The following is a 142,375-nucleotide window of genomic DNA, read 5'->3' as shown; positions in this document are numbered from 1 at the left end:
ACCGCAGGTCCTGCGTGGGCTCCGCAGAGCCAGCCGCTCTCTGGGCTCAGTGTCCCCTTTGTGAAGTAAGCTGTCACCAGTCAGGGCCCCGTCCCTCACCGAGGGGCGCCCCGGGGGAGGCGTGGCTGTGCTCAGCCTCATCTCGTGGAATCTGGATCTCCACGTACTCCACGTCCAGCTTTCCAGTCCATGCTAGTAGTGACCGGCGCATGCTGAAGAACTCAGACCACGTTCTGGGGACCCTGTGGGAGTCCTTTCTCAGATACCAGTGGGGTGGCGGGGGGAGGGTGGATATAGACCCCTGTCCCTGACTCCAGCCCTTCTCCTGGCCTCCCAGCTCCCCGTCTGTCTCTGTTCTGTCCCTCACCCCATGATGGAGCTTCTCCCTGGGATTGGAGCCTCCTCTGGACTCCACTCCAGGGCCCTGCCGCTCCCCGCCTCACTCCGGCTCACTCACAGGTGCCTTGACCTCAGCCTGGACAAAGCGGATCTTGCACCCCACCCCCAGCCTGCTTTTCCTGAGGTGCTCACCCCGCAGGGCCTCGGGGTCCCAGGGCAGCAGCTCCTCCCACCCACCGCCCCAGGGTCCTGACTTTGCTGCTCCCAGCAACTGTTTCTCCACAAAACCTCCCCTAGGTCTTGGCCGTAGCCCCTGTCAATGACGCCACCCCCACTCCACGCCCAAGGCACCCCCAGCTACTCCTCCCTGGCCCTCTCGAAGTATTTCCCGGAGAGAACCTGACTCTCACCCGTGCTCTGCCCCACCTCTGGCAGACCCCTTGGTCCCTGTGCCTGGCCGGCTGCACCCAGGCCCCTGAGAAGCTGTGTGCCGCTGAGCTCTGCTTCTCTAAGAATGGCCCTGTAAACCCTGGTTAGACCAACGGCTGCCTGCCCAAGTGTGGCCCTGTCACCTCTGTCCCTGGGTCCCCCGGGCCAATTCCGGCCCCTCTTCTAGAGGATCTCCTGCTGTCTACAGGGTTTGTGGGGACTAGGAAACTCCTGTGTCCCTAGGGAGCCCGGGGGCCTGGGTCAGGGACTCTGTCCCTCCCCCACTTCTGTCTCATCCCACCCTCACCCCAATTCCCTCCGGAGGTCTGGGGAAGGAGTGAGCCCGGGGGTCCTGTCAGGGAGCAGAGGGGCAGCAGCCCTGCCCCGGGGTCTCCCTACAGTCCCAAAAGCCAGGCTGTCCAGCAGGGAGGGCACTTGGGGCCCAAGCCCCTGAAGGAGGCAACCTGTGGTCATCCCCACCAGCCGCCCAGCGAGCCACACACAGGGGCCTTCTCTCTAGGCCGGGCCGCCACCCCTCCAGCTCTGTGCCAGGACCACTTTCCACAGCTGGAGACGGGGTCCCAGACCAAGGCCTCAGCCCAGTGGCCCAGGTCTCAGGCTCCCAGTTCTCTTCAGAGCCCTGGGCCTATCTCTCCAGGGGCAGCTGTTGGCATGGGGGAGAAATCCCAGGGACCACACCCTCTACACACCCCTCCACAGCCACCTGGAGCCCAGAGCTGCGTCTCCACTCCCTTCTGTCCCCCAGCCTCACACACGCCCCTGAGAGAGGCTCTGGCGGTGGCTCAGGGAGCTCCCCGCTGCAGCAGTTATGAAGCTGGGATATTCTCTTAGGAATTCTCCCAGCTCCCCCGGGCGGGTGGTGGTGACAAGCATCTCTCAGAGGACAGCTCTTTAAAAAATTAAAAAAAAACAAAACCAAAACTCTATTACTGGACAGAGTTTCCTCAGGGACGTTATCTCTTAAGAGTCTCCTAAAGAAGACTCAGGGTGACCCCACAGTGGAGCTGGCTGTGTCCTAGGCCGGGGTCATTCCCGAGGCTGCTAGCAGGACTGAGAGGCCACGTCCTTCTCCAGCCTGCCCAGGCTCGAGGCTGCTGTCACCAGCGTGTCCCATTGTGGGGAGTGGGAGAAGGCTTTACTGCTGAGTTCCCTGGCATGGCAGTGGGTTTAGCCATGCCCTAGCTGTCTCTGCTGGGGGCTTGTAATTCCAGGAAAGCCCCTCTGAAGATGCCTGGGCCGTCAGTCATGAGCCAGAGGGCAGCCGCATCCCCTGCCTCTGGACTGGTTCCATTCTTCAGGTCAATCCTGGACCGCAATCTCAGGCAGTGGGGCTGACTCAGGGACTCCAGGGAGGACACGCACGATCCCAAATGACAGTGAGCCCAAACCCATGGCATGAGCTAAGGCGGCCACCCCATCCGTGGTGTTCTTGGAGCCCTCCAGCCTCTGCCTGGGGATGGTTAGGGGTGGGTGAGGGTTTCTAGGAAGGGAAGCCCCTCCCCAGAGCCCTGGTCAGCAGCCCGTCCTAGGGGACCCTTCCTCAGACCAACTGTGGGCTCCACTGTCTCAGGGCCCCTGCCTGGGTCAGGGTACAGCGGCTTCCTCAGTTTCCAGAGCTTCCTCCATCTCAGCCTCAGGGCCACGTGTGCTCAGGAATTCCCTCAGCTGCCTGCAGAGTCAGTTGAGGCTGGAATCTTTGGGGTGAAGTTCCCCTCGACCTCCAGACTGTTGAGAACTGGTCCCTCGTAAGCCCTTGGCTGCTGGACAGGCTTTCTCAGGAAGCAATCCTGTTGACCCTGCAGACAGTGGCTCGCTGGGTCTGGGGTGGATACCTGTGGGAAGGTATCATCCCCAACCCCGCACGGTGGCAGTTGCTGGGCTCACCTGTGGGGGCTGCTGGGCAGCCTGGTCCAGTTCTAAGATCCCTCAGGGCACCTGAAAGTCTGTCCCCTGCAGCTGAGAACCAAACCTCACCTCGGGAATCCCTTCCCAACGCCTCCGCAGCAGCCGCTGTGCGGAAGAGGCCTCTGGGGGCTCAGTGGCACACATGCGCCCTGAGAATGCCTCCCTTTCCGCTGCCGTCGAGGGAGAGTGATGTGGTCGAGGCGCTCCCCTGCCTGCCACCTGGTCCCTTCTCCTTGGTCAGATGACGTCTAGGAGCCTAGCAAGCAATTGCTGTTTGAGGGTGGACGGGCAGATGGGGTGGTCACTCACGGCCGGGGCTGATCAGTCTCCCTAGCAAAGCTTCTGCTGTTTGGGGGTGGATGGGCAGACGGGGCGGTCACTCACAGATGGGCAGACGGGGTGGTCACCCACGGACAGGAAGACGGGGCGGTCACACATGGCCGGGCAGATGAGATGGTCACTCACGGACAGGCAGACGGGACGGTCACCCACGGACGGGCAGACGGGACGGTCACCCACGGACAGGCAGACAGGGTGGTCACTCACGGACGGGCAGACGGGGCGGTCACACACGGACGGGCAGACGGGGCGGTCACTCACGGACGGGCAGACGGGGTGGTCACTCACGGCCAGAGCTGATCAGTCTCCCTAGCAAAGCTTCTGCTGTTTGGGGGTGGACGGGCAGATGGGGCGGTCACCCACAGCTGGGGCTGATCAGTCTCCCTAGCAAAGCTTCTGCTGTTTGCGGGTGGACGGGCAGACGGGGCAGTCACTCACGGCCGGGGCTGATCAGTCTCCCTAGCAAAGCTTCTGGGACAAGCGGGGAGACCCAGGCTGAGTGTGAGCTCAGGGGACAGCCTCTTGGCACCTCCAGCTCCATCCTGTGGCTGGGTCCAGCCTAGTTTAAATTCCCCTCGGTCGGGACAGCCACGCTCTGGAGCTTCCTCCCAGAAAACTCAGCAAGTTTGCCCCAGGCTGAGAGAGGAGAGGGCCTGGTGTCCTGCCCCCAGCAGCCGCCTCTCCCCGCACTCATGAGGCCCCTCCCTGGCCGGGCAGCGCCCCCACCCTCTCCCACCCTCCCCTGGAAGACCTGACCCCTCCCATCTTCTCCTCAGGCTCCAGGGCCACCAGGCTCTCAGACCTCGGACCCCAGGGCCGGGCAGAGCCTGTGCTGGCTGCCCCTCGGCTTCCTCTCTGGCTGGCCCTCCCCCAACCCAAAGGGAGTATTTGCTGGTTTGTCCTTTTCTTGCCTTAAAAAAAAAACACACCAGTTTTGGCTTTAAATAAGCGTTTTCTTCTCTGAGAAGGGTAAATCCATGCTCACTGCAGACTCGTTGGACAATTTTGAAAAGGATTCAGAAAAAAAAAAAAAAAATCACCCGGAATCCCAGCACCCAGAGATAACTCAATTTTAAATGAGAATCATGAGACTTTTTCATTCCACTTGGATCCTGAGCGGTCCCAGTCATTAAATAGTCTTCAGAAACGTGCCCATTCTTGCTCTATTTTTGAACATGTGTGGCTATTTTAAACCTGGAAAGAAGCCTTAAGTAGTGAATTTTTTAGGCATTTCTAGTGTTTCCTGTAGATTCACTCCCTGGAGGTGGGATTCACAGCCAAAACCTACGTGCTGTGGTCGGGGGGCCTGCGGGCACCTGGCCACCCTTGGGAGTCCTCCCTGGGCAGGTGTGACGTGTCCTGCACTTGTGCCTGGGAGCTGGCTGCAATCCTTCCTAACCTTTAAACCTTACATGTAGCTAACAGACCTTTCTTCGCAGGTGCTTCTTCGATTAGCCTGCGTGTCAGGAGGGCAGGGCAGAAGCAGGTTAACCATGAGAGGGGACGGCTGCATGATCCCAGGCAAGAGGACCGGAAGTTTGTGCCGAGGTTCCGTGGGGGCGGTGGGGGCGGGTGTCCTAGGTGCCTTCTTTTAAAGAAATGAAAAGATGGCCTCATGGCCTGGCAGGGGTGGGAGTGGTCTGGGCTGGCCACGGGGCAAGGGGAGTCGGCAGTGGACGGGGCTGTAGGGTCTGGGGGACCTTTCCCTCGACAGCAGTGGAGCAGGGTAGGTGCTGGGGCTGAGTCTCTGGGCCACTGTGTGGCTGGGCAGCAAGGAACGGGGGTCTTGGAGGGTCTCGGGTAGAGGGCCTTCTGGGGTGGAGCCCCTTGGCTCATCAGCCTGGGGCTGGGGGGCCAGGGTGGGCACCAGGCCTCCTCCATCTGGGCTCAGGGGCCGCCTGGAAGCTTGTATGAAACGCAGGTTCTGGCCCAGATCTGACATGCTGAACCCCAAGGTGCATTTTAACAAGATCCCCAGATGACCCTGAATGTCTTCAAGCTGGGTCTAAGGGTGGCAGTCCAGGGAGGGGCTCAGGGTCGAGGAGAGGAAGGTGCCAAGCCCTGCAGACCCCCAAGGGAGAGGGCAGATTGAGGGGTGGTAGAGAGGCCCTCAGAGGCAGGTGCAGCCTGGCTGGCTTCTCAGACGTGCGGCTGTCCGCCCAGCCTGGGAGCCTGGTTGTGCTGTCCCAAGGCTGCCTGAGCTGCAGCTGAGCTCCCAGTACTGGGGAGAAGGCAGGACTACGTACCAGTGTACCACTGCCCCTGCTGTGCAGACTGAGACCCTGAGCTGGGTGGGAAGATGGGGGGACAGGCATGGGACCCGGGGGGCCTCTGGGGAGTCCCAGCAAGTGGGGCTCAAACGCTAGGCCCAGTGTGGCAGCCTCCTCCTCCCTCCATCCCAGGTCCCACAGAGGGCCCTCCCGTGCTGCAGTGACCAGCGGTGTTGAGGGCCCTGGTATGGGTGGGGGCGACCTACCGTGGTGAGGAGACCGGGTAAGGACTGGGGTGACTGGGCGTCCCTCGGTGTTGAGCTCCGGCCCTGGCAGGCGTGAGTGACACATCCTTCTGTTCCCTGCGCAGGACCTGTCTCCCCAGGACTCGGGACTTCTCATGGCGGCAGCTCCCGGCAACGGCTTTCCTCTGCGCCTCAGGTGGGCTCCCTGCCGGCCGCCCCAGCAGCAAGGGCCGGAGCATGGTGAGCAGGGCTGAGCGGGCGGGCAGGGCCTGGCCTGGGGCTCGGGGCTGCAAGCGTGGGCGCCGTGCAAGGCGGTGGCCAACGCTGACGGTTCGAGGCTCTCTCTGACGTCATCCCTATTTCCAGCAGGACCCTGGCGGGCGGCTTTACCATTTCTTTTCTGATTACAGAAGCACTGGTCATCTTTGCAAAAGCGTTTGTCAAATTGACAATTCACACTTGCCTTCACAGCCAAGCTTCCGGCCTCGTTCTGTTCATGAAACAGGAACCCTGTCGTATCATCTGTGCAGCGTCGAACAGGCTCTTTAATTTCCACATGGAGACCTGTTTGTCACTAACTGATTTTGCAAAGAGGAGGAGCGGCCAGCCCTGGGGCGTGAGGATGGCTTCCTCTCACTCCTTGTCTTTGTCTTGCTGACAGTGGAGAAATTGCACTTCCTTGTTGCCTTAACCTGCATTTCTTTCATTACTGGTGGGGTGGACCATCTTTTAATTTAATTCTTGGCCAGTCGGCCTTCTTCTTCTGGAAGCCTCTGACCATGGCCATAGCCTGGTGTGGGTTGTGGTGCGAGGCCTGTCCCCACCTGGCACTCACCCCTTGTTCCAGGTGTGGTGATGGTTTCCTCAGCTATCTGTGAGGTGGGTTTTTTGGGTGAATTGTGGTCTACGTTGCTAACTGTGAAGGTGCGTCCCTTAGGGCTGCCTCCGTTTCATGTTTAGAAACCCCTGTCTACCCTGAGACTGGGGTGATGAAACCCACGTCTCCTCTGTGTTCAGTTGGGAATGTAGTCTGCTGGGAATAGGGCAGGATGCAGGTAAAGTTTGGTTCCAGATGCTCAGCGGTTACTTTGGCGCTGTCCGTCGGCCCGCGCATCCAGCGTTGGTTTCAGGCTTTGGGTGTGGGTCTGCACCTGGTCCAGGCCCTGAGCCGACGCTGGGCCTCTGCGGTGTGTCCCGGCCCTGCGGGGGTGATTGGGCCTCTGCATTCAGTGCTTCCAGCTTCTCAGCTACTTTCACACCCTTTTCCTCCATGTGCATTTTAAAGACAGCAGTTATGGGCTGTCTGGAGCCTCTGGGGCAGCCCAGATTTTCTGTGAGCTCCCAGCACCCACAGGGGTCCCAGGCTTGCAGGGGGCAGGAGGCCACAGGCTGACAGGCAGGGCAAGGGGTGCCTCTCTGCCTCCTGGTCCCCGCAGACCGCCCGGACCCAGGGCTCGTGGGAGTGTCCTCAGGTGAGTGCCTCCCCAGGGAGGAATTGCTCACCAGCAGGATCAGGGCCATGGAGGTCGTGGAGCAGGGCCAGGTGCTGGAGACCATCCTAAACCAGCTGGTGGAACACAGCCAGGTAGGATCCCCAGCCACGCTCTGCACCCTCTGTGGCCCTGACATGTACAGAGCCATGGGGCTCCGGGGGGCCTCTGCAGGACTCACTGGGCAGCTGGTGGCCTTGTCAAGCCTGGAGCCCATGCCTCCCAAGCCCAGCTGCCATCACTCCCTTGTCACCCCGGCTCCCACAGGCCCCGGCCATCCCTAGAGCCCCTGACTTTCCCACTGGAAGGTGCAGAAGCGGTGAGGAAGTCAGGACCAACACTGCTGCTCCCTGCGAGGAAAAGGGCAGGGGGCGGCCCAGCCTGCAGCCACTCTGAGCCCAGCCCTGGTCTGTCTGCTCTTGACCTGCGGGAAGGGGAGGGCACTGAGGTGTCCCCAGGGCACCCAGCTCAGCCTCCTGGGCTTGTTCTCACACCAGGCCTGGGAGTGGGGGCAGCAGGACCCCCTTGTTCTGTGTGCCCCAGTCCTCTTTGGGGGGCCGTCCTCTAGACCTGCTAACAGCCTGGGCCACTGCCAGAGCTTGTTGAGGGTCCCGGGGTTCAGGGGCCATCCTGGCCTCTTGCCTCTGCATTCCTGCTGCGGCCTGATTCACGTGCAGCCTCCACATGCCCCTCACCTCTCAGGGCTGCTGTCAGCCTCTTTCGCTCTGAGGGACAGATTATTTGGGGGCCAGGGCCTGGTAGACAGGCAGGTGGAGGTACCCCAGCAGGGCCCAAGTGCTTACAAAGGGGGACACACAGTGGGGCATTGGGGCCGACTGCCAATGAAAGCACAAGAGGTGGGAGAGAAAGCTGCCCAGGTGGCGGGGACAGGCTGTGCAAAGGCCCTGGGGCCAGCATGAGGCATCACAGAAGGGCGGGGGCACTCCCAGGAATGGGGGCAGGGCCAGGGCGTCCAGGCTTGCAGGCTGCCCTGTTAAGGGTTTGGCCTCTGTCCTAAGGGTAAGGTCTTTGGGGTGGTGGCGTCTTAAGCAGAGAAAGGTGTGGCCAGAATCACACTTGAGCCTGAGCCCCCAGCTGTGGGTGGGGCCTTACCCCGACCCTTTCCTTCCACTCTTTGAGAGTAGACTGTGTTCTCCACCTGCTCATGGGTCCTGGTGGGACCATCTCTGTTCTTTCCACTCTGGGCTCTGTCCTGTCCCTGGCAGGAGGGCTGGAGGCAGGGAGTCCATGCCCTGGGCACCTTGTTCTGCCATAGCTGGCTGGGAAGGAGCAGGCGTCAGACACCAAGGACAGCGGCATCCAGGAGCTTCTGCAGCTCTTGAGCCTGGACCCCCAGGCTTCAGAGAAGGTTGGTGCCCAGGTGTGGAGGGGCTGTCAGTCCCCTCCCCTCCCAAAGTGACTGCAGGGACTCCAAGCCCTCTGTATCTGAAGGTGGTGGATGGACACAAGACCTGCCACTGTGTGGCTCTTGCACCCACATGCAGGCTCTGGGGGTGCAGAGGGGAGGGGAGCAGGCAGTGTCCCTGCAGTGAGAGCTCTGCCCAGGGCATCTGAGGTCCCCAGGCTGGGAGTCCAGCATGGCCAGGGCCCTGTGCACAGCATGGTCCAAGTGGCAGGCAGGGTGTACAGCAGCACTCAGCGGGCTGGGGTATGTGCTTGGGACCCACAAGGAGCAAGGCCGACCCAGTCCTGGGCTCCGTGTTCTAAGGCAGCTCCCCAGCCCCAGACTCAGGTGCCAGTGTGGACACCTCCTGCAGGAGTCACCAGGCTTGAAGTCCTGGAGCAGCCCCCACGGAGCAGGCAGGGAGCAGCAGGCAGCCATGGGGCAGGTGTAGGGGCCCAGCACCTACTTCCCTCCAGCCTGGGTGGCTCTGCAGATGGACCTGTGAGTGCCGCTCAGAGAGGCAGGCTGGACACGGCAGCAGCGTCCCCCTTCCCTTGGCGTCCCGCCCAGACCTCCTTCTTCCACTTGTACAGGCTGGTCCTTCGGGACTGCGCTGGCATGGAGCTGGTGCGGAAGCACGTGGGCTGCCTCCTGGAGATGCCCCACCAGTCCTCCGACCAAAGGGAGGTGGGTTAGCACCCTGGGGACCCTCTGGTCAGCACAGCCCTGGCCCTGCCTCAGATGAGCCCCTGCTGATCCTGGGCCCCTGCTGATCCCAGACCCCTGTCCCTCACTTGACGATCCTGTGTGATCCTTGAGGCACTGGAGCATCTTGTCAGGCGCTGATTGGCAGGAACCACTGAGACCTGCCAGGCTGCGTGTGTCCTGGGCCCACCCTGGCAGAGGGGTCCCTGCTGGGAAGAATGGGACCCCCTACCCAGTGCCAGCTGTGGCCCCCAGGGAGGGCAGGTGTGTCTTCACTGTCTCTTGAGGACTGGCTTAAAGGGTCCCCAGGTCCCCAGTCCGCAGGGCATTGCAATTGCTGTGGGATGGACGTCCACCGCGCATCTGGAGGAGGTGTGGGCCCTGCTGGAGCACCGGGCCGCACCAGGTTCCTGAGGTTGGCCCTCACGTCCTCAGACAGCCAGGTAGAGAGGCCCTGAGCATGGGGGCTGATGCCAAACAGGGCGACGTGGCAGGGAGGGCCCAGGCCTTGGCCCCTGGGCCCGGGGAACGTTACCTGCGTCTCTGAGCCTCAGTCTGCTCATTGATGACACAAGGGGTTTCCGACCCCGCTGTCCTCCCTGAGGGGCTGGTGTCGGGGACCCAGGATGGATCATGGCGAAAGCATCTCTGTACTTGCCTTGGCCACAGAGGTGAGTCCTGGGACCCCAAAGTGGGGTCTGGAACTGTACTTGGGCTGAGGACCAGGGCCATGGGGCCTGCCGTGACCTCAGGTGGTGTGTGCAGCTGGGCCTCAGTGTCCTCACCTGTGCACCTGAGCCGGGAGGACACGTGGAGCAACTTCATTGTCCTGGCCGTCCCTGCCCTGGGGCCTCGCTGGGAGAGAACAAGAGACACTGGAAGGAGGAGGTGCTGCCCGGCCATGCACAGGGTTCCCTGAGGGCCCACAAATAGAGGGGCTTCCTGGAGGAGGGGGCTGGCATGAGTCCCGGGAACATGGTCCCACGCAGGGTGTGGACACGGCTGGCGTTTGTTCTGACCCTGTGCACAGGGCTTGAAGTTTTCTCCCCTGCGGGAGGGGTGGGAGCTGGGTTGGTGTCAGGGGCGAGCCGAGAGCAGAGAGTCCCCCGAAGGCCCAGCTCCCACTGCCCGTCCCCCAACAGCCAGGCCTCGACTTGCACGGGAAATGGGTCAGCAGCACCACCCTGCTGTGCTCTGGACAGATGGCCCTGCGTGCCAAGGAGAAGATCCTGCCCTGGGTGGACAACGTCGCCTCCAGGATGGTGTACTACTTCTCATCCAGCCCCACGTGAGTCCCCCGCACAGCGGGGACCGAAAGGCAGAGAAGGGCAGCGGAGGCCGGGGGCCGCACACTCAGGGAGCAGCTTAGGCCCCTTGCCGTCACCTCACCCAATCCAGCACTGACTCCGGAGGCAGCGCTTACATGGGGATGCAGGGCTCAGGTGGCGGATGCAGGGCTCAGGTGGGAGATGTGACCAGGCGGAGCCCACCGCAGGTGCTGCTCTCTGAGCCCCAGGTCACCCCAGCATCACCTGCCGCTCTGGGTCCGGCCGCCTTGGCTGTGGGGGCCGGGGTGAGGCCTAACAAGGCCAGGGCAGAAGGCAGAGGGTGGTGGGGCCCCCTCCCTGCACAGCCCTGGGCCTAGGGAGGTGGGCGTGACATTTGCTTTAAAAGGCAACAAGTCAAGTGCTCCCACATCCAAACACTGCATGGGAAACACCAAGAGCACGGCCGCTGCAGCTGCCTGGCCGCCTGGGGAGGGGTGTGGGGTGCGCAGCATGAGGTGTGGGTGGTAGGGCGCCTGTGTAGGAGGGGGATGTGTGTTGTGCATGTGTGTCCTGTGTTGCGTGCAGAGACCCAGCCATCTCTGCTCTCACACATGGCCACTCCGAGGCCTGTTTGGGAGCCACCACTCAGAGTGTACTGAAGGCCTTGCCCCCGCAGGTCCCTCTCATGACCCATGAGGCATTGCGGCCACCCACCCCTGTCTCCCCGGATGGACCCTTCCCCTGTGGAAGGCCCTGGCTGCCAACCTCCAGCTGGCCCGCAAGGTGGTCACCCTGCTCTACACGAAGCTGAAACTGCGGCCCCTCAGGAGCTCATCAGCCCCAACCTCCAGGCCCAGCTCATCTCCCTGCTGGTGAGTGGTGCCCGTGGCCCTGAGACACACTCACCCTGCGTCCCTACCCTAATCCCCCTCTGCAATGGCATTGTCATTCAGGGGCCTGCGGGATGCCAGGGTGACCCTCGCTAGTGCCACCAAGTGCCCATTGCCCCAGGCCCTCCTCACGGCCTGGGACTGCAACTGCAGGGGCCTGTTGTCACCTGTGGGGGGCTGTTGTCACCTGTGGAGGTGGGCACCATGTCACTGCTCACCATGACTCCTGCCCCTGCACACACCAGGGACGTGCCAGGCGCCTGGTGTGTTCACTGAGGGGTCAGCCTTGGCCGTCGTCAGCAGCTGTCTCTCTGCATCCCGCCAGAGGGAAGGTCAAGCCCCCGCTGTCATAACAAGCAGCCTCCAGAGCACACTGGGGACAGCAGCGGCCCAGGCTGCCCTCAGGGACTCAAGTCACCGGCAATCACGCACTGTGTGGCCCTATGGTCATCAGAACAACGAGGCCCCAGGGCTGGGCTTGGTTGGAGGCCAGAGGGAGGCCTGGGGAGCGGCAGTGAGGGTGGACACAGAGCAAGGGCATCCGTGGCCAGGCTGGCACAAGGGGAAAGCTGGGCCTCACTGCGCAGAGCCCAGGCCATGGCCAGCACCTGAGCCCTGTGCAAGAGGCCACGGAAGGCTCCACTTAAGAGTGACTCCCTTAGCTCTGCCCTTTAAAAAGAGGACTCTGGCCAGGTGCAGTGGCTCACGCCTGTAATCCCATCACTTTGGGAGGCTGAGACAGGCGGATCACTTGAGGTCAGGGTTTTGAGACCAGCCTGGCCAACATAGTGAAACCCCGTTTCTACTAAAAATACAAAAATCAGCAGAGTGTGGTGGTATGCGCCTGTAATCCCAGCTACTCGGGAGGCTGAGGCAGGAGAGTTGCTTGAACCAGGGAGGTAGAGGTTGCAGTGAGCCGATATCACACCACTGTACTCCAGCTCGGGAGACAGAGCGAGACTCTGTCTCAAAAAAAGAAAAATAAAGAGGACTCTGGGGCGAGGGGAGGGGCCACAGGAGGCTGCACTGCATTCAGGGACACAGCAGGCAGGGGGCTCATTGGCCACAGAACTGATGAGAGAACCGTTCAGGGAAAGTGCCAGGGGCAGGGCTCAGTGGCCATTCTCAGCCTGACCCTGCAGAAAGGGTGTTGGGGGTCAGCCTCATGAGCTGGTGGTGGACACCAGAAACCAGGGGCCAGGACAGGCCAGCAAGACTGGGGTGGTCTCCAGCAAGAGCGGGTGTTCTGGGCAGAACCCCCCAGCCACTGGGAAGGACACCTGGAGAGCTGGGGTGAGGGCCAGGCCAAAGGTCACCAGCTGGTGGCGCCGAGCCAGGGAGAGGGAGGCCGGTGGTGTGTGGGGCCAGGAGGGGCTTGGAACTTGAGGCAAAGCCATGAGATGAGGGCTCTGCACGGGCACTACTGGTCCTGCCTCTTGCTGTGCCTGCCTCTCCTGGCCCTGCCACAGGGCTACTGCAGGAAGGGGAAGCAGGAGCCAGCCCAGGTCCAGCCAGAAATCACCAAAGGCTCTTGATGCTGACCCCAGGATGGGGCCAACCGTGGCTGCAGGGGCCGGGGGCAGAGAGGCCGTGCGGCTCTGCTCCCAGCTCTTATTCTCACGGGGCCTCATCTGGGCCTTGCTCTGTCCCCCGCTGTAGGCCCTGGACACCATTTATGAGCTGCTCTACACCCAGGAGGACAAGCCCACAGTCCGCTGGGCCTTTGCAGGGGTCCTGCTGGGGCTGCTGATGCAGCTGCATTACCTGTTTCAGCTGGGCATGGTGGAGGGCATGGCGGACTACCAGGAAGACATCCTGGACATGGAGCCCCTGGGGCCCTGCAGGTGGGACCTGCGCCCAGCCCCAGGCCTTGCCCCTGCTCCTGGCTCCTCCCACACATTCGGGAGACCCTGGGATAAGTGCTGGGAACCCAGGAAATAATGCACTCCAGCCCCACCTGTGGGCCTGTGGGGGAGCAGGGGACTGAGTCTCAATCTTGGCCAGGAGAGGACCCCAAGCGAGGGGAGCCCAGGGGTGACAGCACCCCTGGCCCCAGGTGAAGAGTGACCCCCTTCCTGACCTCATCCCCCAGGACATGCCTGGAAGCCCTGAAGGGCGTCTTCTGGACCAAGGGCTACTGGGAGGTGTTCGCCTACCTCAAGCTGCGGAAGGGCTGGGAGCTCTTCGAGTGCTGGAAACCTATGCGGGGGGGGTGGCCCTCTTGGCCAGGTTAGCCCCAAGCCCAGGGCCCAGACTGCACCCTGATGGGCTCCTGCCTGCACCCCACCTCACACTGGGACCCTGCACCCAGACTGTCTCCTGGGCCCGCTCTCTAAGTACCGAAGTCAGCCAGGAGTGTGGCGTATCAGGAGTCCATCCGTCTGCCCCAGGCATGGCCTGAGAATGGGGCCGTCAGGAGCCCTGCACCTGCCCTTCCATCTGACAGGGCCATGGCCCACTATGACTGTGAGGTCAAGGCGGTCTTGGGGCAGGCAGTCATTGCTCTTCAGAGCCCCGAGGAGCGGGACAGCGTCATGGCCATCCTCATCATCACAGAGGTCCACCTCCCCAGTCCGGTTCACCTCTGCTTCTCACTGCGCTCTGCCCCTTCAGAAGCATGTCAGAGAACCAGCCATCCATTCCCGTCCTCCAACATAAAGGCACCCACCAGGTGCGGTGGCTCATTCTTGGAATCCTAGCACCTTGGGAGGCCTAGGCAGGAGGACTGCTTGAGCCCAGGAGTGTGAGACCAGCCTGGGCAACAAAGGGAGACCTCTTCTCTACATACATACACACATACATACATGTGTATATACATGCACACATGCATACATACATAGTACATGCATGCACACATGCATATACATACACATAGGTACATGCATGCATGCATGCATACATACATACGTACATAACTGGGCATGGTGGTGCACGCCTATAGTCCCAGGTATTTGGGAGGCTGAGGTAGAAGGATGTCTTGAACCCAGGAGGTCGAGGCTGCAGCGAGCTGTGATTGCGCCACTGCACTCCAGCCCGGGGAGAGTGAGACCCTGTCTCAAAACACACTTTTTTATAAAGGCACCCTAACTCCTGCCTTCCACGTGCAACCCTTGATGGCTGCCTCGAGGGCCTCCTGTGTCTCGCCCTCTGTCTCCTGCAGTGTACAGGCTGACTGTCCCTGGTTGCCGTCATTGACTGGTGGGCTAACTGTGCTGATCTCAGTTTCTCAACAGCCCGGAGGTCTCCCAGTGGGTGTCTCGGAGAACCGTGAACAACTTCCTGAGCATGGGCCTGGATCATCCCAGCCAGCTGGTGAGGGTCAGGAGCCTGAGGGACCTCAGCAGTGCCTTAATGCACCCCAAGAAGGTGAGAGGAGATGGGGGTGCTCCAGGAGGACACCCACTTCTATCCTAGGAAATGGGGAGGAGCTGGTGCCAGGAACAGTCTCCGCTGCAGGCATGGCATTGGAAGGAATGGGTGGGGAAGGCAGCAGTGTTTGGGAGCCCCTGTGGCACTGCAAGGGCTGGGGAGCCCAGAATCTCTGAGCTGAGGTCAGTGCCTCCGGCCTCCTTTGCGGGTGGGAAGGAACCCCCTATCAGCAGCCTCCCGCTGGGGCTGTTGTTCAGCTGGGGCTCAGTTCCCCATGCTTTTCTTCCCTCTGATAAGTGGTGTGAAAGGCAGGGAGTGGCCTGCAGCCAACCTCTGCCAGGGGCTCAATCGTCAGCCCTCTGCCGGCTCAGCCACTTCAGAGGCAGTAGCTGTGGGCTGGGCTTGGGGCAGGGCAGATACAGTCCCCACTCAGGAAGCTTACAGCCCCCTGGGAATCAGAAGAGCGCTGTGGCCGGCAGCCAGGGAGCCGCCCCACTAGCGGAAGCGTGGGGAGGGTTCCTGCACAGAGCAGCTGGGCAGGGGTCCCACGTGTAGGGCCGGGTCTCCCTGCAGGTGGTCCTGCTCCAGGTCCAGCTGATGGGGCTGCTGGACAGTTTCCTGAAGACTGACCCGAGGACCTCACAGGCCTGATGGAGATCCTGGGTGACATTCTGCACCGCCTGGGCACCCAGGGCCTCGGTCCACCAGCGTCATGAGGGCCCAGCACCTGCTGCCCTTGGTCGAGGACGTGAGCAGGCCTGCCATGAGCAGGGGTGGCAGGTGGGCCCCAGGGGATCTCAGGCCCTCTGACCCCTAGCTGTCCCGGCCGAGGGGGACCCCTGCCAGCAGGGTGCTTACATGGCCTCACCCAAGCCCACCCTTGGAAGAAGCCAGAGCTGCCCACGGGCTGGTGGAGCTGCCGGGCTGGGACCATGGGAGGGAAGGGGGTTTCTGCCCAGGGGGCTCATGCACTCCCACTGTAGAGGAACGCTGGGGGCCAAGGGATGGGTCCTCCAGCTGGGAGGGTGAGTGGGCTGGGGTTTAGAAAGACCCTTGGGTCTACTAGGTGAGAATGGATGGGGGCTTTGAATCACTTAGGGGAGGTGAGGAGTGCAGGGAGGAGGGCTGACCCAGGGCAGGGCAGCCTCATGAGGGGGTCGTGAGCCCACAGCCACCAGGGACTGACTGGACCCTGGGGAGGTGGAGAGCTGGGAGCAGCCCCAGGTGGGGTCTGAGAGCTGGAAGCGGCCCCAGGTGGGGTCTGAGAGCGGGGTGCAGCCCCAGGTGGGGTCTGAGAGCTGGGAGCGGCCCCAGGTGGGGTCTGAGAGCTGGGAGAGGACCCAGGTAGGGTCCCAGGTAGGAGATGGTTGCTGCCTTCTGGAGCTGGATCCCGTGTGGGGCAGCCAAGCTGCTGCCTTTCGCAGAGGTATCTGGGGGCTGTCAGATACAGACTGAGGAGGATGTAACCAAATGGGAAACTGAGGGACGCAGCCATATGTTCAGAAGGAAGAGACGGCTGAGGTCACCAGGATACCCTGTTGGGGGAGGCTGACCCCGATCCAGACCTCAGAAGCTGCAGTTAAAAATTTACCTGGAGGCCGAGGTCCACTGCATTCTCTGAGCCGATGGGCAAAGGCAGGAAGGTGAGGCTGAGGCCTGGCGGGGGAGCAGAAAGTCCCCCTTGTTCTGTTGATATCCATGGATTTGTCAAGCACCTGCTGTGACTAGGGCCCTCATCGTGGGTGTGGAGAGGAGGCGGCCCCTCCCCATGAGGAGCACAGTGCTATGGGGACAGATGTGTGAGCCCCAGAGTACCAGGCAGGGGCCCTGGCAGAGTCGACTCAGGAGGAGGCTAAGGGCTTTGGAGAATGAAAACCAGATGGACCAAGTCCTCCCAGCTCAGCAAGGGGCAGGGAAGCCAGGCCTGGGATGAGGACTGCGTGGATTGCCAGGGCCACCTGTGGGCTGGGTGGCAAAACAGCAGAAATGCATTGTCTCTGAGTTCTGAAGCTCATGAGTTCGAGATGAGGCGTCAACAGGGCTGGCTTCTCCTGGGGCCTCTCTCCTTGGCCTGTGGATGGGTGCCCTCTCCCCAAGTCCTCACGAGGCCGTCCCTCTGTGTGCCTGTATCCTACTCTCTTCCTCTTGGAAGGACACCAGGAATCCTGGACTGCGGCCCACCTTAATCATCTCATTTTACCTTAGTCACTTCTTTTTGTTTGTTTTTGTTTTTGAGACAGGGTGTCCTTCTGTCGCCCAGGCTGGAGTACAGTGGCGCAATCTCAGCTCACTGCAACCTCCGCCTTCTGGGTTCAAGTGATTCTCCTGCCTCAGCCTCCCGAGTAGCTGGGACTACTCTCACACCAAGCCCAGCTAATTTTTTTGTGTTTTTAGTAGAGATGGGGTTTCACCATGTTGGCCAGGCTGGTCTCAAACTCCTGACCTTGCGTGATCTGCCCACCTCAGCCTCCCAAAGTGCTTGGATTACAGGCAAGAGTCACTGCACCTGGCCCTTAATCACCTATTTAAAGACTCTGTCCCCAATCACAGTGGCCCCCAATAGCTCAGTACCAGGGTTCAGAGCTTCAGCATGTGAATCTGGTGGCCACAGTTCAGCCCATAGCTGGGGCTTTTCTAAGGGAGGCCTGAGCCTGGGCTGGTGGCTGTGGGTGCTGGTGGCCTCTGGCCCTCCCTTGCACCCCTGTCCCTCATCCCTCTGGTCTTCGAGAGAGGCCCTCAGGTCAAGAAGGAGGCCTGGGCAGCCAGGGCGACCACTGGCCTCCCTGGGAGCTTGGTGTGAATTACCGCAGGACACCCGTGGGGACTGAGGTGGACACAGTGCTGTGAGGCCTCCCCTTCCTCTGGCAGGCCAGCCCCTCCAGGGCACCAACAGACTGTGCAGCCGGGGACAGCAGGGCTGCGGAGGCCCCTGGGCTCCTTGAGGGAGGGGCATGGTGATGGGGAGGGGAGCCCGGACCTCCTGGGGTGACCTATCTTTCTGCTGTGCACCCACAGAAGACCAAGCTCACCTTCCTACGCTGAGCCATCTTGCTGAAGCGGAAGTTCCGGAAGGAGCTGTTTAGCAAGTTGGCGTGGGGCCACAGGCTGGGCGCCGAGAACCACATTTTTATCTTCATGGTAAGATGTGGGCGCCCTCTCGGAGGAGGACAAGCGGGGCCAGGGAGGAGGGGAGGGCTGTGTGCAGTCGCCCAGCACCCTGAGGAGTGTCCATGTGAGGATGGAGCAGCCGCTGCAGGGTCCGGGTGGCAGTGGACACAGTGAGGGGAGCCTTGCGGGCCTCAAGTGCCAAGACTGACCTGAGGAGGGCCCTCAGCTCCCAGAAGCCCACCCTACAGATCCTGCTGGGCCCAGCTCTCTGGCCAGGAGCATGTCACTGCAAGGGGCAGATGAAGGGGACGGGGGTGAGTGAGAAACACCACTCCCCTCTTTTCCAGCTGCCAATTTCATCTCTGACTGCATCTCTCATTCTGTCCTACAAGTGGGGAAAACAGAGCCCCGGCCTTGGCCAGGCTGCCAGGGCAGCAGCGCCAGGCTCTTCGGCACCGCCAAGGTCGACGGTGGGCCCAGCAGGCCTGATCTCCACCCACACCGATCTCAGCCCACACGGGGTCCCTGCATTTGGGTACTGGGTGCCCAGCGCTGGCTGCGGGCCCTGCCTCACTCCAGCTGCTGGGAGAATTCCTCTGCCTGAAAACCCCACCAGCCTCCCAAAGGGCTGGGGAGGAGCCCGAAAGCTGAAAGGTTTCCTTGACCCTGCCGCCTCTTTCCTGCCAGAGGGTGAAGGGAACAGCCACTACCAGCTTGAATGTAGAGGGAGGGGAAATCCCAGGGGGAAGCTCCTGAGGCTGCCCCCCAGCTGCGGTGGCGGAGGTGAGCAGTTAGAGGTCAAAGAAGGCCTTGTTTCTCTGAACAGGAGCAATCAGGGAGAACTTCCTGGAGGAAGCAGAGGCTGGGGCTGGATGTGGGGAAAGGAACAAACATTTCCTGAGAGGGTGAGGATGTAATTCTCAAAGGTAGGGGAGGGCAGGAATCTGATGGAGCAAAGATTCCCAGGAAGAGATACATTTGGCGTCTGCAGGGAACCCTGAAAGCCAGTGAGCCAGAGCCAGCCGGGCCGGGTCCCTCAGCTGCAAGCCACCTGCGCACATCCTCCCCGCGTCCTATATGAGGTTGTCTGTGTTTCACTCGGAAAAATGTGAGAATTCTTTCTACGCCGTGCCTGCATCCTTAGCCAACTATTGGCATTGCAAATATTTTTGCACAGTGACTTTCCTTTGACCTTGTTTATGGTATTTCTGGTTGGACAGAAGTTTTTGGTTTTAATGGAGCCAAATGTATTCCTTTTCTGTGCTTCGTGCTTCGGGATCTTTTTTTCTTTTTGAGACAGGGTCTCTCTCTCTCTGCCCAGGCTGGAGTGCAGTGGCTATCCACAGGCACAATCCTAGCTCACTGCACCCTCGAACTCCTGGGCTCAAACAATCCTCTCGCCTCAGCCTCCTGAGTAGCTGGAACCCCAGGGGCCCGCTACCACACCCAGATAATTTTTGTACTTTTTGTGGAGACAGGGTTTTGAGATGTTGACCAGGCTGGTCTCGAACTCCTGAGCTCAAGTGACCCTCCTGCCTTGGCCTCCCAAAGTGCTGGGATTAGAGGCATGAGCCACCGCACCCGGCTGGGATCTTATTGAGAACTTCCTTCTTGCTCTGTGGAATTGTATTGGTACTGGGAGGGGTCCTGGAGATACATCAGCAGTGACAGGCTCGGGGTGGGAGGGGCTGTGACTTAGGATGTGAGTGTGGCGCCGAGCTCCCTGACATAGGAATGGGATGCTGGTCGCCCACTGCGTGCCGTGGTGCCGTCTGTCCTCAGGCTGTCACCCCTGGCTGATGACAGTGACAGCGGAAACATTGACCTTGGGAGCCCAAGGTCTGCTGCCCTTAACCGCTAGAGCACAATCGGGACTTGAGCATTCCGTATCCCTCGGAGCCCGTTCCTGAGATGGGCACCACACAGCAGTTTGAGCAGGGAAGTGTAATATGAAGAATGATTCAGTGCCATGGGGAATGCGAGTTAGAAGGGGCTGGCTAGTAAGGAGTAAAGAGAGCTCTGAAGAATGCAGCAGCGGCAGGAATGACGCGTCTATAGAACACTAGGGGGTGTCCTGTCATGTAAGGCGGAAGAGCCCCTCCCGGGGCTTGAGGCAAGTGCCCACAGCAGATATCCTCTCCTGGGCAACTAGATCCTGTAGCAGAGAAGCCAGTGGGTGCAGAGACTGCTGGACACGAGCCCTCTGAGATGCAGGAGAAGTTGCTCACAGGGAGGTGTTGCACGGGTGATAACCTCTTACCAAACCGCCCCAGGGGGTTCGGGCACAGCTGCCCCTTCCTGTGGCTGTCCCCACGCTCCATAGGAGCTGAGTGCTGAGGCAGTGGCCTCCCTGCAGGAGCCTGGCCCTGGAGATCCTGCAGCCCACGGAGCAGAGGGGCTCCCTCCTGCGGTGCCTCTCACTGCTGTCTTCTGACCACACCCCAGGACCCACCAGCAGAGGAAGGTATTCAGGGGACTCACATCCATTTTCACACATCAGGCAAAACAGGTGAATTTGGAGAGGCAAAAAAAGCCAAAAAACAAAAACCGCATGGGGGCACAAAGATCTCACACGTTAGCTGTGAGTGACCTTCTCATCCTATTCCAGTCCATGTGACTTAACCCCGGTTTCACATTTTCCGTCTCTTTTGTCTCTCGATGGTGCATTTCGGGTTATTTTCCCCCAGATTTATCTCCAGTTCATTCTTTCTCTATCCCTGATTTGCTCTTAAAACATCCGCTGACTTTGTCACATCAACAGCGATGGTCTTCGCTTTGTCTCCTGCACTCTGTTCCAGGTGCCCCTGTTCCTTCTCTGCAGTGTCTTGCCTTTTTCTTAGGAGTTCCTGTTTCCCACAAATGTAATCATTTAAAAAACACCTTATCATCTCTTCTGCGTGGCTCGCTTCTGGGACATTCTCAGGTTCTGGCCTTGCCGTTGGCTATGCTTTCTGTCTCCTGCTTATGGTGGCTTCTCCCCTGCTCACGTTGCTGCTGTGTATCGTGGGCTTCTCCTGCGTATCGTGGGCTTCTCCTGCGTATCGTGGGCTTCTCCTGCGTATCGTGGGCTTCTCCTGCATATCGTGGTCTTCTCCTGTGTATCGTGGGCTTCTCCTGCATGTCGTGGGCTTCTCCTGTGTATCATGGGCTTCTCCTGCGTGTCGTGGGCTTCTACTGCGTGTTGTGGGCTTCTACTGCGTGTGGTGGGCTTCTCCTGCGTATCGTGGGCTTCTCCTGTGTATCATGGGCTTCTCCTGCATGTCGTGGGCTTCTCCTGCGTATCATGGGCTTCTCCTGCGTATCATGGGCTTCTCCTGCGTGTCGTGGGCTTCTCCTGTGTATCATGGGCTTCTCCTGCGTGTCGTGGGCTTCTACTGTGTGTTGTGGGCTTCTACTGCGTGTGGTGGGCTTCTCCTGTGTATTGTGGGCTTCTCCTGCATGTCGTGGGCTTCTCCTGTGTGTCGTCAGCTTCTCCTGCATATCATGGGCTTCTCCTGCATGTCGTGGGCTTCTCCCGAGCGTCGTGGGCTTCTCCCGAGCGTCGTGGGCTTCTCCCGCACGTCGTGGGCTTCTCCCGCGTGTCATGGGCTTCTCCCGCACATCGTGGGCTTCTCCTGTGTGTCGTGGGCTTCTCTTGCGTATCGTGGGCTTCTTCGTGAAGCCCTGGCATTGGGCTCAATGCTATGCATGCCAGGGTCTTTATGTTTGCCGCTGATACTGAATGAGTTTCTGCATTAACTCCCCAGCTCTGGGGTCCCCACTGAATGCTGGCAGTGGAAACTGAAACCCTAAACCCTCCTGTGGGACTTGACCATGGTTATCACCCCTGAAGAAAACATCTTTTTCTGCAGGCCGAGACAGACATAAACCCCCTAGCAATAACAAACCAGCAGCGGAATCAAGAATAGCAACCATAGAAGCCTAAAGAGGGTGGAACGAGGTTTCACAACTGTGTCTGATCCTGTCTCCTGGGCCAAAAGCCTGGGAGGTGGGCAGACTGCTAGAGGTGGCAATGAGAGGGCACCTTGAGGCCAGCTTCTTAAGTTCCATTCATGCTGCCCCCATCCCTGCCACACACACATTCCTTTGGGGTAGTTAGTGTCTGCCTCTTCATTGAAGAACTTGGGGGCAGTAGCCCAGGTCCTAGTGCAGGGGTCCTTGGGTGACACTGCAGACTAATACAAGATGTTAATAATAGAGGAGACTCTGAGGGCAGGGTGAAGGTGTGTGTATGAAACATGATAAAAATAAAATTTAAAAAATGAAAAGTAAAAATGTAAGAAGGACCACATGGAAATTTTAGAACTGAAAAGTACAATGACTGAAATAAGAAAAATTCCCTGGATCATCTCAATAGCATACAATGGAGATAAGAGGAGAAGAGCGACCTTGAAGATCAATAGAAATTATCCAATCTGAACAACAGAGAGAAAACTGATAGACCAAAAATGAATGGAACCTTAGGACCCACAACACTAACATTCATATTATCAGACTTCCAGAAGAAGAGGAGACAGTGAATGGTATAGGAAAATTCAATAAATAACAGCTCAAATTGCTTGAATCTTGGCAAAGACAGAAACTTACAGATTCAGATATGAACACAAAACAGGATAAACAAAGAGAAATCCATGCCAAGAAACATCCTAATCAAGCTGCTGAAAGACAAAAACATCTTGAGGCAAGCCAGAAAAAAATGCCATAGACATATGGAAGAGCAAGGATTTGAAAGACAATGGATTTCTCACCAGAAACCATGGAAGTCAGGCAGCAATGGAACAAAATTTTTTAAATGCTGAGGAAAAAGGAATGGTCAATACGAATTCTACATCTAGTGAAAACATTCTTTGGGAATTTAGTCCAGCTAAATTCCCTCCCTCAGATGAAGGAGGACTTGGATGTAATTCTTATACCTTATATAAAAGCTAACTCAGACTGGATCTAAACATAAAATGCAAACCTATCATACTTTTAGAATTAGAGAAAAATCCCTGTGACCTGGCAAGAGGTCTTACATATGACACCAAAAGCTCAATCAATGGGAAAACAACTTTGTTCTGCAAAAGATATTCTTGAAAGAATTAGAACAGCTATGACAATAGCCAGCAAGGAATTCTCGAACCATTGTTGGTGAGAATGCAAAACAGAACAGCTGCTCTGGAAAATCGTTTGTCATTTTCTTACAAAGTTAAAGATACACTCACCATATGCCCTAGCAGTTCCACTCCTAGGCATTTGCCCTAGAGACATGAAGATATTTCTACACAAACTCAAGCATGAATGTTTATGTCAGCTTTTTTCATCGTTGTCAAAAACTGAATATAACTCAAATGTCCTCCTGTGAGTGAATAGATAAACTATAGTACACCCATACAATGGAATTCTTCTGAAGAACTGGAAAGAAATGGGCTGGCCATGGTGGCTCATGCCTGGAATCCCAGCACTTTGGGAGGCCAAGGCAGGAGGACCGCTTGAGTCCAGGGGTTTGAGACCAGCCTGGGCAACATAGCAAGACCCCATCTCAAAACAAAACAAAACAGGCCAGACACAGTGGCTCATCCCTATGATCCCAGCACTTTAGGAGGCTGAGGTGGAAGGATTGCTTGGGCCCAGGAGTTTGAGACCAGCTTGGGCAATATAATGAGACTTTGTCTCTACAAAAACCTTAAAAAATTAGTTGGGCGGGGTGGTGTGTGTATATAGTCCCAGATACTAGGGAGGCTGCAGTGGGAGGATCACTTGAGCCTGGGAGATTGAGGCTGCAGTGATCTGTGATTGCGCCACTGCACTCCAGCCTGGGCAACAGCGTGAGACCCCGTCTCAGAAAAAGGAAGGATTGGTGCACAGCACCGGGATGGATCTGAGCACTGCGAATGCTGAGGGGAGGGGGCTATCCCAAGGGGCTGCACCCTGCGTGATTCCATGGACATGGCACTCTGGAAACGGGAAAAGTGCGGTGCAGTCATTTGCTGCATCCCCGCCTGTTAGCCAGTGATGGACCATGTGCTGCATCCCTTCGTGTTAGCCAATGACGGACCATGTGCTTCATCCCCTCCTGTTAACCGGTGATGGACCATGTGCTGCATCCCCTCCTGTTAGCCAATGATGGACCATGTGCTTCATCCCCTCCTGTTAGTGATGGACCATGTGCTGCATCTGCTCCTGTTAGCCAATGATGGACCATGTGCTGCATCCCCGCCTGTTAACCGGTGATGGACCATGTGTTGCATCCCCTCCTGTTAGCCAATGATGGACCATGTGCTTCATCCCCTCCTGTTAGTGATGGACCATGTGCTGCATCCCCTCCTGTTAGCTGGTGATGGACCATGTGCTGTATCCTTGCCTGTTAGCCGGTGTTGGACCATGTGCTGCATCCCCTCCTGTTAGCCAATGATGGACCATGTGCTGCATCCCCTCCTGTTAGTGATGGACCATGTGCTGCATCCCTGCCTGTTAGCCAATGATGGACTATGTGCTGCATCCCCTCCTGTTAGTGATGGACCATGTGCTGCATCCCCTCCTGTTAGCCAGTGATAGACAATGTGCTTCATCCCCTCCTTTTAGTGATGGACCATGTGCTTCATCCCCGCCTGTTAGCCAGTGATGGACCATTTGCTGCATCCCCTCCTGTTAGCCAGTGTTGGACCCCATGTACAACGGTGGCCTCGTAAGATTGTAACAGAGATGAAAATGTCTGTCACCTGGTGACATCCTAGCGGACATTTCTCCCATGTGTGGTGATGCTGGTGTAAGCAACCCTACTGCACTGCCAGTCTATAAAAGTCAAGCTCATACAGTTACGCACATTACATAATACTTAATAATAAATGATGCTGTTACTGGCTTATGTGTTTACTGTACAATACTTTTGTTATTTTAGAGTATACTCCTTCTACTTATATAGAAAAAGGTGAACTGCAAAACAGCCCCAAGGCAGGTCCTTCAGGAGGGTTCCAGAAGAAGGTATTGCTGTCCTAGGAGGGGACAGCTCTATGCATGTCACCACCCCTGAGGACCTTCTAACGGGACAAGACGTGAAGGCGGAAGACAGTGAGGTGGGTGGTTCTGACCCTGTGCCGGCCTGGGCTACTGTGTGTGTACGTGTGTTAGCTTTTAAGAAAAAAGTTTAAAAAGTAAAAAAATAAAAATAAATTTTAAAATAGAATAAAGCTTATAGGATAAGGATATAATAAAGGAAAATATTTTTTACAGCTGTACTTGTTTGTGTTTTAAGGTAAATGTTATTACAAGAGAGTCAAAAAGTTATAAAAATTAAAAAGTTTATAAAGTAAAAATGTTACAGTAAGATATCAAAGAATGGAAATATTTTTAAACAGATTTGGTGAAGCCTACACGTACAGTGTTTATAAAGTCTCCAGTAGCGCACAGGGACATCCGAGGGAGTCCCATTCACTTGCCACTCAGGCACTGGCTCACCCAGAGTAACTGCCCGTCCTGCCAGCTCCATGCATGCTAAGTGCCCTATACAGATGGGTCATTTCTAATCTTTTATACTGTATTTTTACTGTACCTTTTCTATGTTTAGCTATACAAATTCTGTGGGTTTTTTTTTTTTTTTTTTTGAGATTGGGTCTCACTATGTTGCCCAAGCTGGTCTTGAACTCCTAAGCTCCAGTGATCCTCCCAAGTAGCTGAGACTATAGGTGCAACCACTGCACCCCGTTTGGACACACAGTTTCCTACCATTGTGTTACAGTTGCCCACAGTATTCAGTACAGTCATAGGCTTATCAGGTTTGTAGCCCAGGGGCAACAGGCTGTACTATACAGGCTCGGCGCGTCAGCTCTGCCTTCTAGACCTGTGTAAGTAGACTCTGTGATGTTCACACGAGGAGGACATCACGTAAGGACACATTTCTCAGAATGCATCCTCGTCATGAAGCGACACACGATTGTACAGGGACGAAGCATAGAGCAGTGGCTGCCCCGGAGGGAGGATGGGGAAAGGATTTTACTAGAAAGGGACCTCCTGAGGGGATGTTGAGGGCTGGTGGCACTGTCCCACTCATGGGGACAGTTGCATGGGTCTTACAGAGCTGTGCACCATCTGATAGTGGCAGTGGCTGAGTGTATACATACGGCCTAACCCATCCAACACTTAAAATGGGCGAATCTTAGTATATTTAAGTTGTACCTCCAAGTTAAACCAAAAATGCAAAATTCAAGTGCGCACACCAATATTACTCGCCATGCACAGAGAATGTCATTACATATGGCTCCATCTCATCTGTGGTATATGTTTGGCTGTATTTTATATTAAAATAAACCACGTCAAGAAAAAAATGAAAAAGAACAGACAAGATGCACACATAGCAACCCAGATGGATCCTTTTAAAAAAGTGCTTATGGAAAAAAGTTAAAAACAGATTGAGATCTATAACAATATAGTTTAAATAAATAGACACTTTGATAATTGTGCCATGGTTATATAAGATGTTAATGACGGGGGAAACTTGTAGGGGGTAGAGCAATGCTTTCTATACAATCTTTGCAACTTTGTTGCCTAAAATTATTATCAAATAAAAAGAACACTTGCAAAAAAAAAAAGACACATTAACTAAATTAGAGTAGCTGCTTATCGGTTGGGGGGCGGATTATGGAGATTCAAGAGAATAAATAGCAAGAACGGGGCTTCCCATGGGCCAGCATGATACCAGGCCATGAGTGGGATTAACGTGGCCTTCTCCACACGGACAACAGAGTTACAGGCAACAGGTGTTTGCCAGCAGGACTTGGAAAGCATGTGCTCCGGGAAGAAGGAAAGCATGACATCTTAGAAGGAATGGTGACAAAGGAATGGCTAAACACATAAGTACATATAACCAGGGCTGTCTACTGACAAGGATAATCCTGTCTCATTCATAGGGTTATACATATAGAGCTCAAATGATAGACAAAGCTATTATGGAAGCCCAAAGAGAATGAGTAAAGTCTTCTGAGATCCTTGTGCCATTTGAAAGGGAGTTCATAGATTGATGCATTTTAGAACCAGTTAAATAATGGGTAAAATTTCAAAGGTAAGCTGAAAAGGAATAGAAAGAATCTGTAAGATTTCCATATGAATAAGAGGTAAAACTGCACTAAAAATAAATACTTTAGGTCAGGCATGGTGGCTCATGCTTGTAATCCCAGCACGTTGGGAGGCCGAGGCAGGAGGATCACTTGAACCCAGGAGCTCAAGACCAGCCTGGGCAACATAGTGAGACCCCATCTCTGCTAACAAACAAATAAACAGATAAATAAATTATCCAGGTGTGGTGGTGCACGCCTGTAGTCCCAGCTACTCAGGAGGCAAGGGCAAGAGGATCACTTGAGCCCAGGAGTTTGAGGCTGCAGTGAGTTATGATTGTGCCACTGCACTCAGCCTGGGTGACAGAGTGACATCCTGCCTCTAAAATAAAGAAAGAAATAAATACTTTAAAAATGCAGTCACTTTGAAAAATCAAAAAGGGAGTTTTGTGGTTCTTTTGTTGTTGTTTTTTTTTTTGAGAGACAGGATCTCACTATGTTGCCCCATCTGGTCTCACACTCCTGGCCTCAAGCAACCCTCCCACCTCAGGCTCCCAAAGTGCTGAGATTACAGGTCTGGGCCACCATGCCCAGCTGAGAAAAGAGATTTTTTTTTAAGTATAATAAAAACAAGACATTGACGTGCCACTAAGACAGAGTACCAGATCCAAATACAGCATCCATCACCCAAAAATAGGGATAAAAAATTAAAAGCCAGATTCTCTGATTGGATTTTAAAAGTCCAGTTCTATGCCCTTACATGAGACATACCTAAAATTTGAGAATAAACCCACAAAAATGTTTTTTAACAAAGGACGATGAGGGTATTTATATTAATATCAAATGAGATAGACTTTAAGTCAAAAGAAAAAAACATTATTATATAGAGAGATGGTTACTTCAAAATGACAAAAATTCAAATCTCCAGGAACATATAATAATTCTAAACTCATATTCCTCAAAACATACAAAGCAAAATTTGGTAGAATTACAAAGAAAAAAGAAACAATCTACTATCATAGTGGGAAATTTCAATACTTCTTTCCAATTCTTGACAGGTCCAGCAGATTCAAAATAATTGAAAGTTAAGAGACAAGAAATCCAAACTGAAGTGCTTCTCTTCCTCCCTCTCACATACTCAATATGGCACAGGACACTTCTGTGACCAGCCGCAGGGTCGCTTCTCCACACACTGAGCGGCTCTGCAGTGGACACTTGCTGGGTATCCTCAATTCAATCCCAACGCCATCCATCTGGAGTTCGCGTCAGATCCCGCAAGTCGAAGGCTCAGTCCCACACAACGACCCCACTTCCAATGCTAATGCTTCTGACTAGCACCGTGGAAATCAGGGTTCCCACGACCCCCTCCTCGGGTTTGATGGATTGCTGGAGCAGCTCACAGAACTCAGGGACACACTGAGCTGCATTTACCCATTTATGACACAGGCTGTGACGAAGGTGCGGATGCACAGCAGGTGGAGGAGACGCGTGGGCAGGCACGGGGAGGGGTGCGGAGCTCCCAGCCCCTCCCAGCACCACCTCCAGGCACCTGCGTGTGTTCAGCTATCTGGGGGCTCCCTGAACCCTGTCCTTTTGGGGTTTTATGAGAAAGCTTTATTAGGAATGCATGATTGATTACATCATTGGCCATTGGTGATCAACCTTCAGCCTCTCTCCCCTGCCCAGAGGTGGGGGGTGGGGCTGAAAGTCCCAACCCTCCGATGCTGCCTTGGTCTTTCCAGTGACCAGCCCCATCTTGAAGCTGTTTCAGGGACACCAGTCATCCCATTAACATACAAAAGAAGCACTTGTCACTCTGAAGATTCCAAGAGTTTCAGGAGCTGTATGTCAGGAAATGGGGGTGAAGATTAAATATATATTTCACAATATCACAATGAGGTAGGAAGCAGGACTCAACTCTGGAGGTGGGACTCAGACACAGGACCGAATTGAGGACTAGCTAAAATAGGGGCAGGGTAGAAAGACCTTTCCAGAATACATGCCCACCAGTGTGCCTATCGGTGTACCATTGCCATGGCAACACCAGAAGTCAGTACCCCTTTCCATGGCAGTGACCCACCGACGTGGAATTTACCACTCTTTTTCTTGAAATTTCTACATAATCTGCCCCTTAATTTGCATACGATTAAACGTGGGTATAACTATGACTGCGGAAGTGCCTCTGAGCTGCTTCCCTGGGCTCACTACCTATGGGGTAGCCCTGCTCTGCAAGGAGCAGTCCCTCTGCTGCGGCTGCCCACGCCACTTCAATCAAAGGTGCTTTGAACACCACTGGCTTGCCTTCAAATTATTTGCTGAACAAAGCCAAGAACCCTCCCAGGCTAAGCCCCACTTTTCAGGGCTCACCTGCCCTGCATCAGCAAGGGTACAGAGGATTTGAGCAATAGAATTGACCAGCTTGGTTTAACTAACATATAAATAACTATGCACTCAACAATTGTAAAAGAGGTGTGAAATATTTATAAAAATTAGTCACATACTATGCAACAAAGCAATTCACATATAGATTACATTTTATGACAACATAATTAGAAATCACTAAAAGATAGATTTCTTAAATCTCATGGTTTGGAACTTTAAAAACACATATAAAACAACATATATCCAACAAAGCAATCATAATGGAAATTTAAAAACCAATACAACTGAATGGTAATGAAAATAATACATACAGAAACTTTCAGGGTGGAGCTAAAGTAACACTTTGAGGGAAATTTGTAGCCTAAAATGCTTATATTAGACAATAACAAAGGCTAAAAATGAATGTGTTCAGCTATCAGCATAAAAAGTTATTTTCACTCCTAATAAACGCAAAGAAGAAGGAAGGAGGTTATAAAGATAGGAACAGGAATGAGTGAAGTGGGGGGCATAACACAGGGGAACCACAAAGGCAAAAGTTTGTTCTTTGAAGTGAATGATTAAATAAGCAAGTTGAATAACATGAAGAGAGAAGGCACAATTCAGTGTTAGGGGTGACAAAGGGGACCTAACTACAGACACATCAGAAATAAAAGAGTGTTAGGAGCAAAGTGATTCCAATACATTTGAAAACTTAGTTGAAATAGTTGGATTTCAGAAAAGCACAATACACTAGAAGTGACTCAAGAAGAAATAAAAAGCCTGAATAGCTCCATAGTTAGTTGCTGACAAGAAGGACTCTTAAGGAGAAAGGCTGGAGAGTGTGGAGAAAGAGAAAGGCCTGGTGTAAAAGACACTATGAAGAGCCGACTGGGAGGGAGGCAGGCTGGGGCTGGAGGTGCCAGACCCAGCAGAAGCAGAGAGCACAACTTCTCCACTGTGAGCTCTGGGAGAATGAGAGAGGTGGGGCACGTGGAGCCAGTGCAGCTTTGAAGATGGTGTAGGTGCCTCCCACCTGAGATCTGTGTCAGGGCCTGGCCTGCACTTAAAATTTATTTGACCAGCACTTAGAATAGTCCAGGCCCAGATAATTAATACATCAACATGGGGTCTTACTTCTTGTTTTGTTTTTGGAAATGGAAATTGCTCTATTTTTTCCCTGATAATACTCCATCATTACAAATACGTCATGCACAGGTGCCCAGTGTAGACCAAAAATAAAATTCTAAGTCCTCCAACCGACCGAATGGACCCCCCTCTTGGCCAAGGGGATTCCAAAGAAACCTAAAAATAACAAGTTCAGGTTGTGATGAGAAGGATGGATCAGACATGCCTCATTACACTCTCCCCTCTTGCGAATTCAGGCACAAAACTGATCAGCATTAACATTAAACAGAAATCTTAAGACAGACCGAACAGACTCTTTGTAGAAATAACATAACAAATTTGAACCTGACTCCAGCATAGCATAGCATAACAGTAGGCTCTGAAAGAAATCAAAGGATTTTACCCCAAAGTATATTTATTTAACATATTTTGAAATGGCCCTGCAAGGCTGTCTCTTGTGGGGGAAATTTACATTCCATAGAGAACCCTCCTCCCTTTCCAGGTCTTTTTCTGACCTTGAAGAGATTAGCTGAGAGTCTAGCCTAACATCTTTTAAAGGTTGAATAGGAAACATTTGCCATCTACTGCCTCTAAGGGTGGCCACCTATGAGACTTCATCTACATGCTAACTTTGGTCTCCACAAAGTCTTAACTTAAACACCCTTTCTATTGATTCCAGGTCTTTAGATAATAACTCTTCCAACCAATTGTGAATCAGAAAATCTTTAAATCCACCTATGCCCTGGAAGCTTCTGTTTCAGGATGTCCCACCTTTCTAGAACAAATATATAGGTCATGTGTATTGATTGATGTCTTAAGTCTCCCTAAAATGTATAAAATCAAGCTGTACCCCAATGACTTTGGGCGCAAGTCCTCAGGACCTCCTGAGGCTGTGTCATGGGTCATAATCCTTAAACCTGGTGAAATAAACCTTGAATGATAATGACGCCTAAGTACACCACCACGACAGCCTGGATGCCTGGGTTCGAATCCCACCACTTTAGCTCTGTAACTGGGCAAGTCACCTACTCTCTCTGTGCCTCAGTTTCCTCTTCTGTGCTGGGTGGTGGTTACAAAGGCCTGCATCACTGTCCCTCATCCCCTTCATCAGTGCCATGGGTAAGGGCACACGTCATTCTGTGCTTTCTCTGGTCTACACTGAGGTCTACACTGAGGTCCCTTCTCTGGGAGCTTCTACTAGGAGTCCTTGAGCCAACAGCATCATCTCTGCAAACCTGGCACATACCCGGGAGGTGTTGCATCGAGGCCCGTGGGCCACGGAGACCAACGGGACCCATGAGATGTGAACAGCCACTGCCCTGTGCACATGGCTGCTGTTCCTCAGCCTGGACCCGTGGCCTGGCCTCCACCTCGCCTCTCCTCGCCAGGCCTGCTCGGCTCAATCTGCCCACTTCTCCTCCAATGGCTGCCTGTTCCTGGTGCATTGCAGGTGCGCACCTGGAGGCAGGGGCAGGTGGCCCCTTCCCAGAACACTCCGTGGCCTCTTTCCCCAGGGCCCCTCTCAGACTTCTCAGCTGTCAGATGCTGACAAGAGCCTCCTCTGAGCACACCCGATGTGCATGTCAGGTTCAGGGGAACCCCTGTCCTGCAGGAAACTGCCTACCCCCCGCCAAAGCCTGCTATAAGGCACATGGCTTTGGAGAGACTCAGAGGCAGGGGTGAGGCGAGGCCAGGACAGTGAAGAGGGAGGCACCACTGAGGTTTGGGGCCAGGAGTGCTTCTGGCAGCCACAAGCACAGACTGCCTGGAGGATGGCAACAATCGGGTAGGGGCATGGACTGGGACTCTTCTAGGGTTGGCCAAGCAGTGGTCCAGGCCCCAGCTGTGTGACCCTGGCCACACCCCATCTTAGTGACCTGTTAGTGACCTGGGGTTGGCCCAGAAAGAAATCCCCTACAGCAGCCCCGGGGTGGGGCCTGAGGGCTGAGCCCTTCTCTCCACGCCAGCAGGGAGTGGGCTCTGGCTGCGAGCCTGAACCTCCTAAACCTCCAAGGGGTACAAGTCCTGGCCCATGCCGCCCACGCCACCAGCCTTGGCTCAGCGGCCACTGGTGACATCAGCATCCTTCAAGGCTGGCCCTACATGGGTGCCGACTACCACCCGCCTCCACCACCTCCGGGCTCAGCCAGGTCCCCTCTTCCAGGAAGCCTTCAAGAGTGGGAGGTCCAGTCCTTGCCCTGCACCCTCCCTGCCTACTCTCAAGGTCCTGTCACCAGACTGTGCCCATCCCTCTCCTCCAATAAAGCAGCCCCTCCAGACCTGTCCCCTGCCTCGTCTTCCCTGCCCTGGTGCCCAAGGCACACCCTTGTCCTTCCGGGAGGTTAAGCGTGGCCCGGTGGAGGAACTGGGCGGAGTCCGTGAGAAGCTTCCCCTCTAGGGGTGGGGGTCCCTCAGCTCAGCAGGGTCAGGGAAAAATCAGGAAGGACATGGAGGAGAGACGGGGGGTGGGCAGAGAAGGAGCACCCCACCCCTGTGCACACTGCAAGGCAGGAGGGGATGGGTTCCTGGGGCCCCCGGCACCTGAGCAGCCCTGGAACCTGGGCTTGTAGGCCACCCCCAACCCGGAACTCCTGGGAGGGGCCGAGGAGGTTGCTGATGGGGGTGACGCCTCCTTCCTCCGCCCGCCTCCCCTTCCTGGGCAGGGTCCATATGGTGTTCCCAGAGAGCCATATTGAGCCCAGCGACACCTCCTCTGCCTTCCTAGGACAGCTGAGAGCCGCCCCCCATCCCCACAGGCCGGCCTGGAGGCCACCACTCTGCCCCCCAGCCCCAGGTGGGGTCCTGCTTCTCCTGGGGGCCGGGCAGGGGGCACTGCCCTTTGGAGCCAATGTCCTCTGCGATTTGGGGGAAGGGTCTGAATTTGATTATTCTAAGATTCCGTACGTTTAAATACAAGTTTCTAGGCTAGGAAATGCTTTGATTCCGTAATTATAAATTTCAGGACCTCTAATGGGAAGGGCTGCCATCTCTCAGTGGGCTCCAGGTATCTAGAATGAGCCAGGCTGCCCAGGCCTCTGATCCAGCCGCCGGCCCTCTGGGGGAGACCCTGTGGCACTGGGAGGGAAGGTTCTGGAACACAGCTGATGTGCGTGGTGATGGTTCAGGCTTCCGGCTCTGCCAAGGCCTTATTTGGAGGAGTTTCCGCTGTGCGTGGGGTGGGCGGCTCGCACGTTCACCAGCTATTCGGAGATGTTCCTCCCTCCTGATTATTTTTAGGACCTGACAAGATACTCCAGAGCCCGCTGCTTCCGACACCTTGAGAAGCGCCAAGTCACAGACTGCTGGCCCTGGAAGGGCTCTCAGCCGGCACCTGTGGGGAAACTGAGGCCCAGACGGGGACGGTCTGAGGCAGGACCAGGAGCGGGCCTGGTGGCCAGGCACCCTGGGAGGAGTCTCACCTGTCTCCCGGTCCCTTCAGGGGCTGCTCTGAGCTGAGCCGGCCAGAGACACAGAATACCAGGCGGGCAGAGGTGTGCTGCTCGGGGTCTTCAGAGGGGCCTACACCATCACTGCAGGGGTCTGAGAGCCCCCCGGGGCCACAGGGAGCAGGCTGCAGAGCAGGGCTGTGGTGGAGGCCCACTGGCCCCTCCCACTTATTCACTCCCAGGTCTGGGCCTCCAGGGAGGTGCTCGGCCCTCCCCGGGACAATGCCTCAGAGCCAAGAAGCTTGTGGGGCTCTAGCAGGGCTGGGGAGATGGCGCCGGTCCGAAGAGGCTGCCTGGTCCCTCCTGACCCTGCTCACATCCCAGGGGGGTGAGCAGCTGGAGGGGTGCGGGCAGTGCCTGGGTGAGACACCAGCTGCTCTGTCACCTCAGGGCACTTCAGAACCCCGTGCCAGGGGCCCTCCAGGCCCTGCACTCCAGACACAGGCCCAGGCCTCTCCAGGCCCTGCACTCCCCCTCCAGGCCCAGGCCTCTCCAGGCCCTGCACTCCCCCTCCAGGCCCAGGCCTCTCCAGGCCCTGCACTCCCATGCACATGCCTCCCCTGCTTCCAGTTTCAGGACAGATCATAAGGAGCTGGGGGTCGGGGCAGCAGGGCTGAAAAGGGAACTCCTGGCTAATGGAAGGTTTTGGAACAAATTCTGGAGTAGGACGCACACTATGCAATTGCTCCTCTGGAGTTGAGCCCTCTGGGAAGCAGGGCCTGGGGAGGTGGGTGGGCCCAGCGGGAGGGTCTGGCCTTTATCCTGAATGAGACCAAGAGAGGTTAGGGGATGGCCCCACTAAATGGTCGTGATGCAGCCCAGACAGTGGTGGTGGTGGGGGCGGGGGCGGTCAGTCAGGATGGAGAAGGGGAAGAGGGAGAACTGAAGAGCAGAGTCGGCTGAGGGGAACAGGGGCCTTCACGTTGCAGCCCAAGGCATTCAGGTTAGACTCGAGGAAGGACTTCCTGACAGCAAGCTCTATTACTGCTGGACTGGGGCCAGGGAAGTGGGGTGAGAGAGGTGGTTGTGAAGGGCCTTGCCAGAAAGAGCCTCTGGCCTGCCTAGAGACAAAGCCAGTTGGTGCAGGGGGGAGGAAACCTTCTTAGGCTTCCTTCCCCTTCTGGCATTGTTTGTGTCGGCGACAGGAAGGCGAATGAGCAGATAGGAGTTAGGTGCGAAGGAGCTTCCTCCACATCTCAGGAGTGTGGGTGCTGACGAGACGCACAGTGCCTGGGTGGCTGCCACTCCTGTCTGCTCCACCTCCAGGTGACTCAGAGACTCTAGTCATTGTCCTTATGTATCCTTTCTTCCATCTACCCATCCATCCCCCATCCATCCACCATCCATCCATCCACCATCCATCCACCATCCATCCATCCACCATCCATCCATCTACCATCCATCCATCCCCCATCCATCCACCATCCATCCATCCACCATCCATCCATCTACCATCCATCCATCCCCCATCCATCCACCCACTCATCCACCCATCCATTCATCTACCCATTCATCCATCCACATGTCCATCTATCCATCCATTCATCACTATCCATCCATCCCCCATTCATCCATCCATTCATCCATCCATCTATCCATCTATCCACCCATCCATCCTTCCACCCATCCATCCTCCAGACGCTCCCAGTTTATAAGAGTGAGGAGCAGAGTAAGCTGGCAAGATAATTTCCAAGCCTATAAGCACCATCATTACAACAGATATTGTGGTGGCTGCTGTCTTGGGCATCACCAGCACCCAAAATCACTCTCCAGCACCATCACCATCACCACCATCATCATCATTATCACCACCATCATCACCATCATCACCATCATTACCACTATCACCGTCACAACCATCACCACCATTATCACCATCAGCACTACTGTCACCATCATTATCATCATCATCATCACAACCACCAATATCTCCAGCCCCAGATCTGTCCACAAAACTGTCACCACCACCTTTGGCCCCCACAGTGCTCCTGCCAGTCACAGTGCCTCCACCATTCTCAGCCCTGCAGTTCTCCCTAGGGCAGGTGCCGCTGATGGTGACAGATGGAGGGTGTCAGAGGAGATGGTCTCAGCTTCACCAGTGACAAATTGCTGAGGAGAGTGGCACTTATACAAGGAGGCCAAGAAAATAGAGTAAACACAAGGGCCCTGAAGATCTTTCTGGCAAACTGTTCAGCCCTGGACTCCACAGGAAAGAAGTAGCTTCGGGTGGGGGGAGTGGCAGATGGATGTGCCACTGGTGCCCACAGGAAAGCAACCCATTGTGGGGAGGGTCAGGGAATTTGAGGTGGGGGAGCTGGGTTGCGGGTACAGCCTCGCTCTCGATGCCTGTGGGACACCAGCTACCCTGAGTCTGGGTGCCCTCACCTACAGACAACCATGGTCCCTGCCTTGCTCAGTGTCAAGAGCACATCACTCCGAGCAGCTGGATGAAGCAGAGAGGGAAACCAGCAGAAGTTTGGGAAGAGGCGCCTGTTCCAGCTTGGAGCATCTCCGTGGCCTGTGGCCCAAAGCACTGCCCAGCACAGGGCTCACCACAAGAAGGTGCCTGGGGCAGACGCAAGCAAGGCTCAAGGCTTGATGAATCTCCTGGGATGATCCCTGGCCAGCTTCCTGCTCTGAGAGATGGGGAAGAGAGCAATTTCTGTGATGCGTCATTGTGAGAGGTCACGGAGTATTGAACAGCTGTGAACACTGGGGCCGGGCAGGACATGGGCTATAGCCTCTCCTGGCACAGACATGGCCTTCTGGGAGGGGTGGACCACAGTGAAGGAGAAACAGGACTCTGGCTGCGACTTAGTCTTCACCATGGGGACACTGAGCCCTGCCCCTGATCACACGTTGAGCCCTGACCTTGGCCACACTCTGAGCCCTGATTCCGGCCACAGGCTGAACCCTTATTCTGGTCACAGGCTAATCCCTGACCTGGTCACACTGTGAGCCCTGCTCCTGGTCCCTCTGTGTGTCTGACCCCAGCGGCTCACGCTGACCTGAGTTGCTTCCTTCGTATGCAGGGTTGTGTGGCTTGGGTCCCTTCTTGTCATTTGTTTTGTTTTGTTGCAGCTTCTCCTGTCACTGGGTGTGAACATGGGGCCAGGAGGTCAGGGAGCTGGCCAAGAACCTGCTCTGGCCACTCCACAAGGATGGGGTGATCTCAGTGGAAGCCCCACCTCCAGAACCTGCCCCAGGCTCTGTGCTGCCTTCTGCAGGGGGGTGAGCTGGGCACTCAGCGCTTTCTCTGCCTGCTCCAGGGGCCTCCCAGCTTCTTTCCATAACAGGATGAGGAAGGGACCACAGTCCACAGCCTCTCATCTGAAACCCTGGTGCCAGGTGGGATCTGTCCAGGTTAAGAAAGGTGTGATGTGTGTGACATTTCACTTAGTATCCTGGGAGGGGCTTAATAAAGTGCATCAGCATCTCTGCTGCAGAACATACGCGTGTGTGCGTGCAGCGGTTCAAAGGAGCTTTAGATATATAGTGTGACTCGGTTTCCATCAGGTTTTGTTGTCCAGTCTCGTCAAAACATTCTGGTTTTCTGGGGTGCTCAGATCCACGGCTCAGGGACTGTGCTTCTCAACTGCTGGAACCCGATGACTTTGCACCATCTCCTCCGGGCCGCTGCAGACACACCACCCCGTTCCCGGTCGCTCAACGTCCACCCACTCAATGCAGTCATGGCCACATGTGACCATCTGTGATCACCCATGGTCACTGGGGTCACTGCACCCTCCAAGCACCTTCCCCGTCCCGCCCTCTCTGCTGGTGAGGACTCTGGGGTCAGGAGTGACAGGGCACAGTTGAGGCTGCAGGGGCGAGGGGGTGCCAGGCTGTAGCCGCCTCTGCAGCTTGGCACGCATTGCTCTCCAGGCCCAGGCTCTGCGCAGCGTTTTCTCCCAGTCCTGGGGCCCTGCGCACAGTCTGAGGGGGGGCCCCTCCTTCCCCGCTATTGTCCCTGCCAGCCTTGTGGCTTCCCCCAACTAGGCTCCCTTTCGGGGCTCAGGCTGCCCCCTGCTGGAGACACAGAGGGAGGCAGGACATGCATCTCAAAGCTCTTGGGGCAGGAGGAGGGTGCGCGGAAGCAGGGTCCTCCTTCTGGGCGGGAGATGGAGGGCCCAGGGGTGTTCACATGTGCTCCCCATGCCCCCCCTGGACAGATGGGGCCCAGGCCTGGAGACAGGAAGTGCCCCAGCAATGAAGAGGGGACCCAGAACTGTGCCTGCCCCAGGCCAGAGGCAGGAGCAGAGGAAGGCAGAGCCCCAGGTGAGCGGGAAGGAGGTGGGAGCACTGAGACGGAGGATTCCTCCCTCCCTTGGTGTCCCTGCCCCCACATGCATTTCCACTGTGTCAGACTGTTTTAAAGAATTGGTGCGTTCATGCTGTCCCTCCTGAAAATGACTCAAGGAACAAGGGGAGTGAAATGTGTCCCCACCATGGGGCCTAAGAGCTGTGTGAAGCTCATGTGCTGAGAAGGGTTGGGGGGAGCCAAGGGCACCAGCACTTGGGGTTCCTTGAATGTTCCCAGAGCCCCAGGGAGAGGGGACGCCTTGGGAGCCACGTGACCGCTGGCCTGGGAGTCCAGCGCCCAGACGTCCAGGCCCAGGGCAAGGCAGGAGCTGCAGGGCCCACCTGGCCTCCACAGTCCTCCTGGCCCAGGGATGCAGGGACACCAAGGCCAGGCAGAGGACTTCACCCCAGCAGCCAGGGCTGGGTCAGGGCCCCAGGCCACACAGAGGGAGGCCACACAGAGAGGAGATGGGTTTTTAATTCTTTTTATTGAAGAAAAGAAAAGGAGAGAAAAAATAGATTCCCCCCTGCTTCTTCCTGGAGGGGACTCAGTCCTGCCCCTGGGGGCCATGAGGGTCGGAGGGCTGTGCTCTCCACCTGGGTCTAGGAGGGGCCTAGGGCCCTGGAAGGTGTGGGGAGCTGGCTGCTTCCCGAGGGATGGGGGTGTTTAAAAAACGGTGCCAGGCCGGCCGGGCCAAGCAGGCTGGTCCTCCGCAGCAGGAGCTCAGGTGGGCACCCTGGGACGCTGGCCGCACTGGGCCTGTCCACGGTCCACAGCCGTCCGCCCATCTGCCCGCTGGGCCTCGGCCCGAGGAGGGCAGAGTCTGAGGCACCTTCGGCCTCTGGTGCCCTGTGCCCGCTGGCCGGGCCGCCTCCTGTCCTGCACCTGGCTCTGGTCCCAGCACTGCGGGCCCTGTGCCTGGCCGCCGTCCGAGCGCCCTGAGGCCGGGGTGCGGGCCTGGCCCGCCGCCCGCGAGCGTGTCTGTGCCCGTCTGCGGCAGGAGCGGGCGGAGCAGCATCCCTCCTCCATGGCCCGGTGCGTGGCCGCCGCCCACCCGCTCAGACCTCGGTCTGGAGGTCGATGATGTCCTGGCCCACCAGCGGGATCGTGGCACCCGACCTCTCCCACTCCACGCTGCGAAGCTCCAGCGGCGACGGCTGCAGCGGCTCCAGCTCCTTCTTCACCCACGTGGGCGTCCCGTGGGCTTTCCGGAGGCTCTCCCAGGGCCTCTTGTTGGGCGTCTGCTGCTTTTCTGGCTGCTGGGTGGCCCGGTGGTGCAGGAGGGGTGGGGCCCGGAGGGAGAGCCATGAGCCCGAGGAGTGGGGGGGAAGAGGCAGACACCAATCAGTGAGGAAGGGATGGGAGGTGGGGGACAGGGGACAGGGGACAGGGGACAGGATGAGGCTTTCAGGACAAGAGCCCGGAAGACAGCTGGGCAGCGGCACGCACAGATCCTTTCCCCAGTCTTGGCAGAGGTTGCGAACCCCACGGTCGGGTTAGGCTGTGGGGGCCCTGCCCGGGATTGGCTCCACCCCAATCCAGACCCCTGGCCCCAGGAGCAGGCTCGTGACCGCTCAGCTCCCAGCATGGCCACGGCCTCCAGAGTCCGGCGTGGCAGGGTCAGGCCAGCCCTCAGGGACTTGCGAATGAATGAATGAATGAATGGATGAAGTGGGCAAATCCAGGGAAGAAGGGAGACGGCGGCCTGACCTAAGGGCTCTCCCCACCCCGCCCCTCCCTGCCCTCCAGACCTTGCTGTCCGGGCCCAGCACCTCCTTGTCCTTCTCTGCCGCGTGCTGCAGCTTCCGGTTCAGGTCCTGGAACATGTCTTGATGCCGCTTCCGGGTGTGCATGATCTTCTGCAGGCGGGGTCTGGGCAGTGAGTCCTGGGCCAGGAGGAGGGCATGGCCCATCCTGCCTGCCCCGCCCGTCCCCTGGCTGCCAGGGAGCTGCCTGGCCCTGTGGGAGCTCAGAGCACATCTGGCCCTAAGTGTCTGGGGGAGGGGGGCACCAGGACTCACCTCAAAGTCCAGTTCTGCATACCGCGACTTCCGCCGCTGCAGGGAGAAGGGGTTTGTGAACATTCGCCAAGGGTCCCTAAAATCTCCTGACAAGTCCACGCCTCTCCCTGCCTGAGACTGTGGGCATCAGGGACTCGCTCACCCCATGCCCGCCTTCAGGGACCAGGCCAGACCCGGGGGACATGCCTGGGGGTGCACTGAGGCAGCTCCTCCAGCTATGCGCTGGGTGCCAGCGAGCAGCACCAGGGCTGGGCTGGTGTGTCCGGCTCGCCTGCCCGGGACACACTCCCCAGGATCAAGGAGACCTGAACTTGGGGCCACATGGCTGGGTCCCCCGACAGAGAACTCAGGGACACAGGGCAGCATCACCAGAGGCCAGGAGCCAGGTGCTGGGAGCATATCCTGTGGGGACGGGCTCCCCAAAAACCACATCCTACAGGCTGACTGAGGCCGGGTCAGCTGCAGGCTCCAGGCTGACCTAGGCAGGTACGTGCTGCCAGGCTGCCCCAAGGGCTGGACTAGCGACTGTGCGAGGTGCAGGTCCTGCTCCGTGGGTCCAGACTGTGGGTCCCTGAGCCCCTTTGAAACGGGGTGAGACCACCCTGCCAAGCCTAGGGTGGGGACTACATGACAGATATACTCAGCACACCCAGCAGGGCCAGGGGTGGGGGGTGTAGCTAGGGGGCAGAGCCAGCCCGCCCCGCTGACGGCGTGGGGGTCCCACCCAGCAGGGGTGACCCAGCTGCCGCAGCCCTGCCCTCGCTGGCTGGGGTGCGGCCCACCCCTGCCCCCCTCACCTCCAGGGAGCTCACAGACAAGGTGGCGACATTCTCGTTCTTGGTGCTGGGCCCCGTGCTGGGTCCCGGATGGGCGGCAGGCTCCCCGGGCTCCCCCAGGCTGGGGGGTGCCGGCTCCAGATTGGGCGGTGGGGGCAGGGGCTGCTGGGGAGGTGGGGGCGGTGGGGGCGGAGGCGGTGGGGGCTGGGCAGGGGGTGCCTCGGGGGGCCCGCCGCTGGGGGGCTGGCGGGAGGGTGGGCTGCGGGCGGGGAGGCTGGCCTCGGGGGCCGTGCTGAGGTGGATGAGGCGGGTCTGCGGCATCTGGTCAATGTGAATGCTGTACTTGGGCTCCTCCTTGGGCTTGGGCCGCAGCGTGGCCGTGGCTGTGGGCAGGATCACGTAGCTCGTGTCCAGAGCCTTCTCCTGGGCCCGGCTCAGCTCCGAGTCCAGCTTCTTGAAGATGTCCCCGTCACCGACGAAGGAGGACTTGGGCGCCTTGTCCCTCTTGAGGGTCAGTGAGTGGTTGGGGAAGTCGGGCAGGGGCCCGCCGGGGTAGCGGGGTGAGCCGTGCAGGTGCAGCTTGGACACGTTGGCCGGCAGGCTGTTGAAATTGGTGGGCGGCCCCTTGGCATGGGCCAGCTTCAGCTTCTCCTCCTCGGGCAGAGACGGCCGCTTCAGTGTGCCCGTGATGGTGGCAGTGCGGCAGGCCGCGATGTCCTTGTTCAGCACTGCAGGGGCCGCAGGGGAGACGGTGGGGACAGGTGTGGGGGTGAGGATGGTGTAGGACGGTCCCCAGCAGGAGAGGGGCCCGGTCTGCCCTGCGAGGCTGCCACCTCCTGGGAGACCCCGGCCAGGTCCTGCTGGGTCCCGATCAGGGGGCCGACTGCAGGTACCACCCTACCCAAGCCTGTCGCTACGGCCCCGAGGGTTCCTGTGTCCTCAGATGAGGCTGCCACACAGGGTGGCCCTCTCCACCGGCCCCAAGAAGACAAATGGCTGTCACCCACACACTGCCCTCCCCGGCGCTGAGAAGAGCAGGCGAGGGCAGACTTGACTCCCAGAAGCACAGGGGCACAGGCAGAATGGTCTGTTCTTGTGGCAGAGCCCAGCCGGCCCTCCAGTGCTCCCATCGCCCATGGCCCTAGGCCTGGTGTGGTTGGGGGGCAGTGTGGGGGAGCCCAGTGGTACTGAGTGCAGCTGCGAGGCCCTGGCCCTCTGTCACAGCCCCTCCTGCATCGCTGCCCCTGGGGCCTCCCAGCCTCCTCACTCTGCCCTGAGGGCCGCCTGGTCCCTGGAGAGAGGTCCCCACACCCAGACACTTCTGATTCTGTCTCTGGTCAGCTGCAAGGGGCCCAGCCGCCCTGACCTCTGAGTGGGGCTCCAGTTTGCCCCCGACTTCCTGCCAGTGAATCCAGCCCCTACTGGCTGGTGGAGAGCCCCAAGCTGACCCTGACCCAGCCGCCTGCCACTGACGGAGGAGTGCCCACCCTCCACACCCCTCCTTTCTCCAAGCCCCAGTCTCCAAAGATCCAGACCCCGGGGCCCTTCCTGGGAAGCCTGGCCTGCCCCGTGTCCTGCCCCGTGCAGGCTGGCAGATGGTTACCCACCACGGCAAGCCAGCCCTGGGTGCCTGTGTTCACCAGCTGCTCCCTTCAGCCACCTTGCCAGGCACACGGGCCCCAGGGTCACCAATGCCCCCTGAGCTGCCAAGCCAGGGGTCACTCACTCTCCCAAACACAGGCTTCCCCATCCCCCTCAGAGCTCAGCAGGCCACGCTCCTGGCCCAGTCCTCTCCTCCACCCTCTGGACAGCAACACCCTGTGCCCATCTTCAGCCCCGCCCCTCCCCTCGTCCCTACCGAAGAGTGACCCGTCATCCGCCCCGTCAGACCCACATGCCCCACCCAGACAGCCACAGCACTCTCGGGACACACGTCCCCAAGGCTGCCCCACCCCGCACAGACCCTGGGGCTCCCAACCTCCCACACACCTCACACTTTGCTCCCCACAAGGCAGAACGAGCGCCTGGCACGTGAGGGGTCTGTGTGCCTCCCTCGCATGTACCCACCTCGGGGCAGAATAAAAGCCAAGCTCCCCCCAGGCCCAGGCCCCTTGCTGGCACCCCGCCCACCCTCCCCCTCTGAGGAAGCTCCCAGGCGCTCGGCACCAGCTGCTCATGGCGCATCCACCAGCTGCACGTGATCCAGAAGGCGCCGTAGCCAGCGCATGAATGAGGGAATCAGGGGCTCAGAGAGGCCCACATACACCCAAGCCACCTGAGGCCCCCAAGTCCTGGGGTCACCCCTCTGAGAGGCTGTGGGACTGGTTCACAGGAGACCCCAAGGGGGCAGAAGGTGCTTTTTGTCCAGCTCCCATTCAGCCCAGCCCCGAAGTCACCTCCTCCAGGAAGTCCTCCTGGGGCCCAACTGGCACCAGCACACACTCCCCACCTGGGGCTGGCCCAGCTCCTCTGCCAGGGCTGTCTCTAGAGAAGGTGCTCTTCAAATATCTAAATGACCAGAGAAGCATGGTCCATTGGCCTCTCCACAGCTCAGAAAGCCACTGCCTGTCACTGCCTCAGGACCTGGTTCACAGAACAGTGGTGGGGACAGAAACAGACCCTCGCAGTCTGATGCTTGGGGATGGGCGGCGGAGCTTCCTTTATTGGGCAGTCATTCCTTTTTTGCACTTGGTTCCAGGAAGCTCAGCACCGGCCGAGGGCTCCATGGTGGGTCCTTCTCCCCGCCTTTCTCTTGCTCCCCATTGTCCCCCTAGCCTGAAAGCCCCACTCACTTCTCCCCCTGCTGGGACTGGCAATGAGGAAATGAAGGTGGCACAGAACACAGGTGCTAGAGTGGGGCGGGCAGGAGGTGGGTGGGGGGAGGGGCACTAGGGTGGGGCTATGCTCCTCGCCGGGGCCACGACGGACGAAGAGAAGATGCCAGGAGGGCAGGGGAGGCAGCCAGGGGCTCCACAGGCACCGCTCAGCAGGAATGCCAGGGCAGTGTTCTGGAAGCTTCTGATCATGCCCCATGGACCCTCCTTTGGCCTCGGGGAGTGGGCGGGGGTGGGAGGCATGGCGGCCAAGGTCGCTGCCCTGGCTGGGCCCCCAGGGCAGGTCCCCTGGGTCTGGGTGGGCCTGACAGTGTGGCTGGGTGTGGGTGGGGGCGGCAGGAGTGGACAGGGATGGGTGATGTGGGTGATGCACAGGCGGAGGCATGGAGTGGGGCCGTGCAGGGGGCTGGGCTGGTACCGTCCTCTCACCTGTCGGGCGCTCACCTGATCTACAGGCCAGATCCACGTCCTTCTCGAAGTCGGTCTGTAGGACAGAGACAACAGGGCAGGGTGAGCGCCTCTGGGAGCGGGGGTGTGTGCACGCGTGCACAGACCGCTCTGGAGGGCCACGGTGCTCCTGCTGCCCCGAGGAACCCCTGTCCCTGTCCACAGCCCAGTGCCCCACGTGGGCGCCCATGCCTCCCCATGCACCTGCCTGTGTGGTGGGCGTTTGTGTCTCTGGGTGGATGCGTGTTTGAGTGTGAGTATGCGTGCGTGTTTGTGGATATGTCTGTGTATAAGTGGGTGAATTTCTGCCCCTGTGTTTGCGTGTGGATTCAGGTGTTTGTAAATGTGAGAGAATGAGTCTGAGTGCTTTGTGCATGTACGTGTGTATATTTCTGTATGTGGCTCTGTGTGTTTCTGAGGTTGTGTGCATGCACGCATGTGTGTGTGAGACTGTGAGGCACACGTGTGCTCTCTCCAAGGCATCTGGGAGCTGATGACCTCCTGCTTCCTCTGGTCTCATCTCTCCCCGCAGGCCTCGGGAATGGCTCTGGGCCTGAGGCACCAGAAATCTCCCCCTTGGTCCCCCACATCCCTCCAAGGGGGCCCCATCCAGGGTCTGGGGAGGGAGAGGCGGTGGGGGGCGGTGAACACGCAATTCAGGGGCAAGGCCGGCATCTACCACCCTCAGGCAGCCACACCAAGCTGACAGTCAGCTGGGGAGGCAGGAGTGGGCGGCCCAGGCCCACCCTCAGGGAGCTCAGGACCCGCCCAGGCCTGGGGCTGTCCTTCTCCAGGGGCCCTGGGGCTCCAGGGGACAGGACCGCCCTTCACTGAAAACCTGGAGGTTTCTTCCCTGCAAATGCAGGGGTTGAGTTGGCTGGAGACAACAAAATCTTTCCCCTGGGATCAGAGGTCAGGCCAGGAGAAACGCTGGGGGAGGGGGAAGCTGTGTCCCAAAGTGACAAGCCAGCCACTGGTTGACACCTGCTCCCTGGCTGATGGAGACACTGAGGCATGGAGCCGTGAGGGGCCTGCCTGGACGTCACCCGAGAGCCGAAGTGGCCGTCTCTCACCCGGGGCTGGACATGCCATCTGCTGAGGCCCTGCCTGTGAGCTTCAAAACCACCGTGAGGTGGCTGGGCACCCCGGGACCCAGGGAGCACCTCCCGCGTGCCAGCCGTGCAGAGTTCACCAGGGGCGTAGCCTGAGCCCAGAAAGGTGGCACGATGGGGCAAGAGTCAAGGAGGGCTCCCTGGAGGAGGGGACCCACGGGAGTGCGCAGGGTGGGCAACACCTGGGGTGCAAGCTTGTGTGAAGGACACAGGGGCAGGGGCAAGACCAGCACAGCTGCGGGTTCTGCTCAGGACCAGGCCAGGGTGTGGATGTTGTCCTGAGGCCTGGAAGGTGGAGAAGAGGGCCTGGCTCCACCCCGTGTGCCAGCCCCTGGGTGCTGAGGCAGGAGGTCTAGTGACGGGTGTGGGTGGGAGTAGACTTGGTGACTAGGAGCCCACCATGGTCCTGGCTGAGCCCCAGGGGCACAGGGGCTGCAGGAGGAAGATGCTAAGGTCGAGGTGTGAAGAGTTGAGGCTCCACAGGGGGCTGTTGGGGGCGCTTACGTAGGAACCGCCACTCGGGCCACCCTCCCAGGGCCTGTGCGTGTCCTGGGAACGCTGTGCTGTAAAGAGGACAGGCCACAGGCACAGACGCAGGCACAGGCAGGGGCGGGGGTGCAGAACACAGGGCTGAGGACACCAGGACGGGCAGGGGGAGGGCAGAGAGCCCAGAGAGGGTGAAGGCAGGATGGCCAGGGGCCACAAGGGAGGGTCACCCTGCAGGGGCTGAGGACCGGGCAGCACCCAGGGAGCACCAGGGAGGCAGCAGGTGAGAATATGTGGGGTAGAGGCAGGGGACGGGCAGGCTAGGCTGGACCCCTAGGTGGCAGCTGAGCAGGATATTCCTGGGTGGGGATGGAGGGCACTGAGGGTGGGCCTGGGAGGGGTAAGGATGGGGACCTTGAGATGAGGGCTGGGATGCTCAGAGGGTGGTATCCAGCCAGACGGGCACTGCTGCCAGCGGAGGTGAGTGTGGGGTGGACGCCAGCCTCTGCTGAGACCTCCAAACTCATCAGCTCAGGCCTTCCCAGCTGGTAACCCCGGACTAGGGGTTCCACTTGGTGAGCCTCAGTTTCCCCAACTGCACACTGGGTTTAGAGCTCCTCTCAGCAGGGCTGCTGGGGCCTAGGGGAGCTTGGGGCACGGTAAGGGCCTGGAGGCACCCGGCGGGGGTACGAGGCAGGTGGGGCCCTGAGTCCTACCATGAGCTGGGCGTGGCCGTTCTGGAAGGAGCCCCCTGAGTCCCCGTTGCCCTCCTCCTGCCGGTCAACCACACGGCATTTCACAGCGTCCTGGACCTGGGGAGGGAGAGCCGAGCACCTCAGTGGCAGCCACGCCCCAACCCTGCGCCAGCGCCAGATCAGATGAGCAGCACCTGTGGCGGGGCGGGCGTCTTGGGGAAGGGCAGGGCCCGTCAACAGAAGGCCTCCTCACAGGGCCACCTCTGGTCTGCAGAGTCATGACCCACTGGGTGGAGAAGGGGAAACGAGATGCCAGGAGGGGAAGAGCCTACCCCTCTCCTGTCTGAGATTCTCTCTACCGAGCTCCCAGACACCGAGAGCTGCTGCAGGTCCTCGGGCCAGAGTCTGCTTGTGAGAACCTGCCCTGACCTGCAGCGGGCCAAAGATGTCCCTGGACCTGGCCTGCATCTCTAGCAGCTTCAACGTCATTGCCTCCTCTGAGCCAGTGGAAAGCCTGGCCCTCACTGCCCTGGGAGTGTGGGGTGCTGTGCCAGGGACCCTGAGCCCGGCCCCTCCCTGGAGCCACCCCACTGGGAACGGCACACTCTGTCAAGGGGGATTTCACCCTTCACGGCCACCCACTCTTCAGGGGGGACAGTGGTGAGGATGGCAGCGGACTCTGTAGCAGGGGCTACAGGGGAAGACCAGCGGCCAGCAGAGCTTATGCACAGGGAGCTCCCAAGGAGGTAAAGACTGGTTATCCGGGAGACATCATCTAGCAATGCCAACTGTCCCTCCCGTGGGGCTGGCAGCCACCTCCTGCGGGCTGCTCTGGGCAGCACACTGACACTCCGGTGGTAACAGTGTATAAAGGGAATCCTTGGGGGTGGTGGCGGGCATGAAAGCACAGAGGGCTTCCTGGAGGAGGCATCCAAACAGAAGTTGGCAGAGGCAGAAAGAGGGCAAGCTGGGGCTCCTGGCTTCCAGGCACCCACCTACCTACCCACCCACTCAACCATGGACCTGTGGCCCCGTTCCCTCACCTAGTGCTCTGCTTCATGCTGCTGGGGGGCTGAGCACACCCAGCCCACCCCTCTCATCAGGCAGATGGGGACTGAGGCCCAAAGCGGGCAAGAGAATTGTCCATAGCCACACAGCTGGTCAGAAGCAGGGCCAGGCCTGGAAGCCAGGGTCTCAATGGCTTCCGCCCCCCAGACACCAGCTAAGGACTCCAGGCCGCCACAGCAGGTGTGCTTTCCTGCCATCCTCTCCCTCACGGACCTGCCCCGCAAAGGCCTACTGGGCACCTACCATGTGCCCGGTCCCACAGGCAGGTAGGGAAGGGCTCTCTGTGGGCAAGCAGAGGAGCTGGGGCTCCCCAAGTCCCTCTGGTACCCTCTCCAGGAACTCCCGAGCCAGCCTCAGCCCAGGAGGCCCCAGCTTCACGGGCAGACGAGGGACTGACTTGCCCACCTGCAGGAGTGTCCCAGGCCACAGGGCCGGCTGGGCTGCCCGGCATGGCCTCCACCGGGCCCAGCCTCCTCAGCATGCTCCACAGCCCTGGCCACCACCCCCAAGGCTGAGGACCTGGGTAGGCAAGGCCCCTTGCTACCAGGACCAGGCGGAAGCCCTCTCTGGGCAGGACCTTGAAGGCCCGCAGCACGGAGCCCACACGCAGGGGCTGGGAGCTCACTGGGGGCTTCGGGGAAGTCTGGGCCTGCTGTCCTCTGTCCCCACCCACCATAGGAGCATGCTGGGTCCCCTCCTTCCCCGACCCCATGTGCCAACCATGAGGCTTCTTGCACATCTGAGACCCCCAGTGCCAGCCCTCTACTCCAGGTGGCCCTGGGCTCTGCCTCCCTGGAGCCCCTCCTCTCCGCTGTCTCCTTTGCAGCTCCCGTCACTGGTCAGTTGGTCCTTGGGGATTTGCCTAATTGTTTGAGAAATCTCTCCAATTTCCATCTTTTCTATTTTGTGAGATATTTTGCCTCCATTTTCCTCCTACTGAGCTTTGAGCTGCTCTCTGTTTTTAATTTCCACAAAGCTCTTTTTGTTCCTTTTTCATAGGCTACTGTTCTTGTTTCACAGAAGCCAGGTGCTGGGGGCCAGGAGTGTGGCCTCAGAGAAGAACCGCCTGGCCTCAAATCCCAGCCATGGTGATGAGCTGCTGTGATGAGCTTCCTGGAGCTGTCCTGTCTGTGGAACGGAGCAGATGGCACCTGCTTTAGGAGCTGTCATGAAATTCACTAACACGAGTTCATTGCTGGGACCAGGGCCCAGCCCATGTGGCGCTCACCAGGGTGAGCGACTTCTCCCAGGTGAGGATAAGGAGGGGTCAGTGAGGTTTCTCCTTCCTGGGCTGCCTCTGTCCCCACGCTGTTTTCCCGCTTGTCTGGTTGGGTTGCAACTCCAACAGGAGCTCTGCTGTCCTCATCAGGAGCTGCTGGGATATAAGAGTGGAGCACTGCCCGGTTGGTGGTTGACTGGTACGGGAGACGTTTCACTGCTGTACATCAGAACTCTGGCTCTTCCTCCTGTCTTTCCTCGAAGTCAGATTGCCTTGAGAGGGGTGTTCGCACCTCCCCGCAGAGGTCTGGGTCTGGGAGGCCTGTGCTGACACGTGACCCAGGCTCAGCACATCCACTTCCCCCACTTGTTTCCAGGCGGCACCCCCATCTTCAGCTGTGCCGGCTGACCCAGGCCAGAGCCCCTCTGTTCACTCTGCCCAGAGAGTGAGGCCCAGGCCGGGGATGCCAAGAGGGCAGCCCTGCCCTTCCAGGCTGGAATGGAAATTGCCACCTGAGGCTGGAAAACCAGGCCTCCCATGCCTGATCTTCCTGTGGCAGCCAGAGATCCTGGGGAGGGGGCAGGCCCCACTCCTGCCACTCTGTCTGGCTCCCTGCAGCTGGCCGAGGCCTGGGCTGTCTCCAGTCAGCTGGGACCGCACCTCTCATCCTGCTTCCCCGCCTGCCAGCTCCCCTGCTGTCGGCTTCTCCCGTATTCTTCATCCTTGGGAACCTGTGTGCTTTTCAACAGCCCCTCTGCCGTCTCTCCAGCGGGACCCAGGAAGAGGGAGGTGGCCGCCCCACTCCTGGGCCTTCCGCCCTCCTGGCGCTGATCTGGAAGCAGGTGTCCTAGTCCACCCAGGTCGACATGCATGCTTTCCCACATTCCAGCCTCCGCAAGAGCATCCCAATCGTGGCCACCAGCCAGGCGGTAGTTGGGATGTAGTTTGGTGAAAACCTTCTAGTGACACCTTCTGGAAAGATCCAGAAAACGCCGGAAGCAGGAGTCTCTATTGCCCTGGAAGCTGTCTACTTCTGCTGCCAGCTTCCTCGCTCCTGTAGGCCCCTTGAGAATGGGGGCCCCATGTGCCTTCGTCCCCCACGCCCCCAAGCCAGTGCGGGCGCAGAGCATCCTTGGGAAGGTGCTGCACTGCCTGGGCGGCTCCCAGGGAGAGTGGGGTGGACACACTCACCTGCAGGCCCCGCTCTGTGGACCACCGAGGCCTGCAGATGTGTCAGGGTCATGGATGCTGCGCCTACCCGCAATCTCCCTGCCGAGGTCCTCGGGGAAGGAGGAGGCCACTCGGCAGCCCCAGGACCCTGCAGGAGCCCGGCCCGACAGAGACTGCCCCACCCACCTCTCTACGGAGGATACAGTGCACCATGACGATGACGAAGCCCTCCAGCGAGTCGAAGACGGCGAAGAGGATCTGGAAGAGGGCGGAGCGGCGGTCGGTGACGGCGAGCACGGCCGACATCCAGGTCAGCGCCAGCAGCGGCAGCACCACGCAGGAGCTCCACAGGGAGGCCCTGGGGATGGAGGGCGTCAGCGCTGCCGTCCCCGCCCCTGCCCCCAAGACACCCTGCCCTGAACCCTGCACCTCCAGGCCTTGGTGGGGACCCAGTCCTAAGTCCCCGTCTCTGTCTCCGGGGGCCTGGGCCAAGCAGCACTTCCTATCTGGGCTGAGTCTCCCGAGGGGTCCACCACTGCCCAGGCTGCGTCTGCACCCTCTCTCCTCCCCAGGGCTCCCTCAATCCTGTCCCGCACGCTGCCCCTCCCCTCTCAAGCCCTTCCACCAGGCTGGGGAGGAGCCCACCGTCAACACTGAGGTCCCAGCACCCCCTCCCCAAGCCCAAGGTCTCTGAGGGGACCCAAGGACTCAAGAGGGAGGTCCTGAGAAGCTGGGCAAGGGGGAAGGGCTCTTTGGGGAAGATCCAGGTTCCTGACAGTCTAGGAGGTGACAGGGGAGGCAAGACAGGCTGGAGGGGATGGGCTGTCTGGTGTGGGGTGGGCCAAGGAGGATCCCCTGGTCCAGGACCCTCAGACAGCCCACAGGCCCCAGGCGAGGGGTCCAGGCCCTGAAGGGCCGAGCAAGATGGCCATGGTGGGGAGAGGAGGGTGGAGCCCAGAACTCAGAGACCTGGAGAGAGAGAAGCTTAGAGGAAGTGAGACAGAGGACAGACGGACGGCCAAGGCCAGCAGGGGAGGAGCAGAGGAGAGACAGAGACAGACGGCAACAGACAGACCGACAGGCGCCTCCTCCTCTTGGCGGGCCAGCTCCGCCCATGCCTCCTGAGCCCCAGCGGCCACCTGCCTGTAGACCCGTCCTGCTGCCTCTGCCCCTCAGTGCCACCCCCTCTCCCAGGAGGTCCTCCAGGAGCCTCACAGCAGCCCTCGCCCCTGCAGCCCAGCCTCGCTGCGAGCAGTGAAGGCCCGGGCCCCTCCCCACATCCACCCACTGGGTTCCGTGCGTGGCCTCTGAGCCTGTGCTCTCCTCCTCACAGTGGGGACACCAACCTGCTTCCCAGGGCTGTGGAACACAGACAGAGGCCAGCAGGACCCCGGCTGCGGTGAGTGCTCGGGAGGTGGCCCTGTGCCTGCCCGCAGGGGGCCGCACAGCCTGCAGGACTGTCATCACCACCCGGAATGGGTGCTGGCGCCAGCTTCCCTCCTTCCCTCCTCCTACACAGGAGGAGCTGAGCGGGCAGGAGAACTGAATAGGGAGTAGGGGGCCCAGGTGTGGGGTCGGAATGCCAGGCAGGAGCTGGCACACCAGGGCTGGCAGGAGAGACGCTGGAATGACCTGGAGTCTGCCAGGACAAGGGCCTCCAAAACCGCACGCTCTGCTCCTCAGCCCTCTCCAGCGTGGCTTGGCCACCAATGCTGCTCCCACCCCTAGTGCGGGACACCTGTGCAGGGCCCAGCCCCCAAGGGGTATCTGTGTCCTCATCTCTCAAGACCTCTCAGCAGGCACAGCCAGCCATGCCTGCCTCCTGGACTCTCTTCCTCCTCTCCTCCACCCGGCCCTCTACCCCAGGCCTCGGTCTGCTTTTCTTCAGTGATGCTGTCTGGCGGTGATCTGTCTGGCCCCAGCCTCAGGCATGACCACACACCCATGGCTAGGACACGTGCAGGCCCAGAGCCCGGAGCAGCATCAGGACAGACGGCCTGGTCCTGCACAGCCAGTGCCTCCCGGGTCTCAGGGTACAGTGGCCCTGGCCACGCACCCGCCCCTCCTGCTCTTGGGCATAGGATGGGCTCTAACAGCCTCATGGGACTCCCTCTTCCCTGTACAACTTTGGAGTCTGCTAGAGGCCCCCAACCTCCTTCGCCCGTCCCCTGGCCCTGGAGAGCCTGCCCCCGCTCCCCCTGCACCCCCCGCCTGGGAACTTAGGTGTCCGGAGAGGCCTCCCTTGCCCATGACGGTGCTGCTCCCTCCAGGCTGCAGCAGCAGACAGGGCCCTGGCTGTCACTCACTGCTGTGTCCGTGCACCTGGCACAGAGCCTGTGACGAGGAGGCCCTCCATCAATATTCGCAGAGCCAAGGAAAGACTCACTGACACAGAACAGGACCCCTCGGCTGGGGCCTCAGTTTTCCCATAGCGATAAGCTGGAGAATCTCTCTTCTCCCTTCCAAAGCTGGTATTCTTTGAGCCGGGACCCTGGACTCCTCTCCTCACCCAAGTCCTAAGGGAGGAGGTGCGGGGCTTCCTCCCCACGGAGACTTCTTTGCCTGCTGTCAGTCACCCCTGCTGCTGCCCGTCAGGGGATACAGTGGTGCAGCTGGGTCTCCAGGCCTGACATTTATAGCCCGATCTGCTGCGGCTGGCAGGTGGCCTGGGGCCTGGGGACCCGTAAATTACCCCCACACAGCAGCTCAGCCTCTGCGGCTGGAAAACATTTCTGCAGAGCGCAGTGGGAAGGAAGCAGAAAGGTCCCGGGAGCTGCTGAAGGGGAGGCTGGGAGTGCCCAGCTGCACCGTGCCTGCTCCTGTCTGGAGAGGCAGGTGCCCGGGGTGCGGGGAGAGGCTCTGAGTGACTTCAAAGGGAACATCCTTCTGGCCCCCACTTCTCTCTGATGGAATGAGATGGGGTGGATCCCACAGCCCCCGCCGCATCCCTGGTGTTGAGACAAAGGAAGGGCAACACTAGCCCCAAAGAACCGGAACTTCCCGGGGCCTGGCAGGCCAGTGTGGATGCTGCCCCAGCTCCAGGCTTGCTCCTCCCATCCAGGCTAGCCTCGCCCCAACTCACATCTGCACAGTGCCAGGGCCCACAGCTCTTAAAACCCTGGGCCCCTAGTGCCTGGCTCAGGGAGCAAAGTAGGAGGGTACAGGGTATGCACCTGGGGGTACCGCTCTCACCTTGGGTTGAGGGAGGCAGGGCATGGACAAGATGACCCCTCAGGCTGGAAAGCCCAACTGGCCCCACCCACCTGAGCCCATACCGCCCTGCCCTGTGCACAGCCGCTAAGGCTGCCCCAGGTCAGCAGAGCAGCCCCTGACCCTGAACCCTTCCTTCCCTGTTCCCTTGGCCCTGGCTGCCTCCTGCTCTCAGGCACACGTGTACACAGACACACACATGCATTCACACACTCACCTAAAAACACACTCCCACATACACAATGCTCACATGCTCATACACACACACGCACACACTTGCACACACAGGCACATGCCCAATTATATACACACTCACACTTATACACACAAACACAAAATAGGTTGCACTCACACACAGATGCACACTCACATGTACACACACCGGGTTTCACTCACACACATAGATGCACGCTCACAGGTACACACACAGATGCACGCTCACGTGTATGCACACATAGATGCATGCTCGCACATATGCACACATAGATGCATGCTCACACATATGCACAGCAGGTTGCGCTCACACACATAGATGCACGCTTACATGTATGCACACTGGGTTGCACTCACATAGATGCACACTCACACGTACACACACCAGGTTGCACTCACACACATAGATGCACGCTCACACATACACACACCGGGTTGCGCTCACACAGATGCACACTCACAGGTACACACACAGATGCATGCTCACACATCTGCACACAGATGCACGCTCACACGTATGCACACCAGGTTGCACGCACACACATAGATGCATGCTCACACGTACACACACCGGGTTGCACTCACACAGATGCACGCTCACAGGTACACAGATGCATCCTCACACGTCCGCACACATAGATGCACGCTCACACGTATGCCCACTGGGTTGCACTCACACACATAGATGCATGCTCACACGTACGCACACCGGGTTGCACTCACACACATATATGCATGCTCACACATACGCACACAGATGCACGCTCACACACACATGTTGCACTCACACACATAGATGCATGCTCACAGGTACACACAGATGCACACTCACAGGTACACAGATGCACACTCACACATAAACATATATAGATGTACGCTCACACATATGCACACTGGGTTGCACTCACACGCACGCTCACACATATGCACAGTGGGTTGCACTCACACACATAGATGCATGCTTGCACACATCAAGGCAAAATTCTTACACATGTACACACACTGGCACACTTGTGGCATCAGAGGTGGCACTGGCGGCAGAGAGCTCCACATTCAGTACACTTGAGCGCATGCCCAAGGGGGTACTGGGGCGGTTGGCTACAAGCGAAATTAAAAGCCTGAAACGAAAGCAAGTACACTCACATGTGCGCGCACACACACACACATTTGCACACACCTGGTCACGCTCTCTCACATGAATGCACACTCATGTACACTCACATATGCACACTCACACACACCTGGTGACATGCATACACACACACCCAGTGGCATGCATGCACTCACACACATGCACACACCTGGCCATGCTCTCACATGTGTGCTCACGTGCACTCACAGGGAGGGAGGCTTCCCATCAGGCAGGCCAGGGCCAGTCTCCTTGCCCCACCACAGAGCTGCGGGGGTGTCATGGGTGCAGACCCCTGCCCAGGCATCAGCCATCCTGGGTTCCATGCCAGCAGCACCAGGGGTGGGGGTGGAGGTTCAACTCCAGAACCAACAAACCACAGCTTGCAGCCTGGCACACACTCGGGCCCCAGAGGGATGGGACTGACCACCACTCCTTCCCTACCGCAGCATAGCCCACAGCTGCACTCCACCTGTGTCCAGGCCCGGCCCCACGCCCTGCACCCACAGTGCCTTGTGCTGCCAGGCCTAGAGCAGGCCTGTGGGGAGGATGGAAGGAGGAGCTGAGGGCAGTGGATGGCGTGGGCGGGAGTGGCCTAGAAACCCAGAGTGGACGGCAGAAAAGGAAGAAATGAAAGATAAACATAAAACAAACAGAAGGTGACTCAGAGCACAGAGCCCCAAGGGTGGGCCTAGGAGGGAGGTGGCAGCGAAGGCACTAACATGGCGTTACTGGTGGCGTCGGAGGTGGCGTCGGCGGCAGAGAGGACTCCACACTCGGCACACTTGAGGGCGCGCCCGAGGGGGTGCGGGGGCGGCTGACTGTAAGTGAAATTAAAAGGCTGAAACGAAAGCCAGCGCTCTGCTCTCGGAAACCAGGCGGGAGGGGCGGGGCCAAAGTGCAAAAGCCACTCAGGAGTCCAGCCTGGGCCCCGACAGGGACGGTCCTGGGGGCTCTCAGCCACCTCATGAACTCAGGCCTGGGGCGTGGGTGCTGTGGTGGGCAGGGCTGAGGGCGTGGGGGGAAGGCAGCGCGGGGTCCCTGTGCTCAGCTGAGGGTGGACCCTGCCTCCGTCTGCATAAAGTGGTAAAATTCCCAGAGGGAGGCCACTGCGCCTTCCTCTCCCCTTGCCGTGTGTCTGCGAGGGAGCTGACCTGGGCAGGGACCTCGTGCAGGTCCTCGTGGCACGTGTATGCCTACATGTGTGTGCCCATGCGTGTGGGTGTGCATGCACATGTAGACCGGTGTACCGGGCGCCCCTCCACCCCAACCTCCATCCCATCTACGTGGGCAGCGAGACCTACACGGCCACACGGGCGAGTCTGGGTGCGCTCCTGGGCCGTGTGCACCTAACGCAGCTGGCCCCTGTGGCACGCACAGGGCGAGGTGGGCAGAGTGCAGGCCGCCTGGGCTTGGCTCTAGTGTGTGCCCACCTGGGCTGGAAGCTCAGCTCCACCAGCCACTCACCCTCCCTAAACCTCCATTTCTCAGCTGTAAGACGGGAATATAACCATAGAACCTGCCACAATGGTTATTCTAAGAAGCAAACAAAACATCCACCCTGGGTAAGCCCCTGAGATCACTGCTGCTTTTACGACGACCAGGTAGGGGCAGGCAGTCTGCCATGGTCAGACCCCAGATGTGTAGCCCTGGGGACACTCTTCTGAGTGTGACCGCTGTCTTGGGAGCAGTGTGGGACAGGGTGTTCCGGGGACAGGTGGGGCAAGGCCTTAGAGAGGCCTGTTCCAGCCTCCATTTCCCAGGCCAGGAGACAAAGCACCGGGACTCCCACCCAGAGTGACAGACCCCGGGGCCACAGCACACACTCAGCATCGGAGGCCAGCTCGGCTGGTTCCTAAACAGGACCAGAACCCACAGGCACCCAAGGGGAAGGCTTCCTGCAAGCGTCTGTTCACTGGGGACAGCAGGAGGGGCCAGGAAGAGAGACAGGAACAGAGAGAGAGAGACAGAGAGACACCAAGCATCCAAGCAAGACTGGCACGGAGGGGAGGGGCCCACATAGACACCAGCCAGGGCTGGATGACACAGAGCAGCAGGCAGAGGTGAGGGGTGGGAGGACAAAGAGGGGCTTGTCCGCCCTAGTCAGCTCCCCACGCCCCGCAGTTTCCCCTCTGTGCCCAGGGCCCTGTCCCTGAAAGGTGGGTGCAGCCACACATCCCAAGCGCCTCCGTCCTGCTCCCGCGCCCTGTCCAGCTGCTGTGCTGAGAGCACTCCCTGGGCTTGGGTTCCCCGGAGGGAGGAACATCAGCTCCACCTGTTCCCTGCACCGTCCTCCCCACGATGAAGGTCCCACAAGGACAGGGAGTCCCTGCATGGACAGGCGACATCCTCCCCCTGGCCATGGAGCAAGCCTTGTGGTGGGGGAGTGGTGGGCCAGGGACCCCCAGCACCCAGCCTTGGGGGTGCCCTGCTGCCACCCTGCGAGCCGGGCAGAGGCGGGGTGTCCCTGCACAATCAGTCTCACAGCTTCTGAGGACTTTATGGGGCCCACCCTGTCCATGTCAGATGGAGAAACTGAGGCACAGTGAGAGGCAGGGGCTGGCTGAGCCTAAGGGGCTTCTGTACTCGGTGCCTCCATTTCCCACCCGCTCCGGGGTCCCTGGACCTGCAGTCTCGGATTGGGCATGGAGCGTTCTCCATCCCCCAGGGCTGGGTGGGCTCTGGGTCTTGCACTGTGGGCGGGCAAGGAGCCGCGTAGCCCCGGTCCTACCCTGCCCGCTCCTTCAGCTTCTTGTCCGTGATGCCGTCTTTGGACACGAGCTTGTTGAATACCAGGATCCCAATGACCATGTTCACCTGCCGGGCAGAGAGGGTTGGGAGTGTGGGGGTGGCGGCCGCCATAGGCTCAGGGGCTGACACTGGCTGGACCGACGCTGGCTATGCCAACCACGATCCCCTACCCCACCCAGTGTCACCTCCCGTGCCTCCATCACAGGAACCCTAGTGCCTGATGGGACGTCAGGTAACCTCCAGCCCAGCTGCCAACCGTGCAAGGCCCTCTCCGTGTGTCACCCGCACCGTCGGCACCTCTGCTGTACTCCTTGCGTCCCTTCCACCAGGGAGCTCCCCACCCACAGGGCCCGGAGGCCCTCGCCAGCCTGCAGCTGAAACCTGTCTAAGGGACACCAATCCTGGCTCTCCCTGGGGTCACACTCCTCCTGCCTCTCTGCTCTGGGCAGGCCACCTCCTCTCTCTAGACTTCCCTCCTGATCCCCCTCTCCTATTCCCATCAGACTAACCGCCCACCCCGTAAGGGCCCCGGCTGGGCGCCTGCACCCAGGGAGGCTCTTCTTGGGCTCTAACTAAGTCCCCCACGCCTGCCACTGTCCAGGCTACCACTCAAGACAACAGCTGTTCCCGGAGCCCCCCCGGGAAGCCACCGGCCCCGAGCATCCTGGGGTCGCCCCATCTCCTGGCCTCCTCTGCTGGGGGGAAGGAGGAGTCTCAGGCCATACTCTCTGCTCCCCAACTGCCAGAGGCTCCCTGAGGCCCTCCTCCTGCATCCCCACTCTGCAGAAGGATGCTGCCAGGACCCTGAGGGGCAAGGCCTGACTTCCTCAGGCCCAGGTTCCAGAAGCTGGAGGCTGGGAGACCCCAGGACTCCATGGACCCCTGACCAGGCATTTCACGTCCAGACCAGGGTGGTAGACCGTGTAGCCCTCCAGCTCAGGGCTCACGACCACACAGCCGGCCTGCTTTCCACAATGGATGCAGAGTTCCCAGACACCCACATCACAGCCTTGGCCAGCCTGATGGGCGGTGGCCTCTTTCCTGGGCAGCCTAGTTTTCTGATGTGGCCGGAGCAGAGAAGAGAGGATGGGCACCAGTGACGATGGGCCACTGCCTGCAGCAGGCTCTGCCCAGCCTGCACCACGTGGCCCCAAGGACAGGAGGGGCTGCTGGGGCTCGGGTCCCACAGCCGCCAGGGTCAGCCTGCCTTCCTGACACATCCTGGGGAGGGGTGTAAAGGGTGGGGCTCCCGTCTCTGTCCCCTTTCCCACAACCTCCATCCCCAGGTGCCCGGGGCACTGCCAGGTACCCCCGCCTTTCCCGCCTCCCGCCTGGAGGAAAGAATAAAGAAGGTAGGATTCCACAGCCAGGACTGTGGGGAGGGGTCTGGGGCTGCCCAGAGATGGCGCCCCACTGCCCCTCCAACCCCCAGTAGGCTCCCCAACTGCCCCTACAGGGCTAGCTCCCCATCACCCCTCATGCACGTTTCTCTGCTAGGCCCAGCCTGTGCCTGAGTCCCCACTAGAATGGGGTGTGGCCCTGCAGAGACACCGCTCATGGCGGCAGGAATTACTGGACGTGGATGGCCTCTCCTGGGGCGAGAGGGGAGGGGAGGTGAGGGTGGGTGTGAACCCTGGTGCTCTGCCAGAGTAGAGGGGTGGGGGCTGGCTGAGTGGGCTCAGAGCTGGACCCAGTAGAGGCCAGTGACCCCAGGCAGGTCCCCCCGGCTGCCGCAGCTCATCTGTGACCCCAGGACGGGGACCCTGCATGCCACCTGCCACAGTCTTGCCTTCCTCCACACTAAGGTGGGAGGAGAGCGGGAAGGAAAGCCCAAGGACCCACACAGGGAAGGTCCTCACTGGGGCCCCCGAAGGGGCAAGCAGCCCCGGTCACCAGCCTCACATCTGGCGCTCTGGGGCCAGACACCCACAACCCAGGTACAGCCTGCAGCTCCCCGCTGCTCGCATCATCCGTCCGTCCCCAGCTTCCTCCCATGCCACTCACTCACCACACCCGTGGGGATCTCCTGGCAGGTACACAGCTGGCGCCCAATAATCAGGCAAGCCGAGACTCCCAGGTGTGAAGAGTCACTAGCCTGGCCCAGCCCCTGCACTGCATGCCGAGGGCAGGTCAGAGTGGGGCTGTGGGCACCCCCACCCCCTGGTGATGAGGGCCATGAGGGCCATCCTGAAGGGACAGCAGGTGCACAGCCTGGGGCAGGAGACAGCACCGAGGCCCAGGAGGCAGGTGGGGGGCCCAGGCGGGGTTGCGGGGAGTGTGGCCCCAGCGGGTCAGTACCAGCACAACGGCGGCGGCAGGTCCCACGAAGGCATAGAGCAGTCCCCCCTCCAGGGAGAGCCAGCAGCTGCGGAGAAGACAGGCCATCAGCACTGCCCATGTGCAGAGGGGCGTGCAGAGAGGTGCTGCCGGCCTCTCAGGAGTAAGGGAGGTGAGCTAGGAAGTGGCAGAAGAAAACTAGCACTTATTAAGCGTCTTTGGCGTGCAGGGCATGTCACACCCACTCTTTAGCCTTAGAATCCTCAGGAGACCCCAGGCAGCCATTGTTGCCCCCATTTTACAGATGGGGACAGTACCAGAGTGGGGGACCCACCTGCTTAGAGCCACACAGCAGGGGCACCAGGCTGGCAAGGCAAAGGTCACCTGACTGTCCCTCCTTCCCCAGACCTGGGCCCTTCCCGGCTCTTCTCTCGGGATCTCTGGCCGACCCTCCTTCCTGATGCGATGCTTGAATGCTGGGGCTGGGACCCTAGCCCACAAGGCTCAGCCCCCATGGCCTCAGCACCTGGTCCTATGCTCACACATCTGTCCTGCACCCTCCCCACCACCCCCCCAGTCAGCAGCCCCACGTTCTCCAAATCTCTGGATACCACCCGTGGTGCCCATGGACACCTGAAACCCAGTAAGGACCGTTCCCTCTACCCTGAGCAGCTTACCCCATGTCATCTGTCAAACAAACTCCTGTTCATCCTTCAGAACCCCACTTCAATGTCCCCATCCCCTCCTGATCCACCCTTGACTCCGGCAGGCCAGGTATTTGCTTCTCTCATCTCTGGGGACAGTGTTTGGATTTCCCTCTCAGCACTCACCCCCTGGGCCCTCAGCTATGTCTACTCCCTACTGCCACTCAGACAGGGCAGTGCTCCAAGGGGGTGCCACATCTTGTCCCCAGGGGCTCCACAGTGAGCCAGGCCTGCTCTGGCCCTCCCACTCAGCCAGCATCAGTCACTTCCTCCTGCCTCTCGCTCCCCACTGCTCCCCTCCCTGCAGCCAGGCCCTCCCTCCAAAGCCTCGGTTCCCCTTCCCCACCCCAGTTCTTCTGCCCATCCTGAGCCCCAGACCCTCTCTCCCTACCTGGGGAACCACACTGCCTCTAGGATGACCCCAAGCTTCCTGGCTTGCCATTTAAGGCCCCAAGGACCTGGTCCAGTTGACCCTTCAGGGTCTCAGTGACGTCATCTGTGAAATAAGCCTCCGACCCCTGCCCTGCCTGCCACAGGCCTGCTGTGGGGGGTGTGCCCACTGTGCCCAGAGCTCTTGTGTCTCAAACAGCCCTCTCTCTCACCAGCACCGTGCAGAGGGGGGATCCCCACTGAACAGATGGGGAAACTGTGGCTCAGAGTGGCTAATGGACCAACTGACAGAGGGGGAGGCCCTGATGGCCTGGTTTCTTTCAATACTGCTGCCCACTGCTCGCTGCCAGGGAGAAGCTGGCTGACCAACAGGGAGGGGATGCCCAAGGGGCTCAGCCTCCAGCCCCTGGGGCCCCACCCTCCCTGAGCCTCTGTGAGATGCTCAGGGTCACATGGGGGGAGGGCATGGCCAGCCCTCACCCCTCCAGGGCGGCGGAAGTCTCTGGGGGGCCATGTGGCCATCCACCACATCCCCAATGCCCCGACTCACTAGTTCATGGTGCTGTACCCTTTGGCCTTGGTGAATCCCACGGAAATGGCCACAACCAGTGCAGGGAGCCCTGGAGAAGGAGCAGAGAAAGGGTGTTGGCCCCACCCAAGTCCCCAGCCAGCCTCCACCTCCTCCTAGCCCTGCCTTGAAGGGCCGGGGCCAGGCAGGCGCTTCTGAAGCCCCCAACAGAGGATGGGGCTGAGCAAGAGATGGCACAGGAGGTGAACAAGGCAAGGGCCTGCGGAGCTAGGTGCAGGGTGGTCCAATAAGCAGAGAATACACAGGGTGCCCGGCACATCTGACTCGCAGAGAAATCAGGAATCTTCTTTTTGTAAATGTACATCCCAAACAGTGCACCGGACATACTTGTGCTAGAAATGTTTTCGTTATCTAGACATGAAAGGGAACTGGGTGTCCTGTGCTTTATCTGGTGACTCCATGGAGGAACGAGGGCCCAGAGGGGGAAGCCCACCCAAGCAGCAACTGAGGCCCCAGGGGTCCACAGGGGACGGGGAGACGAGGGGCTGCCAGGGCAGAACAAGCAGTGGGGGCCGGGAGGAAGGATATCTGTCCAGGAGGGTGGGGAAGGCCGCGGCTCACCCCAGCCCAGGCAGAGGAAGCGCTTGCGGATGAGGCGGTTCCGGAGGTGGCCCGTCACGGCCATGTAGGACTGCCAGGCCTCGGTGAGCACCCAGCAGAAGGAGGACAGGAAGAAGAAGTGCAGGAAGGCGGCCACCAGCGTGCACACCACCTGCGTGGGGCCGAGGGCGGGGCAGGCTGGGCAGGTGCTCCCCAGCCCCACACCTGCCCCCACTGAGTGCCTGTCTGCAGCTGGCGGCCCAGCACCCAGCACCCTCACTGGGACCCGACCAGGTCCCCAGGCAGAAAGCAATCCAGAGATCACCTGGTCCTCGCCCTGAGATGGGTTGTTGACCGTCTAAGCCCCCTTGGGACAAACAGACCCTCCCTCCCTGTCTTCCTCAGCACCATTCATAGCCACACCAAATGCTAAGCCAGGGGCCCAGGGAGGGCATGTCACACCCCGAGGACACACAGCAAGTCGCAGGCAACCTCACCCACACCACGGCCCTGAGCTTCTGCCACAGCACACGGCAGGCCCTGGGGCCAGGCCTTCTCTGTCTCACTGCGGGCCCTCTTGCTTTATCTTCTCTCCTACCTTGTCAGCCTGGCCCCTTGAGGAAGCAGAGGCCCCCAGCCAAAGGCTGTGCCTGCCACATTTAGTGGAATGGGGCTGGAGACCACAGGGTAGGAACTAGGGATAGGGGGTCTGGGGAGGGCACGCAGGGGCCCACCATGAGCTGCCAGCTTCAAGGCTGGCGAGGGTGGGGGTGAGAGGGTGGACCGTGGGAGCCTCTGTCACCACAGTGCCACTCGTCTTGAGTGCCACTCCCCAGCCCTGAGGCAGCTTGAGCTGATGCCGAGTCCACTGCCCACAGCGGGATGGGCAGGGCTGCAGCAGGCTCCTCCTGAAGGGCAAGTCCAGCAGAGATGCTGGGACACAAGCTGCCCTTCTCGGCCAGCTGACCAGCCTCTGACAGGCTCCTGCAGCCACAGCAGAGGGTAGGGAACTCCCTGTAGCTAGGGCAGCCTCCTCCTGCCCCCATACCCACCTGCCTGAGTTTCCCAGGGATCCCATGGCCCAGGCCCCTCCTGGGGTCCATCCTCACCACCTGAGGATGCTGGGAGGTTCATGGCAGGACGCAAGGCTGCCTACCTTGTTGCGGGTCTGGGTCTGCCCGATGAGGATGAGGGCATTGGAGGAGATGATGGACAGGCAGAAGTTGATGAGGATGACAGAACGCTCCGAGCGGATGTACCTGTGAAGAGTGCGGGGGCCCAAGGTCAGCACCCAACAGAACCCCATCTGCACAGGGGCTGTGGTCCTGTGGCACCAAGACCAGAGCCCCACCCCACTTCCTGCAGGCATTGTCACCAACAGCACCACTACCATCACCATCACCACCATTACACCATCACCACCATTACACCATCACCACCATCATCACACAATCATTACCACCATCACCACCACCACACAATCACCACCATCACCACCACCACACCATCACCACCACCACCACACCATCACCACCATCACCATCACCACCATCATCACACAATCATTACCACCATCACCACCACCACACAATCAGTACCATCACCACCACACCATCACCATCACCACCACACCATCACCACCATCACCATCACCACTACATCACCATCACCATCATCACACAATCATTACCACCATCACCACCATCACAATCACCACCATCACCACCACCATCACCATCACCACCATCACCATCACCACCATTACACCATCACCACCATCATCACACAATCATTACCACCATCACCACCATCACAATCAGTACCACCATCACCACCACCACACCATCACCACCATCACCACCATTACACCATCACCACCATCATCACACAATCATTACCACCATCACCACCATCACAATCAGTACCACCATCACCACCACCACACCATCACCACCATCACCACCATTACACCATCACCACCATCATCACACAATCATTACCACCATCACCACCATCACAATCAGTACCACCATCACCACCACCACACCATAACTACCACCATCACCACACCATCACCACCATCACCATCACCACTACATCACCATCACGACCATCACCACCATCACACAATCACTACCACCACCACACCATCACCACCATCACCATCACCACCATTACACCATCACCACCATCATCACACAATCATTACCACCATCACCACCATCACAATCAGTACCACCATCACCAGCACCACACCATCACCACCACCACACCACCACCACACCACCATCACCACCACCACCATCACCACCACCACCACCATCACCACCATCACACAATCATTACCACCATCACCATTACCAACACAGCCATCACCACCATCAGCACCACTATCACCACCATCACAATCACTACCACCATCACCATCACATCACCACCACCATCACCATCATCACTCCATCACCACCGTCACCACCACCACCACCACAATCACTAGCACCAGCACCAACACCATCACCACCATCACCATCATCACAACCACAACTACCACTACCACCATCACCATCACCACAATCAACAGCACCACCACCAACACCACCATCACAACCACCACAACCACCATCACTACCATCATCACCATCACCACCATCACCATAATCACCAGCACCAGCACCACCACCACCATCACCACCACCATCACCACCATCATCACCATCATCATCACCATCACCACCATCACCATCACCACCACCACAATCACCACCACCACCATCACTATCACCACAATCACCAGCAGCAGCAGCACCCCCACCATCACCATTACCACCATCATCACCACAAACACCACCACCAGGACCACCATCACCATCACCATCACCACCACCACCAGCAGCCCTTGGGGACTGAGGTCCACCCAGCTGGAGAGCAGAGGGCATAGGGCTGAGCCTCAGGGGCTCTGACATGACCCTGATGTGCTGCATGACCTTGGGCAGGTCATGTTCTCTCTCTGGGTCCCTGCTTCCTCATGGGGACCACAGAACAGTCCCTGCCGGCAGCTCATAGGGCACACGGATGGCCAAGAGAGCTCACCAAGGGAGATGCTTTGAAAACTGTCCGCAGAAAACCTCCTCAGAACTCAGGACATCAGAGCTGAGTTCAGAGCCCCTGAACCCCATTCCCCAGATGTTTTGTGAAATCCAGGCCCTAGGGGAAGGCAGGTCTCAGGAAGAGGAAACACCATGGTCCCCCTGGGGCCCAGTGGATGCTGTCCCCTCAGGCAGGACAGTGGAGGGCCCCTGCCACTACCCACAACCCGGTCACTGTCTCCAGGAAAGCTCGGCCACCCTCCCCCGCCAGCCACATCGACCTCCCGGTGCCTGACCTTGGGCAGCAGCCAGGCAGTCAGTTCCGATTATCGGCTGACATCGCGCTGCCTGCAGAGCCAGAGCCCCGTGTCCTCTGGACACGTTGGGAGTCCCCACTCGGCCCCATGGGCAGTGAGTGACCTTCAGTCCTCGCTCCCTGTTCCACACTTCTACTCAATGGGACAGGAGCAGACAGTGGGGAGTGCCTGGAGGCGCGTCCACACAACCAACAGGCATGTTACTGCTCAAACACGAGCTCTCCTCCACATCTCTCCACACCTGACCGGGTGGCCCCAAAAACCCACTGGCCGCAATCAGAATGGACAGCAGACTGACAGCCCTGTGGCCTTGGGGAAAGGGGGTTTGGGGTGGAGAGTGAGCAGGGGCTTTGGGCCCTAAGGCCTGACTGGGGGTCCGGGGAAGGCTGTGGCCTGGCCTGCAGGCCTGAGGGTAGACAAGGAAGTCAGGAAGTGCAGGCAGAGGGGGCACGCACAGCTGGGGCAGAAACTCAGGCTGGCATTGCCAGGGAACACGTTCAGGGGAGGGACTGCAGGAATCGGGCCCCACAGCCTGCATGTGTGTGGCATGGACACAGTGTGAGTGTGTAGGGCGGCCTCAGAGGGGCCACAGCAGGGCTGGGTCCGTGGCAAAGGCGGAGGTGACTGTAAAGGTGAGGACAAAGGGAGGGAGGGGCACCCACGACCCCGCCCGTGACCTTGAGGGGAAGAGGTATGTGATGCAGGAGCCACGGCCGCCCGTGCCCAGCACCTGGGTGGCACCCACCTCCACACGGACACGTAGATGATGACCAGCATGAGCAGGGTGAGAGAGGACACGCCACAGCCCACGATGAGCGTCACAGACGGCAGAGTCGCCTTCTCCATGTTCTGCGGGGACCGGGAAGAGATCGCGGGGAGTGAGGCACCCCACACGCCCACTTGGCAGACCCGAAGACTGAGGCCCGAGAGTCCGCAGCCCCAGGTCACACCCACAGCGTCCGGCCCAGCCCCTCCTCCACCTCCCCGCCCACCCCCTGCAGAGGAGGGGTTTCCTCTACCAGCCCAGGCCCTCCAGAACTCCCTTTCGGGACTGTGCTCTGTGAGGATGGGCCATTTGCCTGTGCCCACAGTCATATGCCAAGACCGACGCCTGATAAGTCTTTGCCGCCATCATGTCTCGGACACCCATCGATTCCAGGCGGGCACCAGCCCTGCACTGCAGATGGGGCCAGGGAGGTGCCAGGTCCAGGCCCACCCACACGCACAGTCCTCTCGGGCCTAGGCTTAGAGAAACCCAGGGGGAGCAGCCGCTTTGACTCTGGCTCACTCCCATCCAAGATGCCATCCAGCCAGGCCCTGACACCACACACCCACCTGTCCCTCCACAGCCCCGACACATCCCACCCCTCCCTCTCTGTTCCGCAGGTGACTCTGTGTCACCTCCACAGCCCCTCAGTCCCCTGCAGCTTCTAGGCCTAGCTGCCAGCCCTGGCCCAGGCATCCCCACCTCTAGCCCTGCCCCCTGTGAGCTCCTCTCCCGACACAGTGGCATGGGGGAGGTTATCAGCGCACTGGAGGGCACCTCTGCCCTGCTCAGAGGCAGGAGAGTGTGGGAGCTGGGGCATCTTCCGGGTGCCGGGGTGACTTGAATAAAGTGGGCCCTTCCTCCTCACCACCTGGGGAGTACTTAGTTCAGGTGACTGCCCCTTCCTAGGGAGGGCCCCCACTCCTCCCTGACTCTCCTGTCCTGGGTGTCATCCAAATGCCCCACCTGGCTCTGCAAAGGCCACTGGGCTGGCGCTGGCCTTGCCTCTGGCCAGCCTCCCTTTCCTGACAAGAACGCCCTGAGCCCCTGAGGCCCCCTGGTTCCCCTCAGGGCTCTTCCCCAGCAGTGCCCCCAGAAGACCCTTCCCCACTTCACAAGACTGTGCCTCTGGCCACTGCACTCAGCTCATCCACCCCTCAAGAGGGCCTGGGCCGGCGACAGAGCCCGTCATTCCCGACCCCGTGGCCCTGCACAGCCCCAGCACGCCAGGCCTGAGGACAGACAGGGAAGTCAGGTGGCTGAAGGGCGTGCACAGCTGGGGAGGGGACTCAGGCTGACATCGCTTCTGTATGGATGAGTTCACCCCAAACAACTTCCCAACCCATCACCCGAGTCGTAAGCCAGGCTGAACCGCCATGCCTGGGGCTTGCCGGCACACCGCAGGTGGGTGTACGACTTGGGGGCGTGAACAAAGGCCCCCTGCGCACAGAGCTTCCAGATGACTGGAGAATTCAGGAGAAAGGGGGTGCAGTCCGTCTCCGGGCCCTCGGAAGGAGGCAGAGGTGGTCGGCCGGGCAGGAAGGCGAGGCCTGGGGAGAAGGGGTGCTTCGGGCACCCCTCGCCCTGAAGCTGATGCCTTCCTGGTCCCCGCCCCAAGTCTGCTGAAGCTGGCATGTTGCACTGTCTCCTAAAGCCCTGGATAGCCTTTCTTGCCCCCCCAAGGTGCTCGACATCCTGAGCCAGCCCAGCTGCCCTGCAGCCCCACTCACCCCAGCCTGGGCTCCCCCTTTCCCCTCAGTCTCCACGCTGCCCTGTGCCCTCCATGATGAACAAACCGTTCCTGCAGCCTGGACTACCTTTCCCTGCACTGCCTCCTCCAGGCAGCCTTCCCTGCCTCCCAGGCCCTGCTGGCATCCCCCTGATCCAGTTCAAAGCCCCTGCTAGATGTGGGTGCTATCCTCACAGCCGAGTGTCCTTCATGTCCCCAAGCCCCCGAGGGCCCCGCCCAGCAGGGATGCTCAGTCAACGTCATGAACCAGATGAATGAAGGTGGGGAAGGCAGAATCCAGAAAAATGGAGGAACCTGTCCAAGGTCACCAGGCGGCACAGCAGAGGGTCCAGCTCAAACACAAACCTAGGTTTCCAGACTCAGAGCAGGGCCCCAGGGATCGGCAGCTCAACATCGTTGCCAGGACTCCTGGCTCAGCCTAGCTCGCCTCTGCCCTGGCTGGGTAACCTCAGGGTCCCACTTGTCTCAGCCTTGTTCTCTGCGGGCTGCCTCGCTGCCACCTCCCTAGGCCAACCCCCGTCCTCCTGCCCTCCTGGGCACGCCTGCCTCAGCTCCCAGCAGTCTGCACTTCAGCCTCCATGGAGCCAGCCGCCTGCTGGTCTGCAAGACTGAGGGCTGCGGCAGCCTTACCTGAATCAGAGCGTGACAGTGGAGCCCTGGGGAGTGCCATTCGAAGCCCCTGCCCGGTGAGGGTCTTGCCCATCGAGGATTCCCCATCCCCTACACCCCCTGCTCCTCCCAACCCCAGCTCCTCCGAACTCCACTCCAGGCCAAAGTGAGGCCTAAGGTCGCCCACTTGGGGCTCTGTCCTCGGGGTGGTGCAGGCCACACGCCTGACATGCACAGACACATGCACCTGGGACCCACACACAGACACACACCCGGGGCCCGCACACACACGCATGCACCTGGGGCCTGCACACACACACGCACCTGGGGCCCGTACACACATGCACGCACCTGGGGCCCGCACACACGCACTCACCTGGGGCCCGCACACACACGCATGCACCTGGGGCCCGCGCACACGCATGCACCTGGGGCCTGCACACACGCACTCACCTGGGGCCCGCACACGCACGCACGCACCTGGGGCCCGCACACACGCACGCACCTGCGGCTCACACATACGCACACCTGGGGCCTGCACACGCACACTCCTGGGGCCCGCACAGACACACGACTGACACCTCCCACACCTGGCACTCGCCTCCATGGCCAAGCTGTGCTGCCCAAGTGTACCAGGTCCCATGGCTCCAGCTGTTCCTCCCCGGAACAAGAGTCGCCTTCTCTTCGTGGGCAGAAGCACTGCCAACCTGCTAGGCTTTCAAAAGCCATGGCCTCCACACAGGCCCCTCGAACTACCCCAGGTAGCGCTGCTCACCTCGGTTGTCCAAACTACGCTCTGGGAGGGCAAGATGGGAACAGTGATGCCGTGCCCGGCAGGAAACCCTGCTCAGCAGCACTCCTGCATGCCACAGCCTGGAGCTCAGGCCTCAAACCGGTGGTCCTCTGGAATTGAAGTCCCATCACCCGGTACTTCTCCCATCAAAACTCACCTGCCAGCTCTCCCACCAGCCCCTCTGATCCCTCCCAGCCTGGTTCATCAGTCACCGGTAACTTTACCAGTGCAGAGCTGAGGCCCAGGGCTAGGACACCAGCTGGACAGGGATAGGTGGGAGACAGGGTGACCCCAGTAAATGTTTCCAAGACACTGGGCTGGCCTGAGGCCGGCCGACCACAAAAGTCACAGGCAGCCGAGTAAGTGTCTCGCGCCTGCTCTGAGGCTGGCTCGGGCCCAGGCCTCTGTGGCCATCTGCTTCCGCCTGCCCTCGTTAGGCCTGGCAGCCGCAAGCCAGCCAGCTCTCCCACTGGTCCACCTGACCCCTCTCCCTGCTGCCTGGCTCATCAGTCACTCCCGAAGGCCCTTGCTCAGCAGGTTCCAGGCGATGGAGAAGGGATGGGCGGCGGCCTGGGCAGGCCCAGGGGTCCGAGAACTGCAGGCCTCACTAGGAGGGGTAGACCAAGACCGGCCTCAACTCATGCCGAGGGGAGGCAGAGCCAGGCTGGGCCCCTGCCGGAGACTGACCCAAGCCAGGCACAGTGCAGCCCAGGTCCTCGCACACGCCAGGCCCCCTGCCCTGCACGGCTTCCCTGACCTTTGGGCACCGGGCTCTCCTCTCAGCATGGAAGTCACCACTTCTCAGAGGCCCTCCCTGCATACTAGGTCTGAACCAGCCAGCCCCCTCCCGCCGATGGCTTCTCCTGGCTGGTGACTGAGTGTCTGCCAGTTTCCACCACATGAACTCCCACTCCCAATCTTCTCCTGAAACCTATATCCACCCTATGCCCGCCAAGGACTCATTTCTACCCACAGTACCACCTTCGTCCTGCCACTGCCCCAACACCATCTATGGCTCCCAAATGCCCACAAAACTAATTTCTGTCTCTAGTCATAGACTAAGCCCTGAACCCCATCATTCACTGACCCCTGACCCAGATCATACCCCGAGCCCCAATTCCCATCACACCCTGTCCCCTGAATCCAGCCACACACTAAACCCTGACCCAAGTATATTCTGAGCCTTCATCTCAGCCATACTCTAAGCCCTGATCTTGGTCACATCCTGAGCCCTGAGCCCAGTCAGGCTGTGAGTCTTGATCTTGGGCACACACTGGGCCCTGATTCTGGTCACGTGCTGACCCCTGACCGTGATCACACCCTGAACCTGACCCTGGTCATACACTGAGCCCCGAACCTGGTTGCAAATGAACTGTGACCCTGGTCACAACCTTCCAATACAGTCTGAGGCACATCACAGAAGTAATGCCAACAACTGTCCTTTTCAGACTGTTTACTACATGCCAGACTATGTCAAGTGCCATAAATACATCACCTAGTTCAGTCCCCACCACTCTGACACAGGTGGCATCATCCGCCTCACAGGTGTGACTCAGAGCGGTTACTCAACCTTCCGGCCGTCGTAGGCCTGCAGTGGCAGAGCCAGCATCTGCGCAGCTCGCGTCTGCACCGACACCCTGGCTCCAGGCCAGCTCTAGAGAAGGACTCGTGGGTCTCACCTCCCCTCGCTCTACCACCCTGCCGGATCTTATCGCACCCTGGCTCCCGGGGTGCCCACGTACCCGCCTCTACCACCATCTCAGGCCCCTGTCCTGCTCAGCAGCCCCTGCAGGCCACTCTGAACCCCCGAAGCCACAGCCTCTGCCCACTCAGACCAGAGTCCCCACTCCCAACGCGTGATCCAACCCCAGCCAGGCTAAGCTGGGCAGCACCCCTCTCTCTCCCTGCCCAGCCAGGCTCACTTTTGGCTGCCTCCCCACCTGCCAGCTGGGCTTATGCTCCTCACTCCTGCTGGGACCCCTGGGTACCCAGGCCTGACTGTTCTCCTCTTACCTCCCAGCCTCCCACCAGTCCATTCTGTACCCGGCTCCTCACGCCCCTGGAGGAAGCTCAGGCTCCCCCCAGCCCCCCAGGCCTTGCTGGCCACCAGTCTCTCTGCCTCTCCTGCCTGCTGAGCCCACGCCTGTGCCCACTTCTCCGCAGTTTCATGCCTTCCTCACCCTGCAATGGCTGCTACTCACCCCACAATGCTCGGCTGGTAAACTCCTGCACACCCCTCAGGACCCCACTCCAAGCCTCAGCCCCGTGCACTTTTCCCCACACCACACTCAGGAGGGGAGAAGGCTGTGGCCATGCACCCAGAGCCCACCCGCAGCCTTCCTCCTTTCCATCTGGGCAGCTGCAGACCTCTGTGTGCACACATCTGCCTCCCGCATCAACCCTGGCATCCCAGCCCACAGCCCTCAGAGGGGTCGGCACGGTGGACAAAAGAACATGCCAGGGGCAGGCTGTACCCAGAGAGCAGTTTCCCTTTCACTCTCGGCCCCTCCCTGCCCAGCATCAAGGGGGCCAGCCCTTGCCGAGGAGGGAGAGGTGGTGTGGAAAGGACAGGAAGACCCCAAGGGGCTCTGGTGCCAGGGAGCACCTGCTAGAGGCTGTAACCACCCTGGCTTCTTCCTGGCACTCTGATTCTCAGCTCACACCCCTGCTGGTGCCCAGAGCCCAAACTGAGCCACACGTGGTCTGCCCTTGTGGCAGAGCCAACCACCCTCCCATCTCACAGATGAGGACACTGAGGCTCCCAGGGTCCAGGCAGCCCGCCCTCGGTCCCGTGGCTCTGCAGACACTGCCAGTCCCTGTGCCCCTGGCCTCAAATGTCCTGTCCGGGACGGGGGACAGGGCACCCAACATGCCTGCTGGCATCCTGCCCTGTGAACACCAGCGTGGGTAGGCTGGGCTAACACTGGAAGCGCCCCCCCGACAGCAGCCGCGAACCCCCTGCCAAACAAGGCCCAGGACTGTGTATCTGGCTGCCTCCACCCCCGCCCCCCCGCCGCTGTCCCACAGAGCGGCTGCTTTCTCCCCCTTGTGCACTGGGGCACATAGTGGGGCTCCTCCTGGAAAGGCCCCTCAGCATCAAGCCCCCTGCTGCTGGAATTTCAGGGGCACCCCCTTTGGCCCATGTACCTGCCCCTCTCTGAACAAGTTCCCTAAGCCAGGCCCACTCTGGAGCTCAGCCTGGTGACCAACTGATATGCCACCGCCTGGGGACTGCCCCATTCCTGGGACTCTCTCAGAGTCATCTGTTTCCAACCTCACAGCCAGTCCTGGGTAGTCCAGGTCCCCTCCCTTTTACAGGTGAGGAAACTGAGGCTCAGAGGGACTTAAGGCAGAGCCAGTTCAGGGTCACAGTTTGTCAGAGACAAGCCTGTGTTTCCAGACTCCAACACTGACCTGCTGCAGGCCTGACACTGGGCTGGGAGAAGGGGCAGACGGGGCACACACCATAGCAGGTTCTCTCCTGCCCAGGTCCTCCTCGAACACCCACAGGAAGAGCAGCACCCGGAGACCGGAGGCTGGGCCCTGCCTTGCCTGGTCCAGCCTCGAAGGGGCCCAGAAAGGCTGCCCAGTGAAAGCCATAATGTCTATCCCTCCTACACAGAAGGCCACCACTTCCAAGGAGCCTCCGGGATGGCCCTTCAGACTGCTGCCTGCCAGGCTCTGTCTGCAGAACCAGCAGTATCAACAGTCTCACCTGAGGGGACAGCCCAAGCAGGGGTGCACTATGGTCAGGGACACAGACCCCTGTCCAGACCAGACTCACCCAAGACCTTGAGCAAGGCCCCCTCTCTGGGCCTCAGTTTCCCTGCCTGTCAACAGAGGATTTTACTGGCAATGGCCTGGAGGGTCCCATCCAGCTCTGGCACTGTGGGAGACCCCAGCTGCCAACATCACCCGCCCCCCACTTTCCAGAGAACACAGCCAGGAGGCCAGAGTGTCCGAGAGGCTGGGCACTACCTTCTACATCGAACCCGGGGTTCCCCAAGGGCCAGCAATGCCACCTGCAACACCCAGGAAGGACAGGTCCCCTCCAAGTGCATCCTCCACCCCTGCTGCCCCCCAGGCTTCCACAGGAGGTCTGGGCGGAGGTTACTTGGTGAGCACACACCCAAGGCCCTTTCCTGCTCTGTGGGCTGTCCTGGGCCTCGGCCTGGGCCCCAGTAGAGGGCTGTGGCCCACCTCAGGCCAGGGGGTGCAGCGTGGCCGGCCCAAAGCAAGAGAGCCTACCCGCCCCAGGGAGCTGCGCCCAACACCCAGGGCCCCTGCCAGCGGCTGGCCCCAGATGCCGTCTCCATAGAAACCGGCAGCCCCCACAGGAATCACAGGAACAAAAAGGAAGCCCCGAGGTGCTGAGGCCTGGGGGGCGGTGGATCTGGGCCAGGGCCCCTGCCTGGGGCCACCGCCACCTCCACGGACCAGGCTCTACTTGGGGTGGGTCGAAGGGCTCTGCCAAGGCGGCAGCTCCTCCTCTTCCCTCTCCCTGGCAGGCGGGGAGGACCAAGGGAAAGGGTAGCCCCTCCACAGGCGACGCCTCCCAGCCCCCGACTCAGGACCCAGCCTCTCACCAGGCCCAGGGTCCCAGGGAGATCCCGGGCCTCCAAGGCCAGGGGAGATGGGACCCACCCATCAGCCACTTTCCGGGGGTCCCGACTCCTCCCAGGCCCGTCCCCAACTCCACACTGCCACCCGCTCGGCGCCCACCCACCCTCTCCAGAGGCGCATGGACCCCGCCGGCCGGGCCAGGCCACGGCGGCTGCGGGGCGCAGCGACCCCTCCGGGACAGGACGGGTGCGGGCCCTCCCCACCCGCAGGCCCGCCGGCAGCCCCCGCCCGCGCCCCTGCCCGGCGCCCCTCCCGCCGGCCCGGCCGGGGTCTCACCGCGTCGGCGCTGAGCTGGGCTAAGATGGCGAAGGTGGAGAGCCGGTCACAGAGGCAGCGCGTCCGGAGGGCGTCGAGGGGCACCGTGCGGCAGCCGCGCCACGACCAGGGCCCGAGCTGCGGGGGGGCGGAGGAGGAGGGTCTGGGGGCGGGCGGGACACGGGAGGGAGACAGGCGGAGCGTCAGCGGTGGCGGGGACGCGGGCGCCCCGGCCCCCGAGCGGCGGCTCCGCGCCCCGGCCCCGGCCCGCCGCCCCGCACCTGCGCCCGCAGCCGCGCGCCCGCCCGCCCGCCGCCGCCAGGCCCCGCGGCCCGGGCGCCCATGCCGCGCTCTGCGCCCGCCGCCGCCGCCGCCGCCGAGAGCCGCGGAGCGCAGCCCGAGGGAGCGCCGGGCGGGGGAGCCGGGAGAGCGGGGGCGGGGCGGGGGGCGAGAGCTGGCCCAGGGCCCGGCAGTCGCCCGCCCCGCGCCCCCGCCGCCCCCAGCTCCTCCGGGGCCCGCGCCCCCGGCCCGCGCGGGAGGGAGGGGGAGGCCCGGAGGGGCGCGTGGGCGCACGTGGAACGGGGAGGGTGCGAGCCGGGTGTGGCCTGGGGGCGCGGGGCGGGTTCGGAGCGCGGCGAGGGTCCGCTCCGGAGCTCTCCGGCCCCGCGGCCCAGGGCGCCGGCTGGAGCTGACGACCTTGGGACCGCTCCATCCCCCACATCCACCTCCCCCGGGCCTCATCACCCCTGGCGCCTGCGGCTCATCTCCTGGGACAGACACAGCCTTCCCCGCGGGGAGGCTTGCCGCTGGAAACTTCCCTCTGCGGTCTGACCCAGCCGCCCGCTGTCTACGGGCCGCGACTGCCCCGGTTTTCATCTAAGCACGCATTTAAGCACAGGACTTGTTACTTGGTGCACCAGGGACTGACCTGCTCTGCAAACCCCTCCTCCTCCTCCTCTCCACCCCCAACCTCCTCCTCCTCTTCTTCCTCCTCCACCTCCTCCTCTTCCTCCTCCTCCTGCTTTGGAGCGGAATTCCCCCACCCTTCAAGGCAGCCCTCCTGTCCGGAAGCCACCGTGTCCCTCCTTCACAGACCTGGCCCTGGAGCCGGGCCTGCCTTCCTGCCTGCTGGGGCTTGGCTTGCAGAAAGTGCCCAGGAGGCCCTCTCTGAGGCTGAGTCCCCAGCCCCACCCAGGGTCCTGGGCCTGCCTGGTGGAGGAGGGACTCCAGGCCTCCTGAAAAGATGAGCCCCAAGAGCTTGTGGGTGCAGCTCTGCAGCTGCGGGAGCCCCAGCTGCTGGTCTCCTTCCAAATCCACGGCTGAAAAGGCCTCATCCCTCCCTAAGTAGCTGGGACCCAACCTCTGCCCCCGGACTTCAGGAGAAAAGCCCAAGTCGAGGGTCTTCCTATGGTCTGCCCTAGAGCCTCCATGCTGCAGTTTTACCCCATTCCCCACCCAGGAATGAGTGCGTCAAGGTGCCTTGCAGAGTCTTCAGCTCACCTCTTCCATCCCGTCCCCACTGTACCAACGGGGGCTGAGGCTAGGAGCCAGAAGGGACCTGCCCCGGTGCCCTGTGGCTGGCGCTCTCTCCAGCCTGCTATCCCCAGAGGAGCCTGGAGAGCCGCCCACACACGCAGCCCTGACCCCACACGAAAAGCCTGGGCGAGCCGCCTCTGATCAGACACCTGACTTTGTGCCTCGGCTGTGTCCCAGCTATGTGACCTTGGGAAGTTACCTATACCACCTCTTGCTTCAGTCTCCTCATCTTTAAAATGGGGGGGGGGTGTCCAGAGGGAAGCACCCAGTCCACTCTGGACAGCGCTGAGCGGCACAGGGCCGGGCTCAGAGCAAGCATGGGTCACCAGTGCCCATGTCTGATAGCCCAGAACAATCTCTATTGAATTGGGGATGTTGCTCAATCTCCCTCAGCAGCAGCACTTCCTGAGATTCGGGCCCAGGGGAGAAGGGACATGCTGTGAGCCGCTGGCCAGGGAGACCCCTGAGAATGCCCTTAGCATCTGCTTTTATCTCTTGCATCTTCTCCACCTCCTAGGGGAAGGACCTGCTCCTGTTCTACAGAGAAGGAAAACTGTGGCGGAGGTCACAGACAAGGCAGAGCTGAGAGGAGGCCCGGGAGCCGGCCTCAGGCTCTGCAGGGCTGGCTCTGGGCTGTGTGACCCTGGGAAGCCCCCTCCCCTCTCAAGTGCAGTGTGAGGCCAGGTTCCCGTGTCACGGGCCAGGGTTTAGAAGCATGAGGCTCGCTCATCTCTAGCACCCTCCGTAAAAGGAAGCCACAGAGGCACGTGGGAGCCTGGAAGGGCCCTGCAGCACCGTCAGGCTCCGAGGATGCCTCTGTCTGTGCCAGGGGCCTCAGCCCACGTGACCTTCGCAGGCTCCAAAGGGCAGCCATCCACCACACTTACCCAGCCACTGCGACAGCGGCCAGGGACCCAGGCTGCTCTGCGTCCCCAACACAGGATGGCCGAAAAGTCACAGACCTGGGGCAGAGAGACCCTTTCACCCTCTCCCTGAGCAGAGTGCAGATCCTGATAACCACGGAATGGAATCCAGGACCCAGGCAGGCTTTGGGGCTATGGACAGAACAGGAAAGGGAGCGTGGGGTCCCTGGAAAGTCCTGGTGCTCCAAATGACACCCCAGATCCTACATCCTGGCCAGAGGGTTTTCCAAGGTCTCATTCAGGTGCACAAGGAACATCCCACTCACCACCTGCGTCCATCCCCCACACCCTCCAGGGCAGAAGCCACTGTCCTCATGCTGGAGAGGAGCAGGTGGAGCAGGGGCCTGAGACCCACCCCGGGCACAGAGCCACTAAGCCCTGGCTGGTGGCTGTGCAGCAAGGGAGGCTCAGGTAACTCCCAGGAAACCTGCATTGGCTGAGTTTATTTCCTGGCTCGGGATGGGTCTCAGGTTGCCCCTGACGGTCCCTTGCAGACCTGCAGTTCAGTCAAGGTTCAGATGTTGTAGGCCCTGGGTGGGAGGGGGCATGCAGCCAGCCACATAAAAACTGGAATCCAGGCCCACTGCTGCCTTGCTGTGTGATGTTGGATAATCGCTGCCTTCCTGAGCCTCCATCTCCCGCCGAGAGGGCCCATCCCTGTGCCTGGGGATGGGTGTGCGGTTGTGGTCTATACCTGCCAGCCTTTGACCAGACACCAAGACGGCCAGCACAGTACAGGCCAGAGGGCACCCCAGGAAGAGTCCTGCAGACCGCTTTTCTCTTTGCAGCTGATACTGGGTTCCAGTCACAGCTCTGCTTCTCATGGGCCAGGCACAGCACAACCCAGGCCAGGCACAGCACAACCTCAGCCCTCTGCTCACCTGCCTGAGGGTTGCTGGGAGCACTTCGAGGGTGCAGGGAGCCGGGCTGGCTGGGGCCAACAGCCTGGCTGGTTCCCAGACGCACTGGCCAGTCTGCAGGGCGCCAGACCGACAGCTGCCCACCACTGCCTGGGAGAAGGCCAGCCTGGGAGCCAGCGCCCGGTCCCCAGGGCTCCTGCTGTGGGTGCTGAGTCGTTTATCAGCCTCTGGGGGCAGGGAGAGAGACGGGCTGCTGCCTACTCTGCTGAGGGTCAGGACATGGAAGGCCCAAGGAGGCACCTGCCCCTGGTCTAGAGAGCCGGCTGGTCAGGCTGGCAGCTCTGGAAGCAGGCAGCTCCCGGCCATTCTGTAAGGGCGTGGATCCTGGGGTGGGGTTCACTGCAATGCAGGTGCTCCCCTCAGCCTCTCTACCTCCTCTGTCCTCCTGGCTCCACAGGCCTTGGCAACATGTGTCAGGGGAACAGCCTCCCAACACACAGCCCGGGGACAGGAACCCTTCTCCTCACCCTTCCCTGCACCTCCACGATAATGGCTTCTACTCTGTGCTAAGGGCTTTCTGGCAGTTTATCATTTGATTTCTGCAGGAACCCTTAGGTCAGCTTTGTAAATAAAGAAACCAAGGCTCAGAGAGGCAGCGATTGTCCAAGTTCACACAGCAAGACAGCAGTGGGCCTGGAATCCAGTTTTTATGTGGCTGGCTGCATGCCCCCTCCCACCCAGGGCCTACAACATCTGAACCCTGACTGAACTGCAGGTCTGCAAGGGACCGTCAGGGGCAACCTGAGACCCATCCCGAGCCAGGAAATAAACTCAGCCAATGCAGGTTTCCTGGGAGTTACCCGAGCCTCCCTTGCTGCACTAGACCTCAGTCAAGGACTGGCCTTTAGCAGGACAGATGGAGGGGTGGGCCCTGAACTGAGGCCCTTGTGTGCATCTTAGATGCATGTTGACTTAGGCAAGGTGGCAAAGCCTCAGACCTCCCTCTTTCAACAAAATCTCTGGGACACATCCTCTTGTACCAGATCCTGACTTACAACATCTGGAAGTTCCCCCAAAAGTCTGACTGAAATCCTTCCTGCTGCAGGGGGCACCTGTTCCCATCTCTGCAAACAGGCAAGTCATTCCCTCCTCGCACACGGCGACTGTTCCCGCACGTGGGAGACCATTTGCCACCTCTCGTCAGCTACAGAAACTTGGAATATCTGGGTCACAGAGTGAGGTCCCCTCCTGAGCCCAGGCCTGAGGAATCTGGGTCAGTTATACCTGCTCCCCACCCCCATGGGTCCAGGGTGAGAGCAGGAGCTGGGGCAGTGACACCACCCAGGACCAGTTGAGCAGGGGCCTGGCTACAGCAGGTCCCCTTCCTGCCCAAGAGGAGTGGGGACCTAGAGCGACCTGGGACCCTCAGATGGGAATCCCAGGGCAGGGCTATGCCTTTCCCCCTAGTTAGGGCCCCATGACAGGTCCAGCCACTGCCCACCCCTCTGCAGACCACCAGTGACCGCCACCATTGGGACTTCTCCCACTCGGCTCCTGCTAAGGTCACCAAGGACCTCCATGCCAAGAAACCCAAGGGACAAGTTCTGGTTCTGTTTACTCCACCTCGGGGTCGCCCAGGTGCTCAGTCAGCACCCTGCTCGCACATGTGGCCCCAGGGGCACATTCTGGTGCATGACAGTCCCACAGGCACCCACAGCCGCACACTAAGGTAGGGCGCACAGCCAGGACGCCTGTGCATGAATCAATGGGGAGGGCACGGCCAGCCCGCCATCGCTCACCTGGAGCCTTGGGTTCCCCCTTCACCTCCCCCACCTCCCCGCAGCTGCCCACCAGCTAATCCCACCAGCCTTTATCTGAAAATGCATGGAGAGCCCCACAGTGCCCACCCTCCACAGCCACCACCCGTGCCCTGGCTACTGTGGCCGCCGCCCCTTGCCCTCCTTCGTCTGGCCTTCCAGGGCGCCAGTCATTTGAAATATGTCAGGCTGCATGGCCCTCAGCTTAGAGCCCTCCAGCGGTTCCCTCTTCACTCAGAGCAAAGGCCACAGTGCTCCCAGGGCCCGCAGGGACTGGCCCCAACCTCCCTCACCCAACCTCCCAACTCTCCCCTCTGCCACAGTCCCGTCAGTAACCACGGCTCCCAGCAGACCCCTCCAAACCCAGTAATGGCCGCAGCTCCCAGGCAGCTCCCAACCCAGTGTGGATCCCCACCTCACGTTGCCCTCAGCCCCAGTGCAGGGCCACAACCTTGTCCCCATCTCCCAGGGGAGGGCAGCTCAGAGAAGGCCTCCCCAGCTGGCTAGTGGGGAAGGACCTGGGCCCAGCCCTGCTCGGGCAGCCCCCACAGGCACCTCCACTGAGCCCGGGGCAGGTAGGAGGCCTTGGGAGAGCCCACCGTGGCTCCTGTGCTCTTGGGGCCCCTGCCCTGCACCCCCGGCAAGCGCCTAGACCATGCTTGTCCAGCCCGGCAGGGGGTCCAGCAGCCAGCTCTATTCTCACCCTCGGAGCTCAGCTTCCTCCTGTGAAATGTGCCCAGATCCTCACCCCGCACCTGTCCATGGGATGGCAGAGCACAGTGCCCGCACAGGGCCTACTCATTCATGGGACACAAGGGGACAGTGATGGGGAGGGCGCACTAAGAGCCCACCCACCCACCCGCCCACCAGGCCAGAGCCTTCACTGCATTCACGATGCCTCCTGCCGGCCCACGAAGCAGGTGCTATTATGGGACTGTGCGCTGTCGGGGTCCCCTTGGATTTGATGGGCTAATTCACACTCCAGTGTGAATGACTCACAGGGTGTCCTCCCACAGAACAGAAAGAAGCCAGGAGTGGGCACAGCACACCGCAGTGGGGGAGTTCAGGCGCTAGGCAGGGAGTGGAAATGGTGTCTCTGTAGGCAGAGGCCTCGGCTTCTAGGCCTGGCCTCAGGAGCCTTCATGGGCTGGCCTCCCCAGTGCCCCTTAAACCAACACGTGGCTGGATCACACCTGGGTACAGGCCCCTTAGTCATGCTTCATCCACCAGGAGTGCCTGGCTCCCACCTCTGCCCATTGACTTCTTGGCCATAGATCAAGACTGGCATTGTGTCCTCCTCCAGGAAGTCTACCTGGATAACCAGACTTCCCCCCTGCCCTTCCACGAGCTCCTGGGCATTGCTCCTGACCCTCAGCCAGACCCTTCCCCACTGCTGTGCTGGGCTCTCCTCCCTGTGTTCTGCCTCACCCAGCAGCCAGAGCCCCCCATGACCATCCCGGAGGAGCCTCGCTTGGCCCTGGTGGCCCTGCCTCTGGTGGCCCTGCCTGCACAGGCCAGCCCAGCAGGTAAGCCAGCAAACGGACGCCCTCTGCTGCCTCCAGGCCTTGGTCCTGGCTGGTCCTCTGGCCACAGGCCCCACATCCTGTGTGATTAGCCTCTCCCTCCAGGGCTCCCGGAGCCACTGCCTCCCCTAAGAAGCCTCCTTGACTCCCACTCCATGCCCAGTGCCTGTCTGGCTGCCAGTCTGTGAGGATCTCCAGGGCAGGCCCGGGTCAGCTCTAGTCCCTCCAAGCTCAGGGCCTGGGGGCAATTGCCTGGGGTCATGAGGGGATCCTGGTCGCTGTGACCCATCAACCTTGGCATTTGAACACCTGCCTGACCTGGGTCTTACTGAGCCCAGCTTGCCAGATGACTCTGGAGCCTGCTCAGGCCTGGTGCCCTGTCTATGAGGCTGGTTCCTGGGCTTCTCCCAGAGCTGCCCATGTCTGAGCCTCCCTCAGCACCGACAGGTCCACAACCAGGGCCTCCAGGGCTTCTCATATTCCTCATGATGCAAGATGCCAATCTCCTGGCTCCCACCTGGCGCCGCCACACTGAGTCAGGGCTCCTGGCCACAGGCTACCCCTGGGCTGGAAAACCAGCCCTCCCCAGGGTCCAGCAGCTCTTCTCCTGACCTACTTATCCACCTGGGCAGAAGCACAGAGGCCCCAGGCTGTCTGCCAGGCAGAATGGAGCTCCTGAAGAGGGCAGGGTGCTGGCTGCCCAGCCTGGCAGAGAAGTGACCTGGAGCAGGAGGGCTGGGGTCCTGCAGGGTTGCTCAGCCTGCTGCCCCTCCCCAGCAGGAGGCTGGCACTCAGAAGCCTGCCCCGAGCCGTCTCCCTTCATGCAGACCCGCACCTGCTGCACCTGCAGCCCTGCTCTGCCTGGCCTGTCACCTATCCCTGCTGGCAGGGGGCCACTGCCCAGACCTCACACCCTTTTACGCTCCAGCCATTGGTACCCAGTGGCAAGGTCAAAGGGCCAGCACAGTCTCTCGCTCACTCAGCAAGTGCCTCCCTGGCCTGGCCTGTGCCAGGCCCTGTACTGGGCACTGGGCACCCCCACGAGCTCTGCCCTGGCTCTAGCAGATCCCAAACCTTCCCCCCCATTACAGCCAGCCCAGCCTCATCTCCTCCCAGACTGCCATGACCTCGGAAGTGCTCCCTTGGCTCTCCCGCCATTTCCTCACCCACCTGGCCTGCCATCTGCATGGCTGCTGGGCTCTGGCTCCTTAACTGTGTCATGGGGGGTCTCGCTTCCCTCGGGGGGCTTGGGCTGCAAATTCACCTAAGAGCTGGGCCTACCACCACCACCACTTGTCACCACAGCCTCCACCCTCATAGCTACCACTGAGGCCAATCACTATCAACACCATCTACAATACAACCAGGACCACTACTGTCACCGTCGCCACCGCCACCCCCCATGTGTTATCAACACCATCATTACCACCAGGTCTCACCACCACTACCAACAATACCATCAGCCTTCACCACACCACAATCATCACCTCGAGACACAACCATCAGCCTCACGCCATCAACAGTACTGCCACTACCACCAGCAGCAGCAACACCCACTCTCTCATCATCAACAACACAACCATTGCCACCACAGCCTCACCACCATCCATGACACCATCAACATCATAAATACCACTCTTTCTGCCACTATATCACAACCACCACCACTACCAACCCCATCATCAGCACCAAAACCATACACTATCAACGATGCAACCCTCACTACCACCAGCCCCAGCATCACCATCACCAATCACCATCCCCATCTTCACTACAGCCACCACTCCATCATCAAAACCACACAACCATCAGTACAACCACCCTATCATCACCACCACCACCACCTCTGCCTCCATCCTCAAAACCACACAACCATCACTAACGCCACCCCACCATCACCACTGTCATCATCAAAACCACACAATCATTACCACCACCCCATCATCACCACCACCACCACATAATCACTCCTACCACCCTACCTCCATCCTCAAAACCACACAACCATTACTACCACCACCCCATCACCACCACCACCACCATCACCATCACCACTGTCATCAAAACCACACAATCATTACCACCACCCCATCATCACCACCAGCACCACCACCATCACCATCACCACCAGCACCATCACCACCACCACCACCACTTCATCATCAAAACCACACAACCATTACTACCACCACCCCATCATCACCACCACCACCCCATAATCACCTCCACCACCCCACCTCCATCATCAAAATCACACAACCATTACTACCACAACCACATCATCACCCCCACCCCGACCACCATCACCATCACCACCACTACTGTCATCAAAACCACACAACCATCACTACCACCATCCCATCATCACCACTACCACCTTACCTCCATCATCAAAACCACACAAACATCAATACCACCACCCCACCATCGCCATCACTGCCACCACCATCACCACCACCACCACCATCACCATCAACACCACATCACCCTCAGCACCACCACCACCACCACCACCACCATCACCACCCCCACCACCACCACCATCACCACCCCACCTCCATCATCAAAACCACACAACCATCAATACCACCACCCCATAATCAGCACCACCACCCCACCTCCATCATCAAAACTACACAACCATCAATACCACCATCCCATCATCACCACCAGCACCCTACCTCCATCATCAAAACCACACAAACATCAATACCACCACCCCATAATCAGCACCACCACCCCACCTCCATCATCAAAACTACACAACCATCACTACCACCACCACCACCATCACCATCACCACCACACCTGAATCATCAAAACCACACAAACATCAATACAACCACCCCATAATCAGCACCACCACCCTACCTCCATCATCAAAACTACACAACCATCACTACCACCATCCCATCATCACCATCACCACCCCACCTCCATCATCAAAACGACACAAACATCAATACCACCACCTTATAATCAGCACCACCACCCCACCTCCATCATCAAAACTACACAACCATCACTACGACCATCCCATCATCACCACCATCACCCCACCTCCATCATCAAAACCACACAAACATCAATACCACCACCCCATAATCAGCACCACCACCCTACCTCCATCATCAAAACTACACAACCATCACTAGCACCACCACCACCATCACCATCACCACCCCACCTCCATCATCAAAACCACACAAACGTCAATACCACCACCCCATGATCAGCACCACCACCCCACCTCCATCATCAAAACAACACAACCATCACTACCACCACCACCACCATCACCAGCACCACCCCACCTCTATCATCAAAACCACACAAACGTCAATACCACCACCCCATAATCAGCACCACCACCCCACCTCCATCATCAAAACAACACAACCATCACTACCACCACCACCACCACCATCACCACCCCACCTCCATCATCAAAATCACACAAACATCAATACCACCACCCCATAATCAGCACCACCATCCTACCTCCATCATCAAAACCACACAACCATCACTACCACCATCCCATCATCACCACCCCCACCCCACCTCCATCATCAAAACCACACAAACATCAATACCACCACCCCAAAATCAGCACCACCACCCCACCTCCATCATCAAAACTACACAACCATCACTACCACCATCCCATCATCATCACCACCATCCCACCTCCATCATTAAAACCACACAAACATCAATACCACCACCCCATAATCAGCACCACCACCCCACCTCCATCATCAGAACTCCACAACCATCAATACCACCATCCCATCATCACCACCATCACCCCAACTCCATCATCAAAACCACACAAACATCAATACCACCACCCCATAATCAGCACCACCACCCTACCTCCATCATCAAAACTACGCAACCATCACTACCACCACCACCACCAACACCATCACCACCCCAACTCCATCATCAAAACCACACAAACATCAATACCATCGCCCCATAATAAGCACCACCACCCCACCTCCATCATCAAAACTACACAACCATCACTACCATCACCACCACCATCACCATCACAAACCCACCTCCATCATCAAAACCACACAAACATCAATAGCACCACCCCATAATCAGCACCACCACCCTACCTCCATCATCAAAACTACACAACCATCACTACCACCATCCCATCATCACCACCGCCACCCTACCTCCATCATCAAAAACATACAGCCATCACTACCACCAACCCATCAGCACCACCACCACCACCACCACCACCACCCCACCTCCATCATCAAAACCACACAAACATCAATACCACCACCCCATAATCAGCACCACCACCCTACCTCCATCATCAAAACCACACAACCATCACCACCACCATCCCATCATCACCATCACCACCCCACCTCCATCATCAGAACTCCACAATCATCAATACCACCATCCCATCATCACCACCACCACCCCACCTCCATCATCAAAACCACACAAACATCAATACCACCACCCAATAATCAGCACCACCACCCCACCTCCATCATCAAAACTACACAACCATCACTACCACCACCACCACCATCACCATCACCACCCCACCTCCATCATCAAAACCACACAAACATCAACACCACCAACCCATAATCAGCACCACCACCCCACCTCCACCATCAAAACTGCACAACCATCACTACCACCATCACCACCATCACCACCACCACCCCACCTCCATCATCAAAACCACACAAACATCAATACCACGACCCCATCATCAGCAGCACCACCCTACCTCCATCATCAAAACTACACAACCATCACCACCACCACCACCAACACCACCACCACCACCCCACCTCCATCATCAAAACCACACAAACATCAATACTACCACCCCATAATCAGCACCACCATCCTACTTCCATCATCAAAACCACACAACCATCACTACCACCACCACCACCATCACCATCACCACCCCACCTCCATCAACAAAACCACACAAACATCAACACCACCACCCCATAATCAGCACCACCACCCCACCTCCACCATCAAAACTGCACAACCATCACTACCACCATCACCACCATCACCACCACCACCCCACCTCCATCATCAAAACCACACAAACATCAATACCACGACCCCATCATCAGCACCACCACCCTACCTCCATCATCAAAACTACACAACCATCACCACCACCACCACCAACACCACCACCACCACCCCACCTCCATCATCAAAACGACACAAACATCAATATCACCACCCCATAATCAGCACCACCACCCCACCTCCATCATCAAAACTACACAACCATCAATACCACCACCACAACCATCACCATCACCACCCCACCTCCATCATCAAAACCACACAAACATCAATACCACCACCCCATAATCAGCACCACCACCCCACCTCCATCATCAAAACTACACAACCATCACTACCACCACCACCACCATCACCATCACCACCCCACCTCCATCATCAAAACCACACAAACATCAATACCACCACCCCATAATCAGCACCACCACCCCACCTCCATCATCAAAACTACACAACCATCACTACCACCACCACCACCATCACCATCACCACCCCACCTCCATCATCAAAACCACACAAACGTCAATACCACCACCCCATAATCAGCACCACCACCCTACCTCCATCATCAAAACTACACAACCATCACTACCACCATCCCATCATCACCACCAGCACCCTACCTCCATCATCAAAACCATACAGCCATCACTACCACCATCCCATCAGCTCCACCACCACCACCACCATCACCACCACCACCACCCCACCTCCATCATCAAAACCACACAAACATCAATACCACCACCCCATAATCAGCACCACCACCCTACCTCCATCATCAAAACCACACAATCATCACTACCACCATCCCATCATCACCATCACCACCCCACCTCCATCATCAAAACCACACAACCATCACCACTACCATCCCATCATCACCATCACCACCCCACCTCCATCATCAAAACCACACAAACATCAATACCACTACCCCATAATCAGCACCACCACCCTACCTCCATCATCAAAACCACACAATCATCACTACCACCATCCCATCATCACCATCACCACCCCACCACCATCATCAAAACTATACAACCATCACTACCACCATCCCATCATCACCATCACCACCCCACCTCCATCATCAAAACCACACAAACATCAATACCACCACCCCATAATCAGCACCACCACCCCACCTCCATCATCAAAACCACACAATCATCACTACCACCATCCCATCATCACCATCACCACCCCACCTCCATCATCAAAACCACACAAACATCAATACCACCACCCCATAATCAGCACCACCACCCCACCTCCATCATCAAAACTACACAACCATCACTACCACCATCCCATCATCACCACCACCACCCCACTTCCATCATCAAAACCACACAAACATCAATACCACCACCCCATAATCAGCACCACCACCCCAACTCCATCATCAAAACTACACAACCATCACTACCACCATCCCATCATCACCATCACCACCCCACCTCCATCATCAAAACCACACAAACATCAATACCACCACCCCATAATCAGCACCACCACCCCACCTCCATCATCAAAACCACACAAACATCAACACCACCACCCCATAATCAGCACCACCACCCTACCTCCATCATCAAAACTACACAACCATCGATACCACCATCCCATCATCACCACCACCACCCCACTTCCATCATCAAAACCACACAAACATCAATACCACCACCCCATAATCAGCACCACCACCCCACCTCCATCATCAAAACTACACAACCATCACTACCACCATCCCATCATCACCACCACCACCCCACTTCCATCATCAAAACCACACAAACATCAATACCACCACCCCATAATCAGCACCACCACCCCACCTCCATCATCAAAACTACACAACCATCACTACCACCACCACCACCATCACCATCACCACCCCACCTCCATCATCAAAACCACACAAACATCAATACCACCACCCCATAATCAGCACCACCACCCCACCTCCATCATCAAAACTACACAACCATCACTACCACCACCACCACCATCACCATCACCACCCCACCTCCATCATCAAAACCACACAAACGTCAATACCACCACCCCATGATCAGCACCACCACCCCACCTCCATCATCAAAACTACACAACCATCACTACCACCACCACCACCATCACCATCACCACCCCACCTGAATCATCAAAACCACACAAACATCAATACCACCACCCCATAATCAGCACCACCACCCCACCTCCATCATCAAAACCACACAAACATCAACACCACCACCCCATAATCAGCACCACCACCCTACCTCCATCATCAAAACTACACAACCATCGATACCACCATCCCATCATCACCACCACCACCCCACTTCCATCATCAAAACCACACAAACATCAATACCACCACCCCATAATCAGCACCACCACCCCACCTCCATCATCAAAACTACACAACCATCACTACCACCATCCCATCATCACCACCACCACCCCACTTCCATCATCAAAACCACACAAACATCAATACCACCACCCCATAATCAGCACCACCACCCCACCTCCATCATCAAAACTACACAACCATCACTACCACCACCACCACCATCACCATCACCACCCCACCTCCATCATCAAAACCACACAAACATCAATACCACCACCCCATAATCAGCACCACCACCCCACCTCCATCATCAAAACTACACAACCATCACTACCACCATCCCATCATCACCACCACCACCCCACTTCCATCATCAAAACCACACAAACATCAATACCACCACCCCATAATCAGCACCACCACCCCAACTCCATCATCAAAACTACACAACCATCACTACCACCATCCCATCATCACCATCACCACCCCACCTCCATCATCAAAACCACACAAACATCAATACCACCACCCCATAATCAGCACCACCACCCCACCTCCATCATCAAAACCACACAAACATCAACACCACCACCCCATAATCAGCACCACCACCCTACCTCCATCATCAAAACTACACAACCATCGATACCACCATCCCATCATCACCACCACCACCCCACTTCCATCATCAAAACCACACAAACATCAATACCACCACCCCATAATCAGCACCACCACCCCACCTCCATCATCAAAACTACACAACCATCACTACCACCATCCCATCATCACCATCACCACCCCACCTCCATCATCAAAACCACACAAACATCAATACCACCACCCCATAATCAGCACCACCACCCCACCTCCATCATCAAAACTACACAACCATCACTACCACCATCCCATCATCACCACCACCACCCCACTTCCATCATCAAAACCACACAAACATCAATACCACCACCCCATAATCAGCACCACCACCCCACCTCCATCATCAAAACTACACAACCATCACTACCACCACCACCACCATCACCATCACCACCCCACCTCCATCATCAAAACCACACAAACATCAATACCACCACCCCATAATCAGCACCACCACCCCACCTCCATCATCAAAACTACACAACCATCACTACCACCACCACCACCATCACCATCACCACCCCACCTCCATCATCAAAACCACACAAACGTCAATACCACCACCCCATGATCAGCACCACCACCCCACCTCCATCATCAAAACTACACAACCATCACTACCACCACCACCACCATCACCATCACCACCCCACCTGAATCATCAAAACCACACAAACATCAATACCACCACCCCATAATCAGCACCACCACCCCACCTCCATCATCAAAACCACACAAACATCAACACCACCACCCCATAATCAGCACCACCACCCTACCTCCATCATCAAAACTACACAACCATCGATACCACCATCCCATCATCACCACCACCACCCCACTTCCATCATCAAAACCACACAAACATCAATACCACCACCCCATAATCAGCACCACCACCCCACCTCCATCATCAAAACTACACAACCATCACTACCACCATCCCATCATCACCACCACCACCCCACTTCCATCATCAAAACCACACAAACATCAATACCACCACCCCATAATCAGCACCACCACCCCACCTCCATCATCAAAACTACACAACCATCACTACCACCACCACCACCATCACCATCACCACCCCACCTCCATCATCAAAACCACACAAACGTCAATACCACCACCCCATAATCAGCACCACCACCCCACCTCCATCATCAAAACTACACAACCATCACTACCACCATCACCACCATCACCACCACCACCCCACCTCCATCATCAAAACCACACAAACATCAATACCACCACCCCATAATCAGCACCACCACCCCACCTCCATCATCAAAACTACACAACCATCACTACCACCATCCCATCATCACCAACATCACCCCACTTCCATCATCAAAACCACACAAACATCAACACCACCACCCCAAAATCAGCACCACCACCCTGCCTCCATCATCAAAACTACACAACCATCACTACCACCACCCCAAAATCAGCACCACCACCCTGCCTCCATCATCAAAACCACACAACCATCACTACCACCACCACCACCGTCATCAAAACCACAGTGATAATTGCATCACTACGGTCACCCCCATCATCACTATCACCACCACCACTGCCATTAACAGCACAGTCATTACCACCACTGTCACCACAACCGTCACCTTTACTGTCCCTTCGCAGTCATCACAATGACCACTGGTCACCCATGGTCACCAGCATCACCTCCACTATGAGCACATCATCATTCTCGTCTGCAACACTGCCGTCGCTTCATCAGAACCAGCTCCATCACTGTCCCTGGAACTGACACTAGCCTGGTAACAGTCACCAGCATTCGACAACAAGCGTTTATCCTGTGCTCACCACGTCCAAGGCGCAGTGCAAGCAGAACCAGGCTGGCAGGAGGGACGGCCACCACCATCACCAGCGACAGGGCATCCACGCCATCACCACTGCCTCACACCTGACACCCCTGCCCTCCAGGGATCTCCAGGCTGACCCCGCTCCCTGCAGTCATCTCTGGTGACCTCCAGATTGTTCCACCATCCCCCTGCTTCCAGGCACCTCTGCACCAAGGGCAAGGTCAGAGAATGGACACTCACGGCCACTCTGCCCTCCCTGCTCACGTGGAAGTCCTTCCCTTTGTCTACCTCATATCCTGCCTTCCCACATGCTTCAGAACAGTCAGTCACCACCCTCTCTGACATCAGGGAAACACTGAGGGGCCTGGGAAGGTGGGGCTTTGATGAAGCCTTTTCTGCTGCCTTAAATGAACCATTGTGCTCCTGGGTACAGGGACATGGGTGCTGAGCAGAGGAGGCTCACGGCCTTCCAGGCCCATCCCCGTGGCCCAGACCCCTGCAGCCGCCCCTCCACCTGCCCTCGCCCCCACGAGGCATGATTGAGAGGAGCTCCCCAGGTGGAGGAGGGCACGGGGGGGCGGTGGAGGAGGGCACGGGGGGGCGGTGGAGGAGTGGCACGGGGGGCGGTGGAGGAGCGGCGCGGGGGGCGGTGGAGGAGCGGCGCGGGGGGCGGGGGAGGAGCGGTGCGGGGCGGGGGCGAAACACAAATGTCCAGCCTGCCTGCCGCGATTCCAGGCAGCGCCAGACAGGAGCCATGGGACTGGCGTCTTGCATTGTGAGGAACATGAGAAGCCCTGCGGGCCCCAGTCGCAGACCTGTCCGTGCTGAGGGAGGCTCAGACATGGCCCAGGAGCCAACCCCACAGGCAGGGCTCCAGGCTTAGGGCCGGCTGAGATGGCTGCTGGGGGCCATCTGGGTGCAAAGGATCCGGGTGGGCATTGAGGGGTCACTCCACTTGGGCCCAAACCCATACGCCTGCTGTGACCCCATTCTGAGTGCCGGCTTCTGGTCCAGGTCTGGGCCTGTCTGGCTCTTCCAAGCTCCTGGCAGAAGGCCCGGCACCGAGCAGGCACCCAGGAAGTGGCGACCCTCTCCTTGCATCTCCCCGCCACCCCCAGCTGTTCCACCTCTGCTCACCTTCAGGGCCAGAGAGCTCACCCTGTCTGCTTCTAAAAGGCGGCATGGGGACGCAGGCAAGGCGCCCCCGGAGGCCCAGGGCCTGAGCAGCCCCACCCGCCCCAGCCGCTCCCAACCCCACCTCTCGCAGACATCTCGCAGGCAGCGCTCCCACCGCGGCGCTCGGCCTCTGGGCCTTTGAGGCGCCTGGGGCCTGGTGTGGACTCCAGCTCCCTCTTCATAGCCGGTGCACGCTCCCTTCCTCGAGGAAGCCCACTCCCAGAACTGGCCCCGAATCCCAGCACGCGGGTGGCCAAACCCCAAATCTCCGGCCCCCAAGGGTGGCGCTCTGTTGAGCAGCTGCCTGCCGTCCTCTCAGAAGCCGTCCTGGACTTGGAGGGTAGGACGGTGCCCACCTGCTGAGCAGCCCGACTCCCGTTCCGTAACACTCACAGCAGCCTGGCTTTACAGACACAGAAGCCAAGACTAGAGGAGGGGGAAGTCACCCACAACCACCCTGCCAGTGAGGAACAGGGCTGGAGCCCTGCCCCTCCCAACTGCCAAGCTACCCTGTGTGTGTGTGCCAGTGAGGGGCCTGCCTGGAGTGGGCATTCGCAGCCCACGGGCTCCCCTACTTGGCACAGTTGGGGTGGGTGGGGGATGGATGGCACTGCCCACCAGGAACGGGGTGAGCAAAGGCCTAGCAGCCTGTGGCTGGGGCAGGCCTGGGAGACACAGTCAAGCTCCCAAGAGAGGGAGAGAGAGGCTGGGGCCCTGGGGAGGCAGTGGCACAGAGGTCTGGCAGGCAGACTAACAGGTCTGTTATGCCCACCGGTCCCCTCCTCCAGTGCCGAAGTCCCTCCCAGCCATGCCTCATGGGGGCTGTCACAGGCCCTGCATCTGGCAGACTTTCTATAGAAGAAAAAGAATGGAGGCAGGAGGGGTAGTGTGGGCAGGGAGGGGGCGCAGGGGGGAGATGTGCGGGGAGTGGTAGGCCGGGGAGGTGCAGCGGCCCTGGGCCCTTGCTGGTGGCTGGTGGTCTCCAGTTGCCCAGGAAGCTCCCTGGACTGGGAGGAGGGCAGAGACTCTCACTATAGTGGTCCCTCATCTCCTATCCCATTGCACATTTGAGGAAACTGAGGCCTGGGTGTGCACAGCCAGTGTGGCCAGATCTATGAATTCTGTGCTTGAGGGAGGGGCTGCCCTGGCTGCCAACCCCAACTATAAGACTTGCACACCCCCAGCCCTCAGGACACAGGAGCCCAAGCAGGCACCCAGGGCAACTCACAGCTGCGTCTTGGGCAGCCTGAGTGTGTGAGCCAATGAATATGGAAGCCCCCAGCCCCAGAGAGGGAGGGATCCTGTTAACGTGGGGCACACTCGGACTCCCTGAACAAACTCCTCCTGAGGGCTGCTGTGTGCCTGCAGCCATGGCAGAGACCAAGGCCCTGCCCTCGGGGGCTCCTGCTCTGCTGGGGTAGGGCAGACAGAACACACACACAGATCCAAGGACTCGCTGCAGATCAGAGCTGCTGCCCGGAAGAAAGAGACAGGGGTGGGGGGGCAGAGAGGCCTGGAGCATGTGGAGAAGAGGGTACTGGGCAGGGACAGATGGGGTCCCAGAGTTCCTGAGCAGGCCCTGTGGGGGAGTAAGAGGGCCTGGGGAAGGGCAGCTGAGAGGCCCCTGGGCCAGGCAGAAGAGCTGGGTCCATTCCCAGATGCAGAGACCTTGGGCAGGCCCGAGGGTGTGTCCTGGACTGGGAGGAGGCTGGCCCACTCCAGGTTCAGGCCATGGGGGCTTGCCCACAGGCGTGACCTTATGACCTGGTCCATTCCCTCCAGCTCTGAAAGCTGCCACGAGCCCCTGCATGGGCGAGGACCCTGCGCCCAGAAAGAACAGGCCCACACAGGCCTCTGCCAGCCCCTGCTGCCCCTACGCAAGGACCAAGCAAGAGGACATTCAGAGAAAGGGGTACTCGCGAAGGGGCTGGTGCCAGGCCCAAGCCGCTGCAGGGGCAGAAGCTAGGCCAGGGTGGGCTCATCTTTGAGAGTAGCACTCCACCTCTCCCCCGTCCCCGAGGCCCCACCCAAGCTGGGAGAGGCTCATCCTCCCTCCCTCCTCGATCACGGTGCAGATACTGAGGCTCTTCTCAGGCACCAAAGAGGCCTCTGTTTTGGGTGCGTCCCCTCCCCCTGCACCCCTCCCCCAGCCTCCTCTGCCCCCATCAGGAACCGGCCGGCGTGGGAGAGACTGAGCTGGGAACCGGCTGCTGACAGCGACCCGGGGACCCTGCCAAGTCTTCCTTCCGCTTCCCCCCCCTTGGCCTGCCCCCTCACTGCCCTCTCCAAGGAAACCAGGAAAGGGGTGGGTGAGGGAGAGGCTCTTAAAGGGACCAGGATGCTCACTTGGGCAGGGGTCCCAGGGAGGGACCAGGGTCTGGGTCCCGAGCCAGGACAGTTGAACCTGATGGGGGCCCCACAGGAGGCAGGGCTGGAGGCCCGCACAGGCCAGATGGGAACCACCCATGAGGTGGCCCTGGATCTGCCAGCGAGCACTCTGGGCCTCAGTCTCCTCAGCTGTCAAATTGGTTAGTAAAGATGGGTGAGCTGAGACAGCCTGTGTGCACTGAGTGAGGCAGCTCTCATGGTGCATGGCCTGGGGCTGAGCTTCAGGAAAGGAGTCCAGCAAATGTCCCTCTCACACGTCCTCCTTCCACACACGCCTGCCAGGAGGAGACCATGTCCGGCAGAATAAGGGTTCTGAGAGCCCGCAAAGTAGGGAAACTCCCAACCCAGTTGGACAGGAGTCTCCCGCAGGACTTCTCAGGTCATTATGGTCAATAGGAACCCGGGAGCACACGGAACGCTGCCCTTCCTAAAGCCATGAGGATGGGCTGGCTTCTGGCAGAACACCCCATAAACGCTAGGGTAGCATGGTAAGGGCTTCAGGTCTGTGGCCCGGCTCGTACTAACATCCCCGCTCTGGGACTCCACTGAACCACATTTCGAGTAAAGACAGAGTGCATGATCTCTCAGGATCTTGCTAGCTCTGACTTTTATACTCGGTGAAACTCTGGGTTATTTACATTTTTTAGAGGAGTTTTAAAAGACTGAAAAATATTTGCAACTCTTATGTGTGAAACACCCAGGGAGCTGTCCTTTCAGGACCACAGAACCTAACTCCCAATGTGTGCTACTGGCCTCCATCAACTTCCTGTCACCCACCAGCCCATCCTTTTCTCCACCCATCATTCACTCATCCACTCATGTATCCAGCCACCCACCCAGCCATCCATACCTCCATTCACACATCCGGTCACCCACACACCTATCCACCCACCTATTCACCCATCTATCCATCTACACATCCAGCCAGCCACCCACCCATCCATACCTCCATCTGCACATCCAGCCACCCACACACCCATCTACCCACCCATCTATTCACCCATCCACCTGTCTACCATCTATACATCCAGCCAGCCACCCATCTATCCATCCATCCATACCTCCATCCACACATTCAGTCATTCACGCACCCATCCACCCACCCACCCACCCACACACCTATTCACCCATCCATCCATCTATCATCTATACAACCAGCCAGCCACCCACCCATCCATCCATACCTCTATCCACACATCCAGTCATTCACGCACCCACCCATCCATCCACCCATTCACCTATTCACTCATCCATCTATCTACCATTTACACATCCATCCAGCCACCCATGTATCCACCCACCCATCCACCCATCCACTCGCCCATCCATTCATCCCATTCACCTATCCATCCATCCACCCACCCACCCACTCATGCACTCATCCACCCACCCATCTACTCATCCATCCAGCCATCATCCACTTCTCCCCAATATATGTCCAAGTCCTAACCCCCAGAACCTACGAATATGATTTTATTTGGAAACATGGTTTTTGTAGATGCAATTGAGTTAGGGATCTTAACTGATACCACACTGGGGTTGGAGGGGGCATAGATCCATGATTGGGGTCTTTACAAGAAGAGAAAAGTACAGAGATACACAAGGCAGAAGGCTAGGAAAAGACAGCAGCAGAGACCGGAGTGACGCCGCCACAAGACAAGGAACACCAAGGATTTCCTAGAGCCACCAGAAGCTGGAAGAGGCAAGGAAGGAATCTTTCCTAGAGCCTTCAGAAGGAGCATGGCCCTACTAACACTTTGATTTCAAGATTCTGGCCTCCAGAACTGGGAGATAATAGATATCTGTTGTTTTAAACCACCCGGTTTGTGGTAATTTTGGCAGTTTGTTAGGGCAGCCCTAGGAAACTGATTCTCTATCCCTCCAGCCATCTTCCATCTTCTTTCCTTCTCTCAGTCACCCATCCATCCACCCCTATCTCTAGCCTTCCATGCATGCTGTCATCCACAGTCCGCCCACCCACCCTTTCCCATGCCAGCCATCACTGGTCACTCACCCAGCCATGCGACTGTTCTTCCGCTGCCTCCCCATCCCCCAGCAACCCACAGCTGCACCCTGGGTGCATCCCTCTGGCAAACAGCCGGCTCCCACAGATTATCCACACCCCCGCTTGTCCACACTGCCTAACAAGAACCCCCTCGCACATCCATTTCTGCATGCAGCCACGTAATCACTGCCTTGCTCATAAACCACTGTTGATTCTCACTGGGTCAGTGCTTAGTTCTAGGGATACAGACATGACTTTGACATAACTGCCACTGTCCCCCCACCCCACTCCAGTAGAGACACCTGTGGTCAAGGAACTATACAGGGATGGGCTATGGTAGGGGCAATGTTTATGGCTTGGAACATATGGGAACTCTGCAACCCCCACCTCCCGCTCTGCTCCCCATTTTCCTCCCTAGCATCCCCAGTCCCCAGGCCCTCACCACCACAAGCCAGGGTGGTGCAGGGGTATGGGGGAGCAGGAGCACCTGAGCCATGCTGCCAGGCCAGCATTCAGGACTGGATGACCCAGGGTGTTTGGGCCTGGGAGGTTGGGGTTTGGTTATGGATCTGGTTGCTGGGGTGCAGGGACACCAGGTGCTCTTAGGGCTCAGGGTTTACAGAGCATGAGCAGACACCATGGGCTTGAGTGTTGAGCCCATGGGTGCAAGTGTGTCTGCACAACCAGGGTGAGGCAGGCAGGTGACCTGCATTGCAATGGAAGCCTGTAAGTCTTCCTAGGCTGAGCGGGTCACATGGTCAATTGCTGTATGTGGCTGGAAGAGGAGGTGGCCCTACAAGCATGTGACACACACAAGTCATTCCAGCTAAGACACCAGAGCAGGACTCGGCCTGTGACCAGGATCAGGACCCAGTGTATGACCAAGGTCAGGACTATGTGTGGCTAAGATCTGCGCTCAATGTATGAACTGGGCCAGGGCTCAACCTGTGACCAGGATCAGGGCTTAGTATGTGACTAGGATCAGGGCTCAGCCTGTGACCAGGATCAGGGCTCAGTGAGTGAGTATGATCAGAACTCAGTGTGTGAACAGGGTAAAAACTCAGTCTGAGTTTGGGATCTGGGCTCTATCTGTGACCAGTTCAGTTACGAATAACAATTACGGCTCTAAGAGTTCAGTACTTCTCAGCTGATGGTGACTGATGGCTCTCACTCCCCTCCTGCTTCAAACCACTGCACTCCTCACACACAGAACCCCTCCCCAGACACGAGACTCTTTCCCATCCAAGTGCGCAGCGACGCAGGCCCACACCAGCTTGGACCCGGTCCCTTGGTGTCCTGGTGGAAACAGACCTGGGCCCCTGCCCGTGGTCTCCATTTCAGGTCAACTGGGAAACTCAGCTGCCCGGACACAGTTCACAGGGCGAGGAGTGGCCCCTGCAGCAGTCGAGGGAGGTGCCATCCAACCCAGAGCGGAGGGGAGGCGAGGGGCAGAAGGAAGGGGACCGAGGTCAGCCCCAGTCCCTCCCTGCCAGCCGCGGCCCGCCGTCTAGGGCTCCAGGCTGCCCAGTTCCAAAGCAGACGGCCTCGGTCACTGTGCTGTGCTTTCAGCAGGACTGCAGGAGTCTCAGGGCCTCAGCTCCTCACAGGCAGCAGGTGTGCAGCGTGGCCTGGCTCCCGGGCAGGGTCAAGGACCCAAGAGGCAACTCGGGCACAATGCTGCCAGGCACTGCGTGGGCCACACTGGCACCTGCCTCCTGTCCTCCTGTCCTGAAGTCCTGGACCCAGGCACCAAGACCTTAGCACTCAGCGCATCCAGCCGGTGATGGGGTGGGTGGAGCACCTGGTGTGACTGGCGGGTCCTGGGCCTTCCCCACACCTGTGACTTTTAGGGTCGATGGAGGCCACGTGGACGCCAAACACCCTGAGGACTTGACCGCCGTCCTGCTGCCCCCGCCCCTGCCTAAAAGCAGGCAGATGCTGGCCATAGGGTCAGGAAGCCAAGGCTCCCAGGGCACAGGCTCTGCCCAAGGCCACACAGCATGTCCTCTTCAGCCACAGTCGGGTCCCTGGGGCACTGTCCTTGTCCCGGCTCAGTGGACAGGCCCCTCACAGCCTGCTGCCCTGGAGGACAAAGGGGATGCTTTCCTTTCTAAAAAGCAATGGGGCCCACACCCTCCATCTGATAAGACTGCCTGGGGACTGATCCCAGTACGGGTGGAGCTGTCCTCGCAGGGTCGCCGGTCATGCAGGCGTTTATGTTGGTAGAGAGGGAAGGCTCCTGAAGGCCACCAGCAGGGGCTGGTTGAGTGAACCAGGGCGCAGCCCCCCGAGAGCTGCAGCAGCCGGCGAACAGCCCGGATGGAGGGTTTCTGCACTGTGGGGAGGGGAAGTGCTGGGGCTGTGGGGGAGAGAGACTCACCTGCAGCTCCCGCACTGACACCCCCTGAAAATGCAAAGCCCAGGGGTGGGCCTGGGTAATGCAAGCAGGGGGGCTTTTTTCTTGCATTTTCTTTTTCCACCCTTACGAGAGCTAGAGAGCTGGCTCCCCAGGGCTGCAGGGCACCCAGCTTTCCCCAGCCCGGCTGCCAACTCCAGGCCCAGGGCAGGAAACATAGCAGAGTCCACCGTGTGGGGTGCAGAGAAGGCAGGAGCCTGGCGTGACCTGCCAATCCCACCTTGAGGCCTTTGCCCTGGCTGCTCCTTCTCCTGCGACGCTCATCCCCAGACACACACGCGCAGAGCTGTGCTTGCCAGGCCTCTGCTGAAACCTCCCCTCTCCTCGGAGGCGTGCATGACCCTGCTTGCAAAGGCACCTCCCCACCCGCATCCAGACCCTGCTAGCTTCCCTTCCCAGCCCATGCATGGCCAGGCATCACCACACTGCTCCGTCTGTCCCTGTTCCCCATCCCTCCTCACTGGGGAGAGGAGGCTAAAGGCTGGGACCTGCCAGAATAGTGCCCATCAGATGGTAGTGACCGCCGGAGGAAGGGTGGTGAGCAGTGGGCGATGGGTGGATGGATTAAAGAACAGGCAGACGGAGGAGCGGGTGGATGGGTGGTGGGTAGAGGGTGGTGGCAGTGGATATAGATTAAAGAACAGGTGGACGAAGGAGAGGATGGATTGTTGGTGGGTGGAGGGTGGTGGCAGTGGGTATAGATTAAAGAACAGGCAGGCAGAGGAGAGGGTGGATGGGTGGTAGGTAGGTGGAAAGTCATGACACCCAGACCCCACTAACTGTCCTCACCCTGCCGTGGCCTCCCCTGAGCCCCTGCCTGCCTCTGCCTGCTTCTCCTGGCCAGCTCCCTGCTCCTCATGCCCTCAGCCTCCCTGCCCTTGCTCCAGCTGTCTCCTGAGCCACCTGCATCCCTCTCCCTGTCAGGCAGCCTTGTCCTCCAACGCCTGCCACTCAAGGAGCCTTCCCTTGTCACTGAACTACCCACCACGCAAGGGACCATCACATGTGCCACTGACACCCAGGTGGCCACGCTGACCACACACACTCAGCCTGGGAAAGGGGTGCAGGGAGGCCTGAGGCTGGTGATGTCAGAGCAGCCAGGAGGGACTGGGGCTGAGGGAGCCAGAGGAACACGCTCGGAGGAGGCGGGTGGCAGGGTGCACACACCCAGGTCCCTGACCACACACTGAAGACCCCTCAGCCTGGAGCCACACGTCGGGACCTGGCCACCATTGCTCTATCCATCTCCCCATGTCCTGGCCTAGCTCAGCCCTGGGCGCTGGCACTTTGGGCCTTTACACAGACTCTTCCTCTGACTGGGTAAGGTTCTCTTCGCTGCCCCCGCCTTGCTGTCTGGGAGGATGGCCCCACTCTGGCACACCCACCAGGGCCCCGAGATGGCACCCCACAGCCTGACTGCTCCTCACGGAACCCCACATGGGGCGTGGAACTTGCTCCAGCTGTGCCACAGCACCTGGGCCGGCTGGCACCCAACAAGTGCTTGGCCTGCAACTGGCACAGGACATAGGGCCACTGAAGACCCCAGGGGCCCACCCCCCCATCTGATGAGCCTGAAGTTCCAGTTCCACCCCACGCTGCCCTGGTCTGTCATGGAAGCTTCCGCAGCCCCTCAGCACCTGGCACCCACCTGCAGACCTGAATGCCAGGATTCCACCTGCTCTGGGCATGGGGCTGGGGGGCAGGTGGCAGGCCAGGATGCCTGCCCATCACCTGGCCTGGGGTTGGACCTCCATGTCCGCTCCTCCCTGAACTGTGGACATCCCTGGGAGGGGGTGGGAGGCGGCCTGGTGGGCTCCAGAGCCAGACAGTGAGTGACAGGTGGTGACAGGGAGGCCCATGCGGGTACACAGACAGCTGGGGGGCCAGCGGCCAAGACCTAAAACCTGCACCCCTCCCCTACTGGGCCAGCCTCCCACGAACCCCACCTCAGACCCCCAAGGCCATGAAATCCAAGTGAACTTACACATCCGTCTCATCCCACAGGATACAGGTCTGGTTGGTGGTGCCCTGGGAGAGAGGGGAGAGGAGTCAGAGCCCCTGGCAGCCAGGACCAGCCCTGCCCTCGGGTCACCATGGGACCCACCTAAAGGTGTGCTGCCAGGCACGCTGCCTGTGTGGCTCCCTTAACAGACTGCGTTTTGCGAGGAGGAAACTGAGTCCAGGGTGGAAACAGCAGTGGCCCAAGGTCACCCGGGCTTGGCACAATCCCCCACCACCCATGTGGCCTTGGGCAGCTCCTGGCCCCTCCCAGAGCCCAGGTCCAGTGGCCGGGCTGGGCAGCAACGGCTGAAGTCCGTCTCTGGTATGAAGTAGGGTGATGGGAAGACCCTTCCCCTGGGGCTTAGTGAGTAGGGGTCACCGGGCACACAGTGGCCTCTGTAAGCACCCTGCACTGCTCTGACGTCCAGCTAGCGTTCCTGGGACACAGCCTTGCCAGGCCTGCCACACACTAGCACTGCCAAGATGGGGCTGTGACAGCAGAGATGGCCAGAGCTCCTGAGGGTGGCTCTTAGGTGCAGCCTGCTCAGAGCAGCTGTGAGACTCAGTCCTCACCCAGCCCTATTGTTCCCACTTGATAAGGGAGGGAACCATGGCACAGAGAAGTTGAACAACTCTCCCAAGGTCACACAGCTAGAAAGGACAGGGTGGGTTCTCCCGTGGCTTCCTACAGCCCTGGCCTGGGCTGGAGGCCTGGCACTGCCCAGTCCTGGTGCGGTAACCCAGGCAACGTGTTCTCTGGGGGCCCTGGTTCTCGGCCCATCAGGAGGGCATCTCGGCCCCTACTCCCCTGAGGCCTGACGAAGGGCTCTGGAGAGCTCCAAGGAGCAGGGTTGGGATCTGGCTGGGCTCACGTAGCAGCCGTGGCCTGGAGGCCGGAGCTTCCGGCCAGGGAGTTCTGGGAGGATGCTCCTGTGCTGAAATCCCAGAGCCCCTGCAGGCGAGGCCTGGCGTCAGCCCTGGCGGTGCCGGCAGAGGGTGTACTTACACCTCCAGCTTCTCGGTGGCCAGGCGTTAGGGGGCCAGAAGTCATGGGACAGGCTCCACTTCTCAGAAGGGGAACAACCAGGCCAATGGGGGCTGGAGGGCAAAGTGGTTGGAGCCCAGGTGGGGAGTCAGGCACAGATGGGGTTTCAGCACCTCACTTGCTGTGTAACCCTGGGCAAGTCACCTCACCTCTCTGAGCCTGTTTCCCCACCTATAATCCAGGGATAAAAGCAGCTCTCGCAGGTTAGAGCTGTTGTGAGGAGGCCCCAAAGGCTTAGTGGCTGAGGAGTGGGACAGAATTCACGCACACGCGTTTCTGCTGGCATCAGAGTGTGCACGCGGACGGCACTCACATTATACATGTGGGCAAACTCGATCTCCAAGGGTGTGCGCAGGGAGCGAGGCGGGGGTTTCACAGTCACGGAGATCACCTTGGAATTCAGGACGGTCGTGTTCCTGCAAGAGCCAGAGGCACAGGTGTCGGGGGAGACTTCCCAGCCCAGGCTTCTCCCAGCCCTCCCCCAGGTGCCCCCGAGGGCCCCTGTACCCCTCGCCACCCTCCACCCCCAGCCCATCATCCACACTCCTCCAGGCCCCCTGGCCTCCCCCTTCACATCCTGTGGCTGGGGTCCTGCCCACCCCACGCCTGCCCTGCGCTGCCCACCTCTGCAGGGCCAGGAAGCTGCCCAGGTTCCTGTAGAGCACGGTGCCCACCACAAACACGGATGCTTCATCGGCCTCTGGAAGAAAGTGCACTGTCAACCCCAGCCCGCCATCCCCATAGCCAGGGTGGGACTTGGCAGCCTGGCCTGGACCCCGCTGTCACTGGCATCTGCCGCCCATCTTCAAGGTCATGTCCAGGGCCCTGGCGGATGGTGAGGCCCACCCACCCACGGACACAGTGCTGCAGCCAGGGAGCTGGGGCAACGGTCAGGTGGGAAGAGGGAGACTGGGCCATTCCCTGGGGCATCCTGAGAGTTGTGGGCAGGCAGGACATGGCTCTCTTCCAGGTAACAGGGTCCTTGACATGTGACTCCCTGTCCCTCCCTGAAGCGAGGTGGTTCATCTTGACCCCTCTGCCTGGGCCTCAGGGTTGATCCGCAGACCCTGGCCCCAGAGAGGGCAAGGAGGGCTTCCTGGAAAAGGGGACCCCCTTGAAAACCGCCCAACTCTGAGGCAGCAGCTAGACTCCAGAGGGGTGGCGACCGTCCGACTCTGGGGCCCACTTCCCCCATGAAGGTCCCCCCCACTCCCTGGGCCCCTCACCTGCCAGCCCCGTGGAGAAGACACTCTTGGACACAGTGACCCTGTCCTCCGGCACCTTGGCCCAGTCACCCGTGGCCCGCCAGCCCTTCATGGGGAAGCTGATGTCAGTGGCTCCGCTGGCTGGGAGCTTATGGATGCTGAGGACTGGGAGCAGGGGCAAAGGCGGGAGAGACAGAGAGAAGGGAAAGTCACAGATGTGGCGGGGCCTCAGCTGCGGGAGTTGAGGTGCAGGCCTGGCAGTGCAGGGTGATGCCGCGGGGTGCCCATGGCTCAGAGGCAGGAGTGTGGGGGCCACCTGCCCCAGCCCCAGCCCCAGCCCCCAGGGTACAGACCCCAACTCCCTGCACCCTGGGCCCTGTGCAGGCTCCACACTCCCTGGGTGGGCCTTGTTCCCAGACCTCAGTGAGGTCCAGGAGCAGAGTCAGCAAGGAGCATCAGGCAGAGGCTGGGCCGGGCCTGGTCCTGCTGAATTGGAGCCACGGTGAGGGGCAGGGAGCCTGCCCCTCCCACCCTCCATGGCCCAGAAGGTGGTCAAAGGCAGATTCTGGGGTCTGTCCTGTGGCCATGGAGGGATCCGCAGGGACCAGGCACCTCCTCAGCACCCCCCACTCCCTCCTGGGACAGGGGAGCCCAGCTGCCCTCCGGCTCTGTGAGCTGATCCCGCCTCCCCTCCCTCTGTAGAAGGGGGATGGGGGCTGCCCTGCCTCAGGGCTCAGGCATCAAAGGGCAGCATGAGCCACGGTGAAAGACCGGATCCAGTGTTCCCTCCCATTCTGGGAAGGAAGGCATTGGGGGTGCGGAAGGGCCCTGAGCTCAGGGTGGATGGGCATGGGAATGAGGCAGCAGGTTTAGGGGCAACTGGACGTGGGGATGAGGCAGCAGGTTTGGGGCAACTGGACGGGAAGAGAGTTTGGGGAAGTGCCGCTGGGGCGGAAGCAGGTGCTGACAGGGACCCACCACTCTGGGGGAACCTGGCTCTGGGGCTGTGGCCTAAGCCCTCACAGGCCCCAGTGGAGCCTCAAGAATGCAGCCCAAGATGGGGCAGGGAGAGGAGGAGAGGGCATGCGCATCAGTACCGCCAAATGCAGCGGGTGGCAAGGATGCCCGAGAACAGGGTTTTGCACCATGGATGTCACTGGCAGCCCCAATGGAAGGCAGAGGCAATTCGGACTGGGTGGGCACCCAGTGAGCAGAGGGGCAGGAGGGACCGGCAGAGAACCGGGGGTGAGGACAAGAGGAAACGTCAAAGGACAGGTGGCCTGCACGGGCAAGGGGCTGCTGAGAAGCTGCAGTGGGGAATGGGGGCAGACGGACGCTGGAGCAGCGCCCTGGAGCAGGTAAAGGGGTGGGAGGCTGGACACAGGGTCATCGAGGGGCGGTGGAGGGCTGGCACGGGTACCAGGTTGGGCTGCAGCAGGTGTGCCCGGGTAAGGGGCAAACTTTGAACTATTTCATTGGAACAAGATGAAAAGTGGCAGAATTATTGAAATAGTAGCAATCAGTCGTGTTGATATTTCTAGCTGAGGCATTTCACTATGGAAAAATCAGAACTTTGTCTTTTTTTGTTCCTTAAAGAGACAGCCTGTTGCTCAGGCTGAAGTGCAGTGGTGTGATCACGACTCACTGCAGCCTCGACCTCCTGGGCTCAAGCGATCCTCCCGCCTCAGCCTCCCTAGTAGCAGGGACTAAAGGTGCACCACCATGCCTGGCTAATTTTTTAAAAAACATTTGTAGAGACAGGGTCTCACTGTGTTGCCCAGGCTGGTCTCAAACTCTTGGGCTCAAGCAATCCTCCTGCCTTGGCCTCCTAAATTGCTGGGATTACAGGCATGAGCCACTGCGCCTAACCTCAGTCTTTAATTTAAAAGGTTAATGCTAGTTAGCCTCCCAAAGACATTATAATAAGAATGTCGATGCGCCTTGGACATGTTTTAGTGGGACTTGTTCAAGTACAATAGGCACGAAGCTATGGTTTCCACCAGACACGTCTGAGTGCTGCCTGCAGTACGGGTCTGGTCGCATGGAAGTTAGGGTTGCTTAACTTAAATGTTCTCGGACTGTGTCTGTTTTAGGCCTGGGGATGGGACACCTCAGGAGTGCCAAGCACCTTCTGACGAGATGAATATTGAAATGGACACTTCTATTGGTGAAAACACTGGGTCATCAACCCGGTCATGGCAGGTCTCTGGGTTTAAGGTTGGCTGCAGGGATCAGAGTTCCAGCCTTCGTAGTCTGTCTACATGCAGCTTCTGTGTCACTTTGGCCTACAGCTCTGACGGTCGGGAGGGATTATTCCTTTCATCTGGTTTGCATAAAGAGATGCGATGGGAAGCCACTCTCGCTGGCGCCCAGTTCTTGGCAGCTGAGTGAGGGAGGGATGTAAGGGTGGGGGCCTGGGCAGAGAAGCAGGGTCCTGGGAGTGAGTGAGGCTGAGCACGGGTGAGTGGAGCGTATGGGATGCACAGGGTGTCTGTGGTGTGCCATAGCTTGAATGTGTCCTGTAAACGTTCACATGTTGGAAACTGAATCCCCAATTTCATCTGCTAATGGTACTTGGGGGTGGGATTTCATCTGCTAATGGTACTTGGGGGTGGGGCCTTTGGGAGGTCATGAGGGTGGCCCCCGTGATGGCTTTAGTGGCATTACGGGAAGGGAGACCTCAGTGGGCACACTTGCTCTGTCTCTCATGGGCTGCCTCTGCCATGCTGTGCTGCAGCAGGAGGTGCTCAGTCAGAGCTGGAGCTGTGGCCTTGGACTTTCCGGCCTGCAGAACCTCTCATCTTTATAGATTACCCCTTCAGTGACAGCAACAGGAAATGGACTGAGACAGGGTCATGAAGCATGTGGGGTAACCACGGTGCTCAGGGTTTGAAGCATGTGTGGGCCATTCCAGGGGCTGTGGGCTGTGCCGAGCGCTCTGGGAGCTGGCTACCAGTTATGTCCTGGGCACCAGTGTAGGCACTGGGCAAGGCCCCAGGGTGTGTGTGCTGACAAAGCTCAGCTGATCCCGGTCATATCACTAGAGGTGAAGCATCCCCACAGGGGAGGTGACATTCTCCTTCCTCGGTGCTCTGTGGATCACAGCTGCGACCAGCACCCACCCCTGGGTCCTCTGCTTTGAGAGACTCTCTGATCAAGGCAGGGAAAGTTTGGGAAATGCGGCTTTTGAGAGGTATTTGAGGGCACTGTAGTAACAGTCATTAAATAAAATTGCTGTGAGTGTTTGTGATGACAGCCACCTTTTACCCCGGGGTTCAGGCACTCACTCGTCTCATCAGTCTCTACTTCCCCATGAGGTGGGCACCGTTATCATCTCATTTTAGAAATGAGGAAACTAAGACTCGGTTGACACCACAGAGCTGGGTGGAATCCAGGCCCCTCTGGCAAGGCACTGCTGGGACTGACAAGCAGGGAAGGTGTGGGTTGCACAGCCCCTGCCTCTAAAGCTCCACAGGGAGGGCACTGGGGGTGACAGGCAGAATGAGCTCTGGCCCCCGGTGGGTACATGCGAAGCGCTGGCTGGGGAACGGAGCTCCCAGGTCCACAACCCCTAGGCTGTGTCTGATCCCCTCCTAGGTCATATCATCAACCCTCAGGAGACTGAAAACAGGACCCATCTGAGAAATCGGCTGGGAGGGCCCACAGAGGCTGTCTGGTCACTGCCCCTTTATACAGATGAGGACGCTGAGGCAGAAGGGCCTGGCCCAGGGCTGCAGAGCAAGGCGTGGGGGGTGGCAGCAGGCGGGCAGGCTTACCCAGGTTGTCTGTCACCTGGTATGCATCCCTCAGGTCCTTCATGCGGAAGCCGATGACGTCCACAAAGTCCTCCACCAGCCGGAACAGCTCCTTGGCGTTGGGGCCCGCCTGGGGGGCAGGGGGGTGAGCAGCCCAGGGAGGAGGCCCCACTGTCCCTTAGCCCCTGCCTCCTTCCCTTCCCTGTCCCTCCTTTTCTTATTGGCCATTTCCTAACATTTCGAGGAAGTGGGGCTGGTGACCTCTGAGTACCCCACTTTGGGGATGAGAACGCAGATGCCCAGAGGGGCTGCTGTGCCCCACCCATTGGAAGCCCAGGATGGGGGAGAGTCTCTGGATACCCACAGACCCATGCTGGGTGCCGCCCGGGCTAGGAGTGGCGGCTGGCTGGAGGTCAGCCAGGGGGAGTGAGCACTGCCCACTGCCCCAACATGAGGAGGGCTCTATGTCCCAGCTGCCTCGGCATCCCCATGTGCTCAATGTTTTCCGGAACCTCCTCACTGAGCCCCAGGAAATAAACGACTGTCCTTAGACAAATGAGGAAACAGGCTGGGAATGCTGAGCTTCCTCAGTGCCGCCAACACCAGCAAGAGGCCATCCTGGGATCCAAACCCAGAGCACCCGGCGGGACCCCACCCCAGGCCGACTGGAGACCAGGGAGGTACCAGCTGTGCCTGCACCCCTCCTGAGGCTGCTGACCGTAGGGGCCCCAGGCCCTACCAGCTGGGCCTCCTCCCACTTGTCCCGATTCTCCTCTGCCAGCAGGTTGCTAAGGATCTGGACAAAATTCTGGAAAGAAGAGGAAAAAGGGCCAGTGACAGAGAACAGGGCACAAAATCACCGTTCACTATGATCAGGGTCAGGATTCAGTGTATGACCAGGGTCAGGGCTCAATATGTGACCAGGATCAGGGCTCAGTGTGTGACCAGCGTCAGAACTCACTGTGACCAGGGCCAGGGTTCAGTGTATAACCAGGATCGAGGCTCAGTGTGTGACCAGGGTCAGGGCTCAGCATGTGACCAGGGTCAGGGTTCAGCATGTGACCAGGGTCAGGGCTCAGTGTGTGACCAGGATCAGGGCTCAGTGTGTGACCAGTGTCAGGGCTCAGTGTGTGACCAGGATCAGGGCTCAGCGTGTGACCAGTGTCAGGGCTCAGCGTGTGACCAGGGTCAGGGCTCAGCGTGTGACTAGGGTCAGGGTTCAGCATGTGACCAGGGTCAGGGCTCAGTGTGTGACCAGGATCAGGGCTCAGTGTGTGACCAGTGTCAGGGCTCAGTGTGTGACCAGGATCAGGGCTCAGTGTGTGACCAGTGTCCGGGCTCAGTGTGTGAGCAGGATCAGGGCTCAGTGTGTGACCAGGATCAGGGCTCAGTGTGTGACCAGTGTCAGTACTCAGTGTGTGACCAGGATCAGGGGTCGGTGTGTCACCAGGATCAGGGCTCGGTGTGTCACCAGGATCAGGGCTCAGTTTGTGACAAGGGTCAGGACTCAGAGTGTGACCAGGATCAGGACATGGTGTGTGACCAGGGTCGGGGCTCAGTGCATAACCAGGATTAGGGCTCAGCATATGACCAGAGCTCAGCGTGTGACCAGGGTCAGGGCTCAGCCTATGACCAGGGCTCAGTGTGTGACCAGGGTCAGGGCTCAGCGTGTGACCAGGGCTCAGCATGTGACCAGGATCAGGGCTCAGCTTATGACCAGAGCTCAGCGTGTAACCAGGGTCAGGGCTCAGCCTATGATCAGGGCTCAGTGTGTGACCAGGGTCAGGGCTCAATGTGTGACCAAGATTAGATGTGTGACAAAGGTCAGAGTTCAACCTATGACATGGGTTAGGGCCTGGGCTGTGGCCAGGGTTGGGGATCCATCTCTAAGGTCGAGGAGGGCTCCCCAGACACCTTCCTGACACCCTCTTCCAAAATCCCCTCGGGGAGCCCACCTGTACGTCCCCAGGGGTGGGGCTGTAGTACGCTCTCCGGAAAATCTCTGTCATGTTCCTCAGGACATCGATGGTGGACAGCAGGTCCCCGCTGTAGCTGGTCCCATCCTGAGAGATCTCCACCAGTGTCTGGATGACCTCCGAGACCCCCTCCCCGGGCAGCCCTCGCTGAGCCTTGGCCAGGTGCTCCCGGGTCTGCGGAAGACAGAGAGGTCGGGTGCCTTCACCTCCGTGGGACATGTCCAGGCAGCCACCCAGGACCTCCCATGCCTAGGACCCTCCTCAGGGTCCCAACCTGTGTGGCCAGGGTGACTGGGGAGGGGTTGGAGACCCCTGGGAACTGGCCCTCACCATCATCTGGATGTTTCTGTAGTCAATGGAAACACAGCGGATGTAGGTGGGGGGCTCCCAGTAGGCGATGCCTTCCTCGTCCAGCTCGCACCGTCGCAGGATGAGTCCTGGGGAGACCATCCCCTTCTCAGGTGGACGCCCGCTGCCTGGCGCAGGAATCCCACCCTCGGCCCCTGGCAGCAGACCCTCTGGATGGGACCCTGTGGCTCCCAGAAACAGGGACTCGCCCATGGCCTCACGCCAAGAGCAGAGCCCACAAAGGGACCTCGTTCCCTTCATCGACACATTTCCAGCTGCTACCTGCCCCAAGGACTCAGGACCTGGCAGGAGCTAAGCCTTCAGGAAGCCACTGCATGGAGGTGGAGATCTCGGCTGAGCAGGGCCTTCAGAGTTCAGCCATGACCTCCTTCGGAGCCCCTTCTAACCAACCTAGAGCCCTGGAGGGAACCAGCACCCTGGGCCCCTGCCTGGCTGCATCCACAGGGCTACAGGGGCCTCAGCCTGGCCCAGAGACACGGGGGCAGCCTTGGGGTGCCGCCGGGCATTAAGGGGACAACAGCCTTAAACACGGCACACCCTGTGATACAGAGCTCACTCCCAGGACATCATCAGAGAAACAGGGACAGCTGAGTGTTTACACGGTGGCGGCAGCCACAGAGAACTGTTGCAGCCCTGACACCCGACAAGAGCCGCAGGACTGGATGCAGAACCTGGTTTACATGGGGCCAAAAATGAGCGGCACTGGGAGACCCTGCCATGCATGTGGACCAAAGTCCGAGGAGGCATGCCACCGTGTGGCATTCACGTGCTTCATTTTGCTTCTCAGCATTTGCAATCTGCTACCAAGAACATGCCCTGTTCTGTAATCAGAAGAGCGAGGGAGGAGCAGCAGCCGCAGCTGGCAATACAAGGCCCCTGCCGCCATCCCCCACACCTCCCCACAGCAGCTCTGAGCAGAGGAACCCCAACTGCCCTCATCCTACAGATGAGAACACTGAGGCTCAGGGAAGTTAAGGCAGTTTTTGAATGTCACACAGCAAACAAGGGCAGAACCAGAGTTTGAACCTGGGCTGCCATCCTCTCTGCCTGCTGCCTGTCAGGGACATAAAAGCACCCGCACTCCTTCAAAAAGGAGGGTAAAGGAGGCCTACCCCTAGTGCAGCGAGCCCTTCCCCATGGAGCCCTGCTTTCTCCTTGAGGCTGGCATTCAACGGAGACCTCCTTTTCCTGTCCCTGCAAGCCCCGGGCAAGGGCATTCACTTCCCTGTGCCTCAGTTTCCCAGCTGTAAATGGTGGCGGCTTCTTGGGTTGCTTCGACTCCGTGGACATCTTGCGTTAGGGCTGAGCATGGGTGCCAGCCCCTAGCAAGTGCTCAGAACAGCGGCTGCCACAGAGTTCTCACACGGTGCCCTGGGCTCGTGGCCCCACCACCCCGCGCCAGCGCATGCAGGCTGTCTGGGCTCCATGTCTGGGCTGCCTCCCAGTGCCGCATCACCGTGAGGACAGGACGGGAGCCCCCATACATTATGTGCTCTCCAGCCCTCACCTGTGGCGTTGCGGGGACACCGGACGGCAGCCACCTCTCCCGCTGGGGTCTCCTTCCAGATCACAGCACCAAAGTTGTCCTCATCACAGATCTCATGGGGCTCTGCCAAGGGGCCCGGGACAGGGGTTCAGGAAGGGGTACTGAGAGCCGGCAGCTGGCTCTGGAAGGTGCAAGGCACCTGGAGCAGGCATCATTATGAGGACAGGACGGGAGCCCCCAACACACCACGCGGGTGACAGCTGAGCCCGAGCCCGCCCGATCGCCATCAGCGCTCCCCAGAGCCCAGCCCAGGTGGGAGGGGCCTCACCGGGACACCGCTGGGTGCCGCACTGCCGGTACTCATCCTGGGGGCCTTGGCAGGCTGCTCCCCCGAAGAAGGGCCCAGAGCAGACACGCTCCCGTCGCTGGCTGCCAGCCCCACATGTGACGCTGCAACTGCCCCATGACGCCCAGGCCTGCCACTTGCCATCCACTGAGGGGCGCGGCCAGACACAGGGCACAGGCAACAAGGAGGGCGGGGTCCAGGAGCCACAGTGACATGAGGACACAAAGACAGGGACCCACACAGAACCATGCGGCAGTGAAACATAGGGACCCAGGGATGTGGGACAGGAGGTCAGAAGAAAAGAAATTCAGACCAGGAGAGGAAAAACCAGTCATCAGCCTGATACAAAATAAAGCAAACACCCCACATGCAGCCAACCCCACCACCCTCCACACCTCACTGTGCACCCCGCTACCCCACGGCCACCCCACACTCCACTTCCCTACAGATACCCAAGTCCCACTGTGCAGCCCGCTGCCCCATGGCCACCCCACACTCCACTTCCCTATGGACACCCCAAGTCCCACTGTGCAGCCTGCTACCCCACGGCCACCCACACTCCATTTCCCCATGGATACCCCAAGTCCCACTGTGTACCCCACTACCCCACAGTCACCCCACAATCCACTTCCCACACAGACACCCCAAGTCCCACTGTGCAGCCCGCTACCCCACAGCCACCCACACTCCATTTCCCCATGGATACCCCAAGTCCCACTGTGTACCCCGCTACCCCACAGTCACCCCACAATCCACTTCCCACACAGACACCCCAAGTCCCACTGTGCATCCTGCTACCCCACGGCCACCCACACTCCATTTTCCCATGGATACCCCAAGTCCCACTGTGCACCCCGCTGCCCCACGGCCACCCACACTCCATTTCCCACACAGACACCCCAAGTCCCACTGTGCACCCCACTGCCCCACAGCCACCCACACTCCATTTCCCACACAGACACCCCAAGTCCCATTGTGCACCCCGCTGCCCCACGGCCACCCCACACCCACTCCTCTCCCCATGGCCACTCCACACCCCACAGTGCACCTCACTCACCCTGCAGCCACCCCATGCCCCGTTTCCCCCACAGCCACCCCAGACCCCACTGTGCACCCCACTCCCTCCTCAGTCACATGCCGGGGCCCATGGTTACCCCCACCCGCTGTGGGGCCTGTCCCCTTCCTAGAGGCTCCTGCTTGTTAGGTGCCCCCCGACCCCAGCCCGGCGCACCCCTGACCTGGGCACTGCTGTAGGAAGCAGTCTCGGGTCTCCACCCAGTGGCCCTGGCACTCGGCGCCCCCGTAGGAAGGCCCGTTGCATTCACGCGTGCGCTGCTGTCGGCCCTGGGAGCAGCTGGCGGAGCAGGCGCTCCAGCTCGACCACTCATTCCAGTTTCCATCCACTGCCCGGCCCGGGGGAGGAAGGAGACACAAAGTGGGCGTGAACACCTGGCACCCCAATGCCTGGTTTGGGATGTGGGTGTGAGCGGACCCTGGGGGCTACTGCCCCACACCCAGCCTGGGACACAGGTGAGAACACCCTGGGGGCCACCACCCCTGCCCAGCCTGTGACATGGGTGAGTAAACCCTGGGGACCACCACCCCACATCCAGCCTGTGACATGGGTGAGAACACCCTGGGGGCCACCACTCACGCCCAGCCTGTGACATGGGTGAGAACACCCAGGCTGGGACATGGGTGAGTAAACCCTGGGGACCACCACTCCACACCCAGCCTGTGACATGAGTGAGAACACCCTGGAGGCCACCACCCCACACCCAGCCTGTGACATGGGTGAGAACACCCTGGAGGCCACCACCCCACACCCAGCCTGTGACATGGGTGAGAACACCCTGGAGGCCACCACCCCACACCCAGCCTGTGACATGGGTGTGAACACCCTGGGGGCCACCACCCCACACCCACCCTGTGACATGGTGTGAATATCCAGCCTGGTACATGGGTGAGAAAACCCTGGGGGTCACCACCCCACACCCAGCCTGTGACATGGGTGTGAACACCCTGGGGGCCACCACCCCACACCCAGCCTGTGACATGGGTGTGAACACCCTGGGGGCCACCACCCCACACCCACCCTGTGACATGGTGTGAATATCCAGCCTGGTACATGGGTGATAAAACCCTGGGGGTCACCACCCCACACCCAGCCTGGGACATGGGTGTGAACACCCTGGTGGCCACCAGCCGGCACCCAGCCTGGGACATGGGTGAGAAATGCCCCAAGGCCACACCTCAGTCTGCTTCCTGAACCCAGTCTGAGGTTCCAACCTCTGAACACCCTGAGGTGGGTCTGGAGTGGGCAAAGCTGTGCTCCTGGGCCTGGCCAGTGGCCCACTGTGACCTCCCCTTTCTTCCCTTCCTCCCTGCCCCTACACCCTCCCTCTCACCTACCAGGGCACAGGGCAATGTTGCAGAACTTGGTTTGCTTCTCAGGGCCCTCACAGGGGTTGCCCCCAAACTGGGGGGGCCTGCAGGTGCGCGTGCGATCCCGAAAGCCACGGCCACAGGTGCTGGAGCAGAGGCTCCAGGGCGACCATTCGTCCCAGGCACCATGCACTGCAGAGGGACGGAAGGTGCTGCTGCCCTCTGCGGCCACCACCCCCGCTGCCCCGGCCCCCCGCTGCCCTGGCCCCCTGCTGCCCCAGCCCAACGTCCCACCCACCTGGGCACACGGCAGAGTTGTTGCACAGCCGCTGCTCGCGCAGGGGTCCGCTGCACTGCGTGCTGTAGGAGGAGGACACGCAGAAGCGCGTGCGGGTCTGCCAGCCCTCGCCGCAGGTGCTGGAGCACACGCTCCACGGGGACCACTCCTCGGCTGCTGGGTCACCTGCAGGCCCCACTACAGTGTCACAGGCCTGCCGCCCACGGGGCTGCAGTCAGACCGGGGCCAGATCCCGCAGCAGGCGGGCCGCCCTGCTGGGGAGCAGGCAGCGGGGCTGGGGCAGAGCCCCCGGGCCTTCCAACCAGGCTGATCTCAAGAACTGGCCATTTCCCCTACAAGGCTGGGAGCCCTGAGGGCCGGCCTGTGCCATCCCTGGGCCTCTGGGGTCTGGCCAGGGACAGGTCTCTTCACCTCACACCAGTTCCCCTAATGCCAGTCAGTCAGGAGACAAGAGCCCTGCACCTAAGGGTTTAGTCTAGTTATGGCATGTTATTCAAGTTACTACCCATAAGAAGCTGTGATTGATAACTTACAGTATTTTCCCAAAGCCCTAGTCCCACCCACCCCCCTCCCGCCAGCTCACCGGTCTGGGGGGCTGGGAACCCAAACTGCTGCAGCTCGTCCCCCAGCTCCTCACGCCGCCGGGCATCTGTGGACCGCAGGGACTGGCTCCGGGAGCTGGTACGCCCAGCGGCTGCAGGACGGGCTCAGGTCAGCACAGGAGCGGTGCTTTGCCCCCGTCCTCTCTCTCTGTGGCCATAGTGCTCTGAGTTCGCCAGCACTGGGCCACCTGGCTCCACTGGGCAGCTGGGAAGCCAGGGACCAGAGTGCCCAGCCTGGCACCAGCCCTCATCTGGTCACCAGGGGACCCTTCCTGTGGGTCCTGTCTCCCATACCCCGCGCCACCTCCCTCACTGCCTCCATCGCTCACAGGCCAGCGTTCACCTGCAGGACGGCTGCTCTCCCTTGCCTGGCACCCCAGCAGCCCCCTGCCTCCCTCCCGCAGCCCAGCCGACGCCCCGGGGCCCTCCCCAGGCTCCTGAGAGGAGCTCTTCTCCCCAGGAAAGTTCACCAAGGAAAAAAAGCCCAAACAATGACAGTCTCATTACAACGTGATTTAACTTCATGGAAGCAGCTAAAAAATGCATGGGGTCATTAGAGAGCCTTATTACAGAAATACATTCTGGAGGCAGTATCCGGCTGGGGCAGGCGGGCTGGCTTGGCCAGAGCTCCCACAGCCAGCCTTCCGCACACCCTCCAAAAACCCCAATCCACAAACCGGAAGAAAGCCCCAACTAGTCCCACCCAGCCCCAAGCACCACCCTCTTCGGGGCCCTCACCTCTGCTCCCCCGGCTAGGCCCCACTCCCACAGGCCAGCCCGGAGTTTAGGTCCTGCTTCTCAGAGCCCAGACCCACTCTATTCACTCTTCCTGCAGGCCCCGCCCCTACCTGGTCCCGCCCCAAGCCCCTCCCTCCACCGGCCCCTTCTGCTCCGGGCCCTACCCCTGCCTGCCCCACCAGCCCCTTCTGCTCGAGGCCCCGCCCCTCCCCCACGGGCCCCTCCTCCCCAGGGCCCCACCCCCCCTCCTCCCTCACAGGCCCCGCCTCTCCAGGGCTCCGGCTCCGCCCCGCCCCGCCCGCACTCACGGCCGCAGGCCTCGCGGTTGCACTGGCGACCCTCCTCCAGCACCCCCTCGCAGCCACCGCCCTCCACGCCCGGCGCGGGCAGGCAGGTGCGCGTCCGCGTCTGGAGGCCTCCCCCGCAGTCCCGCGTGCATTCGCCCCACAGGGACCACAGCTTCCAGCCGCCTGGGGGGAAACCAGAGGGCGGGGATCAGGGCAGGGCAGGGGCTCGTGGCCTGGACGGGGTAAGTCACGGGGGTGCTAAGCCCGCCGAGGACGGCCCGGGTGGGGAGAGGCCGCAGTGCCGGGGAAGGCCTGGCCTGGGAGGACCTGGGGGTCCGGTGTCTACCCAGCTCCCGGGCTCCCTCTGGAGAGCTCAGGTCACGCCTGAGCCTGAAGGGTCCCCGTGTGCCAGCCGCCACTGGGCAGGTTTGCTGCCAGGATGATGAAGGGATGACGACCTCCGCCCACCAGAGCGCTGCCTCACAGCACAGCGTCCTGATGGTGAGCAGAGGGTAGAGGGGTCTGGCCTCCAAGGTTCTTGTTCCTGGCACGCCTGGAAGCCCTCTCCAGGCTCCCTCCAGTTTCCAGCCAGGCCCTGCTCATCAGAGCCTCAGTTTCCTCATGGGCTCAGCGGAGGGTCACCATCCTCATCACCAGGGCTCCACATTTCACACCCCAGCTGTGACCTGGAGCCGCTTCTTCACCCCACGCAGGGATACCAGTGGTGACCAAGGCCTCACACCTGGTGTCCAACCAGGGCCTCGAACCCAAGGCACAGCCTGACTGAGCCTGCCCTGGACCTGGCCAGCTAGCCACCCGAGGAGGGAGCCTGGGACAAATGCCTGCAGGCCCCTCCCCACCACGCCCCTGCCTGACCCCAGACACTCTGTTCAGCTTCTCTAGTGAGGGTTCCTCCATCCCTGCCCCGACAGTCACCGCGGCCTTCACGGACCTGTGTTCCCCCAGCAAACCAGACCTCACGCCCCAGGAGTCTCCGCTCCTGGGGGGTCCTCGTGCTGCCAAAAACACTTTGGGCCGCTTGGAGTGCCCATGGTCCTGGAGCATTGGGTAGTCATGGAGGAGCACAAAGCAGGAGAGGGCCACTGCCATATGTGGGCCAGAGAGGGGCAGCGGCTCCAGGGGGCCGGGAAGGGGCTGCCGTGTCTAGGCCTCCCGCTCGGGCCTCCTGCCCAGCACTCTGGGCTCACGCACACTCAGTGCAGCAGGGTCAGGGCGACTTGGAAAGGGCATGCAGCCCTTGCCAAGTGCCTGCTCCTGGCCACGGTGGCGAGGAGACAGCTGGCGGCCACCACGAGGGGACCCACCATGGAGCTGGGGCCACTGCCCCATGCTGCCACTGGGGAACACTGGGGATCCGGCCGCTCGATCCCAGGTACAGCAGGGGAGGCCCCAGGGGCAGCAATCAGGCCAAGCACAGGCCACCCCGACCCACCAGAAGGGCCCCAGGGTCTCTTGGAGCCTCAGGGAAGGGGCCCTGCCTCCCTCAGTGGGAGTGTGGACTGCAGGAGACCCCAGGGGAGCGCCAGCCACCAGGTTCCCCCAGTGGCCCCACCTCCCTCAGTGGGAGTGTGGACTGCAGGAGACCCCAGGGGAGCGCCAGCCACCAGGTTCCCCCAGTGGCCCCACCACCCACTGGCCTCACTCTCTTCATTTACAACATGAGGATAATGGCTGACCTCCCAGGACTGATCAGTGGTAAGTCAAACAGCAAAAAAGGATGTGGAGAGGACGGTGTGTGGCATTGTCACTTGGGTCAGAGTTGACTCCTGGGACCCCACTTTGATTTTCAGCAAACTCAGTGTCCAGCCAGCGCGCCCCCCAGCCTGCCCCCCAGCCTGCTCCACTTCCCTGCACCTATGCCAGGAATGGCCAGCAGGGGGTGCCAGGGGCATGGGGATGAGACCCAGGAGAGGGACTTGACCCACCACAGCTGTGGGAGGCCTCATTCTCTCTGGTGGGGTCCATAGGGTTGGGGGAGTCTTCCAGGCCCCCACACCTGCTGCAGAACCCTCTCCCTCCACTCACAGAGCCACACTCCCACAGCTCCCAGAGAGGAGAGCACCTGGCTGAGGGTGCACAGCAGTTGAGCTGCCTCCTCCATAGCGTGCTTGGCCCATGCCATGCCAGGGGAGGTGGGGGACTCAGCACGGCCTCCAGGGCACAAGGGCGGGACAGGGTGGCACCTGCCTACAGCACAGGAACAGGTGACAGGCCCTTCGTGGCTGCCCTGTCACATGCCCTAACTCAGGACAAGGAGAGGAACCTGGACTTGAACTGGTGGTCAGATTCCAAACGCCCCCATCCCCCAGACTAAGGCCTCCTGCCAGGACTATCTGGGGCCCAGGCGCTCCGGGCCTCAGTGGTCGCACCTGCTGAAGGCATCCCACCCCCCCACCCCGATTCTGAGGCAAAGGCACAGACGGGGTCCTGAGAAGCGGGCCTGACAATGGGTCAGGGTGGCATGTCCTGTGGCACCCCCCTCGCCGTCCCAGCCAGCCCCCATGCGGAAGCCTGAGTGACGTGGAAACTGGCAGTGGGCGGGAGAGAGAGGGTGTCCAAGCCAGGCTCATCGGAGGATGCCACTGGGTTCCCATGGCAACTGCTGCAGCGCGCAGCCTTTCAGGATAGACCCAGGTTAGGCCTCAGCTGCCAAAACACCCACTCATTTCAGGGCTGGTTACCTTGGTGACCCAGGTGGTGAGAATGTGGTAGGGGGAGAAAGGGCGGGGGCACATCAGGAGAGGCTGCGGAGGGGCAGGACACTGGCCCAGAGGATGGATCACCCTGCCCCCACAAACCAAGCCTGACCCTGGTCACATACTGAACCCTGACTTTGGATCCGTGCTGAGCCCTGATCCAGGTCACAAGCTGACCCTGGACGCATACTGAGTCTCGATTCTAGTCACACACTGATTCCTGACCCTGATCACATATTGAGCCTTGATCCTTATCACACACTGACCTCTGATCCTGGGCACAGAATTCCTGATCCTGTCACATACTGAGCCCTGATCCCAGCCACAGACTGATCCCCCATCTTGGTCACACTCGTGCTGCTAATGAACGCTGAGAAAATGGTAGCTGCTATTTTTATTCTTGTTTTGTTTTTGATGTATGTCCCCTCACTTAGCTGACACTCAGTAAATGTTTGTCTAGTGAATGCATCAATGCCAGGATGGAGCCCCTGGGGTCCGCAGTGAAGGGTGCAGAGGTGTTCAAGCCACCCTTCGCTGGGTGGCCAGTGTGTCTGAGCTGGGTGGGCAGTGAGGGGCAGCAGAGGAGCAGCAAGCAGGCTGGGGGGTGGGCTGCCCCTCCAGGCCCGGAAAGAAACCGCCTTTCTTCCCCCACTCAATGCTGCTCTGTCTGGAAGCCTCATTTCCATCTCATTAAGGGGATGAATAGAGCCAATTAACGGCCCCAGGCAGCCTGGCCACCCAGGGGAGAGGGTGCTTGGTGAGAGGCCTCCTGGTGTCCTTCCCACCCTGGCGCCCCAGACTGGAGGCTGTGAGCTCCCCACAGCCCGCACCCTGAGTTGGCTGGGATGGGGGTGCGGGGGAGCACAGGGGGCGTCCCTCCCTCCAGCTGGGCCTCCCCAGCTTCCGGGCTGTTCTCTGGAGGAGAGCTGTGCACTTCTGTCTGTCGCCAGCAGAGGTCTCTCGAGTCCAGCAGGTCGGGTAGCACCGGGGCTGGAGGGTCAGTTCTGCCATTCCCGCCCTGCTCTGCCACCAGGTCCCAGGTACCCACAGCGTGCCCCAGGGATGACCCCACCTCCAGCCCAGGCTCCGAGTTAGGGTCTGTCCTTGGGCACCCAGACTCCTCTGAGACCTAGACCAGGGCCCCCTGCACGGACGTGGAAGGGAGGGCCCCGGAGGGCGGATGGGGCGCCTGGTGGCCTGACTTAGCCTACCTGCTGCCAGCAGCTCCTACTGGCGGTGCCCAAGTGGCTGGTCCCCCTTCCTCCCGCCACAGAGGCGGGCACCAGCAGGATGGGGCTGAGAAGCCGAGCCCACCATCTGGCAGGCCATTTCCCAGGTGAGCTAAGAGCGAGGAGCCTCGTGGGGCAGCGGGGCTCCCCTAAACCTGTCAAGGCTCCATCTCCTTAAAGCCTCACGCAGGCCCTGCAAGCAGGTACTGTCCTGTCTCCAACTCTCAGGAGGGAAACTGAGGCTCCCTGAGCTGGCCGAGTCTTGTTGCTTCCTTTTCTTGATCAGGCAGGTGCTCCTTGGCCTGAGAATGGTGCCCTGTTTACAAGCCTGAAAGCCCAGGGCCCATCCCGGAGACCTTGGACAAGTCTCTGCCCACCGCCCGGGCCCCAACCCCGACTGTCTGCTGCCAGCTCCATGTCCTTTCTCCCCATCTTTCTGGGAAGTGGAACCAAAACACAGCGCCCTGACTCTCAGCCTCTCTCGCAGCCGGGCGGGCGTGGGGTGCGTTCTGGCTCTGAGCGGAGGAGGTAAAAGGCTGAGGGCATGGTGGGCCCAGCATATCATTCCCATGGGGCCCCATCCTACCATCCCCATCTGAAATGGGTGTTGTCTGTGATGGGGACTGAAGCCTTCTTGTTTTCTAGATTTTTCTAAATTGGCCCTTGTGCAAAAAGAGTGGCTCCCCTGTCCAAGCCAGAAACCCCTGACAGTGGAGACCTTGGCACCTTCCCAAGCTCCTCGGTGCTCCCTGTCACCGTGAGACTACCTGGAGTCCCAAACTCCACTCCAGTCCTGACGCCCCTCCAAATTCCAGCCCAGGCTTTGCCGCTCCCTTTGCCCCTGCACACCCCAGAGAGGCCTCCAGATGCCTCTTCCCAGGACTTCCGGGGCTCCTGGGATTGGGGCTGAGCCTGACTGTGTCTCCAACAGCCTCAAGAGTGAGTGTGGGGTCACTGGGCAGGTGGGCTTGGGCTGAGCCTGACTCACCCTGGAGGCAGGGCAGGGAGGGGGAGATCACCCCATCTCCGTGGCCGGTCACAGCCCCTCGGCCAGCAGTAAGCCTCCCATACGCCTGCAGGATCCAGGAGCCCAACGGAATGTGTGGGTTCATACTCCACATCCAGTTTCAGCCCAGCCTCCCATACCCACTCCCTGTGGGCACACAGAGGACACACACAGGGACACACAGGGATATACACACGAGGACACACAGGCACACACACCACACACAGGGACGCGGAGACACACACACACAGGGACACACACCACAGAGGGACACACACACAGGGACACATACACTAAATTGGCCCTTGTGCAAACGGAGTGGCTCCCCGTCCCTCCTCGTGCAAAAATGGCTCCACACACACCACACAGGGACACACACACACATGAGGACACACAGGGACACACACACTTGCTCCCAGGCCCCAGGACGCTGCTTTTTCATGATCTTCCATGTCGCTTGTGCAATAAAATTCTTTAATTAAAACATGAATATTTAAAACAACCCTTGAGAGAAACGGCCCCATCTCACTCTAGGCGGAAAAATGCAAAGGGAGGCAGTGGCGAGGCAGTGATGAGGGCCAGAGAGAGCCAGCGGGAGAGGGGCCTGACAGCCTGGGGGGCGGTGGGGCGTGGGGCAGCGCGAGGTGGAGGGGAACAGTTGCTTGGCCTGAGGAGTGTTTGCAGAGTCTGACGCGTGACGTGGCCATGTGGCACTTGGACAGGCTGTGCGGGGGGCAGGGCTGAAAATGGGCCACGGGCTGGCCTGGGCTGCCTGCTTGCTCCTGCATTTGGCTGTGTGTTGCCTGCTAGGGACATCGACGGATGGACAAGCCTGTCCCAGTGTCCCTGGGCACACAGCGAGGGCATAAAGCTCCCTGGGCACAGGTCTCAGCTGGCAGGATCTGGGGGTCAACTGTGCCTCCGCTCAGCTGTGTGTCTTCTGAATGGTCACCTGCCTCTCTGGTCCTCATGCCACCCCATCCCCCCATGCACACGCACGTGCACACACACAGACATACGCACTCATACATTCACCCACGCACTCACACATTCACACACATGCATGGGCACATTCACACACATGCACGTGCACACACACGCACTCGCATATACACACACATTCACAGACATACACATGCACACACATTCACACACATGCACGTGCACACATACATGCATGTGCACATTCACACACATGCACATACACACATTCACACGCATGCACACTCATTCACACACATGCACGTGCACATACACAGTCCCACAGTCACACATGCACACACACACACTTACATTCACACATGCACGTGCACACACATATTCACTCACCTGCGTGTACACACACTCACATTCACACACATGCACACGCGCACACACATTGACACACGCACACATGCAGTCACACACATGCATGCGTGCACACACTCACATTCACAGATACGCACACACACACAGTCACATGCACACGTGCACACACACACATTCACACACATGCACGCATGCACACACACACGCACGCGTGCACACACATGCACACACACAGCTCTGAGCAGAGCTCACTGCAGACGCCCTAGTGTTACCACTCAATGGCAGCGTCAAGGGGCTCTGCCATCAGCCTGCCACTTACAAGCTGTGTGGCCCTGGCTGCTGCCTTAACATGTCTGTGCCTGGTTTTCTCCAACGTGGACTGACTGAGTGTCTGCTGCTCCCAGGTACTGTTCTACACGTTGGGGGGGGCACGTCAGGGAACTGGCAATGCCTGCTTTGTGCTGCTTACATCCTGCCCTGGACAATCAGAAGTGGACACAACAAATAAGGGAAATTATGCAGTGTGTTGAGAGGTGACACGTGTGCAGAGACAGAGGCAGGATAAAGGGTCAGAGAGTGGGGCCAGAGCTGCTGCCATTTTAAACAGGACGGTCAGGGTAGCCTGCAATGAAAGGTCACATCTGCATGAGGACTGGAAGGCGGGAGCCCTGCGGGTCTCTAGGGAAGACTGTTCCTGGCAGAGGGAACAGCTGTGTGAAGGCCCTGAGGCAGAGCATGCCTCCACAGGAGCCTATCTCCCGTGCAGGTGCCTCCGGCACAAAGTAAACACTCAATAAATGACTATTACTACTGAGGTCACTTTTGCTCCTGTGGTCCTGGAAGCATCAGGGCCTTCTGGGCACAGAGCATGGGCACTAGGGTCCGAACTGTCTCTGGGCCCGGGTGACCACATTCCACCCCATCCTGCCCAAGATGACAGGCTCCCTGCTTCATGTTGCCAGCAGCCAAGTCAATATGCCCTCTAGCCGTCTTTCCACAAGACCAACGGCCCCTGCCCCACAGCCTTTACCTGTGTTCTGTTAAAATCGCTGCACAGAGCCCAGCCTCGATACATACATTCACACCATGCATGCATGTGGTGCACACAAGCACATGCATAATGTACTGCACACATGCACACACACACACACACACACACATGCACCCACACTTACATGGGGGTACACACACCACATATATGCATGAGCACATATGCACACACGTATGCCATGCCTGCAAACATGCACATGCCACACTTGCACACACACATGCATGAACACACATGCACACACAACACACTTGCATGAATGCATGCGTGAACACACATCCTCCCACCTCTTTCTGAGCACCACTTCCAAACATTCCCTTTCTCAGAATCTCCGTGCACACCTCAAGCTGCTCGAATATCCCTGCCTCCAGTCTGTCTCTGCTCCCTGAGCCCTCTAGAGTCTCCCTGCCTAAGAATACGCGAGGATATTGATATTTCATCGTCAACATCGCTTCTGCTTAGAAACACTTCACCCCAGTTCTCATTCATCAGGGAAATCTAGGAAACAAGATATTTTTACTCTTCCTGTTTTAAAGATGAGGGGCCTGAGGGGATGAGAGAGCTGATGGAATTGGCCCAGGGACACACGGCAAGTCGGGTCAGGCTGGGATTTGAACCCAGGCCCTGGGGCTCTGCAAAAGCGGCTCAGAAGCCATTTTCAAGCATCCATTGCCCCACCCTGGCCCTGTCCTGGTGCTCCAGGTGTCAGAGCTGCCTGTTCACATGACACTGCCAGCTGGCTGCCTCAGAGGCAGCTCACACTCAAGTCCCACTCTGACCTCCAGATCTTCTTCTCCCCTGCAACCCGCAGCCCCACTTCCTCAACTCAGCTGACATCCTCATTTCTGGTGTGACACCTGGGAGGGGTTCCCTGCCCATGTCCACATCCTTTCATCAGTAAGTCGATCATCGGCTGCACCCCAAGGCCCTCCTCTTCCCTCCCACTGCTGCTGCTGCGTCCTGACTAGGCCAGTGGCAGTCCCCTCCTGAATGCCGGCACTGGCTGCCAGCCCGTCCCAGGCTTCCCCTCAGGGCTGACATCTCTTCTGCACTCACAGCCCAACCATCTGGCTCTTCTGCCCAAAGCCCTGCTAAGGCCCTTGGGTTCCCAAGATAACGTGGGATCTCCCACGGGAGGCCCGACCACCTTACACCATAGGGTGCCTTCACTCAGTAGGTGCCCAGTGAGGAGTGAAGCTCGGCGCTCCCTCCGACACCCACGTCACACAGTGCCCCAGCCTCTCCACGCGTCACATGCGTCTGTCCCGCCAGCTCTTTCCAACAAGCTCCATGCTGCTCCAAGCACTATTAGGAATGGCAGAGCTGCTGCCTCCTGATGCTGCTAACGACTAGCTCTTCAGTAGTGGGTGTAATCTTGGGCCGGGCCCCTGAGACCCATCAATTGGAGGAAAACACTCTGCAAAGGAGTTGGTATTCTGCCAAGGAAGGAACCAAGGCTCCGAGGGGTGAAGTGACCAGGAGTGGCAGACCAAGATGCACGGCCAGGTGTGCCTGTGACCGCTGGGCCCAGTCCTCCTGCAGCCTCCCATCTCCCAAACCGTCCACTGCCCCATCTCTACTCCCTGAAAGAGCCCCGCATATTCTACTTTGTCCTCTTCCCAGTCCCCCTCAGATGCTCATCCCTGCCACACCACAGAAGCCGCCTTCGCCAAGGCCATAGTGACCTCCACTCTGCCTGGTGGGGGCTTGGTCCTCAGCCCCTCCCACCCAGCCACTGGCGGCACCTGACACAGCTGATGCGCCCACCTGTCCTGACACAGCATGACCACTTGGCTTCCTGGCCCCCCACTGCCCAGGGGCGCTGCCTCCCTCCTCCTCGGGCCACTGGAGGGGTGGGCCGAGCCTCACGCCTGTCCCTCCTTCCCCGGCCCCTCTCTAGCCCCACTCACGGCCTCACAGAAGCTTCTTATCTGGGATCCATGGCCCCGCGTTGTGGGTAGAACCATGCTCCAGCATAACTGGCTTCCTTTGTAGCCCTGCGTAGCCTATTTTGTGCCTTTAAACACAAAATTCTGAGGAGGAGTCCATAGGCCTCACTGGCCCCAGAGAAGTCAAGGCCCCTGGATACCCTTAAGGGTCCCATTGCCCCAAGATGGCCCCCCAGCCTGGAGTACATGGCCCAGCCTCACCCCCAAACACCCGAGGTATGCAGTCAGCCCCTGCCTGGCATTGCAAACTCAAACCTCTCCAATCCTCTGATCTTCCCAGATGCTAACACCAAAACCCTGGGCTTCCTTTTCTTTCTTGCACGTCACCCGTCAGCAAGGGGTCTCCATGCCGTATGTGTACGGGACCCATCTCCTGCACTGAGGCCCACTGGGCCCCCACAGGACTCCACCCCGAGGACCCTGCTCCTGTGCACACTCCTGTCTCATTAGCAGGAAAAGCCAGTGTCCCAGAGGCTGGCAGCCCCACAGGACTGGCCCCTGCCCCTCTGTGCTCTCCGGGCACAAAGCCACCCAGGCCTCTGCACTTGCCGTTCTCTCTTCCTGGCATGAGGTTCCCCCACCTCTCCCAGAGCTTTGAACAAGGTCCCTGCTCCTCCCAGCCTCCCTGACCTCCAGGTACAATGGCAACCCTGCCATGAGGGGCTAGCCCTGCCCGGTTCTAGTGCAAGGCTCTCATCGCTGCCCGAGGCCTGGCTGCTCATGTCTTCTTACTTAGGGCCTTCCTCTCTCCCTTACGCAGCTGCCTGAGAGCAGGGCTCTGGAGGGTTTTCACTGCTGCAGCCCCGGCCCCAGCACCTAGAGCGCGTGGCAGATGTGATTCATCCACCCAGAGCATACTCAACCCGAAACCTCATCTCCTGACCAAGTCTCCACAGAGCCCACCTGCCGACCTTTCCACGCAGCCCTAGTCCCCAGGACCATCATCCAGTCCCAGAGACTCCTGCAGCCCCCAGCCTCCGGCCGCTGCAGCCTCTGGCCCATTAAAGTTGTCCTGCCGGAGAGAAAGGGCGGGCCCTCTCCCAGCCAGGAGGATGATCCTTTCCCATCCTGGAGGGAATTAGGCCTTCAACGCTCAACAAGCACCCGCCGTGTGCCCGGGCTGGAGCTGCACACCTGCAGTGACCTTCACTCTTACTCTTTGCACAGGTGGATGGAGCAGCGCCTGGGAGGGTGCCAGGGTACACACTCCCCAGACAGCGGTGCTAGCAGGGCAGCCCTGCGGAAGAAGACCCTGGCCCCCCTCCTCTGCCCACCCACCTCCGCCTGTCCGCCCACCTCCTCTGTCCGCCCACTTCTCCCCATCCGCCCGCCTCCCCTGTCTGCCCACCTCCCCCTATCCGCCCACCTCCCGTGTCCGAAGGTTTCCCCGCCAGTCACTCACCTGTGGCGCCGTGCCCGCCCCGGTCCTGGGTCAGGCTGGTGAGGCAGTTTTCAGGGCCACCAGCCACCGCATCTCTTAAGCAGACATCCCCGCGGGGGGCCAGGGGTCCCGCGGCAGGGCCGCCCGCCTCGCCGCCCAGGCAGGCGCAGGGGGTCTGCATGATCCCGCAGGGGTGCGAGCTGCGGCTACCGGCCAGACACGCGTCCAGCCAGCGGCACAGCATCTGGCAGGCGGCACGGCTGGGGTTGCGGTTCCCCACCACCAGGTACTCCACGGAGAAGTCGTCGGTGGGGCCCGGCGGCCCGGCCCGGGGCCGGAGTTCGTCGTCCTGGGGCGGCTGCTGGCGCCGCATCTGCAGGAACTGCTTGCTGGCCTGCAGGAACGCCAGGGGTGCGGAGGGGTCGCAGAGCCGCAGCACCTCGTCGAAGCTCTCCACGCCCAGGTAGGTGCGCGTGGACTCCAGGAAGGAGTCGAACTGGTAGGTGCGCACGCGGCCGGGGCCGCTGCAGGGCACGGGCGCCTTGGCCACCTTCATGTAGAGAGTGTAGCGCCGCGGGTCCGGGTTGCGCAGCGTCCAGGAGCAGCGCGAGGCGTTGGCCGGGAACACGGCGGCCGCCGAGAAGTAGCCGAAGAACTTTCCCTGCACCAGCGTGGCGCACGGCTCGGGCCCGGGCCCCGCGTCTGCTCCGGCGGCCGCCCGCGCGCGGCGTCCCAGCAGCAGCAGCAGCAGCAGCAGCGGGGCGAGGATCCAGACGGGGCCCGGGGCGGCGGCCTGGCCCCTCATCCTAGCTCGCGGGGCCGCCGGGGTTCCGCGGGCTGGGCAGTCAGGCGCGGACCAGGTCTTGACATGCCAGGGTCCGGCGGCGGGCAGGGCCGGCCCGGTGGGGGCAGGGAGAAGGGGCAAGGGTGGGATGGGAGAGGGCCCTGCTTCAGGTGACAGAGAGGGCAGCAACGGCTTCTAAAGTCCAGGGCCCTGGTGCCAGCCTGTGGCCACCAGCAGCAGCTGGAAGAGAAAGAGCAGAGGGTCAGAGTGAGCCCCTGGGGAGACGTGGGCTCTGGGCATGGGGGTGGGCTCTCTCAGAGGAGGCAGCTCAGCCTGCTACCAACGAGGGCAGGAGGACTTTGGGCCGCAGACACAGGCCCTGGCACCCTTCCAGGCACCTGCTCCGTCCACCTGTCTGTCTACCACTCACCAGCGTGACCACCTGCAGGGGCAGCGGCCCAGCTTGGGGAACAAAGTACCTCCGCCTCCACCCAAGCCTGAGCAGGGAGGGGGTGGCAGTCCACCTGGGGCTTTTGGCGGTACCCCTTTGCCCAGGCAGCCTGGCGTGGCTCCCGGGGGCCCTGGCCTGCCTGCCTGCCCGCTCGCTCACCACGCTCTGCGTGGCTGCCCCTCTGTGAGTGGAGGGTGTAGCTCTCTCAGGCTCTCTCTTTCCTGCTGACCTTGGTCCCTCCTTTCTAACCTTCCTCCTTCCCGGGAAGATTTTGCAAACCCCGTGGGAAGGGAAGTGGGCCCGGAGCACAGGAACAAGGTTACTCGGGCAATTCCCCAGCCTCCCGTCTGGCCCCCGAGCCCTTTCTAAAGGCTTGGGGAGCAGGAAGGGGGTGCAGAGCCTCAATAGCAATGACTGGATCTTTGGGGTGAGGGGAGTTCAGATTTGGTGCCCCCCCCCAGACTGCCCTCTGCAGCCTCCAGCAGCCTGTGGAGGCTGCTCCTGCCAGGAAGCTCTCTTTCGGCCCTCCCACGTGTGTCCTCGTGCCCTAAAGCTACAGGCACAGGGCCTGGGGAGGGATGGAGGGGGGATGGAGCCACCAGGAGCCACCTCACCTTCGCCCTTCCTCTGCAAGCCTAGCATTACTTCCTATCATTCATGATGGGAAAACTGAGACACAGAGAGAATCCATAATTTACCCGTCACAGTGAGTGGGTGGGAGAACCCATATATAAGCCCCAGGCTGACCCTAAATTTGTGCCACCAGGAGACACCTCCCAGCTCCAGGAGAGGGCCCAGGTTGAGTGACTGCCCACTTACAGTGGCACGGGTGAGCAGAGGCACAGCGAAGGCCCTGGATTGGGGGCTGCCCTGGGCCCAGCGGGCATCCACCTTGCTGTGGACCTTGGCAAGTTCCTTCTGCCTACAGACCTCAGTCTCCTCACCACCCCCAAGGCCTCTGGCCAGGCTTTCCATCCCACCCAGCAGTTGAGCCAGTGCAGGAGGGAGGGGAGCTGTAGCCAGTCCCCCTCCTCCAGGCCACCCAGCCTCCTGGTGGGGATGCCTCCGCTCTGCTGACCGCGCAAATGCCGGTCGCCCGCCCACGGGACTTGCCGCTTCCTGCTGCCCGGGCCCAGCTGGCTGGCAACACAAGGTCGGTCACTGCTCTGCAGTCCCCTCCTGGCGTCCTTCCTGCACAGCCTTGTAGGCAGGACAGGGAGCTGGGCCCAGGCAGCCTCAAGGCCTGGCCCCAGCCTGAGCAGAGGCTCTGAGCCCATGGGAGCCAGGAGGCTGGAGGCTGGACTCGGGCTGTGCTCCTGACTGCACAGTGGCCTTGGACAAGTCTCTCACCACAAAGCCTCGGTTTCCCCATCTGTAAAGTGGGATGGGCACCCCACTGCTCTCAACAAGAGGTTAAGAGCTGGGTGGGGAAATTTTAGCCAGGGGGGTGCAGGAAGTGCTCCCAGCAGGGGAGGAAGCTGGCTGGGGCTTCTGGATCTGGGGACAGACATGGCCCAACCTGGCCCTCTGTGGTCTCATTCCTGGCAAACATTCCGGGCTCCCAAGAGAAAATTTTTTTAAAAAGGGGCAAACCTACAAAAAAATCTTCCCATCCTGGTGCCTTCGTGGCAGACCTGGGAAGACGCCGCCAGTCCCCTGCCTCCTGGAAGCCCTTCTCCAGTCCTGCCCCCAGACACGCTTGGCTGGGTGGGCTTGGACAAGGCATGGAAAAGCTGGGCTGTCCTGGGCGCCCCCTCACCATCTCATGGAGAGGGAGCAGCTGTGAGCAGGTCCCACAGCCAGAAGGCCTTCCCAGCCTCACCTTGCGCTACAGTCCCGGGGTGAGCCCAGTCCTGGGTGAGTGTCGGCAGAGCCTAGCAGAGCACCAGTCCTACCTGGTGCTGACCCCACGTGGCCTTGACTCCTTCACAGGCCAGCCAGCCTCACTGCCCCATATGCCCCTCCAAGTGCCAAGGAGGCCCCAGGCAATCCTGTTAGCCCTGACCCTAAGTCAGTGTCAACCCCAGATGCACTACCTTCCCCCAGAGGGACCCGCATAGCTCAAGATGCCAGGGCCCACCTCTCCCCTCCTCATCCCAGGCCCTGGCAGCTCCACCCCATAGCCTTCCCAAGGCGGAGCAGGTTCTGGGGGCCTGTGGTGCCAGGAGCGGGCACAGGAGCTGGGGTGTACAAGGACCAGCCTCTGTGGGTCTGCGGCCAGGCACGGAGTCTTTAGGGCCTCGGTCATCCCATCTGGAAACTGGTACAGCCTGGCTGCCTAGAAGGGGAGCGCAGCCTCATAAGCCCAGCTGGCCACGACGAGGCTGGTGTCTGCAACGCCACGTGGACTGTGCAGGCCTGGGAGGGGTGTCCCAGGACAGGCTCCAGCTTGGTGAGAAAACCCAGAAGAGTCCATCCCAGGTTCACAGGGAGATAGGATGTGTGCCAGGCACTCTGTCGCTGAGGCACCCTGTTACAGATCCATTTTACAGATGGGCATGCCGAGGTCCACAGAGGGGCCATGCCTTGGTGGAGGCTCACAGCTGGTACTGGGCACCTGAGCCTGGAATCCAGCTCAGGCCTGCGGGTCACCGCCCATGCTCTCTGCACAGCATGGCCCAGCATGGCCCCAAAGCAGGTGGACGAGGGCCTCCCCCTGCCCTAGAGAGCTGAGCCGAGTGGAGGCCTCCTGGCACCCCCTAGGGCCCTGGTATCACTGGTCGCCTCTCATTGTCACCAGCTCACTCCACGCCTTGAACCCTCTTAGTACCGGTATGAGGCCCACCCTGTAGGCAAGAGGTGGCAGAGGGGATCAGAAGCAGCCAGTGCCCCTATCAGAACCGCCCCTTAGAAGGCCCACCCTGGCAGTGCTGGGGTCACCCTGGGGGTGATGGCGAGGGAGTGGCATGAGGGCCAGGAGTGGCTATGGGGAAGGAGAGTGCTCAGGAGGTGGAAGGGGGAGGCCCCAGCACCAGCCAGGCATGGAAGGTGCACACGGCCCACTTCTGGCCTGGAGAGGGAGGAGGTAGGAGGTACCTGCAGGGAGGAGGTGCTAAGGGCCAGGCAGTGCAACTGCCCAGTGCCCTGGCAGGGACCTGGGGCCTTGGCAGACTGTCTCGGGGCCAGGAGATGGCCCAGAAGTGCCCATCCCTGGGATTCTTAAACCTTGAGCCCCGGGGTTCCACAGGAGGGACCACAGGGGCCATCAGCAAGTCAGGGGGGTGTGGGGAGGGAGGGCTCAGGTTACTTCCCAGCTCCCCAGCATCCCCTAGAACATCTCTGACTGAGCTGCTCCCCGCCCAGGCCTTGGGAGAGGCTGTATTGGCCAGAAGGCCGGCCCAGCTGACATGAATTTGAGACCCACAGAACTAGCCCAAACCTGCCTTTTCTGGCTGGGCCACTGGGCAACGCTGGGCAGGAGCCCAGGCCATTGTCTTGGCTGATGGCCCCTGAGCCTGCCAGTGGGCACGGGCCTCCCCACCTGCCACACTCACCCCCTGCCCTGCCCCCAGCAGACCCACCCATCCCTGAGCCAGCCGAGGTCTCCTGCACCCCACCTGCCTGCCACTCTCCAACAGGGCCACCCCGGAGCCTTCTCACACCAAGGCAGGCCCAGGCGGGCAGAGAGCTGACCAAGGCCGGGGGCAACCAGGGACCATCTCCTCAGGCTCCTATCCCCCCATGCCAGGCCCGAGCCGGGCACTGCAGCCCAGGTCACACGGCTGCCGACAGTCTAGCTGAGACGCAGTGGGGCCTGCAGGAGAGACTCCTGATCCTTCCTGGCACCCAGGGTGGCATTCAGGAGGGGTCAGCGCCTGAGTGGGGCCCTGAGGATGAGTGGGTCCCTCTGCTTGCTGGGGGCAGGGGTGGGCCTGTGTAGTGTTTGGGCCAGGAGGAAGGTCAATGCGGATAGGGTCACAAGAGACTTCCAGAGAGCAAATGGGGGAGGGGCTGGTGGCCTCTGCTGAGATGTGGAGGGGGATGAGCAGATGTGTGTCACTGTGTGCACGAGTGCATGTGCATGTGTGCGCACCTGTGTGCCTGTGTGTGCCCAAGTGCATATGTGTGTGCACGTGTTCCTGTGTACCTGTGAGTGTGCATATGTGAGCATGAACACGCACTCACATGCGACACATTTATACAAGGCCATGTGGCTGTGGGACAGCCTGGGCTTCGTGCTGTACTTGCTGGGATGTGAGGGCAGCGGGGACAGAGACGGGGCTGGGAGAGGAGGGTGTGCCCCAGAGGGTGCGTTTAGCCAGAAGCACAGTCACAGCCTTGGAGAAAGGGGTCCAGGCCTGAGGCCAACAATGGCTCCACCCTGGGGCAGCCGCTGTGGTATCTGCACAGCTGTACCTCTGGCCTCGGCTCCCCTGAGCTGGCTCACCCTTCTCCCCCCGGCCACACCAGCTCCCGGGTCCCCTAGGTTGGGAGGATCCCCCGGGGGCCCCGGGAGTTGGACCTGGCCCTGGTCCCTCAAAATCCATGCTCTGTGCTTCTCCATCAGGTGCCTTGATTTCCCCAGCAGGCTTTTCCAGCCTCATCCTCCAAAGGCGTGCTCCATGCAGCAGTCAGGGACCCTGAAGATTGAGGCCGGGCTGACCCCTGAGCCCACCCCATGCCAGCCCTCCACTATGAGGACAGAAAGCTCTGGGCATCCAGGCCACAGGTGACGGGGTGTGAGAGGCTCATGGGCTGCCCCCATTGCTGGGGGACCCGTGTGGGCGCTGGTCACTCCTGGCTTTAAGTGTTACAATTTAATGGCAAAACTGTCATCAACTCTCTTGCAGAGAAGTGGGCGATTGTCTTGGTCCCCGAACCACAGGCCACTTCTCTGGTCATTGGTTTCTATATCTCAGCCTGGATAACAGCAGCTCCCGTTACCCACTGTCCCTCAGCCTCCCAAGGACAGTGACCAATTACCAGCAAAGCCCTCACAGGTTCCTGCCTTTCTCATCACCTTCTCCAGCGTCAAATTGCCCTTGTTGTCAGGAAGTTCTTTCTGGTGTCTAGCCCCTATCCCTTCTGCTGCAGAGGAGGCTGGCCAGCTTCTGCGAGGTGGTCTCAGGGAGGGTGGGGGGTGCCGCCGGTCTCTGGGCAGAGGTGACAGGGTGAGGGCCTGGGCTGGCAGACAGGGGACCCAGAGAGGTGGGGCAGCAGGAGCCAGCCACGCTGGGCCGGGGAGCAGAGTTGGGGGCCACAGAGAGGGGAAGTGGGTACCAACCTTCACTACGCGCTGACCACAGGCCAGCAACGGGCCTGAGATTATACACGAACCCCTCCTTCAATCTCACAGCTTCTGCAGGAGGTGGGTGAGGCAGTGACCCCCATCACAGACACCCTCAGATGAGAGGCACCGCACCCACCTCCCGCCGCCATCCTGCGCCTGTGCAAACTGCACACACACACCCCACCCTGCCATCAGGCCTGGGTTCCAGTCACACCCTGCACCTCGGTTTCCCCACCATCAACCCGGGGCGGTGGATGCTGTCCAACGCCCTTCTCTCGGGGCACTGGGGCTCCTCCATGAGGCTCGGCACCCCATGCCCGCTCTGGGTCCAGTCCACACCGGACAGACCCGACCCTGGGCTCAGGCCTCCTGCGTCCCCTCCCCGCCCACCCCAGGCCACCAATGGCATCCCCAGACACCAGCCACAAAAGGCACTCTGTTGTCCTGCCGGCCCTCTGAACAGTGCCCGCCTGTGTGTCCTGAGAAAAGGCTGCACGGGGGGAGGGGCGGGGTGGGCACCCTCAGCACCGACTGCCCAGGGGGCTGGGAGGCAGACGGCTGGCCTTCCCCGCTCAGGGTGCCCATGGCCCCCATTCAAGCAGCCTGGTACCGGAAGCAGAGGCAGCACTGTCCTCCGCCTGTGAGGTCCTGGCAGGGCCCCTGACATGGGCCCAGGACAACTTATTTGCGTGTCTCAGGGGTTCAGAGCCATAAGAAGTGGGCCAGAGAGTCGGGGACTAGCCAAGTCGAGGAGGGGGTGCCGAGATAGCCTCCCCCCGACAGGGTAACCACCAGATGCCACCTGCCCTACCCCAGCTTGTGCCAACCACACCCCCACTGGCCAACCTGCAGGGTAGCTAGGCCTGCCCATAGAGAGCCCAGGTCACGTGCCACCCACAGCAGAGGCAGGCCAGGGAAGCCTCTCTTAAGGGTGGGCAGGGCTGCCAGCAGTGTTGGACCCCCTGGGCGTGGGCCCCCAAGGGCGTAGGAGCCCACCATGTTCACAGAGCCCGACAGGCCCAGCCCCACCCAGCTGCCTGGGCACAGGGGTGCCCAAAGAATCTGGCCAGAGCTGCTGGCAGGGAGAGAAAGGCCCTTCTTACAGAGACCACTGTGGGGCTGAGGCAGAAGGGGCTCTGTCCTGTGCCAAGCTCCGCTCTGGCCGGCCCCATGCTCTGCCCTGGCACACAGACCTTCATCTGACCCCCCACCCGCAGAAGGCAAGGTGATCGCAGCCTGCAGTTCCCCAGACATGGATACAGGCCCAGAGGGACCGACCGGCCCCTAGTGACTCCAGGGGAAGATAGGAGCTGTGTTACCCCTCATCTCACCCAACTGTCCCAGACCACCTTGGCCCGGCGTCAGAGGCCAGCTTTCCAACGGCCCTCAGGCTCCAGGCCTCACTGCACCTCCCATAGTCTAGGGCTCATCACCCCAAGCCACCTGCAGGCCCTAAAGATGCTTCCTGTGCTGAAGCTCCTCTGTCCCTGCCCTGCTGCACTGAGGTCCCAGGCACACCCCGGGGATGATCCGAGGCCAGAGTGAGGAGGGCTACCTTGCCTAGGAGTTGTCCTCGAGGGCAGGGCTGCCCGGCCAGGCTGGTGAGCCCCTAGCAGCAGTATGGGGACCTGAGGAGGAGGCTGCACTCAGCCTGGACTCCAAAATGGCTGGTATCCTGGCTCGAGGACCCCTGAGAGGCGGCTGTACCACGGGAGCAGGCCCCAACCCAGGCCTCCGCTCCACCACGGCGGGCAGGCAGTTATGTGGCAATGGGGAGGAACAGCTGCAGCCAGGGCCCAGCATCTGGGAGGAGCAAGACCGAGGGAGAGAGTAGGTGTGTCCAGCAGGTGAGCAGCCTTGGCGCAAGGAGGGGCTAGAGGATGCATGTGTGGCTATGTGAGCTGCACATATGTGTGCGTGTGTGCATGTGGTGATGAGTGCAAGTGAAAGCCGTGCAGGTGTGAGTGGTGTGTGTGTGAGCGAGTGTGGGGAACAGAATGTGCGTGTTCACCAGCTGAGTTACACACGTGAGTGTGCACATGTGGCGTGTGCTTCAGGGGGTTAGGAAGTGTGTGCACGTGCAGGGTGTGTGCATGCTCCTTTTGTGAGTTATTACAAGTGTGTGTGCACACTGTTCAAGGGCTGTGTGCACATGCATGTGTGCAGGTGTATGTCAGCAAGTGTGTGCACACAGAGTGAGTTGCTAGCATGCGGGTCTGCACACGTCTTTCAGGTGTGCGAGTGGCAAGGCGGGTCTATGTGTGCATGTAGGTGCGCTGTGGTGGAGAGGAAGGCTTTCTGGAGGAGCTGCCCATGAGATCTGGAATGGGCACAGGGACAGACTCTCTGGGGCTGGGGAACAGGGAGGGGGTGCAGAGTGCAGGGGCCCTTCTCCTCCTCCCTGAATCCCATTCCTTTTCCCCGGGGCTCTGAAATCCCATTGAAATGCGTTCCTCTGGGGTGGCCATTACCCCCAAGCTGGAACTGGGGCCTCACCAAGATTTGCCTGGACAGCCCTACCTCTCCCTGGCACTTCACAGGCGCTACCCTGGACGCTCTGGCACTCTCCAGGACACGCAGGTAGGGCCGCCCACCCTCCTGTCACAGAGATGCCAACTTAGCCTCAGAGAGGTGCTGGCCCAAAGACCGACCGTGTGCCCCCAGGGCCCGGGAGGATGGGCCGGGATTCATGGTGGTCGGGGGTGGGGTGTGGGCTTTGCAAGCCTCCTTCCCCGCCTTGCACCCAGGCCAGTACCCAGCCAGCACCCTCTTCTCAGCCTCCTGGCCGCTCCTCTGCGTTTCTTACTTCAAAGACCCCTCAACCACATGTCTCAGTCAAGAGTCAGCACCCCCAAAACTGGCCCACAGCTGAGTGAGGAGTGGGGGACAGGCACCAGGACACAGGTTCTGTCTCATCTCAAGGTCCACCCCAGTCTCTGAGCTCCCAGTAATCCCTGGGTCCTCCTGACCTCAGCTGCACTGGGCCGGGACCGCTCAGTTGCCTGGCGGACTGCAGGGGACCAGCCTGCCGCATGCTTCTCTCCCAGGAAGGCAAGTGGCTGGGGGCCTAACAGCGAAGCTGCAGAGAGGACTTCTGCCGTGCCCTTCCCCTGACCGAGCCCCAGAGAGGGATGCCTGAGAGAACAGAACGCCACAAGCAGGAGGACAGCCATGGGGGCCAGTGAAGGGGACAGGAGCCTAAGGTTGGGGCCAAGGTGACAGCGATCCTGCTGAGGGAGGTGGCTGTGAGGGGTGTCCAGGTGCTGCTGAGGCGAGTGGGAGTGATGGGGGGAAGGTGTTTGTTGGCTTTGGTGTTGGGGATGGAGGTGGGGTCAGATAGGAACGATGGTGCGGTGTGGTGCTGGCGGCAGGGTGCGGCTGAGATAGCCTCGGGGGCAATGGTGGTGGGGGTGATGGGGTGGGGTGAGATGGTAGGGGGGCAGTGAGGGTGCTGGTGTCAAATATGAGGGTGCTGTGGCTGGTGATGAGCAGGACAAGGGACAGAAGGGGTGGGTGTGTGCATGTTTGTATTTGTGAAACCCATGCAGGGAAGGAGGGAGGAGGGGCAGAGGTCTCCACCAGTCTATCCAGGCAGGGTAGCCCGGAACAACAGAGCCTGTAACAGGGGTGGCAGGAGGCGAGGGGACCAGGGCTCTGTGGAGGAAGGAGGCTAGTCCTTTGGTACTGATCCTATTTTTTGTTGCTTCCTTAATTAACAGAAATGAGTTAGTATGAAAAAAGAAGAGAGAGAGAGGGTGGGGCAGGAGTGGAGACGTCCGGAGCCCCCTCCTCAGTGGCATGTGCTTTGCGGGAGAAGGGGGATCCTCACCTTAACCCCGAGGAGTGGAGCACAGATGAGGAAAGGAGGCGCCACGGCCTGATGAAGGTCACAGAGCAGAACGCAGGGCCAGCACCCCCTGGGTCCCACTGCCAGTCCCTGCCTGCGGGGGCCTCCCTGCCCCATCCCTGGACATGAACATCCAGGCTGTGTCTTCCGGATCGTGGGTCTGTAGGTCTGAACCTCCCCTCCTTCCCCTCTGCGTGTGTAGACAGGCACACATCGCAGGGCGGGGGTGCCGTGTGCACCCGTGTGCACCTCACGGTGTGCTCGTGCTGACCCATGTCCTCGTGAGCCCACAATGGGACGCAGGTTTTCGGGCGGTGCACCCTGGCGTTCCGTGTTTCTTGCCTTTGTGGGGACACGCGTGCCTGCTCTGGGTGTCTGCTTGCGTCTCACACTGGGGTGTGTGTTGGTCTTGGGTGGCGTCGGGGCTGGCTGCCGCCCACTGAGATGAATGTGGCGTGAGCCTTGTGCAGTGCAGCTGTGGGCGTGGCAGCGGCACTCAACAGGCTGTGCACTCAGCCTCCTGACGCGCCCTATGACCTGCGGCCCACGGGGCGCCCCATCTCTTTGGCATCCCCATCAGGCCAAGCCACCAACCCTGTTCAAGACCCTCCTGTGGCTCCTGACAGCAGCTCCCAGCACATGGGCCAAGACCTTCAGGGCTCAGGTCTGGCTCGGACCCCTCTGCAGCCCGTCCTGCCTCCTACCTTCCTCTCCAGCTCTGGTCTATTTCTCACACCCGCACTATGCCCTGCCCCAGGGCCTTTGCACTGCCGGCTCTTCCTTCTGCCCGGACCTCTGACCCCTTCATCACCCACCCACCTGCCCTTCCGTGGGACACCTCCTGGGTGAGCCCCACTTCTAGGCCTCTGTAGGTTGCCTTCTTGCACTCCCTAGAGCCTCCTTGGCAGAGCTGGTCAGGGGCTTTTTCCTTCATATTCCCGCAGCCTTAGTGCTTGGGGTGGGGGATTGCACAGGACCACGCCCTCCCCCTTGCCCCCTGCCCTGCTCCCAGTGCGAGGGTGTTCACATGGGCACCCACGCGTCTAGTGAGTGCCACTTCCTCTGTGTGCACGCCGGCTGTCTACAGGGGGATCCCAGGCCTGTGCGTGTTTACCCAGAAGTCACAGCTCTGCCGATGGCGCAGCTGCAGCCAGGGAGGCCGGAGACTTCCAGAGGACAAAGGGAGGGCGTGGGCTCGCGGGCCCCGAGGGGTTAACAATACCCTCCTGGTTTGGGGTCTTTGCTGAGGGTCGGGTGTTGGAGCTCTCCTCCCGGGGGTCCATCCCGTGCACACAGAGCAGACCCGGGGGCAGCCCAGAGCCAGAGCCGACGGTAAAACGGGGTTTGACTAAATCCTGCCATCCGGGGCCACACCGGCGCGAGTCCCGCCCCCGTCACGCACACACATGTGCAAGTCTGCATGCCTGCACACACGTGCCCCCAGCCTCCCGGACGGGCACGCACGTGCATGCGCGCCACACATGGACACAAGCACGCAACGCGCGCTCACGCCAGCGCACCGCACACGGGGACCCGGCCGGGCCGGCGAAGGGGGCTCTGGCCGAGACGCGAAGCGCGTCACGGGACCCGGCGGCGGGAGCGGACAGCGAGCGAGCGAGCGAGCGGGCGGGAGGGAGGGGGCGGCCGGGGCTGCCCAAGATGGGGCCGGAGCCGCGGGCCAGGCGCGGAGGAGACGGAAGGGGCGGGCAGGGCCGCGCGGGCGCGGTGCGGGCGCCCTCTCCCGGCAGTCAGCGGCAGCGCGCCGGCCCTCCGCCCTCCGCCACTGCGGCCCCGCGCCGGCCGCCTGGGCCTGGAGCCCCGAGGCGGCCCCGGAGGACGGGCCCTGCGCCCCACGACCCACTCCCGGGTGCGGGGTCGGGCCGACCAGGGGCGGAGGGCGCCGCAGGAGGCTGCTGGGACCCCGGGCGCTTGCTTGGCCCTCCCTGGGGCCCTTCATGCCCGGCCCCACGGCTGTGTCCGCAAGCGCAGATGGTCTCGGGACCCTGGCCGCCCTGACGCCGCAGACCCAGCACGCTGCGGACCCGGCACGTTGGATCTCGGGACAAGCGCGGAGGGTCGGGGGCTGGAAGGGATCCGAGAGCAGAGCCCGCGCCCCCATTTCACGGACGCGGCCACCGAGGTCCGAGAGGGGCCGGAGCCTGCGGGAGAGGGAAGGGCCTCCGAGGGCTCCACAACTTGGCTGCGCCCCCTCCCTAGCCCGGGATCCGGAGGAGTGCTGCCTGAGGCCGAGGCGACGAATCGCCCCCTATCCGCCCCCGCGCGGGACCCCGGCAGGAACAAGCAAGCGCCCTTCCCTGGGATCGGAGGCGGCAAACTCCCGGCTCGAGCCCCCAGCGCAGCGCCCACCCGCGGAGCCGCGCGCCTCTCTGGCGCATCCCTGGGCTTCGCGGCTCGGCCCTCAGCCGCCGGGGCTCCCGGGCCAGCCTTCTGCCCCCCAGATCGAGGCGCAACAAGTCCGAAAGCAGCGCCAAGGAGCAGCTAGCGAGCCGAAGGGAGGGCGTGGGGCGCCGGACGCTCCGGGATCCCCGAACGCGCGCAACGTCCGCCTCCGGGGACCGGGCGCGGGCGGCGAGCGCGCGGGACTGACTCGGCGGGCTGCCCACACCCCCTTCCAGGGCCCCGACTGTGCGCGGACGGGGGCGCGCCCAGGAACCCCCGCCCCCTCCTTCGCCTGCTTGACCTTGCTGGGTACTCAAAGCTGGACTCGGAGGCACCCCGGCGTGCGGGCGCAGAGTTTCGCTGCCGCCCACGGGAGGGAGCGGCTCGACCTCCCTCGTTGCCTCCTCGGCAGCCGGGGTCGCAGACGAGTGGAAGGCATGAGGGTTCTAGGAAACGTGACAGTCGCCTCCCCAGACCCCACACACCGCATACCACCTCCCTCCCAGATAGAAAAGGGACCCAGCTCCCCTTTCCCCCGCCTCCGCCCGCGCGGCCTCTGCTGTTCCCCCGCGGCGGCTCTCGCTCCGAGGGGGCGTGTGTTTGTCTCTGTGGGGAGAGCACTGAGGGTCTCCGTGGGTTCCCAGGGTGGAGCGGGAGAGCAGACCTCCCAGCCCCCTCCCCAACACAAACGACAAGCGGCTCCTCTGGGGCGGGAGTGCAGGCCCCCTACCCGCCCACACGCCTTCCTGCCTTTCAACTACTCCGGAGTTGCAGCCCAGGAATCTGCGCCCCAGACCCGGAGGAAGAACGGGGAGGTCGCGGCGGGGACGGGTGCTGAAAGAGGGCTGGCTTAGGGCTCTTCGGGTCCCAGCCTGGGCGCCTGCGCTCCAAGAAACTTAGAAGCCCAAAATAAAAGTGGAAAGGGGTAAGGTGCCCAGCGGCCTGGGGCTGGGGTGCCAGATTAGGCGTTCTCCTCAGGCTGCCGGGGAGTGGCCAAGCAGGAGCCGCCGCGGCCAGGAGGAGGGACCCGGGCTCGGAGCCGCAGCCTCCGTCAAGCCCTCCCGGTCGCATCGCTTCGCGGTGATTCTCAGCTCCACCGCCCCCTCCCGAGGCCGGAGGAGCTCTCTACCTCGCCCAGGGGGCCGCGGGGACCTAGGGAGAGGGCTCCTTGCCGGTTCCAGAGCCCCCAGCCTCCCCAGGAGGGGGCGGGGGCCGTGCTCGTTCCTCGAGGCAGCTCCGCGCGGCTCCTAGCTAGCGCGGCGACGGTGGAGGGCCGGCGGCCTCTGCTCACCGGCGACGCGGACCCGGGAGTGCTCGGCGCCCGGGAGTGCTGGCGCTTGGAGCGGAGACGGCACAGGGCCGGCCCAAAGTTGACAGCGGCTTATCCGCGCGGCCTGTCCGACCCAGTGGAAAGGTAGACAAGGAGGGAAGAGCGAGGGCGTTCGCGTGGGGGTGGGGGGCGCAAAAATAGCCCTCCGCCCGAAGTGGGGGAGAGTACCTCCAGGGAGTCTCCACCGCCAATGCCAGGTCTACAGGCGAGGGCTTCTACGGGCGAGGGCTTCGAGAAGGAGTCTGGGGTTTTCTCCTGCCTGCCCCGGGCTCTGTGCGTGGGGGGAGGACGTCTCGGGCCCTTACAATGTCTGTAGGGGGCCCTGGACGTGATTAGCAGGAGGGGGACACGCTTGGCGGCTCTCCGGAGCCTGCTGCGTCTATGTGTGGCTGTTGGAGGCCATGGGGGGCTCCCTTAGACCCTCGCCAGCGTCTGTGTGTGCTGGGGGTACAGCGGGAACGCCCTCCCCAGCCTGCCCTGTGCATGTGATGAGCAGGGGTGCCAGGCTGTGGTGTGTGGATGGGGAGGAGGCGAGCGGCGCCGAGGAGCCTCTCCTGCGTCCAGGGTCGCCCCCTCCTCAGCCTGCCCAATGCGGGCTCGCGGGGACCTGCCACATTCCATCGCCAGCGCTGGAGGAGGCAGGGGGCTGAGGGGGTAGGGGGTGGGGGTCCAAACTCCTGAGCTCTGAGCGCAAAACCTCGGAGCTGCGAAGCCCCAAACGGCGAAGTTAGGAAGTCTGGGCGCCCGCCCCTCCCCCGACCCCCTCCCACCCTCGCTGCGCCCCCACCCGCCGCGCCCCCAGCCCCCCGCCGGAGCCTTCCTTACCTTCCCCAGCAGCAGCGGCCCCGCCGGCGAGGACTCGATCCGGCGAGTTGCAAATCCCCGCGAGCGCCTCGCGTCGCCGGCGGCCGAGCCGGGCGCCCGACCGGAGGTGGGGGGGCTCCTCCAGCCGCCGCCGCCCCCGGCCCGCTCTGGGCCTCACCGGGACGCCCCCTGGAGCGCACCCGCCGGCGCACGCAGGCCCCCTCCCCTTCCCCCGCGCCTGCTGGAGCCCCCCGGGCGCCCGGAGGGTCCGGATGCCCGCGCTGCGGACGATGCTGGCGCGCGGGCCCGGGCCGGGCCAGGACGCGGCGCGGCCGCCTGTGCTCCCGGCTCGCCGGCTCCGCGCTCGCTCCGCCGGGGCCGCCGCCAACGCCGCGCCCGCCGCCGCCGCCTGCGCCCGCAGCTCCCTCTCCGGCCGCCGCCGCCGCCGCTCCGCTCCTCTCGCCTGCCCGGCTCTTCTCGCCTTTTTTCCCCTTCCTGGGGGGGGGGGGGGGGCGAGCCGAGCCGAGCCGGGGGCGGGGCGGCGCGGGGAGGAGGAGGAGGAGGCCGAGGACGAGGAGAAGGAGGAGGAGAGAGGCGAGAGCTGCTTCCCCCCACCCGGCTGCCGGCGCTCCCCAATCTCTCGCTCTCTGAAACTGGATCCCGAATCGGGAGCCAGAGACTGCATTACGGATTACATCAGGCTTTATAGAGCTTCCAGATCACACATTAGAGGGGGAGCGCGAGCGGGGGGCGGGGGCGTGGGGGGAGGGGAGCGAGATAAGGGGGGGCGGATAAAATGCACACACGCGCGCACACCTAGGAGAGCCCGGTGCCTGCCCCGCGCAGCAGAGAAGCCAAGAGTTGGGTCCCTGTTCTCGGCCTTCTCCAGGAGCAGGGGAGTGGCCCCACTGGCTGGCTGGATGATGGATGGTGGACGGCAGGACGGACACACAGATGAATGGAGGGAAGGAAGTGAGGGGTTGTGCCTAGGCAATGCAGGTGCGTGGGTGGATGGACGGTGGACGGATGGATGAGGTGGTGGGTGTAGATGGAAGTGGGGTGGACGGATGGATGGACAGATGACTGGAGAGCTGGCGGGAGGACGATGGGGATTGAGGGAAGAGATGGGTGAGGATGGACGGGATAGGTGGGTAAGTGGATGGGCAGCACCCAGTGGAGGTCTGCTTGGCTGAAGGCTGTGCAGGTGCAAGGACCAGGCATGGATGGGGGTGAGAGCGGGCTGAGTGGGGGATGGGTAGGAGAGAGAGTGGAGGCATAGACTCCTGACCCCATCCAAGAGGGTCAGAGAGTGGGGGCTGGGCAGGGACTGGGTAGGGCCAGTTGAACTGCTCGGGGGGGGGGCTTGTCCAGTTCTTCCTCATGGACCCTGTGCTGAGAGATGCTGAGGGGAGTGGCTGGGGAAAGAGCCAGGAGACGGATTTGAAGGTGAGGTCTAACCTACCACTGATCCTGGGTGGCTGTCCCCAGGCACTTCCTCCCATTGTCACCATCCATCCTTATTTGACTTGGTGACATGGGGGACCTCCCAGCCCCATATTCAGGTTTTGTTCTTCATCAGCTGATGGGGATGGCCCCTTCGGCTGCCTTGGATCATCCACGGCCCCTCTTCTGCTTCCAGGACCGCTGGACAGGTACCCAGAGGGAGACTTCCCAGAAGGACGGACCTTGGAGAAGTGACTGTGGGATCCTTCTCCACCAAGATGCTTCTGCCTCAACCCCTTTCTCCTAGCTCTCAACGTGTGGTCCACTCTGAGCGCAAGTCCCCCTGTGTGGATGTCCAGCACTCTGCACACTGAACCATCTCAGCAGGTCACGCTGCTGCTGCTACCCAGGCCCACCGTCGGCCTGGCTGCTTCTGTCAGCCCATCAGCCAGTCTCCACTGGCTACCACCACTGCCACCATCAACACAAATTCGCAAGGACCGCCACCACCCCTACCTGAATGTC

At 60.1% G+C, this 142,375-nt stretch overlaps 1 protein-coding gene across 4 annotated transcripts; it reads right to left on the bottom strand.

The window, feature by feature from the left end:
- Positions 1-38,436: 38,436 nt before the first annotated feature.
- On the bottom strand, positions 38,437-140,886 carry ADGRB1 (adhesion G protein-coupled receptor B1). Of its 4 annotated transcripts, none has more exons than XM_054518963.2 (32): positions 140,429-140,546; positions 125,583-126,585; positions 114,945-115,106; positions 113,880-113,990; positions 113,297-113,461; positions 113,026-113,190; positions 111,852-112,016; positions 110,596-110,760; positions 110,289-110,390; positions 108,743-108,849; positions 108,392-108,586; positions 107,176-107,244; positions 106,458-106,566; positions 102,703-102,846; positions 102,101-102,176; positions 101,790-101,892; positions 100,415-100,458; positions 73,839-73,980; positions 65,767-65,870; positions 62,775-62,877; positions 61,640-61,790; positions 61,040-61,109; positions 59,417-59,483; positions 57,099-57,184; positions 55,090-55,188; positions 50,002-50,173; positions 46,380-46,475; positions 44,048-44,102; positions 40,806-41,512; positions 40,009-40,044; positions 39,739-39,846; positions 38,462-39,243 (listed from the first exon to the last, which is right to left on the bottom strand). In XM_054518963.2, the coding sequence occupies exons 2-32, from the start codon at positions 126,364-126,366 to the stop codon at positions 39,046-39,048; spliced, it is 4,860 nt and encodes a 1,619-aa protein (XP_054374938.2). In that variant the 5' UTR covers positions 126,367-126,585; positions 140,429-140,546; the 3' UTR covers positions 38,462-39,045. The 4 variants fall into 4 exon arrangements, with proteins under 4 accessions (XP_054374941.2, XP_054374938.2, XP_054374939.2 ...); XM_054518964.2 differs by having other exon boundaries at positions 44,063-44,102; XM_054518966.2 differs by lacking the exon at positions 55,090-55,188 and having other exon boundaries at positions 38,437-39,243; positions 44,063-44,102; positions 140,429-140,886.
- Between the last annotated feature and the right edge of the window lie 1,489 nt (positions 140,887-142,375).

Source organism: Pongo abelii, chromosome 7, assembly GCF_028885655.2.
Source record: "Pongo abelii isolate AG06213 chromosome 7, NHGRI_mPonAbe1-v2.0_pri, whole genome shotgun sequence".
In the NCBI taxonomy this organism is placed as follows: domain Eukaryota; kingdom Metazoa; phylum Chordata; class Mammalia; order Primates; family Hominidae; genus Pongo; species Pongo abelii.
The sequence above is the reverse complement of the archived record's forward strand: the minus strand, read 5'-3'. Positions and strand labels throughout refer to the sequence as shown.

Bases quoted from the DNA above. Each gene is read 5' to 3' on its own strand.
- ADGRB1 (XM_054518963.2), bottom strand. From the start codon at position 126,366: ATGAGGGGCCAGGCCGCCGCCCCGGGCCCCGTCTGGATCCTCGCCCCG. The intron at 62,878-65,766 runs GTGGGTGCCACC...CACTCTTCACAG, and splicing joins ATCTACGTGTCCGTGTGGAG to GTACATCCGCTCGGAGCGTT. The intron at 61,110-61,639 runs GTGAGCCGCGGC...CTCCTTCTCCAG, and splicing joins CTTCCTCTGCCTGGGCTGGG to GGCTCCCTGCACTGGTTGTG.